Below are 144,179 nucleotides of genomic sequence, written 5' to 3'. Positions count from 1 at the left end.
GGAGGGGGAAAAGGTGGCCTGCAGCCCTACACGTCCCCCAGCAGCCCTACACCTCCCCTCGCACTTCCGCTAGCAGCATCACTTCCCCTAGCAGCCCCACACCGATCCCCATGCCAGCTCCAATTCCCCCCCGCCAGCCACGCTCCGATCCCCCCGCCAGCAACACTCTGATCCCCCCTGCCAGCCATGCTCCGAACCCCCGCCAGCCACGCTCCGATCCCCCCTGCCAGCCACACTCCGATCCCCCCCACCAGCCATGCTCCAACCCCCCCGCCAGCCACGCTCTGATCCCCCCCCCGCCAGCCACGCTCCGATCCCCCCCTGCCAGCCACGCTCCGATCCCCCCGCCAGCCCTGCTCTGATCTCCCAACAGCTGACACCAAAGGTAGGGAGGTAGGGGCGGGGGGCTGTGAGCGAGCTGTGTGTGTGTTGTGTGTGTGTGCAGTGTGTTGTGAGTTTGTACAGTGTGTTGTGAGTGTGTGCAGTGTGCTGTGAGTGTGTGCAGTGTGCTGTGAGTGTGTGCAGTGTGTTGTGAGTGTGTGCAGTGTGCTGTGAGTGTGTGCAGTGTGCTGTGAGTGTGTGCAGTGTGTTGTGAGTGTGTGCAAAAAAATTTTTTTTTTAAATATTCTGGGTCCACGCTCAAAGTGCGTTATAGCGGGTCACGCTATAACGGGGTTGAGCTGTACCTGTTATCTTCATCTCCTTTTTTACAGCCTCCTTTTTGAAGTGAAACTTCTTTGCAGGCACCAAATCTGTTTTCAAGGAGACAGAAGTACTGTAGGTTATGGAAGTGACGTCAGTGCTGGCAGATGAGGGTGTCAAGCCGCATATGCGCATAAGTGGCCCTGACAACACTTACCTCACCAACAGTTTTCACATAGGCAAAGTCATCCACGGCAACAAGCACAAGCGCTGAGGTGTCCCCCTGCCAGCTCGTCCACAGAACCAGCACGAGCGCTGAGGCGTCCCTCTGCCAGCTCGTCCACAGGAACCAGCACAAGCGCTGAGATGTCCCTCTGCCAGCGCATGTTCATAGATGTCCCCATCAACGCATGTGCAGAACTCCAACCACAGCCAGTACAGACACGCACCAACATCTCCATACGCGTTTGTGTGCGCACACAGTAACACGCGCACGATTGCGCGAAGCAGCTGTTTGCTCGTTGATGCATATGAACTGCCCTCATGCGCCCGGCGAATGCACTGAGGAGGAGGCACACACACTGGCTACACACACACACACTGTGCAACACACAAAACACACACACACTCTGGCTACACACAAACTCTGGCTATGCTCACACACTCTAGCTACACACACAACACACACACACACTCTGGCTACACACACACACACACTATGTAACTATGTAAACATAGCCCAACCTGAAAGTTCCATTTATGGCAATTCTCTGTTGTCTATCCTAACCAGTTTTCAATTCAGGTGCAAAATTTTTTATCCAGACCAATTTACTTTTATGTATTTATAAGATGTTTTACCGGGAAGTAATACATTAAGGGACCTATTCTAGTAGGTTTGATAACTTTGCTGCCATCTCAAACGGTTTGACATGTTCCCACCAAACATTTTGTCATTTGTGTTATCACGGTATTCAGAAAGAATCTGAAACCATTTCCACAAGTCTCAAACCTTGACGTAGGAAAATACCAATTCCACTCGGGACAGCATCGATGGTTCTGCCAAAGACTGAGGTCATTACACTCTGCTCATATTACTCGACCTCTCTGCAGCATTCGACACCGTGGACCACCCTCTTCTCCTTCACATTCTCCATACTCTTGGTATTCGGAACAAAGCTTTATCCTGGATCTCCTCTTACCTCTCCCATCGTACCTTCAGTGTCTCTTTTGCTAACACCTCCTCCTCCTCTATTGATCTCTCTGTGGGGGTACCCCAGGGCTCTGTCCTGGGACCCCTTCTCTTTTCTCTCTACACACTCTCTCTAGGTGACCTAATCACATCTTTTGGGTTTAAATATCACCTCTATGCTGACGACACACAAATTTACCTTTCAACCCCTGACCTTACACCTGCTATACAGACCAAAGTTTCTGAATACCTCTCTGGAATATCATCCTGGATGGCCATCCGCCGACTGAAACTTAACATGGCAAAAACAGAGCTCCTTATACTACCTCCCAAACCTGGCCCTACTACATCCTTCCACATTGCTATTGGAAATACGATCATTCACCCAGTAGCCCAAGCACGCTGCCTAGGGGTCACACTTGATTCCTCTCTCTCATTCTCCTCTCATATTCAAAACGTTTCTAAAACTTGTCGCTTTTTCCTCCGCAATATCACAAAGATACGCCCTTTCCTCTGTTACTCAACTGCTAAAACTCTGACTCAGGCCCTCATTCTCTCACGTCTCGATTACTGCAACCTCCTGCTGTCCGGCCTTCCTACCTCTCACCTGTCTCCCCTACAATCTATCCTAAACACTGCTGCCAGAATCACTCTACTCTTTCCTAAATCTGTCTCAGCGTCTCCCCTGCTGAAATCCCTCTCCTGGCTTCCGATTAAATCGCGTATCTCACACTCAATTCTACTGCTCACTTTTAAAGCTTTACATTCTTCTGCCCCTCATTACATCTCAGCCCTAATTTCTCGCTATGCACCATCACGACTCTTGCGTTCTTCTCAAGGATGTCTTCTTTCTACCCCCTTTGTATCTAAAGCTCTCTCCCGCCTTAAACCTTTCTCACTTTCTGCCCCACACCTCTGGAATGCTCTTCCCCTCAATACCCGACTAGCCCCCTCGCTATCCACCTTTAAGACCCACCTTAAGACACATCTGCTTAAAGAAGCATATGAGTAGCACTGGATAATCATGGACACATGACACAAAGCTTGGCCTCCTGCAGACGCACTTACTAGTATTCCCTCCTACTGTCTCTGTACGTTCTCCCTACCTACCAATTAGATTGTAAGCTCCTCGGAGCAGGGACTCCTTCCTTAATGTTACTTTTACAGTATGTCTGAAGCACTTATTCCCATGATGTGTTATTTATATTTGTTATTTATATGACATGTATTACTACTGTGAAGCGCTATGTACATTTTATGGCGCTATACAAATAAAGACATACATACATACATACATACATATCTCAGCCTTGAAGTTCTCCCCCATACGATCTGGCCGCAGTCTGTAAGAGATGCATAGAGAGCTGCACAGAGAGAGCCACATCTCACTGCAGAGCTCTCACAGACGATTGCACTGCTTTTATTTACATTTTAATATTAATGTAAAGGAGCAGAGGGTCACCAGATCTTTAATTTCAGGTCCGTGGACACCCTGCTTCCTGAGTTACAGGCCTCAGTATGGCATGCCGGTATCTCCTATGTGTTGAAATGTCCTTGTCACAAGACGCGGGAGGTTTTAAAAATTGCAGGGGGATACCGGCACCCCATACTGGGGCCTGTAACTTGTGAAGCACGGATTCCCCGAGGCTAAAATCAATACGGTTCAGCTCAGGAGACCCCTGCTAAAGCACACGTATTCAAATCTAAATAAAAATGGATTAATTAACCCTGCCAAGGCAAAAAGGGGTTAAACCTGAGTATCTGGTGTGTTAGGGGTACAGGGGGTGGATCAAGGGGATAGTTGCCCCAAGATGGGTGGTTAGGCCTGCCATGAGGGTTGCGGAAGGAGTAAACCCCTTCACTATTGTAGCGGTGGTAACTCATTATGTTGTTCCCCCTCATACAGAGGTAAAAGAGAAGTTTCACAGTGTAGTGTTAGGACCTGCAAATTTGGTTATATCTTGACATTGGTATGCAGGCTTATGACGCTTTGGCCAAAGGGTTTAACTAAATATTGAAGTATTTAACTTTATACTTATTACCATATATGTATAGCAAGGACCCCCCTGGGTCCCCTTACCTATGGCCGAGTGGGCAGACCCGGTGGTAGGCAGCAGGGAGCTCCGGTGTTCGGGAGGTGCGCAGGTGCATTTGGCCTGTGCCGGTGCGTGGTGGTATAGGCAGGGCGATCGCGTCGCCAGCGGCTCCCGTAGCAGGGCGTCGCCATCTTGCACAAAGTCGCACATGTGCAGTAAAGTGCCGGAAGTTGCGGTGGCCATTGAAGATATTGCGCATGCGCAGTGACAAGTGCGTGAACAGCAGCCAATGGGAGAACAGCTCCACAGAAAACTACAGCCCCCAGAATGCCTATGGAGTGTACCATGTGAGGCCCCACAGCCAATAGGGCTGGAGCATTCCCTGCACAAGAGGAAGGATACATTTGGCGTGCTACAGACAACGCCAGTCGGAGCTGGGATGCCATCAGGGTAGGGTGTGTGTGTGCAGGTGTCTGTGGCACCTGCACTAGGCCAGAGACCGCTATTAGGCCCTGACTCCCCTCAGCTTGTGGTTGCTGCAGGCACAGGCCCATAGATAGGGACACTGCCCCTGTAGTACCAGGGTGAGGGACATAGGCAGGTCGCGGCTGCATCCTCAACCAAGGTGATCTGGGACCAGATCACCCCTCTGTACAAAGAGACATTGTTCATGGTGGCACAGTCTAGGCGGGATGCCACCCAACATAGAGGCGGAGGCGTTGCAGTTCGTCAATTGATCCATGGATTCCATCTTGCTGCAGCAGCGCACCCGGGTGTGGTAGCACCCTGCAGGTACCCAACTAGACACATGCACCAATAAACACTTTAGTGGGTAGTGCTGTACCACACAAAGGGTGGGGTATTACCTTGTGTACACAGGAGAGGTTGGGTGCCAGAGGGCCCCTTATGTGTGGGACTGTACAATTGAAGGTGATATATATGGTCGTGCTTGACCAGGTGTAACCGGAATATCTATTAAGTTCATGCAGTAAAACTATTATCTTTTCACTAAGTGTGTGGTTTATTGTATGTGGGTCCTGTAATGGGGTTATTCTACATACTGTACTAGAATCCCATACAGGTGGAGGCGCTTCAGAGCATCGATCAAGGTACACCCCAGGTTCCCAGCAACGGAGGCTCAGGTCTCCTGTGAGTCGCAGGTATTGCACCTTACACACACCATAGCCACACATCTCCAAGGGGGTGGGGGAAGTGTGCTACATATGTTTTGTAAATTGGAAGTAGCATTGGGCTCCCATGTCTTTTGTTGTATACATTTGCCACACTCGGTAGCACTCCTTTTGACATGCATATATATATATAATATATATATACAGTATATGATGTGGTGGATGTTGGGGTTTGAGCGTACTGGGAATGTGTGTGTTAATTCAATTTCTAACTGGCAACAGTTGTTTGGAGGTAGGTGGCCCCTCCTCCCAGAGCTCACCCCTCCCCACCTTTTTAACTTGGGAGGTTTTTCATTTTGTTGTATGGACAGGATCTACTATGGTTATTCCCCCTCATACAGAGGTAAAAGGGAAGGTTTGACTTTGTATTATATGACATGCTCCCATTGAGCATTTCAATATTGGTGCACCTGAACCCCCTATATATTGATTACCCAACATGGTCTAGCCAACCACCACTTAACCAGAATATGAAACCTTTTGCCACCAGATCTGGCCAATTATCGGACCGAGCTGAAATTTTCATGCTTTCTGATGCGGTAGCTTGCAAGATCCTTTTCAGAGAGGCCTTTGAGGATACGTATCTTTCTGCTAAACCAATAGTGCTATATCAGAACTACTATAACTTAAGAGATGCGAAGTGGATCAATATCTACATTGAGTGATGCTTTTGGACTATCACAAGGAGCAGAAAATATGAGTGGCTTCAGAATCTAAAACATCCCTATGATTGGTCAATCTAATCCTGCCTTCTCTCACGGCTGGAGTGGGGCCCTCAACAAATGCTCCCTTGATCTGATCCTCCTGGTAGTGGATGAGGTCAGTAACTGTGGAAAGTAAAGTAAAGTGGATGAGGTCAGTAACTGACATGCAGACTGAGATTTCTACATTTTTTTATTTGATCTTGGCACACTCACCCTGGACACTTCTCAGAATTGGGTAAGCAAATTGACCAACTACATTGATAAGAATAGAGAAGACCTTTGAGTATTTCAAAGAGTTAAATTAGCAAAAGTAACAAAAGACTATAAGGAACACCATACATTCTGCTGACTTCAGGGACAGCATGAAACAGGGCAACAGATGCCCTAGAAACACCACTGACGTTAGCCCTACTACAACTGGACATGATTCAAACTATACTGACACGCATTACACAAACACTGGTCCATGACAAGATTTTTTAAATCAAGGCAGACGAGGCAACAGAAGGGGACGCAACTGCTCACAAAACCGGGTCGTAGAGGGGTTGGCAGCAAACACAGGGTCACAACAGCCTCAGACACTACACCAGAAACCGTAATATATAATCTTTCATCCCACTCTTTCAGACACTGCTTTCGCTACTTGAGAAAGGTCTATCTTTTATTCCAACATTTAAGCAAACTGCATTTGATACTGAAATTGAACTCTATAAAATGCATGGTAACTTCAGAATAAAGGACTTTTTAAAATCCAAACCTGCCAGCAACATTGACCTGCCTACTCCTTTCAAATTGAAAAGTGATTTTGATCCTGTTTATATACATCCATCTATCTGCACATTGCAATACATTGTCAATAATGAAATTCAAGACCTGCATAATCAATCCTCTGGTGAACACTCTAATATCACTATAACTGAGAGAGCTGCTATAAAAAAATCTACAGGATAACAAAAACATAGTGATCCATCCTTTTAACAAGGGAGGTGCCATTGTGGTATTGAATTATATGAATTAGAAGGCTGAGATTGTATCTTAATTACAGGACACAGGACAATGCTGACAAGAGATCCCACAATTCAGTTTAAAAGGAAAGTAGGCTCGGTTCTACAACTTGGACCCACGAACGGGTGGATAGATGACATCACACACATTCCTCACCCAGTTAGACATAATGTAGACCTTACCCAAAATACATAAGACTGGTCAATCCCCCTATCATCTCTGCCGGAGGCACCCTTTGTCAAACCATTTCTCAATTTGTCGATTACTTCATCCAGCCATGTATCACTAACTTATCTAGTTATTTGAAAGACACCACTGCATTTATCAATAGACTAGAAAAATATTGGCCCCTGTGGGAGACCAGGTATAACCAGGGAGACATTTGGGGAAATTAAACATTGGCTTTTATTTAGCTCATAGCTTCAAAACATTAGAGCTTCTTGTCCGCATGCAAAACAATAAAAACAGGCCTATTCTTTTGTAAGCGCTAACTCACATTTCCCAGTCCCTATCTGCGGGGCTGGGAGGTTAGGCCTCTTACCAGTCTCTGACCCCAAAGTCCAAATAGGTACTTGTAGGCAGGGGCTCTTTACATGAGTCCAGTCTGGGTTGGTGTCCATGGGGTGTACCCTCTTGCGTGTTCCAGGATCCACTGCGTCCTGGAAAAGAGGGTCTGGTTCCCTGGTATCTCTATGGCAGCACAGTCCTTCTGTGCTGGAAAACTTCCTCGGTGATAGAGAAATCTATGCGGGTTTGTGAAGCACACATTTAAACCTGCTTGACGAACCAGGGGCTTGACTGGCTAATTGACTGTAGCTGAATTAACCAGCTCCCTGCTGGACTGATCGGCTACAGACAGGCTTTAAGTGTGCTGCCTTTTTAAACCGGGATAAGGCCCTGTCACATACCTCTCCCATTTGTGGGTAGTTCAGGCTAGCCATGGCTGAATCCCATCCCTTCTCTCTCTCTCGATGTGACTGCAGATCAAAATGAGAATGATTGGAGGGAGAGAACCGTCAGTGACACTGGGACTGGAGCCCTTTCTCCAGGTGCCCTTCACGCCTTTTTGGGGTTCACCTTTAGGCTACAATCTGCCACTCCCTGAGATGAACCAGCGAGGGTTGTCACTTTTCTAGCAGTTTGTGGGCACAATATGTGGCTGTGGTTAAGGAGGACACCCGTTACGCAGTCTTTGTGTCTAGTAAAGATAACCAGTGTCTCTTCCTGTATGTGCTTGTGTTCAGCGCCCTTTAGTCGCTCATGGAGGACTTTTTCCAAGCACAGTCTTTCCATGATTTGCTCAGCTTCCTCCATTCTGCAGAGGACTCCTGGCTCAAGCTCCTGTTTCCACTTTACAAAGTCTTCTATTAATTCCTTGACCACGAGTTCTCTTCCACTCGATCTACATGATCATTTTTTCCTTGAGACTAGGGTGACCACCTGCATCTGGTACAATATCAATGATCACAGGTGGTTCAACCTGTGCAGAGTTTTGATCCAATCTTATTGACCCCTGTGGCACCTCTGTTTGGTAGTTGGTAGACTTATCATATTGGGTCTTTTCCCTTTGCAAAGACAAGGGGACAACTATGATTCTATCTTCAGGTGAATGATCATTGACACCTTTCTGTTTTCATTTAGCCAAAGACTGAATCTTTATAGTTGCTATTTTCATCATGAGTAAACTGGTTTGGGCCCCGTCAGTATGGCAACAGGACTGAATTTTTATTGTCCATCTAAGTCCGAATTCGGTTCTTTTGTTCTGGGGTTTATGGACCGCCGGTTTTAGCACTGAGACGGTATTGTGGATGCATTTATTCCCCAGATGATCTCTGCAGCGCCTTTGAAATTCAAGGCCCACCTCTCATCCCAACTTCTGACATAATAGGTAGGAGATGAGTGCAGAGGTATAACCAAGGAATTTAATTTAGATTTGGGAATTTAGATTTGGAGAAACAAAACATTGGCTTTTATTTAGCCTGTAGCTTCAAAACATTACAGCTTCTTGCCAGCATGCAAAACAATAAAAACGGGGCTATTATTTTGTAAGGGCTAACTTACAGTGGTGTGAAAAAGAAAGTACGCCCTCTTTGAATTCTATGGTTTTACATATCAGGACATAATAACAATCATCTGTTCCTTAGCAGGTCTTAAAATTAGGTAAATACAACCTCAGATGAACAACGCATGACCTATTACACTGTGTCATGATTTATTTAACAAAAATAAAGCCAAAATGGAGAAGCTATGTGTGAAAAACAAAGTATGGCTACAATAACATGGCCTTCTGTCCTCAGTGTTATATAGAGTAAGGGGAATGAACCCCATGATATCCGGTGCTCTACACAGTGTATATGACTGTGTATGGGTTGATGTGCAACCACAGATGCGCATATAAATGAAATGTAGACAATCCCACTGCAACTAAAGTGTTAAATAACAATTCATGTATGAAAGAAGGAACGGGGAGACAGACTAATAACCTGGGTGGGGGGGCAGTTTTGCAGGGAATAGTATAGAGACAGGATGAGAAGCCGTATAAGCCCCTCTCCTGTGCTCACGGAAACAACTAAAACCTGCTGCCCTTACACACCTGGTATCTTCACTGCTCCTTCGGTGGCTTGCCGGTCCCAGCTCTGCAGACGCTGCGCTTCGATATGACGTCACTGCAGTCACTGAACAGCTTACTCCGGGACGGATTCCAAGACGTGCCTTGCGTGCTGGCGGTCCTTGCAACCGCAGGGGGGGCGGCACCGTGACTTGCGGCTTGTAATGCAGATAGGATCGTCTGCGTGCTCCAGCCAGAAAGAAGATGTATAGTAGAAAACGTAGGCGGTCACTGCGTAGATAGGAACTCAGCTAAAGTTTGGCTGAGTTCCTATCTACACAGTGACCACCTACAAACCCATCGTTTTCTGTCCTCAGTGTTAACATAACATGCCTTAATTTAGGTTAACGGCATGTTAAAGTAGGTTGCTTAGTGAATATGGGCCTATGTTGGCTATTAATCTTTTGTCAAACATTGAGCAATCTCATGCCATGGTGGTGGTTGATTAAATGTGTCTATCTCTGTATGGTAGCATTTACTGCCCTTATATACTGTAGTAGTATTCTGTATTTTGAATACAGCCTACCAACAGATTCTGAATGTTACTTGACTTGAATCCGAGTTGGATCGCTAACCCATACCGGCGCTTGCTGAGTCAGCCCCAATGTCTCTTGTTACAAGACATACTGTAGGACGTATCAAATTCCTAGAAAAGCCATGGGTTGTTTCAGGAGTTCTCTTGTCCACATCATGCCTCGTGTTTCTATGGGGACTAGTAAAACATGTTAATCTACCAGTTTTTGTTTTTCCTTTTGCTTCTAAAAAGGCCTCAATGGCTGTAAGAAGTGAGAGTTAAATAGTTCTGATTTCGAACATTACATCCTCTGTATACTCGTTAAATCCTTTTTCTTTTCTTTTAAGGTTTTACCAAATTCGGGCATCCATGAAAATTCCTCCCAGAGTTCCACATAAGATTGAAGCAAGTCTTCTACGTCTCACAGGTATGTGGGTAATGACCTCAACTTCTCAATATGGTGCCTCCCATATAATGTCAATTTTCCTTTGTCGCATCGAGTCTTATTTTGGTAATGGGGGGCTGAGTACTTTTTTTTTAAATGTGTTTATTATAGTCACAATAGAAATAAGTCACACTACTTTTGGAGCTGAACATGGACCGCCTGCAGTCATTGATACCAATTGGTGACATGCAATTTTTGTATATGACTACATTGGTGCTATGGATAACCCCTAAAATAGATGGAGTGAACAGATACATAAAATTTGTCGGCTGATAAGACCCACTTGGCCCACTTTGTCCATTATCCCATCTGCTGCAAAACCTCAGACCCTCTTTGGCCCTTGACTTATTCTATTTATGATGGCGTTATGTCTACCCCAAGCATGTTTTTCTTCCCTTAATGGTATGAGCCGCTACCACCTACAGTATGTTGGGAGGCTATTCCATGCAACCACCACCCTTTCTGTGAAGACTTGCTTCTAATGTCCCCTGGGCCTGCTACCCTCCAGCGTCAGAGCATGACATCTTGTTCTAGCATTTCTCTTTGTCTAATTCATGCTTCCCTCATGTACTTTGTTGAAATCCTTTGTGTATTTGAAAGTTTGTCATATCTATTTTATTGCCGCCTCCTCATACAAGTTGTATATATTAAGGTCCTTCAGTCGTTCCTGATAATGATGTAACCACGAGTGTCAAACTCTCTTCATATGATGGGCCTGTTTAGATTTCATTATGCTTCATTCGGGCCATACGTTCCATGCATTGTCAAAATAGGCAAATGTTACATAGTAGTATGGTTGCGGTCTAGGAACTTTGCCCGTGGCCATGTCAAAGCCACACATGTCGTCGCAGGGCACCTTGCTGCTGAACTTCTCATTGCCAAAAGGACCTCACTGTCGGGCGCCACCATCTTTAAATGTCCTTAGCTGCAAAGCACCTCACGCGGCGACAGCTCCGACGCCATGCTATAAATATATATAGTTCCTGCAGCAGCGCGTAACGCAGAGAGTAATCAGCCGGCTCTCCACACACAAACTGCTGGGAACTGCCGCCCCTGCAGGACCTCTGGTCCTGCTCTGTGGGCCAGACAGAACGTGGGCCTTATGTTTGACATCCCTGATGTAGACCGTACATTATTTCAGCTGTCCTCTTTTGCACAATCTCTCATTTATTTATATCCCTCTAGATATAGAGTCTCCAGACAGTACTCTAGATCAGCGGTGCGCAAAGTGGGGGCGCGACCCCCAGGGGGGGCGGGCAGTTGCAGAGGCCCCGCGCTCTTCCCGCAGGCATTTAAATTAAATGCCGGGGGGTCGCGTGAGGCCCCTGCAACTGTTTACTTACCGGGATTTAGCCGTCTGTGTTGCGTCGCCATGGCAACGCAGCATCAATAGACGCCGCGGCACCATGTGAGCTGACGTCACACGCCCACGCAGCGTCATCTGACACAGATGAAGGTAGGCAGGGGGCGCGAGAGCCGGGGGCAGAGAGACAGGGGGTCGCAGCACACAAAGTTTGCGCTCCCCTGCTCTAGATGAAGCCTTACCAATGACCTATAAAGTGGCATCACTAATACCTGCTTATACTGGCTGCTAATACCTCCTCCAATATAACCTAACATTCTGCTAGTTTTCCCCATTACTTTGTCATATTGCTAGCATACTTTTAAAGAACTATTTCCTTTTAAAAAGAAAAAATATATTTGCCACCTAAGTAGGAAACGGGGTCTCCCAGGAGCTGAACCGTTTTCATTTCGGCTCCAGGAACCACCTGCTCCCCGAGATACTTACATCTAATATATATATATATATATATATATATATATATATATATATATATATATATATATACACACAGTTGTGTGAAAAAGAAAGCACACCCTCTTTGAATTCTATGGTTTTACATATCAGGACATAATAACAATCATCTGTTCCTTAGCAGGTCTTAAAATTAGGTAAATGCAACCTCAGATGAACAACAACACATGACATATTACACTGTGCCATGATTTATTTAACAAAAATAAAGCCAAAATGGAGAAGCCATGTGTGAAAAACTAAGTACACCTTATGATTCAATAGCTTGTAGAACTACCTTTAGTAGCAATAACTTGAAGTAATCGTTTTCTGTATGACTTTATCAGTCTCTCACATCGTTGTGGAGGAATTTTGGCCCACTCTTCTTTACAACGTTGCTTCAGTTCATTGAGGTTTGTGAGCATTTGTTTATGCACAGCTCTCTTAAGGTCCAGCCACAGCATTTCAATCGGGTTAAGGTCTGGACTTTACCTGTACACATTATTGACCAGAGACATTTACACTGCCTATGTTGGATTACAAATGTGTCACTTACTCATTATTATTCTAGGTTAGGGTGATTTAAGGTGCTCAGTAGTGTCCTATACACAGGAAAGAGGGGAGTACAATCTGGATATTGATTATTATCAATACATGCATTTGAGTATTCAAAGGTTGGGGCACCAGATACCCTGAAGGTGGGGGTAGGTAGTCCAAAGACAGCCTCCTCCACCTCATTGGGTTGGCCCTGAGTACTCACTGTACCACTGCTTTCACCAGAGTCTCCCCTCCATCGCGTGCTGCTGTAGAGAATGTAGTCCAGCAAAGTAGAGAGTGATGCAGCGCACCGCGATCCAAATGAGGAACAGGTCTGGCCAAAAATATCCAATCTTTATTGAAGTGTCATAAAATCAAGGGATGCAACCCTTCTACGCGTTTCGTGCATAGCACTTTATCAACTTTCTTGATAAAGTGCTATGCACGAAACGCGTAGAAGGGTTGCATCCCTTGATTTTATGACACTTCAATAAAGATTGGATATTTTTGGCCAGACCTGTTCCTCATTATTATTCTACCAGTCTCTGAGTTTGAATCTGCGAGACATTGTGTAAAAAGATTGGTCCCGTCCTCCCTGCTCACCGAATATATAGACTTGTGAGTGATCACTGACTTTGTGACCGCAGTCTGATAACAGGTCAACTACGTGTGATTTCTGAGAGGCTAATTGCTAGCCATGTGGTCCCCATAGATGTGTGTTAGTACACCGTCTGTGTTCATCCTATGTTGGTTCCCCTATTTATCTGTGCATTCCGATACCTGAAATGTGACTGGAAACTATCATGCAATACCAGTAGAGGGCGAACGTGTACTGCTAATACCCTTTAACAGTGGAGTTTGCGCATGAGAGACTGACTTAAACATTCCTGATCTGTCCATGCCATCCACTAATACCCTCCATGGGGTCCTCTTGCTGGATCTCCATCTACACAGCTGAACTGACAGTCTGGGACAGGCTCAAACATGCCTGGTTCTTCAGATGACAATGAATCCATCAAGTCCTTTGACTTGTCAGGTATTGACTGACAGACTCTGAACATCCGGTTTGAACCATGATAGATGGATCAACTTGGTGACTGTTCTTCTCGCAAAACATTACCACTGCTTCCAGCCTTTGACTTTGCTGTACCATCCACTCTACTCCTGGCTCTAGTGTCATTGATCAATTTGTCAAAAGTTTGTTTAATATATTTAGTTCCCTTCTGCACCAGCTTTCTCAGTATGGTTCACCATCTTCCCATTTGATTCTTTTGCCCCCTTTTCGGGGCCAGAGGAAAGTCTTTGTAGGCCCTTGTATACTCTCATAATCATAGGACCCCAACATAATCCTTCTATTCTATAATGGATAAACTTATCATTGAGATGAGCAAACGGCGAACAGCATACGCCACACTGAATGAAAGGTTTAGTTTTCTTGTTGATAAATCTATGTCCAGTCATGAAGTGGTCTCTAAAACAAGAGCATTAACAGACACTGTACGTATCCATCAGATCTCGAACATGGATTCACAGATGAATTTCTATGGTTCTCATGTATGTATGCAAACAAGAAATCAGTGTCAGAAATTATCCGAGCACAAATAGCAGACAATTTGGTGACAAGTTTTCCGCATGTTAACATTGCTTTTAGAATGTATCTTGACATTTTTGGAACAAACTATGAAGCACTTTTTTTCAAAGCTGAAATGTATAAAGAACTGTCTTAGGTGAACCATGGGACAGAAACCGCTATCTTCACTTACACTCAAGTGAAAATGAGCTTTTGCAAAAATTGAAATTGGAAGATGTAGTCCTTGATTTTGCTAACAAAACAGCCACAAACAACAAAAGACAAAATACGTATTACTTTGTATGTTATTTCAATTTGATGTAGTATTGGGCACCCCTGTCTTTTGTTGTATACATTTGCCACGCCCAGTAGCACTCTTTTTGACATAAATATATATTCATGATGTGGTGGGTTTAGGAGTTTGAGCTAGCTGGGAATCTGTGTGTGTTAATCAATTTCTGACTGGTAACAGTTGTAATGGAGGTAGGTGGCACCTCCCCCAGAGCTCACCCCTCCCCACCTTTTTAACTTGGGAGGTCTTTTCACTTTGCTGCAAAGAACAGGATCTAGTATGGTTGCTTCCCCACATACAGAGGTAAAGGGAAAGGTTCACAGTGTAGTGTAGGACCTGCATTACTTTTGGTTATACCTTGACGTGATATGCAGGCTTATGACGCTTTGGACAAATAACCAAGAAAATATTATTATTATTGAAGTATTTCAACTTTATACTTATTACTTTATATGTTTTGTCCATTGGATGTAGCATTGGGCACCCCTGTCTTTTGTTGTATACATTTTCCACGCCCAGTAACACACTTTTTGACATAAATATATATTCATGATGTGGTGGGCGTGGGAGTTTGCGCTAGCTGGGAATGTGTGTGTTAAAACAGCCACAAAGTTAGTGTTTAATGTACATTTACTTAAGCGCTAATATCATTAAACTTAATTTAGATATCCAACACTATATAGTACATTGTACTTTTTTTTATGTTGTTACGCTACTTATTGATAATTCTTGATTATTCAACTTCCCATAATATCTCACAATTATATTTATCGTTATATGCATGTGCGTATATATAGCTCAACATTTATAGATGTATTATTATAATAAAAAGATTTTGTGACTAATTCAATGAAAGCAAATTATTAAGCTTGATTTAGCCATTTTCTTTTCACATTTTTGAGTCATCTTAGATTTATTTTTTTGGACCTAAATCTCTTTCGTAAACCCTTGGGAGCTCGGTAAGCCCTGAGCACTGTGCCAAGTGGATAATTCAGGCCTGCTCCTATTGCTACTGTTGCTACATGGTCTGTGCATGTGCCTCTAACATTAGTTGTTACAATTATTGCTAGTGTACTATTTCAGTTATGAAAAACGCTACTATGTTGACCTTTTATGTTTCTTTGTAACCTCTTTTATCTTTGGTGCATTTGTGCTTTTATTTTACTCTCTACTTTGTTCAGATGTAACATTCTGATTTGTTGCCACTGTTACTTATTACTTTGCACTTTGGGCCCCTTAGGCCCCTATAGGTCTCCACGTCACCACTAGGATGTCACTGGGGTTTCACCTGGTCTGTTTTGCCTCCAAATCCACTGTGTCACAAGGTTAGCTGGTGGGTATAACTGGTTTGATTGTTACAATGTTCAGTTGCTCTTGAGAAAGGTCTATGTATGGACTTAAGAATTGAGCTGTTAAATTCACCTTTGTAGCAGATTGGAGTGCCTGTCCTTTATATATATATATATATATATAAAGGACAGGCACTCCAATCTGCTACAAAGGTGAATTTAACAGCTCAATTCTTAAGTCCATACATATATATATACATATAAACTTTTCTCATTTTAATGGCCAGTGAATGGGTCTTTCTGTAGTGTTGAGCTCTAAGTAGGAAACAATTGTCCCCCTTATAATTTTCCTCCTCTGACTTTTTGGCCTTGGAATTGATTTCATTTCTGGTCACATACACATTGATTCTTTCCTATGACAAACTAAGACTGCATCCCCAATGGCAAGTGATTAGAGTATGATTGTGCTAGGGGGAACAGAGTTTCACTATTTCAAAAAAAACAGATTTATTTAAGGAAGTATCACTATTTTTCATTGCTGTGCATAAATATTGTCTAAATGTTTGTCAGAATAGCTTTTATTCAGTGTTAAATAAATATATGTTTTTACATTAGGCACAATACCACTACTTTTTATCCCACATTGATCACTGCCAATGGCAATCTTGCAGAAGAAGCATAATGTCTGCAATACACATACAGTATCTTTTCATTTTAGCTTTAAATACTTTTTGCATCTTTTATAAAGATTCAATGAGCTTGATGAATAAGATTGTTTCCCAAATGATATTCTAATCATCATTCTAATCATGTCTAGATGTGCATTGTGTTTGTATTGTGTAATTGCAGAGAAAACTTGTGAAAAAGTTGTGACCGGGTGACCTTCCTAGGATGAGACACTGAAGAAACTGTTTATGATGGCAGCATCTTGGTTGCAGTGATGTGAATTAAATTATTGAGTAATAAGAGTTTCCATCTTTAACAGAGGCAAACATCGAATACCCATGTCTGTCCATGGCAAATTGCGGAAGATGCACTAAGAAGGAAGGGTGGGCGGGGTCTGGGTCAGGTGGGCAGGGCCTCAAGTAGAGCAGCGTGGGGCTGGAGGTGCAGCCTGAGAGACAGACTGGGAAAGGTGAGAGGGAGGGAAGGGTTAAATCACAGGGGTAAAAACAGACATGAAAGGGAAGAAGGTAGAAAAGAAGAGACACGAAGAGAAAATGAAGTACAAGAGAGAAATACATACGAGGGGAGAGAGGGAGAGGCAGAGAGAGGGAGAGGCAAAGAGAGGGAGAGGCAGAGAGAGGGAGAGGCAGGGAGAGGGAGAGGCAGAGAGAGGGAGAGGCAGAGAGAGGGAGAGGCAGAGAGAGGGGGAGGCAGAGAGAGGGGGAGGCAGAGAGAGGGGGAGGCAGAGAGAGGGGGAGGCAGAGAGAGGGGGAGGCAGAGAGAGGGGGAGGCAGAGAGAGGGGGAGGCAGAGAGAGGGAGAGGCAGAGAGAGGGAGAGGCAGTGAGGCAGAGAGAGGGAGAGGCAGGGAGAGGGAGAGGCAGGGAGAGTCAGAGAGAGGGAGGGTCAGAGAGAGGGAGGGTCAGAGAGAGGGAGGGTCAGAGAGAGGGAGGGTCAGAGAGAGGGAGGGTCAGAGAGAGGGAGGGGCAGAGAGAGGGAGGGTCAGAGAGAGGGAGGGGCAGAGAGAGGGAGGGGCAGAGAGAGGGAGGGGCAGAGAGAGGGAGGGGCAGAGAGAGGGAGGGGCAGAGAGAGATAGGGGCAGAGAGGCAGACAGAGAGGCAGACAGAGAGGCAGACAGAGAGGCAGACAGAGAGGCAGACAGAGAGGCAGACAGAGAGGCAGACAGAGAGGCAGACAGAGAGGCAGACAGGGAAGCAGACAGAGAGGCAAGGATGCAGAGACAGGCAGAGAGAGAGGCAAAGAGGCCAAGAGAGAGAGAGAGAGAGAGGCAAAGAGAGAGAGAGAGGCAAAGAGAGAGAGGCGCAGAGAGAGAGAGAGGCAAAGAGAGAGAGGTGCAAAGAGAGAGAGAGAGAGGCAGAGAGAGAGAGAGAGAGAGGCAGAGAGAGAGAGAGAGAGGCAAAGAGAGAGAGAGAGAGAGGCAGAGAGAGAGAGAGAGGCAGAGAGAGAGAGAGAGAGAGAGAGAGAGAGAGAGAGAGAGAGAGAGAGAGAGAGAGAGATGCAGAGAGAGAGAGATGCAGAGAGAGAGAGAGAGGCAAAGAGAGAGAGAGAGAGGCAAAGAGAGAGAGAGAGAGGCAAAGAGAGAGAGAGAGGCAAAGAGAGAGAGAGAGGCAAAGAGAGAGAGAGAGGCAAAGAGAGAGAGAGGCAAAGAGAGAGAGAGGCAAAGAGAGAGAGAGAGGCAAAGAGAGAGAGAGAGGCAAAGAGAGAGAGAGAGGCAAAGAGAGAGAGAGAGGCAAAGAGAGAGAGAGGCAAAGAGAGAGAGAGGCAAAGAGAGAGAGAGGCAAAGAGAGAGAGAGGCAAAGAGAGAGAGAGGCAAAGAGAGAGAGAGGCAAAGAGAGAGAGAGGCAAAGAGAGAGGCAAAGAGAGAGGCAAAGAGAGAGGCAAAGAGAGAGAGGCAAAGAGAGAGAGGCAAAGAGAGAGAGGCAAAGAGAGAGAGGCAGAGAGAGAAAGAGGCAGGGAGAGAGAGAGAGAGGCAAAGAGAGAGAGAGACATGAGGGGGAAAGGGGAAGGAAAAGAGAAAAAGATGCTGGGAAAAGAAACCTTAGGTTGTTAGAGAGAGGATGACAGGGGAAAATATATGGGAGGTTAAATAAATAGAATGACATGTGTGAGAGAAGAGGGAGGCAAAAAGACATGAGGGGGAAAAGACATATAGTGCAGTTTCCCCCACCCTATGGGCAAAGTGGTGGCTATTGGATGTGTGGTGCTTTACCTGTGGCCCACAGGAGGCATGAACCTCCGCTGCTGGGAGCCCGGGGTATACCTGATCCATCTGGTGACTGCGCCTCCACCTGTGAGGGATCCTGACAGCGCCGGATAACCCCTTCACAGGGCCCAATGCAATAAGATTACACACTTGTATTTAATAACAGTTTTATTAACACAGGTACAACTAGTTATATCATTAACCCACATAATGCACGGCCGCAGCCCCACCGTGCCCTCCAAATGTAGTGGATTTCCCCAAAGTACTGAGAGGCCCCTGGGCACCCAACTTCCATGGTGTCCACGAGAGCCAACCCACTCAATGTGTGAGACAGCGCTGCCCACAGTAACTGAAAGTGTTATAGTTGGTGCAAGTTGTGAGGTACCTGCCCTGGTGCTCCAGCACCCAGGTATGGCCGAAAAGCAAAAAGGATCCACTGATCCAGTGACGTGGATGACAGCGAAGCCTCCGCCTCTGTGTGGGGTGAACTCCGGTAGGAGGGTCTCACCTTTGAAAGTCTATGATAGTGCGGTAATGGTCCTGCCCCAGACCACAGTCTGCAAATTGCTGTGCGGCTACAGGGGGAAAGTAAGTAGCACATATTGCAGACATCAAACAGTTAATAGAAATACCATTTATAAGAGAAGAAAACATCACATCTACATTAGGACATTCTATTTTAAATATGAGAAGCCAGTAAATGGAGTACCAATAATTTTCGCCTGGTAAACCTTCAAACCAATGTAATATCTTTTTATGGAAATGGTGGTAAAATATTAATTATTGTTGGCACTGGTGGTATTATACTTATTAGCTAGCAATCTATTGTAGGCAAGTGAAACAGTTTAATCAGCTGAATCATAGAGTATATGGCAAATGCTTTCTAGATAAAGTGGGTCTGTGCTTTAGCATTCTGGATTATGGAAGCATTGTACGGTATACTCAATTCCATAACCTTTGTAAGAGTAATAGTATAAGAATGGTGTAACCTATTTCATCTTCCATTTATTTGATAACTTAAATAGTAAACATGTCCTTCAACACTTTATGTATTGTTAAAATGTAAACAATTTCCCCACTAGTGAACTGAAGCTACAGAGGGACCTTGGAAAGCAACAGCTACAGGGGAAATGTCCCTAGCCTAGGGTTTCCCTGTAGCAGCCACAATCTGATTAGGTGAATGGGGCCTATCTTGGACCTAAAGGGTTAATCTGGCCTAGACTGGATGCCACTGAAACACAGACCCTACCTTCCCTTTCTCTGTCCTGGCATCAACTGTCATTCCCTATAACTGTTAGAACCCCAACTGTCATAATTGTAACTGCCATGCATCTCTCAGCCCTATTGGTTGCCTGGCAACACGTGATCTGCAGCCCCTGAGGCTGCTGGAACTTGTAGTTCCCCTGCTGTGCTATACTCCTAATGGCCACCGCTTGCGCTTGCTTCTGCGCATATCTCCCCCCCCCCCCCTCCCGCACTCTCCCCAGCCTCCACTGTCTATGGAAAAGTAAGGGGCAAACAGGGGACCAGAGGGACCCAGACTATAGGGGATTAAATAAAGAGAATGGCATGTGTGAGAGAAGAGGGAGGAAAAAAGACACGAGTGGGGAATAAGATAAATACATGAGGGAAGTGCATAGAGAATGATATGAGAAGTGTAAGAAGAGAGAGTTGGTGAGGGGGAGAGAAAGTAATGCTTGGGGGTGGAGAGAGACATGCTCGGTGGGCGGGAGAGAGAGACATACTGGGTGGGTGGGAGAGAGAGACATACTGGGTGGGCGGGAGAGAGAGACATACTGGGTGGGCGGGAGAGAGAGACATACTGGGGGGAGAGGAGAGGTAACATGATGTGTGAGGAGGAGATAAAGATTCTATCTGGGAAAGAGAGACAGATGTGCTGGGGGGGAAAGATAGAGACATGCTGGGGGGGAAACGAGAGAGACATGCTGGGGAGTGGAGGAGAGAGATGCTGTGGGGAGAGGAGAGAGACATGCTGGGGGAAGGGAGAGGAGAGATGAGGAGGAGGGGGAGGAGGAGGAGGGGGAGAGATGATGAGGAGGATGGGGAGAGATGATGACGAGGAGGGGAAGAGATGAGGGGGAGGGATGATGAGAGAGAGGATAAGGGGCAGGATGGGGGGGAGAAAAAAATTGCAATCAGAATTAATATTAATGGGCCCCTGAAATCGCGCATGTTTAGCTATGCCACTGGGCTGCGTACACGTAATACTCAAATGAGCACCCACTGGGTGTGTGAATTTTTTGCTTCCGAATCATTTTTACACAGATTATAAAAGATCTCTTGCTGCTGCATTACACAGATTGTAAAAGATCTCTTGCCTGCTGCATTACACATATTGTAAAAGATCTCTTGCCTGCTGCATTACACAGATTGTAAAAGATCTCTTGCCTGCTGCATTACACATATTGTAATAGATCTCTTGCCTGCTGCATTACACAGATTGTAAAAGATCTCTTGCCTGCTGCATTACACATATTGTAAAAGATCTCTTGCCTGCTGCATTACACATATTGTAAAAGATCTCTTGCCTGCTGCATTACACATATTGTAAAAGATCTCTTGCCTGCTGCATTACACATATTGTAATAGATCTCTTGCCTGCTGCACTACACAGATTGTAAAAGATCTCTTGCCTGCTGCATTAGGCCGGGGCCATAGAGGCTTCAGGAGAGCGGAGCCGCGCTGACGCTGAGGCTCGCCTGCTTAAGTCAGCGCGATTCCACGGACTTGCAGGCGAGCCAGCGTGCGCGAAGGGAGCTGGGGGGGAGGTGGTTGGAGGCGGGGCAGTGACGTCGCTGGGCCAATCGCCTGCGACGCACTGACGTCAACGGCACGGCGCCGACGTCATGGCGCCATGACGTTGACGCTGCTTCAGGCTGATTGGATATTTTCTGCCGACAGCGCGCTGAAAAACAGCTTGGCGCTCGGCTGAAAATTCCAAAGCCTCCGCACGCCTGCGGACGCTCGCTTGAGCCCCCTCTCAAGGCATCCTCATTGAGGATGCAGGGGCTCAGCGCTGAGCGTCCGCACGGCTCAGCGCGGCCTGTCCTTCTATGGACTCGGCCTTACACAGATTCTAAAAGATCTCTTGCCTGCTGCATTACACAGATTGTAAAAGATCTCATGCCTGCTGCATTTCGCAGATTGTAAAAGATCTCATGCCTGCTGCATTACACAGATTGTAAAAGATCTCTTGCCTGCTGCATTACACAGATTGTAAAAGATCTCTTGCCTGCTGCATTACACAGATTGTAAAAGATCTCTTGCCTGCTGCATTACACAGATTGTAAAAGATCTCATGCCTGCTGCATTACACAGATTGTAGAGCTAAGGACAAAGAATATACAAAAATCAGAAGACTGACTCAAATACAGATGTTTCATCCTTTTGGACACAGTTTGAGTTTAGTCACTAACACTGCATTTTGAAGTAGCGGCTGTATGGCAGATGAAAACAATGGAGAAAAAGCCCTACACTGTACAAAATACACCATTGATAGTAACAGATGAGTTTATATACAAGTCTTCCATCGGTTCCCGAAATAACTTCATTGTGAGTCATTTTTCACAGTGAGGAAAGTTTCACATAATTCCATGTTAACAATGTCGTGGTACTTCTAGCAAATAAGACATTTACAATGATAATAATGTATTTAGATTGATTGATGATTGGCAAGAACATATTAACTGCGTATGTATTAATGCCTAGAAATCCTTTTTATTTTCATTTTTTAAAACAAAGGAATAGTTTCATTTTAAGGGGCCATTGATATCCTTTAAGGATAGGAGCAGAGACATTTGTAAAGGTAAAACTATGAGAACATTGCCAACTGATGGTACCATTAGTTTACTAGGTACATTAGAGAATGACTTGAGGCTTTCTGTCCATTTCTAGTTTATGCAGATTAACAATCAGTGCCAATTTTAGGAAAAATGTGTTGAAATGCTGGATGTTCTGTTTGTGCTTTTTAAATTTTGCTAAACTAATTGCAATTAGCCCAGCATGTGCACATACAACTCGGCAGCATCAGTGTGACGTGCCAGAGACTTCAACTTGGGATAGATTAAGCGGGCCAAATTTACTAAGCGTGGCTTAGTCACTGTAAGACACCTTACGGTCCATTGATTTGAATGGCCCATTAAGGTGTTCTATGTATTTACTACAGTACTACTTAGGAAACATGGCTCAAAGTCTGAAGAATGCCTTTCCAGCCCTGTTAATTACACATGCATTTGTACGGTTTTAGGGGAGGATCCCAAAAGTAGACTTTAGTTTCATTAAAAAAATGTTTTATGGTTTGTAAATATAACAAAGGGTGCTGTACGGTGTAAAAAAAATAAACATATTCACTGCTGATAACAGTTACATAGTTGCATAGTAGATGAGGTTGAAAAAAGGTATACGTCCATCAAGCTCAACCTATGCTAAATTTAGACGATGAATTAATCATTTCCTTCTAAAGCAGCATTTTTTGTTTTCTTTTAACATATGCGGCATTTGATTATCTTTAATGAAAACGAGTTACCGGAGCTGCCGATCAATCAGTGAATATCCTGCTCCCCGGGTTCACCTAATGTCCTTGTTCAATGCTTAGCTAAATTTACTCTTTATATGCTTTTTTTTTCTGTCTGATTGGAAAATGTCCACAGCATAGAAACATAGGATTTTACAGCACAAAAGACCCACTTGGCCCATGTCTTTTCCTGCAGTATATGTCGCAGAACATGTTAGCCTCATTTATCCTCCTTGTATATTGAGTATTGCTTTATGTGGATCTCAAGCCTTTTTCCATTTGTATTGGCCTCTACCACCCCTTTTGGAGGCTACTCCACATATTCCACCCTTTCCGGGAAGTAGCACTTCCTCACATTTCCCATGCGCCTCTAGCTTTAGAGTATGATCTCTCGTTCTTGCACTTCCCTTTCTCTGAAACATGTTTCTCTCCTATACAGTACCTTGTTGAATCCGTTGATTATATTTGAAAGTTTCACCCATATCCCCCATTTCCCTTCTCTCCTCTAAGATGCAGCTGTTGAGGTTCATTCATCAGAATAACAATAACAGCAGATAAAATATTTGTTTTCCATATTGGTTTTGCTTTTCTAGAGTTTGTTAGCTACAATTGCAACAGCCGGCAGATGACGTCAGCACGTACACGGCGTGAAGGCAATATTTGTGCCATACTGAAAGGTAGTGTACTTGTAACATGATCGAGGATAAAGTATGCATATAAAATTACTATAAACAAAATAACCAACGTCAATAGTTTAACAAAGATCAAGGCAAAATCCAAAATCCTTATTGGCCCATATAGGGGTAGGGTATTCAGTAAAGATCCCTGCGGATCCCCGGGGTTCCGTGAGCACCCCTCAAGGATTCTGCAGCCATCAGGGGGTGAGAGCTGGGATAACTCTTCCAGCTGTACCAGGCCTGGCAGCGCAGCATCACCCCACGTAGCAGTGACCCAGCGGCTCCCGAGCTCAGCAGCTGGCCTGTCACTGTAATCCTTCCTCTCCATGCGGCGCCAGAAGTCACATCAACTTCCAGCTGACAGGAGGGAGGGGAAGGATCGGGTCAGCTTCCTTAAAGTGTGTGTGTGTTAGATCCTCCATAAATTGTATAGACCTACAATAAAAACCTAGGAATGGGCTTTCACTGTAGAATTTACCTTTCTCTGGATAAAAACAGGGCCTCTCGAGACACTTGAGAGAAACTAATAGCTACATGTCAGAAAGAACATTTCAGATTTGCTTTAATCCCATCTGGATATTGAAATATTTTATTCCTCCCACACATTGCAGCATTTCTGACAGCTCCCTCCTTAGTTTCTGATGACATTGTTAGATCCAGTCATTGAAAGCTGTTGCTTTCCAAGGTCCCTCTGTAGCTTCAGTTCACTAGTGGGGAAATTGTTTACATTTTAACAGTACATACAGTGTTGAAGGACATGTTTACTATTTAATTTATCAAATAAATGGAAGCTGAAATAGGTTACACCATTCTTATACTATTACTCTTACAAAGGTTATGGAATTGAGTATACCGTACAATGCTTCCATAATCCAAAATGCTAAAGCACAGACCCACTTTATCTAGAAAGCATTTGCCATATACTCTATGATTCAGCTGATTAAACTGTTTCACTTGCCTACAATAGATTGCTAGCTAATAAGTATAATACCACCAGTGCCAACAATAATTCATATTTTACCACCATTTCCATAAAAAGATATTACATTGGTTTGAAGGTTTGCCAGGCGAAAATAATTGGTACTCCATTTACTGGCTTCTCATATTTAAAATAGAATGTCCTAATGTAGATGTGATGTTTTCTTCTCTTATAAATGGTATTTGTATGAACTGTTTGATGTCTGCAATATGTGCTACTTACTTTTCCTGGATCGATCCTACCTCCTTATATGCATTCCAAAAAGCTATTCAGTATGTAAATTTAAAAGCTGTATCAAAAGTGTAAAGATAAAGTTTTCTCCAGCAGCACCTATAGAGGTAGGTAACCACATGGTGTCAATACATTGGGACTGAATGTTGTGCAGTGTCAGCATGTATTCCCTACTCATTTTACCCCACAGACTTCATCAGGGTTTGACGTACAGTACACAGCACACTATCAGTCTATTATACCCGATTTGTTGTAGAACATCAGGGAAATCAATCACACAAATGTATTTTATTTAGTGAATTGTAATGGTTTTATTGATTTCCTTAATGTTCCATAACTGGTCAGGTATAAATAGAGTGTCAGTGTCCTATATAAATCATCCCCTAATGAAGTTTGTATGGCGAACCACGTAGAGAATATGTGCTTACACTGCCGAAATTCCGTCTCATTGTATTGACTCCAAGCGGTCACAGAACTTTAACGGAGGCTGCTTTACATTCTGCACATCTACGGGTGCCACTGGAGAAGAGCTTGGTGCTTTTGATACTGTTTCTCACATTTAAAATGCAGAAATTAAAATAACAATTACAGATTTAAATTTAAATGTTCCCTTTTGGGATAATATTTATGTGCTCTATGTTGACTTATATCCCATCTGCACCACAGTACTGTTTTCTCGTATATGCATACTAGGTAGCGCGGTAGAACACCCTTTTGTCTGTTTTTTACAGATTTAAAATCAAAATTAATATGTAAAGCTTTCCCTAGTACAAAATATTACAAGATTTGTCACATAAAACAACCATTGCCTTAAGATTTTTGTTCATTAACATCCACATCCAGTTGTTGGCTGGTTTAATGTTGTGTCAAACTGAACAAGATTGTGATGCTCACCTTTTCCCCCCCAAATGTTGAAATCTCTATACACAAATGTCTCATAGCTGTGATGTTATACGTGTATCTACCTACTGGCGAAGAAGACTTCAAATATTAAACACAACACAAAAGAAGAAACACACCGCTCACTTAATTAATTACAAATATTATATCGTTTTATGTGTAATTCATGTGTGTCAAATTTAAACACAAATGGGTGCTGCCTATGTACTAGAAGTTAATAGTATTGACCAATTGGATGAAACTGTGACAAAATCACAAAGTCACCCACAGAAAGTACATTTGTGGTGCACACCACACTAATATTTTTCATATTTTATCCAGTGATAATATAATGTGAGAAAACCATAGGTGAAAAAAAGTGACAATAAAATTAAAAATCACACATGGTGCTAACTGAATGGTCACAATCTCACTGGAACTATATACTTCAGAGCTGTGAACTATACAGACAGCCAACAATAGATGAAGTCTATCCAGACAATATAATAATTTTGAGATGCTGAGTACAGTATAAGTGTCAAACTGCACAATTCATATGACAAATAATCCTATAGCCATGCGTGTCGTCATCTCAGAGGGCAGTGAACAAACCGCAACACAATAATAATAATATAATCCCAGGATTATTTCAGCCTTTATTTAGCGCTGTATACTATCTTGCGCAATCTCATTCAGTGTTTGTAAACCTCTCCGTCAGCTGATTTAATGTAATCACTTACTCCTGATGGTATAAAAACGCATCCTGATGGTTGGTCCGGCATACACCAGCCCCTAACGAAGCTCCGCCTGGAGAGAAACGCGTAGGGCGTGGATATGTTGACGTGGTGACGTCACGTCACGTGGTGCTTCTGATTCAGTCAGTGCTGAGACTCGTGGAGCCTGTATGCCGTTCCTGGAGGGCAGAAACTGACAACACTGTAGCTAAGTATTATATGGCTACTTGTTTGAGTGATCCTGTTGCAACTCGAGTGTTACATGTGTCATTTATGTCATTAGAGACAAGTTTTCCAGAGTACAATTTGCCAGCGATGTTGGAGCTGGGCTGCTACTTTGTAACAGCATTCATATGCTAGGTTAGCAACATAGGGACTTCCCATTGATTCACTCTTGTGCAATATTATTGTGTTGCAGTTTGTTCACTGCCCTCTGAGATGACGACACACATGGCTATAGGATTATTTGTCATATGAATTGTGTAGTTTGACACTTATACTTTTCTCAGCATCTCAAAATTATTATATTGTCTGGATAGACTTCATCAATTGTTGGCTGTCTGTATTGTTCACAGCTCTGAAGTATATAGTTCCAGTGAGATTGTGACCATTCAGTTAGCACTATGTGTGATTTTTAATTTTATTGTCACTTTTTTTCACCTATGGTTTTCTCACATTATATTATCATTGGATAAAATATAAAAAATATTAGTGTGGTGTGCACCACAAATGTACTTTCTGTGGGTGACTTTGTGATTTTGTCACAGTTTCATGCAATTGGTTAATACTTCAAATATTAAATCAGCAACCTCACCTGCTTGTTTTTTTATTTTGCCGCCTTTTTTGTTATAGAAAGGAAACCAGGGGGTTCCTCTTGAGAATAAACGCATTAGTTTCGGCGATTAGAACCCCGGTTTCCAAGATATCGGTGAAGTTACCCGTGTCTCCGCCCTTTTCTGGGAAACAAAAAGGCATGGCAAAATCGGGCATCACGCGGGCGAAAAGGAAACCACAACGTCATCCTTTGGGGCTTCCTTCTGGATGGCCATTTAGAAACCTGGAAGGGAAACGGGTAATTAATGGGTAATTATCTGTGGAATCAGGTAGTCCCCAGCATTTACTCATGCAGTTGAACTCTGAAAGACCCCCAGATTCCCATCCTGTATGGGGGCTTATGTAAGAGGACTGCTGCTTGAAACGGATCAAATTAGGACAGTACAGAAAGATTTTGGGAAAGAAAAGCAGAAATGAAAACGTTTCTGGTGTGTTTTCTCATTTTAAAAGAGTAGCATTTCTTGGCACAATTATTCTTTGCATGCCATATGATATGGATGTTTTTCCTTTAGAGGTTAAAGGGGCAGTTCTATTCGGGGATTTGTTTGCTACTTCCACCCCTTTATTCTTACATGTATAGGAAGCAGTGGCACTGTGCTGCTGAATCAAGTTAATTTCAGCTCAATATACCTCCTGGTTACTGAGAGACTAACCAGAGAAGCTTCCGGTGTTACTGTCCAATCCAACAGAAACAAAATGGAGGTCTACATCTCACGTGTCACGCAGGCAAATTGGAAGCTGTGACACTCTCCACCACGGTTTCCTATTTGCACGCATCCCACAGGGGGATTTAAACTTCCATGAAGTATCTCGGGAACCAGGGGGCTTGGAGGTCAAATGAATGCAGTTACTGTAAGTTCCAGAGACTCCCTGCTTCCTATACATATAAAAAATGGGGGGGGGGGGGGCTGAGGGGAACTACCCATTTAAGAATCAATGTGATTCTATCAGCAAAAGAATGAAACTACACAGATAAATTGTGAAATTAATGTTTGATACTTTTTATCAAATCTTTATTTCAAACCCGAGTCCTGAAACATAGATTAACTTTAGAAGATGGTCAAAGTACCATGTAAAAGCAGTGGTAATATGTTTCAGACAGAGGGCACGTACCCCTTTTCACAAATGTGTATTTTGTAATGTAGAAAACATAGATAGCATACAGATGCAGCCACCAGTATTAGAACTCTTGCCTGGGAAATGCTGGGGTAGTCTCACAGTAAATGCCTCAACATTTCTGTGAGATTCTTTATAGCCCATTGATTAACACAGTGGGGGGGTCTCTGCAGTTCCATTCAAACTGAATGGGACTGCAGTGACCCCTGCTGTGTTAATCGGATGGGCCATTAAGAATCCCACAGAAATGTTGAGGCATTTACTGTGAGATTGCCCCAGCATTTCCCAGGCAAGAGTTCTAATACGGGTGGCTGCATCTGTACAGTACTTAGACACCTCATGCTCAAGAAAAAAGCTTAGGTTACTTCACTTCCAAAAGGGAGCAAAAGCTGCCAAAAGGGGGCAAAAGAGGTGACAAGCACGTTGATAAATTGACACTACGCGGGAGATTCACTAAGCGCCTTTTTTTCTGAGGTTGATCTGGCGTTAACTGCCATTCGAGTCAATGACAAGTAACAGACGGATTTTTATATGATAACCAGCTTCGATGCTTAGTGAATCCCAACCTATGAATCCCAGCCTATTAGAATATGAGATCTATGTTCAGAATAAGTCTCTTATTATTTGAAGCTAAAGTCATTAGCTTGAAAGATAACCCCTATGCAAAGTAAAGTAAATTAAGCATACATCTTAACTTCACATTTAGAAAATGAAAGCTAGATGGCTCCTTGGTGTCCAGTGTAATTTCTCCTTTTCACTTTATTCAACCATTCATTTAAAAACATGCACAGGGTTACGAAACAGTATTTATTTCTTCCTTTTGGACAACCGGAGATGCCACATGAAAATAAATATTCTCAGCTATAAAACGATTTTATTTCTGGATATTAAAATCTCTTATTGCCTTCATCACACAGCAATGCTGATGTCACACAGAGGAGGTCTTGGATGGCACAAGTTTTATGCACAAAATGGTAAAAATCAATAAAAGCTAAAAAGGAAAATGTCACTTTGCCTCTAATTAAAATTAACCCTCATGACATAGTTTGTTACAATAACCCACTTAAACACATTTACAGAGATTTACAGCATACATTGTACTCAGTGTTGCATGTTTTTACATAAACCGTTTTCCCTCCATTTTGTACAAATGAAATTACAGTGACCGATCCAAAGCACATAGGGGATTGGTAAAAGATTGAACTTCAGTCAGAGCTCTTATCTGCAATACTGTATGGACTGAATGTTTGTGTGGTTGCCTTGCAGCTCTTAGCTGCAAAATATTTTGATCACCACAGTGCATGTCCAGTTGTTTGTTTTTTTTGCAGTTTAATGCTGCTTAACACTATGACCACTCAACAATTTTTTAGTTATCCCCTAATCATATATTACAGTACATACACAAATTATCTTTGGTGGAACATAGTCAGTGGGTTTTTACACAATGTATTTTACCGATGTTATAATAAAGTGATATCTAAAAGTTGAGGTAAAAACAACACATTTCTTCTTTCTTGGGATTTATCTGGTAAACAGTTTATTGAAACAATTATTCGCTTTGGGTAACTGTTTGGGAGTTATGGAGGTCTTCTTGTAGTATTTCGTAAGCACCATTTTTTCCAAAATTTGGTAGTATCTTAGTTACCACGTACGCACAGTATGTTAATGTCTGCCAGTCAGAATAAAACGGCCTTGTTTATTATTTTTCCCCTTCATTTCATTCTGTGATGTCAGTTGTAAGTGCAGACAGTAACATGGTATTAGCAGTTCAAGGTCCTTTCATATTGGAATCTTTATCAGACAGGGGAGCAGCGATGGCTTGAAGGCTGCAGGAGGAAGGATCACAGAATCCTGCTTGGCCAGCTGAGCCTGGGGATCCAGGGATTCCGGGTTGACCACCAGCGCCAGGTGGGCCTCTCTCTCCATCACGTCCCTCCTGACCATAGCTTGGTTTGCCCGGTTCACCTGCACAGAAAGATGTTCAAGAGATTTTATCAGATCACAAGTACCTAATGACATTTTCAGTCAATAGGGAAGTATGTACATCAAGTCCAGTGGCGTGACCACCATATCACCGGGAGGTCCGCGGCTGCCGGCCGGTGCTGGAAATTGGACACAGAAGAGGTCAGGCTCAAGTTCCACAATGGCTGCTGCCATCTCTGCTTGCTGTGGGGGTGGGGCTGTCACTCCACACAGCTAATTCCCCCTCCCCCATCCAAGGTAAAACATTTTAGGGGAGAGGAGGTGTGTGTGTAGAAGTGTGTGTGGGAAGGGCAGGTGGTGGGGGAATTGAGTGTGTGACAGGACGGTGGGGAAAGGAGGGAGTAAGAAATGGAGTAAGACAAAGAGGGAAAGGGGGACAGTGAGGGGGGAGAAAAATACATGTGGGGAGTGTGAGGGAGGGAGAGAAAGATGGGGGGGAATGGGATGATGAGAGGGGGGAGTGAGGATGGGAGAGCAAGGTGGTGTGTGAGGAGGAGTGTGTGTGAGGGGATACTCACAAGGTGGTGTCTGAGAGGGGGGTTCTCACATGGCTGCTGACATAGGGAAACTAATTAATTTTGATTTAGGGGGCCCTTGAAACTGTTTTCCAGGGGGGGCCAAAACTAGTAATGTAGTTACGATGTAGTTACACCACTGATCAAGTCATCAGAAAATTGTCTCTAATTTTGGGTAGACATTTCAAGATAAAGCTATGTAAGTGAGCTCTTGAGCCCCTTCTAGCTTTGGATGGTTTAAGATGCAGTCCTACCCAACAAATCCAAAAGCAATAATCAAGTATAATTTGCACTTTTGTTCCTTAGTTTTCCTTCACACACTATGGGGTCTATTTATCAGACTCTGCTGCAAAACTGTGGCAAGAATACTGCACCGAATTTATTAAGGAAGAACATTCCTACTGAAACCAATAGGATTGTTTTCCTTGGACAAATCTAGCACAGTAATTGTCAATTAGTTACATAATAGATGAGGTTGAAAAAAGACATCCATCAAGTTCAACCTATGCTAAATTTAGATGACAGATACTTTATCCTATATTTGTACTTACTGTACAGTATATTGATCCAAAGTCAGGCAGGCAAACAAAAAACCCCAGTGAAATATCATCTAATGATATCTCATAAGGGAAAAAATACATTCCTTTCTGAATTCAAATATTGGCAATCTGGTTACTTCCTGGATCAACATACTTCTCATGTTTATTTATTTGGTACATCCCTGTATACCTTTCCTTTCTTAAAAGATATCCAAACTTTTATTGAACATATCTATTTTATCTGCCATCACAGTCTCCATGGATAACGAATTCCACATTTTAACTGCCCTTACTGTAAAGAACCCTTTCCTTTATTGCTGGTGAAATCTCCTTTCCTCCAGCCTTAAGGGATGACCCCATGTATTTACTGCCCTTGGGATGAAGAGTTATTTTGAAAGATCCTTGTATTGTCCCTGAATATATTTGTATACAGTTATCATATCCCCTCTTAGACATCTCACAAATATTAGGAAATCCTTTTCCTTCCTGTATAAAAATCACACAAATATTAGGCAATTCTTTTCCTTGCTGCATAAAAAACTAGTTGGTAGGAGCGCAGGAATCGTTCTTTTTGTTTTTCTATATGTAAGGCCTATCTTTTTACCTGCAGCAAACTTCTATAGGGAGGAGCGCGGTATTATGTACAGCCCCTCTTAGACGCCTCTTTTATAAGGTAAACAAATCTAATTTAGCTAGCTAAAGTTAGTTCTTTATGTCCCAGTTTTGCAGCCAGAGACTATGATAAATGACTTCTTTTGTATTTCATTGTGAAATCTTAGTTTTCTTTTTTGTAGAAAAATGACTGTTAAATAAACCTTTTGTGTGGGTGTTAAAACGTGTGCTGTTTGCTCTGTAACTCAGTCCTGATGTCTGTGATATGAGAAAGTTGCTGTGTTCTTGACTCATAATAGGTGAAAAACAACATCAAGCCACTTTAACAAAGGCAATATGTACTGTATTGTGTATTCCATTATATTACCTCATTGTGTCTTTTACATTTCAGATGTGTGCCTAAATGTGCCTCGCTGTTAAACATCTTAAATTATTATTAAACAGTCTGTCAAATAGGAAAGATTGTGTTACATAGATAAGGGCATTGAATTTAATGCGATCTTGGAATACAAGTAAAAATGAGGTCTAGAGAGGTAATAAATAACCTCAAAATAATAATGTGCCTCTAAATGACAAAAACATATGCGAAAAAAACCGTGAAAGGTAATGTTGCACATTTAATATATATTTAATTTAGCACTAAATTGCCCAGACTGTAGGAAAGAACATTATCTTTGCGAATGAATACATGTATATTGTTAATCAGCATATGAATTAAAGATTGCATTCTGGCAAATATCTATATTTTAAATGATTGCCAAACTGAGAGAAAGTATTATCAAGCATACCCAACTCAACATTACAATCAGATAACAATTTATAATTTAATTACATTAGAACAAGGCTGCCACCAAAAAAATGTTGTACTCCTGCTTTGGCCTTCAAAAAAATCCTTAAAAAAAACATAAAAGTCAAAATAAAAAATCACTTGTCCCCTCGCTCATACACACACTGTCCCCTTTATACCCACACAGGAGCGGCGGGCGGTGTGAGAAGCAGTGGGCAGTGTGACGTGTGGCAGGCAGTGTGACGAGCGGTGGGTGGTGTGAGAAGCTGCGGGCAGTGTGACGAGTGGCGGGAAGTGTGAGGAGCAGTGAGCGGTGCGAGGAGCGTCGGAGCAGTGTGACGAGTGACGAGCAGCGTCAGGCAGTGTGAGGAGCGTCGGAGCAGTGTAGCAGCGTCAGGCAGTGTGAGGAGCGTCGGAGCAGTGTAGCAGCGTCAGGCAGTGTGAGGAGCGTCGGAGCAGTGTAGCAGCGTCAGGCAGTGTGAGGAGCGTCGGAGCAGTGTAGCAGCGTCAGGCAGTGTGAGGAGCGTCGGAGCAGTGTAGCAGCGTCAGGCAGTGTGAGGAGCTTCGGAGCAGTGTGAGGAGCGGCGGAGCAGCGTCAGGCAGTGTGAGGAGCGACGGAGCAGCGTGAGGAGCCTTGGGCCATGTGAGGAGCTTTGGGCAGTGTTAGGAGCGTCGGGCAGTGTGAGGAGCAGCGGAGCAACATGAGGAATATTGGGCAGTGTGAGGAGCATCGGGCAGTGTGAGGAGCGTCGGGCAGTGTGAGGAGCAGCAGAGCAACATGAGGAGCATTAGGCAGTGTGAGGAGTGTCGGGCAGTGTGAGGAGTGTCGGGCAGTGTGAGGAGTGTCGGAGCAGTGTGAGGAGTGGTGGAGCAGCGTCAGGCAGTGTGAGGAGCGGCGGAGCAGCATGAGGAGCCTTGGGACGTGTGAGGAGCCTTGGGCAGTGTGAGGAGCGTCGGGCAGTGTGAGAAGCGTCGGGCAGTGTGAGGAGTGTCGGGCAGTGTGAGGAGTGTCTGGCAGTGTTAGGAGCGTCGGGCAGTGTGAGGAGCGTCGGGCAGTGTGAGAAGCGTCGGGCAGTGTGAGGAGTGTCGGGCAGTGTGAGGAGCGTCGGGCAGTGTGAGGAGCGTCGGGCAGTGTGAGGAGTGTCTGGCAGTGTGAGGAGCAGCGGAGCAACATGAGGAGCATTAGGCAGTGTGAGGAGCTTCGGGCAGTGTGAGGAGTGTCGGGCAGTGTGAGGAGTGTCGGGAAGAATGGCAGGCAGTGTGAGGAGTGTCAGAAAGAGTGGCAGGCAGTGTGAGGAGTGGCGGAGCAGCGTGAGGAACGTTAGGCAGTGTAAGGAGTGTCGGGCAGTGTGAGGAGCTTTAGGTAGTGTGAGGAGCGGTGGAACAGAGTGAGGAGCAGCGGAGCAGAGTGAGGAGGTTTAGTCAGTGTGAGGAGCTGTGGGCAGTGTTAGGAGCATCGGGCAGAGTGAGGAGCAACATGAGGAGCGTTGGGCAGCGTGAGGATCATCAGGCAGCATGAGGATCGTCGGGCAGTGTGAGGAGTGGCAGAGCACCGTGAAGAGTGTCGGAGCAACGTGAGGAGTGCCGGAGCAGTGTGAGGAGCAAAAGAGCAAAGTGAGACATGTCGGAGCAGCGTGAGGAGCGTTGGGCATTGTGAGGAGCCACGGGCAGTGTGAGGAGCGTCGGGCCGTGTAAGGAATGGCGGAGCAGTGTGAGGAGCGTTGGGCAGTGTGAGGAGCGTTGGGCAGTGTGAGGAGCTTTGGGCGGGCTGAGGAGCCTCGGGCAGCGTGAGGAGCCTCGGGCAGCGTGAGGAGCCTCGGGCAGCGTGAGGAGCCTCAGGCAGCGTGAGGAGCGTCGGGCAGCGTGAGGAGCGTCGGGTATCGTGAGGAGCCTCGGGCAGCATGAGGAGCCTCGGGCAGCGTGAGGAGCGTCGGGCAGCGTGAGGAGCGTCGGGCAGCGTGAGGAGCGTCGGGCAGCGTGAGGAGCGTCGGGCAGCGTGATGAGCGTAGGGCAGCGTGACAAGCAGTGGGCACTGTGAGGAGCTCTTGCACCATGAATACCTTGCACTTAAAGTAGACTAACTGCATCTGTGACGGGCACACTGCCTTCACACTTCTGTGTCTTTAACTCGCGCAGTAGCAAGGAAGAGCACTAGGGAAGCTAGTAAATAATAAAATAATCTGTGATCCGTTGTGTTGGGTAAAAAGCCTCAAAAACGGATAAAATCCATATAACTGAAGCCCTGCATTAGAATAGATTTGAAAACACAGAAAACAAAATAATTATTAAAAACTGATTTGTCTACCAGCTTATCCTGATGAATCAGAAATGAATGTTACACTTGTTTATTTGGGTTTTGTTAATATTTTGTTGATACATTTAACATGATTTTAATTGTGTTATTATGGATTTACCAGATGAAGGACCCTGAGAGGTTCAAAACCTTGTAACATATCAAGTACATGTTGGTCCAATAAAAGGTATCATACCAGCTACTCCCTCTCCCTCCTTTTTTACTATTAGGAATTTTTGTAATCTTTCCTCAACAACCTTTATGAACACAAAATGCACCAAATAATCTGTTTATGCATAAAGTGTCGTTTTTGTGCACTTTTCTGTATGCACTTATTTTAAATCTATATTTGCCGATCACTTATATATTTGTCCACCAGGGAGCAGTGTTGATTTGTTCCATTGTCGTAGCAATACATTTTGAAAACGTAGGCCTGTAATGTGCCATGTTATTGTTCTTTGGGTCAAGAAAAAAAAATGTGACTTTGTACAGTGGAGAACTTTGTCGCTGTGGAAGGGAATGTAACAAACTATGGAATGCCATTGAATCGTCACACTGGAATGACATAGTCCAAACTCTAGAATGTGCTATAATACAATTCTTCATTACTTTGTGTCATATCAATTATAAAATTAAGGGAGGGTGTGGGATTGAGCACCGTATCGGCTGATATCATTCAGCAGCAAAAAAAGACGGTGTAAAACAGCGCTACAGAACATTATAAAATGTGTACTTAATTGAATAAAAAGTGAAAAAATATATATTGGCAGCCTGGTTGATACTGACAGTACAGTCAGTCAAAGAACATGGAGAAAAAGGGATTACCGGCGCCAAAAAGGTTAAGAATAAATGTCAATCAAATAAAATCCAAACCATACAGTGTGGAGTCCAAATAAAGTCCTTAGATGAACAGGTGATGAAGAAATAAACTGACGACTCCCATCATAAGCCAATGCAATATGTGGAAAAAGAAAAAGAAACAAATAATAGTGCAGTATGCCAATCAGTGTTGATTTAAAAGCATGACAGACTAACAACACATAACACACATAACAAACAACCACAACCACACTAGCAAGGCTATATACTTAAAACAAAGCTAATTTATTAACACAACTATTGCTGGGTTCCGGAGGATAACTCATAAGCACTAGAATCCAGAGGGGTAACATTGAAACCCTACTCACAAGACACTGGATGTATACAAGCAGTACAGACTGGAATCGCACTGATGTCCTCCAAAGATGGCAACCGGAGATCTCTCACAGGCGTCCCCACGTGACAGGGGTGGAAGGTGAGTCACACGAACTGCGGGGCTTCCGGGAGGATATGACGTCACGCGCCGCGGTGCTCCCAATGCTAATGTTCCTCTCTTACTCCTCTTCCCCCACGGCTTCACCAGTTGCTGAACAATGTCCCTGTCACGTGGGGACGCCTGTGAGAGATCTCCGGTTGCCATCTTTGGAGGACATCAGTGCGATTCCAGTCTGTACTGCTTGTATACATCCAGTGTCTTGTGAGTAGGGTTTCAATGTTACCCCTCTGGATTCTAGTGCTTATGAGTTATCCTCCGGAACCCAGCAATAGTTGTGTTAATAAATTAGCTTTGTTTTAAGTATATAGCCTTGCTAGTGTGGTTGTGGTTGTTTGTTATGTGTGTTATGTGTTGTTAGTCTGTCATGCTTTTAAATCAACACTGATTGGCATACTGCACTATTATTTGTTTCTTTTTCCACATATTGCACTGGCTTATGATGGGAGTCGTCAGTTTATTTCTTCATCACCTGTTCATCTAAGGACTTTATTTGGACTCCACACTGTATGGTTTGGATTTTATTTGATTGACATTTATTCTTAACCTTTTTGGCGCCGGTAATCCCTTTTTCTCCAGGCTGATATCATTCAGATATTCATGATGTAAGCAAAGGGAATACACACTTGCCACGGTGATGTAACTACATTTTTTTGGTCCCTCCTGCACAATGTCAAAAAGGCCCCCTAAACAAATAACATTAAATAGATTTTGTTTGCACCGGGGTTCCCATGTGAGCGGCCCTGCAGTGCACCAATTGTATCTAGTGACTGCCATGATCTTCCCCACAGAACTTTGCATCTTTGGTCCTCTTCTGCTGCACTGACAGCCATTTAGTAAACCCCCACTCCAAATCTTCGCCGATTGATCACAGCGGAACGGATCGATCGGCAACATAGCTAACTATTTGTCATTGTGTGGGTTGTATTGATGCACATATTAAAGAGAAAAATACAAAATTATTAAAAACCGGCAGCTTGGACTGCTGCTTTTAAACTCTGTACACTATAATTTCATCTCTGAAGATGTTGATCCTCTAGACGATATCACAACCTACATCATAACCACAGAAAACAATACTTCCCAATTTTAAGACCTATTTGCCAAATGTCACTGCTGTTGTACTGATACAGTGAATATTGTCTCTCAGTGTCTGCACAAATGCCCTTGTAAATGAAACATAAATAATATGTAAAAGTATTAATGTGTATGTGTAATAATAAGTAATACATAAATGTACATATGGAAAAAAATATAATTTGTTCATATTTACCTAAAAGACCTGGCGATCCTGGCACTCCCTTTTGTCCTCTTCCTGGTAATCCTCTTTCTCCCCTTTCTCCTGTTTCACCTAAATCCAGTAAGAACATGTTTTATTATACACAGCAAGATTAAACAAGATCTAAGAAAGTCATTCACATGGGAAGTAATGGGATTTCTTTGAGGTTTTTTGCACAGGTTTTGCTCCAATTTTTCCATCCGGCACTCTGCAAAAACTTCGACAAACTAACTTACTAATAGCATTCTGTATTTTTGATACACAGCTGTTTGAATTGCATGACCCTTCATCGGAAATTCATGAATCGCGTCAATTATGCAGCATTGTAGTGGAATATGAACAGTTTGAAATTCTCCATGTGCTCAATAATTAAAGCAAAGGTTAAAGTATAAATTAGGAATCCTGTTGAAGAAGTTTGTCCTGGTTTTCAGTGTCATTGAGCTTAGTAAATAGTCTAACAAGAAATGCTCCATGGCAGACTGATTCTTACAGCCTTATATATTAAAGTGTCATACTGGCGATCACAGTGTAATCGAACGAAAAGTGCTATTGACTTAAATGGCATATTCCTCGAGATTGTGCTAGGATAAGGCCCTTAGAGCAATACAGAAAGACACGTTCTTTTACTTGAACCAGTAGTGAGGTCTCCTTGGATCAAACTACAGGGCTGAACCTCAGTTTTACCTTCAGGAGCTACCCGCTTAGAACATGGAAATAAATATAGGTGCTGCACATGATACATCATAGCAATGTTCTGCCAGTCGACATTTTTATTTCCCATATAGGACATCAGATGGCCATCTGTCTTGAATTGAATAGAATTACTTTAAGGTAATCCAAATTGTGGAGTCTGGTATTATAAAATTAATTTGCCATGGTTGCTTTTGGTGAGGGTAACAGGCAACTCTGGGTCTTACTGATCACGACTTTAACAATAGGGTGGGATATAATTATAACAAGTTGTACACTTTATCAGTAATTCAAGACAGAATGAGTATTGTCCATGCTGTTAAAAGAAAAATAAAGGATATTAAAAGACATCTAAGTTCATAGTAGGAGTCACACAAATAGAATAAATGGCTAAGTACTCTTCAATTTTAGTGAAAATGTAATAATTTTTTGCTAGGAATTCTGTAGTGATCAAAAAGATAATCACTTTTTCAGCAGTCAAAATTTTCAGTTCACAGTAGCAATGAGCTATTTTTTTAAACAAAATGTTAATTTCCCACATTTACATTTTACTGTACCATACCAACCGTGATTTGTATTACATGTACAATAGCCAATCATCCAGGTAATGAGAGCAGCACTCTTAAACATGGATTATCATTAACGTCTCCCTCCCCTTGGCATTGAATTAGTATCCATTGTTGCGTAGGAATGCATGCGTAAGAATACATCATTATTGTGTTCGTTTGTTTGGGTGTGTAATGATCAGCCATACCAGAAGGACAGGATGATTATCTTACCTTTTGGACCTTTAAGACCAAGTTCACCCGAGGGACCTTTGAGCCCAGGAAGTCCTCTGGGACCAGAATGTCCTGGGAAGCCATTATCACCAGGTTGGCCAGGAGGCCCTGGTAGTCCTGGTCGTCCCGGTAGACCAGAAGCTCCTGATTCAGGCCTTCGTAGGCTGGCTGCCAGATGAGCTAGTTGTTCTGCAGCAAGTGAACAAAAAAAGTGAGACTGGGTTCTCATTTTAGGACATAGTCCTGCCAAACATTTTCCAACTAGTAAGTTAATTGTAGCAATACAAACTTTTATGTTACAATTTGTAATAACTCTAAAAGGATCTTGAAATGATCCAAATTGCAACATTTCCTTCTGGACTAAAAATGGATTTCTATTGAAAAGTGCAAACACGTATACAGGCATACCCCGCATTAACGTACGCAATGGGACTGGAGCATGTATGTAAAGTGAAAATGTATTTAAAGTGAAGCACTACCTTTTCCCCACTTATCGATGCATGTACTGTACTGCAATCGTCATATACGTGCATAACTGATGTAAATAATGCATTTGTAACAGGCTCTATAGTCTCCCCGCTTGCGCACAGCTTCGGTACAGGTAGGGAGACGGTATTGCTGCTCAGGACGTGCTGACAGGCGCATGCGTGAGCTGCCGTTTGCCTATTAAGCGAGATGTACTTGCTCGAGATTGTACTTAAAGTGAGTGTCCTTAAACCGGGGTATGCCTGTAGTGTAAAGTATAACCATGAGTAGTCACCTTTAAATTAAAAGGGACTCATTCAGGAAGAGGAGGCATCAGTATGTCATGTAAAAAGACAATTTACTTAATTGTTTGAGATTGAAAGACGGTTAGCATTAGCATGTGAAAAGAAGACCAGTGTGAGAAGCACACACTGTATGATAATTTGAATGGACCAAGAAATATCATGAAGTATAAAAGCTTTGAAACTGCAAACAGGTATTCTTTGGCTATGAAGAAAGTCAAATGCAGTATTAAGAATCTATTGGATATGTTCTCTTTTAATAAGAGATTTATTTTGGACCAGGTTCCTAACAATTATTAATATTTGGTTGTCGCTACCACAGAAGACTGCAATGCATTGCTCTGCAATGTGATACAGTGCCCTGTGTCAAGGAAGTAGCCTCCTTGAATGCATACATACATTATAAGAAGATACCATTTGGATTTCACATAAGACAATATAAGACCCAAGTATGTCAAATAACATGACTGTCAAATTACAACCATTGGAAATTAGGTATGTATTTAAATTACCTTGCAAAACTCTCATGCAGACTTGCTTAATGTGCTGATCTGTTGGTTCTTTGCCCTAGGAAATACAATGAACAGATTCTCTAGGGAGGCACATTTATTTAAATGAAAGGAAGCACGCCATTATGATTAGTGACTTACTGCAGGCCCCTGGCTTCCAGGCAACCCGGGAGCACCTTGTTCCCCCTGCATACCGCGAGATCCAGCTGAACCTTGAGGGCCTTCTATTCCAGGTTGTCCACGACTACCTTCTGGGCCACGGTTACCAGGCTCCCCAGGGCTTCCAGTCTAAACATAATGTAACAGTTTTCAGTGCATATATTGTACCGAGCACATTCAGTACTGAAGCCCTTGTAATTCAATTGAAGGGTTCACAAGAGAAACTTTCATTTAAATGTCAAGTTTTCTTTATGAAATCAATAATTAAAACTAAACCTGAAATAAGGTTTGTAGCATAGCGCTCCTTCCTCAATTGCACAAAACGTGTAAGGATTAGTTAACTGTTGCTGTAAGATTACTGTTACACTACACTACAGTCTTGGCTGTAAGTAATGAATTAAAAACATAGAGGATACTGTACTGTATGTATCCAAGCTCAAGCACTTTAATACATAACACACAGCTCCTCTTCTCCTCCTCTATCCCTTTCACTAAAACCTATATTTCAGGCTGTGGAGATTTTAATTTGCAAAGATTTTTAAAAGTTCAATTTTGGGAGAAAAAATTGCACGTTTTGCAAGGTTCGTGAATTTGGGCAAAAAGTTGGCACATCTCTGTGCCACCTTTCCATATTAAACTAAAGCAGACTACTGTCTCTTTAAAAACAGACAAAGTTTTATATATTGGAACATAAAAAATAAAAAAAACAGTTTGAGCAATTTGTTCATACAAGTGCTATAAGAATGGCTATACAAGGTGTTAAATTTGTGGCCGTCAGTATGAGACAAGGGATGTGAGGCTGTGGGACCGATGGCAGGTGTTACAACCACAAGGGGTTCTGTATATCTGCAGTCCCAGCCACTCACTGCAAGGACTCTGGCAGGGAAAGTGGAAGGGAGTGATAGAGGGGGATGTGGACCTTTAGTTGTGCACTGTGGGGGCAGTGGGGGAAAGCCAGGGGGAAGTGAAGCCTTGGGCCTTCAACTCCTCCATCCTAGGCATTAATGGCCAGGTAATGGCCTGTCCTTTGGGAATTAATAGTTAATTACTGCTGGAGGATTGGAGCATGCCCTTTATCATATTCAGGATATATTTGCTCCGTGTTGTAAGGCAATTTCATGGGATTGTTTTAGGTAATGTTCCTGATTTTCCTTGAAATAATTGAAATTCTTACTCATTATTCATACTTACAGATCCCTTAGCACCAGCATTTCCTATATCACCCTAAATAAAAGAAAATACATATTAGATTTGCTATTGGGTACTGGCATATTAATTTGCCAGTAATACACAAAAATATCCATATGAATATTGTTTTCACCTGTTTATTTTGAAACAAAATATATGTTTTTGCATTCTCACATAGCACTGAATATGGTATAACCGTGTAAGTGGCCTATTGCACCAAACATGATGCTGTTTCTCACATAAGGCGCAGATGTTTAAGCAAGAAAGTTATCACCACCTCAGAACTGGCGGACTTTTAGCATTGATTGAAAGGAGACAAAGTGAAACACAAATGCGCAGGATTTGCTACACCTTATATTATGTGCGTCACCTAACTCCTCCTAAACTCCACTCCCTAAATAGCAGGCAGATAACACAAAAACTGTAGCAAAGTCCTCGATACACTGGCACAAAGAGATGCAACACAAAAAGGTACAATATGACTTAACAATTGCTTTATTACATACAGATGTACCCTGTAGTACTAATTTTGTAGAGTACCCATTGACATATACTGTATACCTCCCAAAACATTCCTTAACACCTGGAGAAATACCTGTAGACATACCTGCAGTACCTGGGAAATATGCTCATTTAAATAATTTGTATATACTTTGCATATCCAAATGGGGTTATTTCCCAGATATCTCTGGTGAGTTCAAAGATATCTCTCCACGTGTTGTGTAGAGGAGTGTTTTGTAAGATATACAAGTCAATGGGTACACTACAAAATTAGACTTTCGCCTCTGCTCTAAAAGCCCTTATTCGGGGCCCTGCATAGGTGTAACGCCAAGACAAACTTAATGTAACATAACGCAAAGTTATGCTATAATAATGTGACATTAAACTTATGCTAATAAGATTTATTACTGTTCTTGGTTTTGCATTTAAGTAGCTTTGAAGATACAACTTAAACTAATAACATCCGCTACTGTTTTTGGTAACGTCACGTTATGGATCCCGATTTAACTGTGCTTTGTGTGTCTATCCCTTAGAGAAGAAATGAGGTATGTATTGTTTTCTAAGAGAGGAGAAGAAGTTTAAGGGAAATGCGAGATTTAATTGAGAGCAAGATGAGGGATTTTAGGGGAGGAGTGGTTGAAGTGAATTTGGGAGGAGGTGATCCTAGCTGCAGCATTCAGAACACATTAAAGGAGGGAGGTATGAGAAGCAGGAAGGTCCGTTATTAGGATATGATTGTAAGCCAGGAGAGAAAGGGTTTTGGAAGTAGAGTGAGAGAGGAGTGTATTGTCTATGTCGTACAGGATTTCGTAAGAGTGTGAACTATAAATGACAGGTGTTGGGGGGTGGAGAGAGAGGTTGTGTCAAATGTTACATGAAGGCAGTAAGCTTGAGTTTTAAGTAGTGGTGTGAGATCCAGGAAGATAGTTTTAAGAGGCATAGGATAGGTGAAGACAGATATGGTACAGAGAGAGATAATGGAGTATCATCTGCATTGAGTTGATACTTAACGGCAAATTAGTTAATTAAAACACATGGGGAGATGGTATAGTGATAAAAACTAAGGCTTAATGCAAACAGACGGTGAAATGAAAAATGAAGAACTACTGTAGCTAGAGGAAAAAGCAGAGGGAGCAGTGCTCGAAGTATAAGGAAAACCAGGAAAGGGCGATGCCATAGTTGTCAAGAAAATAAAGTACAGTATGAGGACAAAAGATGGTATGATTAAAAATGTAGCGCTCTATGTACCAAAAGGACAGCACACCTGTAATTTTCACACCAAATGTATATATTTTTAGTATTCCTAAACAAGGATGATTTCCTTTAATGTAGGGGTCAAATACTAATTTGTCTAGAAGCAAGTTTTGCAATGAAATGTGATACATTCATAAAAAATAATTCTGTCTTAGCATATTTGGTAACATTTGGTAATAACCAACAGTTAAAATACTAGGGGTGGCATGTACTACTGTATATTTAGGGTTGCAAACTGGAACATTGCTGCAAAAACATGTGCAAATTGCTTCAAATTTGATCTTGTGTCAATGTATCAAGGAACATTTGGTCTACTTGCACCAGTGAGCTTTTTGGGGAGGGGCTATAAAAGGCATAAAGGGAGGGGCTAGTTAGTACAATTATGTAAGGAAATATACCAAAATGTGCATCTAACTGGGGCCATTTTGCTTTTTGTTTGCGTCAAAGAAATCCACCTCATCTGTGGTGTCATTAAACATTGCTCCTGACAGATCAAGAAACAACACGCTTTCTATATAATATATACTGCTGGCGCAAATTGACGCAGATGTATTGGAGCAAATTGCGCATCTTGATACATGTAACCCTGCGTACCAAAGCGTTGTAACTTTACTGGCCATTCGAAGTGTCGTAGCTTTACGTAAAGCACTGAAGGTATTATAATTCTCAAGATAAGTAATGTCGTAGAAAAGGTCATGTGTAGTAATTAAAATCCCTTACCAGGTCCCCTCTTTCGCCACCAAAGCCCTCTTCTCCAGGGACACCCTGTAATGTATCGAGGCATATAAAGTTTATGGAACAGTTGTAGATTGAATACATAAATATGTACACGCCCATCATTAAAACGTAGTAAATGTCACTCACCTGCTCACCTTTAGGTCCATTCTCTCCAACACCACCCTAAGTATAAAATAAAAAACAATAGAAAAATGAAGCAAATGAATTGTAGATTAACTGCAATATGACATTGATACATTTAGCAAACGTGTGCATTCAGACAAAACTTTCACCATACTCCTTACTCATTTTTAAAATGTACATTTTTCATGGGGCCATTTTGGCACTTTCTTTAGGTATTATTGTCTCCCGATTCTTAACTAGACACATTGGCCTTTTTCTGTTAAAAAAATTAAAATAATACAAAACCTTTATTTTAAAAAGAAAATAACATGACAGCTCTTGCAAACAGCCTGATTGATTGAAAAAAATTTTATGGGGACCTTTAAAAAGTATTGTAAACATTGAATATTCCTGCTCTGGGATCATGTTATTGCTATGATATCAATCATTGTAGTGACTGTACTGCATCATTTAATGAGTGTGCTGCACATGCAGCATTCACTTTATGTGAGTCACTTTTAGGGCTAATTCTTTTAGGGCAACTGCTCCGGTTACTGTGTGTGTGCAAATAAGCAAAACATATTGGAAAAGAAGAAGAGGGTGATGCGATTGTACATATTTATTGAGATGCCTGATCTATAGTCAGGGAACAAATGTACTTTTGAGAATGTGCAGCTGAACGAATAATGACATTATATGAAGATGTTATAAGCATATATTTACATACTACTTCTAGTTGGTGTGCATCTTTAAAACACAGTAATAACAGGCAATGCTAGATTAAAGCTATATCAAAAATCTGAATTCTGTAAAACAAAGACATCGTTTTGTTGCAAGTTCCACTTTCCCTAGCAGCTGAATATTTTGCAGAAGCAAATTTTGAAAACGAAATGGATAATTAGGAGAACTAAGGCGAGGAATTATCTGTCAGATCAGATGCATACACTGTTTTCTGACCTGACATGGAGTAAACTGTAATCTCTATATTATTCCAACCAATGTCCCCAAACCTTTTAAAAAATACTCCTAGTATCATTTAAGAAACTTGTCAATTTTTCCATATACTATATATCCCATATTTTATTACAGACTTGTGTGTATGAAGCGCGGGTATTTGTTTCTCAATATAGTGCATCTGGCAACATTTGTGCAAGAAGTCTTGCATTCCATTTACTTATAGCCTGAATCGTTAGTCCCCGGTATTATATTCCAAGGGTTCTAGTCCAGGTCTACACCAGTCAGAGACTTGACTAATTGCATCATGTTGTCCCATAGTGTCTTTAGCTTAGCACAGAATAGCATAATATGGGACAAAGAGCCTCTTTGTCCACATTATCTCCAAACATAATAGAAAGATGATGGGCTTTCTAGCATGAAATATTAAAGGTATATAGTACCACATGCATAACAAATTATAAGTATTTTCCTTTGATTTTCCAAAGATATTTTTGCTCACAGACGCACAAGATTCAACCTCACCCACCCAGCGTACATCTGCGTTGCTCCAAAGGCGCACAGCCTTTGGCGCAGCCGAAGGGCAGCCAAAGGGCGTGAGCCGTTTGCTGCCGTTCGCTGATGTTAGTTGATGTTAAAGTGATGTTGAAGCTGCTCTATTTCTATCTGAAACACATAAGCCCTTTATCCCCTGTACCCAATTTTCCAACTTTATCTGTCCATGAAATGTCTATGAATTACCTGTATAACCCTGTTCTTTTATCGTAACCATGTATTTTTTATAACTCTGTGCCCAGGACATACTTGAGGTATCTCTCAATGTATTACTTCCTGGTAAAACATTTTAATAAATAAATAAAAATTTACAGAAGTACATACAGTATGCAACTCCTAGCACCCCTGAGTAACACTCACTTGGTTTTGGGTGAAATATTGATGGGAGGATAGGGAAAGAGTGTATTCAAAAAAGTATCAGTGTAACACTTTGTTGTGTCTTACATCAGTGTTTCCCAACTCCGGTCCTCAGGGAACCCCAGCAGGTCAGGTCTTAAGGATATCCCTGCTCCAGCACAGGTGGGTCAATCAGCGGCTCAGTCATTTTGACTGAGCCACCTGTGCTGGAGCAGGGATATCCTTAAGACCTGACCTGTTGGGGTTCCCTGAGGACTGGAGTTGGGAAACACTCGTCTAGCTTAAGAGACATCTTCACTTAAAATTGAGGGTTATAGACACCTATCTATTTCAGAAAGAACAATCACATTTTAGGAGGGAAACTTGAGTTTTTTGTGGAGGTTAGAGAAGTTTTGTTATCAGACACGTATTCTGTGAATTTGAGGTGCATTTTCTACGTAATTTATTTGCCAGTATTTTATCCGCCTTGTTGCTTTTTTATATTATTTGTTTTTATTAATAAATGCATTAACTCAGTGTTAAATAGCAATACAAATAAGCGATAATTCATACAGATCAGAGCTAATATGGGCTAAAAATGTAATTGTGGAGCCTTTTCTGCCACAGGTTTATGTAATAGGATTTCTACAAAACCATATGGCAAAAATATTCATTACACTGTGCAAATATTAAGCCCTTTAGATGCCCACGTCACCAACGGTTAATTTATTAATATTTTCTAAAATGTTAATATATGTATTTGTATCACCTATTGGTTAGTTAGTCTTATCTTGTCTACAGATGCAGCCACGAGTATTAGATCTCTTGCCTTTTAAATTCTGGGGCAGTCACACAGTAAAGGCCTCAACATTGCCTCAAAATGTCAGTGAGATTCTTAATGGCTCATTGGATTAACACAGCGGGGGTCCCTGCAGTGCCATTCAGTTTGAATCTGCCCCAGAATCGCCCAGGTAAGTGTTCTAATACTGGTGGCTGCATCTGTATGTATGTATTGGCCATTATGTGCAAAGGCAAGACAGGCTTAACACCAGCTTGGGGTAAATGATAAAAATTGGCAATATTTTTGGGCGGTAGTTCGATATCTCCAGGTAAGTGTTTAGAGAATAGCATGTGATTAAGTATTTGCATGCTCCTGAATGTCATTAAATTAACACCATTGCATATGTTATTAAGCAATGCATACTCATTTGAATGTTCATTAGAAATACTGGCGTTACATTTAGCCCACACTTATCACTGCAATACAATAAGTTGTACCATTGCACTTGTAAAGTGTTAATGCTTTTGTGAATATGGCAATACATTTAATGCCATTTTGTGGGGGAGATAAGGTCAATATTGATTACAATTGTGTGTTAAGTGATCTAGGCCATGGAGTTAAAAATCAGATTCTATCTCCCTTTATTTTTCTTCAGCATTTTCCAGGTTGCATACGAGAAATTAATTCAATATGAAGTATTTATAATTGGGTTTGTCTTTCCAAAGCTAGCAATACTGCACTCTGGTACAACCAGGGGGTAGGATATATTTTTGGCAACAGTAAATAGGAGCACAAACAAGAATCAACCAAAATCTAGTCAATGCGTAAATAACCATTATGGCTAGTTTGATCAAAAGTGCAATCTTTCTCATTAGGATTTAAGCATCTCCACAAGTCTACCACAGTGTTATTTTTATTAGCCTTTTCACTCTTTTTAAGATCACCCCTGATGATAACTGGGCCTTTCCAATACTTTAGAGAAAGGTTAAAAATAGTTATGGTGACTCTCATTTGGAGCATACAGTCTGCATATTATACAGGGACCTATAAGTGACCTACTGTAGTGGCCAATCTTAAAAAACACAACTAAATACCTTCCAGAAACATCAGACATCACCTTTTCTACCTGGAAATTCCGTTTTCTAAATATTTAGACTTTTTTTCAACTTAAATGTTATTTTCAATTTACACATCATGAACAATGGTCCAAACAACATTTGAAATACATGTACATATCATTCACAATGTTCGTAAGTATAGACATTAACAGAACTTAAGAGTTTGGAGTAGCAAAAGACATGGGGGGAGGAGGAGGGAGGGGAGGAGTGAGGGGAGGAGTGGGGGGAGGGGGGGAGTGAGGGGAGGGGGGGAGTCAGGGGGAGGGGGGGAGTGAGGGGGGGGAGTGATGGGGGGGAAGGAGGGAGGGGGGAGTGAGGGAGGGGGGTGAGGGAGGGGAGAGTGGGAGTACTCTCAGTTTCAGTTTTAACCTCGTGTAGTTTGCAACCCTACTCTCTCTCTCTGTCCTTTTATCTCTTTTCCGTGTGGTCCAATGTCAGTCCCCCCTGAGAGCAGGTCTTGATCACCCTAAAGCCTGAATCCAGATACTAAACCCTGCCAAATGAGAATGCACCTATTCCTATAAAAGCAATATTGTGGCTATGCTCACCCCTGGGATGTCAGAATGTGCTAACCATGGTAGCCAAACATTTTGCAATTTAGTGTCTATCATTTACCAGGCTTGTGAGCTTCTACATCTGACAGACAAACCACATTTTATTCCTGATTTTGGATAACGATGGAGAATTCTTCTGTTTCCATAATACTGCGATCTCACAGCTCGTTGCTGTCGCAATGTTAGCGGCAAGTTTATTGTCATCTCTGGATAGCTCTTGCGTGGGTCTGTTCAAAAGGCAGCCATTGGTCCAGTGGAATTTCGATGTCCAATATTCTCTGTAGGCAATCCTGAATTCCCACCCAAATGGGGGATATTCGAGGGCAAGACCACAGCATGTGCAGCAGGTCCGCTTGCTCTCCACATTGTTTAGAACACAATGGGGAGTCACACTTCCAAGCATTTTGACAGTTTTAAAGGTCTGAGATACCACCTCATCATTACCTTATATACATTCACCTTCAGTGAGGTACATATTGAACTCTTTGCGACTGCTAGAAATATTTGATCCCACTGCTTATCTTCTAATGTTTCCCCTAAATCTGCCTCCCATTGAGATGTAAATAGCAGCTTCTGAGCATATCCTGGGCAGGAACAGATCACTTCCCAATACATTTGAGACATCAGTCCACGTGTATCTGTCTCAAGTAAACAGAGTTGTTCAAATTTTGTTAATGGGGAGAATGGTGATAATTTGTAGTAAAAAGCTCTAATTTGGAGGTATCTAAAGAATTCAGAGTGGGGAATTTCTTTTTCAGATCTGATTTGCTCAAAAGTTGTTATATTTTTCCTGTCTCTAAGTCTCAATATTCTTTTGTGCTTCCAAATTGTGAAGTCCTTTCCGTTCAGACCAGGAGCAAAGTCGGTGTTATCGAATATGGGTGTCATCAGTGTCCCCCTAGAGGTTAACCCACACTTGAATTTAGTGGTTTCCCATACCTCCATGAGTTTATCATTGAGGAAAGCCTTGCTTTAATGGATTTGAATACTGCTTTTTTTTTACCAGATTACATTTACTACAGTATGTCATACGGAGCACATATCTCCTTTTCCAGTTAAACCCATCTTTTACGAATGGGCTCGGAGTGCCATTGCGAAATTTGGCATAATTAGGCCGCCTTATAATACGATATCAAGCAAGGTGCCGCTAGATCTCCCGCTAATGTTGGTCTTTTGATAATCCCCCTCTTAATTCTTGTTTTTTTGTATTTCCAAATGAATTTAGCAATTAGAGATTGTAGAGAAAGAATATCCTTTGACCGAAGTGGGACTGGGAGCGTCTGGAAAACATACAATATACGTGGAAGGAGATTCATCTTAATACAGTGAATTCTACGTATACAGGAGATGTTGTATGTGGCCCAGGTTTTCATGTCCTACCGTAGGACTCAAATTAATTCGGGGTAGCTTGCCTGGTATAGGGATTTATAATCTTTAGTGAGGGAAACTCCTAAATACTTAATAGCGTTATTTGCCAATTCAATCAGGTCTATCATGCGTCTAGTGTTATCTGCTGCTTGCCGCCCTGCTATGAAGCCCACCTGATCCGGGTGAACCAATCTGGGCAGGATCCTGCCCATTCTTTTGGCTAATGATTTTGAGTACATTTTAATGTCCGAGTTAATGAAGGAGATTGATTGATAGCTCTAACAACTAGTCAGATTTTTTCCTTTTTTATGGATCAGGGATATTGATGCTTGGAGCATTTGTTCAGAAAGGACGCCCCTTCTAAAATTGTGTTAGACATGCGGAGTAGATGTGGGGCTAAAAGGTCGGTAAAAAACATTTAATACAAATTTGAGAAGCCATCTGGCCTTTGATGGCTTCAGTTCTTTGATCGCTTGGGTGACTTCCTCCAGTGTGAACTCCCCTGCCAGGATATTCCTCTTCTCCTCCCCTAGTTTCAGCAGGCCCGTCTCCGCCAAAAATGCTTCTAAGGCTATGTTTGTTTTAGCATTGTGGGTAACTTTTTCCCCATCATACAGTTGTTCGTAAAAAACTTTTTTAATTCTTCTACTATTAATTTGGGGTTGGAGGTTAGATCTCCCCGTGTACAACGAATAGTTTGGATATTGAAATTTAGATGACTAATCCTGAGTATTGTTGCTAATAAGGTATCTGGCTTGTTCGCTTTTTCATAAAATTTCCTCTTTGACCAACTCAGTGCATTTTCCGCCTGGGAGGTTAGGAGCAAATTTAACTCAATTTTGGAATCTTTTAATTTCTTACGGGTTTCAGATTTCCCTCCTCCCCCACCCCCACCCAGGAACGGTGGACCAGATCGGGAAGCAGGCAGCCCCCGGCACACAATCCAGCAGTGCGTCTGGGCAGGATGGTCTCCGCAACTCACCTCCCAATGACCGTGGCCCCTCCACCGACTCGAGAGGGGGAAAGGAGCGGGTCCGAACTCCGGTACTACTCTGGCACCGAAACAACATGGCCGCTCCGCTTCTGCCGGTTCCTCCGCACCCTACCCAGGCTCTCTTGCCGCAGCACCAGGAATCTCTTCAGGCAGCCTCTCTTACCGCTGCCCACCAGTCTCCCGGGACCCTGCTCAGCTCTCTCACAGTTCCAAGGAGATCCCGGTCTCCAGACCCTTAAGGCAAGCAGGCCTCGGTCACAGTAAGGCAGCCTGTCAGGATAAGATGGCCACCGTACCTCTACTCTCGGCCCCTACATCCCCTCTGCAGGCAAGTCAGTGGGTGTTTTGGGGGGGTTTGTGCTCCCCAGGTGGTCTACAGCGCCCGGGCCCCCCACTACTGTATTTGGGGATATTTCTCTACTTTATTTGTAGGGGGAAAATAAGATTATAGTGGTTCTAAAGCCCGGAGCTCTGGAGATAGACGTCTTCCCCGATCAGCCGTTGGCCACGCCCCCATTTAGACTTTTTAAAGACAGAGGAGGGTGGTGGGTCATTTTTATGGCATAGGATATGCTAATCGCTTTTCTTGATATGAGTTTCCTGGAACGTAACAATTTCTCCTTCCTTGAATTCATGTTTCAGATTTAGCTAATATTAATTTGCTTGGACAAGAATGCCCATTACAAGAAGCATTTCATCAATATGTTTACAGTTAACAACAACAAAACATTGAAATAGTAAAACAGACTAGGCAAAACTTGTAGGAACGTATCCAATTTTGCATATTTATAGATAGACGTATTTAACCCCCATTTTAATAGGTACTTGCAAACAAAAATGTACTTCTTTCGAAGATGTATTCAAATTTATTTTGCTTGATGCATCTTTTTTGCTTGACATCTGAAGACCATTGTAATCTACTTCTGGAAAGTTGTTCTTAGACATTTCACTTTACATCGGGATGCCAAGGCTTCAGAGCAAAGCGAATTGGTCCGCTCTCAAAGATGCTGACTTTAGGGAACCATTTCTTATAATCTGGATCTTGCATGGAGTACCCCTTCAGTAACATATTTGGTCTTTTTGCATCATGTAATTGGCTTGAGGGAGCATCACTTACACTTAGCCAGGTGGTGTTAGGTGAGAGAAAATCTGCCGCTCTTTGTCATTTACCCTGATTTCAGAAGTGTTTCAAGAAGCTTTAAGAACCTGCTCTTAGCTCTGAAAATGATGTAGTCATACTACTGTGTCTTGCACCTTGTTTGGGTCTGCGAAACCGGGGAACTCGTTCTGCATAGGGTAGGAGACATGTCTGTGTGGGTTACATGCTTGTACAGAGTTTAATCAGGTATGCTTCCAACTGCTTTTACTTGATCTCTTCTGATATGTTTCTAACTCTAACATTGTTCCGCCGAGAGCTATCCTCTAAATTCATATTTTTCATGTTTACTTGGCAATTGAGGTCTTGGAGCTCATTGTCCGCAACTGATTGGAATTGAAATACTTCTTCCAAGTGCTTTTCAATAGAGTTTGTCCTCTCTCCTAGAGAAGTAAACGTTTTTTTTAATGGGTTCCGCTGATTTATGCAGTTCTCTTAATAAGATGGTTTTAAGGTCTGCAGAATACGAGTTAACCTCTTATATATGAAAGAGCACTGCACTGTAATACATTTATATTGTTGATATGTGGGGCGATAAGAGGGTTAAAAATCTCTAAAGGTTTCCACATACATCCTATTACTAACAACAACATTGTAAAGCTTCTTAACTTAGCAATATCCGTTAAATAATTAATATATTCAATTCATTATTTCACGTTTTATTTAAAAAAAAAAAAAATTAATGAAGCAATGTTTTTCTTGTAGCAATACTTTTTACACACTTTAGTAAATCTAAGCCAGAATGTGTCCGTTTCGTTGCCAAATTCCTTTTTAGTAGGGATTTTCCTGAACATAAATAATTCTACAACATTTGACACCCGTCCTTGAAGGTTTCTTACACCTTCCTTGTTCCAAATACACACACAAATATATATATATATATATATATATATATATATATATATATATATACATACATTAAACTGTTTCATTGGAGGTTAGTGGTTATGCTCATCATTGGCATCATCTTGGCATGTTTTATGACTGTTCAAGTTTATCCTACTTTATGTATTTGCTGTGCGAGCCTGTTTCTATTCCATTTGTTAATGACTTGCCCTTGTTGCTTCTTGCATTTTAGCCGGCAGAAAGATACAGGATGCTTAAACAATGCTTTGTAACAATGGATAACGTTTGCGATTAAAATTGTGAAAATGACACATTTTTAGATGTAAATACCACAGTTTATCAATTGCTTAACCTTTTAATGTGGGAGAGCTGAGCAACACGTTCAAATGGACCAGTTCCTTGCGGTTCTATTTGCAGGATATTCATTAACTAACTCATTGTTGTGTAATGTGTCTCATTAAAAACCTAATTTACATATGAGACCTCTCGATAAAAGCCGCTTAACTATCTTATTCTTTGCTTCTAAATACAAGACTGTGAAAAACGATGTACAGTATACACACACATCGTACGTTCTTACCCTGTCACCACTAAGTCCAGGGAGACCAGGAGGACCCGGCAGACCGATAAACCCAGGATCTCCTAGAGAACCCTTCAAAAAATAAACAAATACTTGACGTTAATGGAGTGTGTGTGTGTTGTGTGTATGTTGTGTGTGTGTGTGTTATGTGTATGGTGTGTGTGTGTGTGTGTGTGTGTGTGTGTGTGTGTGTGTGTGTGTGTGTGTGTGTGTGTGTGTGTGTGTGTGTGTGTGTGTGTGTGTGTGTGTGTGTGTGTGTGTGTGTGTGTGTTTTCTGAAAGTAATAAGGAAACAGATGAAGTTAAACTCTATGTTGAAATGCAGATTGTGTTATTTTAAAGGAAGCAAATATCAGCAATCTGCCCTGTCTAGCATTTATTCTCCGGTTCCTGTGTGAGCTGCAATTCCCAGGTTTACATTCCTGTTTAACAGTGAGCTCTTTCAGGCAGGGCCTTGCATATAGTCTCTGCTAGTACTGTATAAATAGTGCCCAGGCAGCACTGAAAGGGGGTATTCATACTAGTTAGTGTTCATTAGGTCCAGACAGAGCACCTCTTTCTCACTGCTGCTACTAGTTTTTTTTTTTAACAAAGTGGATGTCTTATACACTCATTCATATTGATCCAATGAGCTTCATTCACATTAGTCTTTGTATTCTATGCTCAGCGATATACGCTGGTGATAATGATAAATAAATAACAGACACAAGAATTCTATCAGTTATTATGTAGCTGGCTATTTAACCATCAGATAGTTCCTGTTCAGATTACAATTTTCTACTCACCAGTTTCCCAGGTGGCCCTGGAGGACCAACAGGACCTGTTTCTCCCCTGCCACCCTTTAGGAAAAGACAGAGACACGTTAAAATAAACAATCTGCTCTGAATATACTGTAGTTTTATATAAATTATTTACTCGTTCATTTCCTTACATTCAAATATTGTTACTGACTTACCACATGTCTACAAATGGCTACATTATTCTCACTATATATAGCCATACATACCCAAACTGGGGGGGGGGGGGGGAATAAATAAATAAATAAATGTATGTATGTATGTATGTATGTATGTATGTATGTATGTATGTATGTATGTATGTATGTATGTATGTATATATATATATATATATATATATATATATATATATATATATATATATATATATATATATATATATATATATATATACACAGTACACACACACATGCTTTATGTGAAATTAGCTAGTTGTACAGTACCTCATTATGAAATATGTGTTCTTGTAGGTAAATATACAATAAACAAATGAATAATTTGTTATTGCAATAACTTTGTTATTGCTGTCATTTCTTCTGGTCTGCCGCTCTTGGCCCGTCTATATCTGAGCTTTTGGGAAAGGGGTGTTGGTATAAACGTTCAGTGTGACAGGATTACTGCCATCCCGGTCCCCCCCCCCCTACACCCGCTGCACCATGAAGAAGCACCAGATGAATTCCTGCTATTAATATGTTCAAAGGTCTTTCAACAGTTAGTGGAGTATGCAGGGACGTAACTACACTACTGCAAAGCCCTGCAATGTAGGGGGGCCTGAGAACAGGAGGGTGGGCGCCGAGAGGCTGGCCGGAACTGAAGGTGGGCAGGGCTAGAGGTCCGGCCCAACCTCTGTGTCCTGCTGCCGGGGCCTTTGTTTGCTGCTGAGCCCTCACGCCAAGCCCTCCCACTGCTGGTGTACCCATGTTCCGGTCGGCGCCAGAAGTTAGGCCTGCCTAGAAATCGCACCCAACTTCTGTATCAACCAGCGTGGCTCCAACTTCCCACTGACACGGGACCAGAGACCTCACCCCCATGCCACATTGCCCACAAGGTAAGGGGAGGATTGAGTGAAAGAGAGGAGGGTTTGAGTGTGAGTAGGGAAGAAGCAATTGAGTGTGAGAGGAGGGGGAATTGAGTGTGAGAGTTAGAGAGGGGGGAGAAAAGTAAGAGAGTAAGGGGAAGAGTGAGAGAATTAGAGTAAAGGGGAAGAGTGAGAGAGTTAGTGAGAAGAAGGTAGAGTGAGAGAGCTTGAGAGGTGGGAGGGAGAGAGAGATAGAGGAGGGGGAGAGTGGAAGTTAGTGATTAGGGAGAGAGAAAGTTAGAGAGTAGGAGTGAGAGTGTAAGGAATCCGTTCCTGGTTTTGGCTGGAGCTCACTCTTGCAGAGTTGGGGAGCTCTTACACAGACCTTCCCATGGTTTTGCAAGCACTATCACCTGTGCTTGCAATCACTGCAGCTCTGTCTCTCTGCTCTGGCATTGGAGGAATTCCCACACACACACCTGTCTTGGATTGGCTATCTGCCCTTCTTATACTGGCCACGCCCTTGGACTCATTGCTGAGCATAACCCAAGGTTCACTTGGATGTAACTGTGTTTGCCACAAGCTATTTTGCCTTAGCCTAGTTCCAGAGACCTGCTGCATTCACCCCAGGCAGAGTTCTGCTTCCTGGCTCCTGTACTGAAGCACTGGATCCCCAGTGCTAGTCTTGCCTTGTTCAAGAGACCTGCTGCATTCACCCCAAGCAGAGGTCTGCTATCTGGTTCCTGTGCTGAAGCGCTGGATTCCCCGTGTCAGCCTTACCCTGTTCCTGTGACCTGTTGCATTCACCCCAAGCAGAGGTCTGCTTCCTGGTACCTGTGCTGAAGCACTTGATCCCCAGTGCCAGCCTTACCTTACTCCTGAGACCTGTATTCTACCCTTGCAGAGACCTTATCATGGGTCGCTCCCGCTCCTTGCGCAGAGGCCATTCCCGTGCTTCAGCTGCTACGCTGAAGCGGTGTGCTCCTGACTTCCTGTTGCCAAATTCCAGCCTGGGCAACGACTACTCTACCGTCTCCAACCCTGACCCTGGCGTGTCAATGGATTACCCTGGCCTCTCCAACCCTGACCCTGCTACGATTGACTACGGACTGCGCAATCCTGAACCAGCTTCGTGGTCTAAGGTCGGTGCATTCACATCCCCACCTCAGCCCTGCGGTCCAGTCCCGGTTTGTGGCGAGCACGTCCGTTACAGTATGCTCAGCCCCACAAACTCGGACCGCCCTGTGGTGAGGGTAGGAATGCTCATGTCTGAAATACAGTCTGCAGACCTGTTCCTGTTTGAAATAATGCCCCCGCCTGAAACCCAGTGCCTGTTTAAAGGTTTAACTCCATCTGAAAGACTGCTCCGTAAAGAACTCCTTAGAGTTCCCAGCACCTTAGAGAGTTAAAACAGACCCTGGTCTTCTATGTCCCTTCTCCTGGTTCCCCTGTGACCGGGGGAAACGTGGATCCTGTACAACTGGCGAAGGCTCAAAGTGCGTTCCATGAAGTGTCCCTAGCTTTTGATCACCTCTTAAAACTGCATGACCCTCTCCTCGCCAGCTACGCTGTTACTGGACGGTTCCCCCGTGATACTAGTCCTGTTGCTAAACCTTTGGGGGTGCCACCTTCTCCTAAAAATTTTACCAAACTGATTTTGAGTCTCTGAAGCCTAAAGAAGAGTTTGCCCCGATCCCTGGTTCTGATTCAACCTCTCATTTCTCTGACTCTGATGTTTTGCCTTCTTTAACCCCTGCTTGTAAACCCTTTGAGACACCCTTTGAGCATTCTTGTAATCCCAAGCCAATGTCACCTTCCTAGAGCCTGAACATGAACCTTCTATGCCCCCAGTTTCCAAGTCAAATCCTCTTCTTCCAGACTCTCATGCACTGCCTGCTTTAACCCTTGATAGTTCTCAAACCCTAGGTTTAAAGGCAGACCTTGCACATTATGCATCTCCTGAGGTTCAAGTCTCTGAGCCTGTTGAGGACCTTTGCTTTACTTCCCCCGTCCTAACTAAAGTTCCTGGTACTAAGTTCCCTGAGACTACTTCTGAAATATTGATCCCAGTTAAAAGTGATACTCATGACTCTGCCATAGCCAAGAGCCAGCACGCACATTCCCCTGTCTCTGATACATTTGCTACACTCAATGCTCAGGGGAAAGGTGCACCCTCACTCTCCCCCTAGGGGAAGAGGAACAAGGAAGGCCAATATTCATGCAACCTGTGTGTGACCTGCCTCTCTCAAGTGGGGAGAGGTTACGACTAAATTTGGGTGGCAATCCCCTTAAGTACAGCCAGGAAGAGGGCACCAAGTCTGACCCAGGATTGGGTCAACCCAGGCCAGGTCCAACTCCTCCCTTGTCACTCAATGGCACTCCTAGGAGTGGGGGAAACCCATGATAAGTATTGGCAGGCCTGATCTTAAAGGGCTTACTGCAAGGGAGGGCAGACTGGTAGCTAAGAACCAGTCCTGGCTACACTCTCCATCTGGTGGAAACTCCCATGTCCTCACTGGGACCAAAATTTGCGGGTAACATCCTTCAGATGCATATCCTAAACAGAACAGGTGAATCAATAACAACAGTATGAGAATCACAATGCAAAAGATACATACTTTTCTGTAGCAGAGTGCATATAACTTTAATTACATCACAGCATCCCATGAAAAACCCAGGTCCCTCCCAACATGGAGAACGTAATTACTCAGTAGTAATGCTCCAGGTCTGGTTTGTTGACAAGAGCCTCAGAACTATCAGGCACAGTTACAGAAAATACCCTCTTAGGGTGCCATTCGGATACTTATTCTATCCAGTCCATGTATATGAATATTCCTACTTTCCACACCCCTACCAAGTAAGCAACCCTTTCCACTACATGGTAGAAAGAACTCATAGTATGAGCAGTAATGTAGGCCCAGATTACATCAATCAACCTCTGTTCCCTGTTCTCATCAATTTCCCGCATGGTTCTGGCACATACGGGTATTCAAATCTGTGGGACTGCCTATGACGCTGCATTACATACCGCTCTGCTCTACTGATCTTAGTGAGTCTACAGCCTTCAGTTTGGCCTGGCAGGACCCAGAATAAGGGTTCCTATTTGGGTGGTTTACAGTACCATAAGACCATCCCTTATGCTGCCCTATCCCAAGCCTGATCTCATGCTCCCGACGCCTAATTGCTTCCACGTCTCCTCTTGGCCAAACTCTCCCTCCACCCACCAGAAATCTACTATGTCACCCTCTTCCAAGATGACATACCCCTGGAACCTGGGATCCCACCATGGTAGGGTCTTAACTGGAGCAGCCTTAGTAGATCCAGACCCGGAAGTAGTATGGGAAGAGAAACCTGAGTTGTCAGAATTCACCGACATCACATACTGACTTCCCCCAGAAGTGACACTGCATGCCATCTTCTCATCCTCATCACCTGGAAACCCATCCCCAAAGTCCCAATACTTCCAGTTCTGAGAAGGAACAGATGGTTTCAACAGGCTCCGGACCCACCACTTGGGGCTCTTCAAAAAGGATTGTCTGGACAATACAGTAGGAGCAGCGGTACTAGTCGAGGGGCAAGGGGCTTTACAGTCCTTAGAGTCTCAGTCAGAGTCCTTGGCTTTGAGCCCACCCTGACTGGATACCAGTGCTATGCTGACTATATGGGGTTCTGTGTCTGTGTTTGGCTTAGGCCTAAGAGCCATTCAATGTTCCCAGTATGTGGCCAAATATTCCGTGGTAAGAGCCTCAACACTCACCGGAGTCACAGCCATCCTGCGGTCCAGGCGTGCCCTGAAAGAGCTCATAAATTGGTACCCCACAATGTTATTGGAAGTGGTACTCAGTGGAGCGGGAATCGGCCATTCCTCGTCTACCCCAGCAGTCGTGTGGTAGTGACATCACTGGCAAGGCCGCTGGGAACCTCCACTATCGGCAGTGTCCTCCATCATCATCATTATGATGTCGGCATCATAACCACCGGACTCCGCAGTCGCTCAGAGCCACTGGTAAGGGTCTGTTCGTCTGCAGCACCGGTAGGGGTATTCAGCACCGGTTGGAATCCATTCCTCGCAGGTCTCCACAGTACATTGTTAGCTGTCTACTGAGAGTAAGTAATACCCCGGACTAGCAAAGCTCCCTCGGTTACGCTGCACTCATTCACGGTCCATCACAAGTACTCTGTGGTTCACGGTCTGGTGACGGCTAGCGATACCGTGGTAGCTCCTCCAACAGAGGTTCAGTGGTACCTACGGATCAGTCCCCCTCCTCAGACACTACCTATCCGGTACCTTACACCGTCCTGCTTGGCACTAGAATCGCAGACCCTCTCCAAGGGTTCCTGGGACACGTCAACCAGAACACTCCCTTTAGGCATCAGACACCTACAGTATCAGCCTCAGGATGACTTAGACCCAGCAATAGCCTCTCTGTCTCCACACAGCTCACCCGATTTGGCTAGCCTAGGCTGTAGTTCCGTGGCAGGGAAAATGGGCCCCGGTTATAGTATGCCGGAGACCCCTGGCAACTACACCTAGTCCCACTCTTTCATCAGCACCTGCTGTGGAAGCGTACCTTATAACTTCCAGCCTTGCGTCGCTGAAAGCCTGTCCTGTTGAGCAGTATCTCAGCAGCGCCACCAAATGTAACGGTGTTTTCCCCCACCCGATGGAGATTCTGCCATTACAGCGTGTGTGGAGCATGCTACCTTTTGGTAAGCAGGAGGGCTGTGTCATACGCTGATGTTTGTGGGGACACAGGACAAGCTTTTGGGGTACATACCCAGCATAGATCTCTAGAGGTACAGCGCCTCCATCTGCCGCAGGCTCCAGATGTATGGAGATGATCTCCTATGGTACAACACAATCCCCTCTCCTATACTAGGAAAATCACACACCAGGCAGGAGGTATAATAACTGGAACGGTTTATTCTGTTCAGCTCAATGCAGTCACAGCATGCCTCTGCCCTATGCAGTCTTTGGTGTTGTATCCAGCTGTAGGATGATCCCTGGATCTGCACTATGGTTCAAGGGCCCCCGCAGCAGTCCTTCCTCTTCCTTGATCTTCTTTCAGGATCAGGGCAAAGGTCCACACTCACTCTCTCCCAAGGGGAAGAGGAACAGGGAAAGACAGTATTCACGCAACCTTTGTGTGACCTGCCTCTCTCAAGTGGGGAGAGGCACTGACTAAATTTGGACAGCATTCCCATTAAGTACAGCTAGGAGGAGGGCACCAGGTCTGACCCAGGATTGGGTGAACCCAGCCCAGGTTCCACCTCCTCCTCTGTCACTCAAGGGCACTGCTTGGAGTGGGGAAAACCCATATTAAGTATTAACAGGTCTTACTGCCAGGGAGGGTAGACTGGTAGCCAAAAACCAGTCCTGGCTACATAACAAAATTATGTCAAACTGGAATAAAGATTGAAAATACCAATAGCACATTCATCTTATTCATTTATTTATTTTTGCAGTGGCTTTTTCTAAAAAGAAAATATAAATGGGCTGGAATATTTAGCAGTTCATTCCTTACCAGGGAAGAATTTGAGTACAATTAAAGGGTCAGGTGCATCCAAGGAGCAAAACTTATCTCAAATAAACATCAAAGTATTCATAGCCATCCAATTACCACAAGTCTGCATAAAAGTCTAGACCCTGCTGTTCTCATAATCATCATCACGAATTAAGGACAATGGCATTTACTAGTTTGACAGGTTTTACCCAACAGTAAAAATATCTGCCCTCTCTGTGTTTCAGGTTCAAGGAACAAAAACATGACCCTATTAGCACATGAGCAAACACGTAGGTGTAGATTCACAAAGGCCCGTTGCGGGTTAATACACCTGATTGTGCATTAACTGCCATGCAAGTCAATAGCAGTTAACGATGGGTTGGGTGTGTTACCCCGCAATAGAATTTAGTAAAACCCCACCCTAGAATAAAATATTGTACTAAACTAGAGCAAGGAGAACGCAGAAAGGTACTTTTTAAGTCAACTTTAGCATGGGTCAAAATAAACTTAATAAGCCGAGGGTACTCTTTCTGAAATGAGGCGTGACCCATATGCTAACCAGGAAAATACTATGTACGTTCAACTCGACTTTTTATGAAATTACATGAAAGGCCTCTAGAAGTCATTCATTTAGTGTGAAAGTGGGATTGCAATTGGATATTGCAATTCACCATTTGTAATCCAATCACAATCAACTGCATGCACTGACTGATGTGTTGGAACATGTAAATAAATTATACAAATAATAACAAGGCTCGTGCAAGTTTTGTGAAACATTTGTAGAAGTGTGTCTGGCCAAAGACAGGCAAGACATTACAAGAATACAATTTCCACCGCTAAATACCAAGAACAGGCATGTCATCGATTAAAAGCCATATATTAATAAAGGAGTCTCCTGCCATAAGGTACATTCTGATGCTTGGAACACACCTTACAGCCCAATTCAACATGCTGCCAGGTGTCTTCCAGCCCTGAAGGTGCCTGCCAGCAGTGGGGGTGTCTGCCAGCAGTGGGGGTGTATGCCAGCAGTGGGGGTGACTGCCAGCAGTGGGGGTGACTGCCAGCAGTGGGGGGGTCTGCCAGCAGTGGGGGTGACTGCCAGCAGTGGGGGGGTCTGCCAGCAGTGGGGGTGCCTGCCAGCATAATTCTAGTAAATATCAGGCAAAATCTTTGTTCATACCGTACATACAAGTCACTTCTCTAACAGTTTATGATTAGTTGCTTTGCACATTTATTTCCTGCACAACGCATTATTTTTTTTCTTTATATCTATAATTTATAGTAGTACATTTTATATCATCGTAAATGGGAAAAAATATCCAGATTGTGGATAATGTAGGTCAGTCACTTACCGGAGGGCCATTGGGTCCAAATGGGCCAACTTCTCCCTGAAGTCCCTGATCACCCTGTTTTTGTAAAAACAGAACAAAATACATTAGGTTGTTTCTGAGTTTGACTATTGGGCAGATAGCATTGCTGATTCCAGGTTGAGTATTAATGAGAATGAATCAATTCCATAGGAAGGGAAGCATTGGTTTTCAAAGCATTTGCATTCCTTCCATTACGAAAGAAATTTAAAAAAAATACAATACATTACAAAAAAAATAAATGACATCTTACAGGTTTACCAGAGTTTCCCATTAGTCCTGCTACACCTGGACCACCGGAATTACCCTGTTGGAGAGAAAAGGAAAGAACATATGAGTAATAATACTTTTCAGTGTATCGCAGGTCCCTCAAGCAATGCAGGGGCTACATTTAAAACATATTTCACTTTAGTGCACTTCTTTATGCCAGTGAAGCTTTCAGGGGTAAAGAAGTGTCGTCCCTTCTGTAGAATATCTTTCCTAGGAAGAAGAAAACTCAAAGGATTATTGCTGCATTGTCTATTTCTTATTAGTTAGTTTTGTATTAGGTTGTTTGACCTAAATGTGCTTATTTTTCTACATATAGGAAAGCGGGAATGTAAACTAGGAGATAAAATAGAAAAACATCTTGTTTCTTTGGAAATTAAGATCACAGCAGGCAGTACAATTACAAAAATGCCTCTTAATATAAAGTAAGGGGAAAACATTTTTTACAGCTGCTGTAATAGCAGATTCTTGATCATTTTGGAAGCATACTAAATTTTACTGAAAACAGAGTCAGTTTAAGTAGGTATTTAATTCAGGTCTGTGATGAATAGCTAGTTACTCTAGGTAACACCGATGTGCTTGTGCAATAGTATGAATTTCACTCACTGTAAAAAAATTTTTAAATATAACACTCAGGACCTAGAAATGTATCATTATTGTTAGATATTTCTCCCTCATACGTCACATCTCCCTCATCTGCCTTCCAGAACCCAGTGATAATATTCTTGCCTGTATGTATCAATTTAAAACCAGAGACAGAACATGAAACACAGACAGAGCTCAGTGCACATCCAGTGAAACTTATACACGGTTATAAGTGTATAAGTTTCACTGGATGTGCACTGAGCTCTGTCTGTGTTTCATGTTCTGTCTCTGGTTTTAAATATATATTGCCATGTTCAGTAGCACGCCTCTGTGACACTTATATGCTTATATATATGTTGTGGTTATTTTGGGGGTTCAATATGAGCTTGCAGGTGTCCTGTATGTTTTACAATTCCTGTATGTATCAAAGCAATTGTTCATGTGTGGGCTCACATTTTGCAATTTAGCATTCTGGGATGTAGAGATAGTTATCATAGCTACACATTGAAGTTACATTGATAGCATCTTCTAGTAAAAGTTGAGAGACGTCAACATGGTCTTACCACACTGTGTGCCTCAAATGCCCTCTAAATTTGACCCTCGGGTGCTCTCAAGTTACTAATTATGAAAACTATTCAGGCGAGTAAGATTTTTCCATTAGATGGCAACATAACAAAGTAAGGAACTGCATATCTTTGGGTTGGTTTACATTTTCGTGTGAAGAGATACTTGTCACCTGAGATACGTGTTACACCTGTTAAGAATGTTTAGAGTTAAGACATATAGGGCCATATTTACTAAGCGGCGCTAAGTCATAAGACACGTTGCACATCTCTTCCCCTGTAAATGGTGTTAACCTTTTCATTTAACACTGACTAACCTGACAACTTGCCCCACAAATCAAGCATCACAATAGCCTGCACTCATGGCTATTGTCCCACAGTCACTTATACCACCCATTGTGGCCAAGCACTGCCATCTACAGCACTTATTCCCTCACCTGTTGTCTCTGTAAATTTCCCCTCAAACCTTTTAGATTGTAAGCTCTTCAGGGCAGGGATTTACTTTCCCATTGTTTGATTTTTGCTGCACTTATTGTATTTTTAAAATTCCCTGTACTGTTTTCTTTGAGAAGCGCTGAGTACACTTTTGGCGCTATATAAATAAAGACATACAATACAATACACTTCTGTAAGACTGATTACTGCCCATTCTATTGAAACAGCAGAGGTCAGGATGGGCCTAAGAGGTCAGGATTCTTACAGCCCATTTACTTCAAAGGTGGCCTGCAGATTAATTAATAAAAGCATGGCTGTGCCTCGCAATGTAAGAAAATCGGATAAGGCGATAAGGGGCCTATTCTCATAGCTCAGATTGGCATGCTTTGCTATTCTGTAAGCCCTTCTCGCATGTCCAATCCTTGTCTAAAATGCTTTTTAGAAGCGGTTTCACTCCAGCTCTGCCAATCTGATCGGTTTGTCAAAAAAAGTCTCCAAATCGCCTTTTTTTTTTTTTTGTACAAAAACTGCAATTCTCGTAGCTCTGTTAAAATCAGTGGCGGATTTAAAAATATACCGCACTTAGGCACTTACCTGGTGCCGCCCTCCTCCTCCAGTGTCATTTGACGTCATGGCAACATGAAGTCATGTGATGTCACGTTGCCTGCAGCGCATGCGTGATTGCCGCTTGCCAGCCACTTGTGCGTATGTTTGATTGGTACTTACTAGCAGGTCGTGCGCATGCGTGATTGGTAATTACCAGTCGCTAGTGCATATGCGCGGGCAGCAAGCGCCAATCTATGCTGCCCCCAAATTTTGCCGCCCTAGGCCCGGGCCTATCGGGCCTAATGAAAAATCTGCCACTGTCCGTTATGCAAACCGCTTCTAAAAACTCACAGTTATTTTCAGGCCACCTCACGGGTGCCAAGATTGGTATTGAGGGTTACATCCAGAGCTTGAAACATGGGTTTCGCCAAGACGGCAAAAACCATATTTCAGACTGGGGATAGAGTTAGCACCAACTCTGGTCAATCCGGGCGGTTTGGTTATTAAACCATGCAGTTTGTCACTTTTTAAAGACGCGGTTTAGAAGCTGTGATTTTCCATAGAGAACAGCATTTTTCTCACATTTCATGCCGCTACTTCTGAACATGCCAAACCGCGCGCTTTGGCACTTACAACTTTGGAGCTACGAGAATAAGCCCCTAAGTGTTTGTCATACTTATTCAAAATCCACCTTAAGAGAACTGTTAAAACCATCTCAACAAGAAATACATTTATATTCATATTGCAGATGAATATAAATATATATATATATATATATATATATATCATTCATGGTGGTCACAGTGTCACCATTAAACAATATTCTGAATGTAATAAACAGGATTACCTTCTCTCCACCTGTTCCTTTTGCACCTGGATTGCCCGGCATACCCTAAAATTATCACATGAAAAATATAAATTATTATGTGTTGTTATACAACCAAAACTGCACCAAAACAATAAAACATTATAGATTGACATGGCAGAATAACCATAAAGATGCCTGTGTGGCTTCAGTTCATTTAGCTGCTAAAACTCAATTATTGGGATTAATTCCTCTCATTTTGAATATAGACCACAGAAAATCAATATATACAAAGTAATATTTGATGTTCAATCAAAATGTACTACAGTATATATTATATTTTAAAACATATTTACATATCTACTACAAATAAACCCCAAATGTACCTATTTGAGCCCAAGTTTCCATGTCAAAGCTAGGTATTCCATCAACAATGTTGCCCAACACATAGGCCTGCAGTACCTCACCTCCTTGCCTCTCCCAAATGAGTGTGACTAAGAATTTCATGTATTAAATATGTAACTGGTTTACAGAACACAATTATTATGGATATTCAACAGTAGATTGCAATGCATGTATATTTAAAATTATATTTTTTCGTTAAATTATCATTTCTACTTCAAAATACAAAAAATAATGGGGAGAGAGGCATAAAAGTGAGGGAGAGAAAGAGGTGGGGGTGTAAGAGAGGGGAGTGAGAGGATGAGAGGGCGGAGAGAGGTGGGGGGTGAGAGAGAGGCGCCGCCAACACAGGTAGGGAGGGGCAGTGCACACCCTAGTTCTGGGCCCTGGGAATGTCTGTAGCCCAGCTCCCCACATCATTTCTTTCCCTCTGCGTTAGTTGGCTGCATTAGCGAGGTTGTGTTGATGGGCCCAGTGGGTCACAAGGTTGGGATGGAAGTCTATGCCCGGCAGACAGTGTTTGCTAGTTTAGGACGGACGGCATTCAGTGTCCCTGGTGGGCCCTAGATGTCCAAGTCCAACACTGTACATCAACCCCTCTGTATGCAAAGTGAAGACTAATCGAAATTGTTCTTGGTATTGTAATCAGCATTAATTATTCCGTACACTGTGTATGCAGGGCTGGAATATATATATTACTAGCATTTTACCCTAGAGTTGAATGTACAGTTCTCTAACATATAATAGATTTTAAACTGAAATATGTATTAGGCATAATTATTGTAATAGCGTATATTAACATATAATGTTTGTAATAGAAAACAGCAGGATAGAAGATGTCTCCATTTTTATAGTAGTGGCAACATCGTAACAATAGGTGTGATTCTTGCTGCATATATCAAACTAAATCTCTTGGCCCTCATGTAGTGTGGATATTACAGCTTGTTTTTAGTACTGCTACATGTACTTTATGTTGCTGCCAGTGCAGTCTGCACAATTTTGATTTGTTCAGATGATTAAATATTAATAATGGACAGATACATCAAAATAATAGTCTACTAATGCTTCCAAAAATTAGTGCTAATGGGTTCTGAAAACTGATAATGCTCTTCTCTCTTGGCTGTAATATACTTGGTTCTGATATATGATACTAATACAGCTATGGTACAATAATACATCTATGTATTGTCTTAGTATATTCGAACATTCCACACACTTAAAAACCCTAGTCCCGAATAGACTTGAATCTGTACACGATATTACCAATAATATAAATTGAGTTTTATTGATTGAAAATTAAACAATGTCAAAGTTCATGTGTCATCTGCACCTTTGCACTGCGCTAGATATTTCCAACATGTTGTGTCCTACATATTTTTTATTTTGTATTGAACACAAAAATGTCACAGCTTGATGAAAAGCTAGAGGAGTGATCAACCTTGAAAGGCTGTAGACCAGGGGTGGCTAAAGGGCCCCCAACAGGTCAGGTTGTAAAGATATCCGTGCTTCAGCACAGGTGGCTCAATCAGTCATTGAGTTAGCCACTGATTGAGCCACCTGTGCTGAAGCAGGGATTTCTTTAAAACCTGACCTGTTGGTGGCACGTGAGGACTGGAGTTAGCCGTCCCTGCCGTGGACCATGGATTATTCATTATCTTTTCATCATTGACACTGACCTAGAAATCTGAATGTAGACAAACACAAGAATAGACAGAAGAAATATTAAACTATCGGTATGTCGGTAATGTTTGTAATATGATGGCTTTTTTTCCCCTATCCCACCCTCCCCCTCCCCATCCCCTATCCCACCCTCCCCCCTCCCCATCCCCTATCCCACCCTCCCCATCCCCTATCCCACCCTCCCCATCCCCTATCCCACCCTCCCCCTCCCCATCCCCTATCCCACCCTCCCCATCCCCTATCCCACCCTCCCCCTCCCCATCCCCTATCCCACCCTCCCCCCTCCCCATCCCCTTTTCCTGTTCTGTACCCAACAACTCAAAATCTAATTTAAAAAACGTTCAAATATCAAGAGGAAAACACCCCAAAACATGGAATGTGACGGGAATGGAGAAGGAAAAAAAGATAGACGGGTGGTGTAGATTGTTCTACTGTATATATTGGATTTCAAGAGAGAAGATAGAAAGGAAAACAGAAAATGTGGTACTGTATAGATTTTAAGCAGCGATCGCCCCATTTTTGAAATGTATTCCTTTTAACATAATTATAACTGGGGATCATTATGAGTTGAACTGCGCTATTATTATCTCTTGGGATCCCTCTGGTTCCGAGATGTTTACCTTTTATATTCTGGTCAAATGGAAGTCAACTCAAAGATAGCCACCAGGATCCAACAGGAAGCTGCAGTGTCATACATTGATGACATTACAGCTTCCTATTGGTCCATGGGAGTGTGGCTTGGAGGGCAGCCATATTGATGTCTCCAAAAGGTACCAGAAACACCAACACAGAGAGGTAAATATCTCAGTTACCAGGAGTTCGTTCCCAGAGCTAAAAATAGCATTATGCAGCTCTGGATCCGATTCTGTAAGAAAAATAAATAAGGTTAAAAAAATAAAAAAGGAAGTAAAGGGGATTTCTGTTTTAAGATTAAAAACCCAACTTGTTACCACATAATGAAAAATCCTACTTAAGCAGTATCCTCACCACAAAGTAACCTAAAACAATGTTAACTTACTGGTAATCCCTGAAGTCCAGCTTCCCCCGGAGCGCCAGGTTCTCCAGATTCACCCTAGAAAAAATATGTTCTTAGTATATATATATATATATATATATATATATATATATATATATATATATATATATATATATATAGCAACTGTAAATATTCCTGTATATTCATTTGCTTTACTGTGGAGGGTTTTAGTCACTTTTTTTTCCCACCATAACCTTAATAGTGGTGGTGGTATATATATATATATATATATATATATATATATATATATATATATATATATATATATATATATATATATATATATATCACAGTTAAAACATTTAAGATAATGTCAACTGTAATAAGCAGCTGAAATATTAGGTGTGTAAAATATCTGATGAACCAAGAACTAATTAACATGTATCAAAGCAGAAAAACGGCAGCGTTTAGTCATTTCAATTACTTTAAATGTGTCATGTTGTATATGCGTCCTTTAATGTCATTGTATTGAGGTGCTTTGTTCTTCTTTTAGTTCATTAGCATCAGCAAGTAATACCAGGATTAGTTCTAATAGTATAATAATGGGATGTATCAATCATGTTTTATGCATATATTTAAGTGCCACCTCTAAGATGTCATTAACCTTGTCTGCTTTAGAATACTGTTCAGACTTTACAACACCTCATTATATATGACACAGACACTCAATGAAAGAATATGTAACAACAAGTGATGTGATTCATGGCAGTAATGCAGCCCCTGGGGCTTCAATATGAAGCAATATGAGCGGGTGAGAGGGAGATATGTGACACACATATGTAATGCTCCCCCCACCCCTATATTTATAGTGTTGTTTTCACCCTACTAATATTTCTTTTTCTATCCCCCCATCAATTATTTTGGAAACAAATGTATATTAAGCAAACTCTAAATAACCGATGGTATTAGTGCTGCCTTCTGATACATAGATTATAGTATTAGTGACATATGTCATATGACCACTGCTACCTCAGGAATAAGGGAAATTCTTATTTATGTTACCTTGCCTCCTGGCATTCCAGGGATTCCATCACGGCCATCAACGCCTGACAATCCCTAGAGAAAAAAGTTTAAATATTAGAGGATTCTGCACATATACATATATAAGCTATAGTCAATTCTATGCAATATTACAATATGTTTAAGTATGTATTAAGCTACCAGTAAAACATTTAAGACTAATAGAAGGTGTAACTACCATTTGTAGTATTAGAAGAGATGGGAAGGATGACAGAATCAGCCCCCTTTCTTTGCTACACTATTGTCATTTTTATCAGGTAGCAGAAGTTCATAGCTTTTCAAATGTACATCAAAAAGACTATCAGAAAACACTTTGAAATATATATTTTTTTTCAAAGCTCAAAGAATGAAATCGCTTTAAAAGGTGTTTACCCAGCAACTAAGTTGATATTAAAGCCTCCAAGGTCTCATTAATGCAAAATGTCTAAACAGTTGTAATGAAGAACAGAGAAAGTGTACACATACCGACTCTCCTTTAGACCCTGGCATTCCCGTTATGCCTCTTGCACCTTGAGTACCCTGAAAGGAAGACAATGTATCAGGACATTACAGGAACAACAGAATTGTTGATGTTGTGAAACTTTATTTCTAAGCTTATCCAAAGGGTAAAAAAAGAGTTTATGAATGGAAATACTCACAATTGTCCTTTATAATATTGAGACATATAAAATGTCCATAAACTGCCCAAACAAACAAATATGAGCAGAATATACTCACATTGTCACCTTTTGGCCCAGCTTCTCCTATTCCCCCTCTTTGACCTTGATCGCCCTTAAACAAAAGGAAATTAAAGAAATTATTTGCATGCTACCAAAGTTATGTTTAATAGCTTCTGTAATGTATCTTCCAAAGCCTAACGGCAGGCAGCATCTGCATCTCTTCTGTCATTGACTTGCAGAAAAAACTAAAGCAATAACCATACCAGTGACACAGTAGCAGTGACACAGTACCAGTGACGAGAAGAATTGCAACCACGGTTATAACTTTGCATAAACCTTATCTGAAAGAGATTTCTATAGGCAGAATGTACACACAAACTCTGTGACACCCTGCTTTAGAACTACATATGCTGTAATCATTGATAAACGGGAATATATATTGGTTAAAACCTGGTTACTATTGTCAGCGCTGACAACATTGTTGCCTGTAAGCTACTCCGTATCTGTGAGTGACTTCAGTGGCTTCATTATGTGTGTTCTATGTGAATAAGAACTGACGGCAAAGCTCAGTATACTATCATAGATAAAGAAGATCTCAACATGATTAGTTGAGCAAATATTTTTTCCTCATTAACATAAGCACAACTTATAACAGTTTAAATTAACAACAAAAAATAGTTTGGTGGAATATCATGGCTTAATTTACAGCAGGTTGTCGCAGGCTTCAAATGTTCTGGCCAAAGAATTGAACTCAATGACCCATGAATAAAAAAATATGGAAAAAAACATATAGTAGTGTAGTAAATAATTGGTCATATTGGATGTGCATTGGGGCTTCTTTGTTTATTGTTGTATACTTGAGGTCACTTTCACAGTAGCTCTCCAATTGACACAAACAAAATATAAATATATAAATATATATATATATATATATATATATATATATATATATATATATATATATATATATATATATTGTGTGTCTGGATTTCGCACTTGCTAAGGTTGTGTATGTATAATTTACAGCAGGCCCCTCACTCTTACATAATTCCCCCATTGTCTCATGTTATAGAGCGGTTACGTGGCAGACAAGAACTCTGAGTAGTGACACTAACATGCAAATAAGTGCAATGGCTGGGTCACTTTTAGCTTCCTATACAGGTTTACATGAACTCCCTATATTTGTTGCCTGCTTCATTATATAGCTTGTATAGCTAAGCCATGGACAAGGAAGTATAGATTCAGTGAACCCAGTCAAAGACAGCTATTTAGTTACAGATTCTGCACTGTGAAGCCTGTAATGATTGCAGAAAAAGTTACAATAATACAAAAAAAATACATCACAGCACCCAACTATCTAAGAAGAAATCTCCATTCCTTCTGATTTTGTACCCCAAGTTTACTTACAGATGCTCCAGCAACTCCCTGAGGACCAGGTACTCCATCAGTTCCACGACCGCCCTAATAAACCAAGATAAATAATCATCTATTAACATTATTGAAGACTCATTTACTATTAACAGACTGAGCAGCAGAGTATGGTGTTTGGGACTCATTTCTACTATGGTAGGTGTAGAGGAACAAAATGCCTTAATATATAAGAGGGTCATGGAGGCATACTAACCGTAAGCCAGGCGCACATATATCAATATATAGTAACAGAGGAATGTAAGAGAACAAAATGTGTTGCAATGCAGGAGAAATTCTGTTCTCTGGAGACCATTCTTGCTGCAGCATTGGAATATACTGTGTTTAAGAGGACTTGCCATGGAAAGCCAGTTAAATATTATATTAATCAAGGCTGGCACAGTTAATGGAAAACAAAAACATGGACGGGGTTAGCAGGCTTGAAAAAAATTTGATTGAAAGATTCAATTAAATGGCTCCTTTGTGATTAGGCTTGATCAAAATGTAGATATCTCGCTAACAAATTGCAATCCAAATTGCAAGGAGCGCTGGGATTGTGTGTTTGTTGGACCAGTTAATGGCCACATAAATGCAGACGGAATAAGCAAAGAGTACCTCGAGTACTGCTGAGCAACAATTGTTAGGACTTTGCAGGGTTGTAAATTTGGGTATCAACCTATTTAAAGCAGCAATCCTGCCTCCACAATCTTCTATTTCATTTTTTTTCTACAGCATTGGAACGTCCTCTAGAACCTAACCTTCAGTTCCCGAGATACTTAACGCTTAGTTATCTTCCTCTTTCAGCCAAAATATGAACCTGACTTACTGCAATCTAAGTTCCTAAGGCTTGGTGCCCCAGCCATTGCCAAACCAATTGCTTCCATAGTCAACTCCATCCTGTCAGCAGGCCACATCCCTAAGACCTAGAAAACTGCCAGAGTTGTCCCAGTCTTCAAAAGTGGGGACAAAAGCACTGTCTCAAACTACAGGCCAATCTCCCTTCTCCCAATACTATCCAAAGTCATGAAAAATGTGTGTTCACTCCCAAGTAAGTGAATACAATACCAAGACAAATTTCCCAAGCCAATTCCAATCTGGCTTTCGCCCCAAACATTCCACAGTAACTACCCTGCTAAAAGTTTGCAATGAGATCCAGTGTGGAATGGAATGGGGACAACTCACTGGTGCAATATTCCTAGATTTTGGAAAGGCTTTTGATACTGTTGATTATGTTATCTTGCTTAACAAACTCCAGTGGTCTGGAATAGGGAAGAATGCTTTAAACTGGTTTCATTCCTACCTATCAGGTAGATCCCAACATGTGTCCATCTCAGACTCTAACTCCAACCCCTTGGATATCACCTGTGGTGTCACGCAAGGCTCTGTTCTGGGGCCCTTACTCTTCTCAGTGTTCATCAATGACCTTCCTACAGCTTGTAAGGGAGCTTCAATACACATCTATGCAGATGACACAATCTTATATGCACACAGCCATAGCCTCTCAGATCTTGAACACATACTTAAATCTGACTTTTTGAGACTTGAAAATTGGATTTCCCAAAACAAACTATTTTTAAACACTGTCAAGACTGTAACAATGGTATTTGGGAACAAGGCTAAATTTATAAAGCTTCCAATGACTGAGCTCCAGATCAGAACCAACGCTAAAACCACCCTAACGCCTTACTAGTTTTAAATACTTGGCCATATGGTTTGACTCCCATTTAACATTCGGGATGCACATTGATACCCTGACATCCAAAACCTATGCCAAACTAGGTGTACTTTACAGGAACAAATCCTCCGTAAATCTGCTGGTCAGAAAACGTATCGCACAGCAGATGTAATGCCAATTATCGACTATGGGGACATAGTATATGGCTCTGCACCCCAAACCCACCTTAGCAAACTTGACACCCTCTACAATTCAATATGACATTTTGTTCTCCAATGCAACTACAAGACACATCACTGTGAAATGCTCAAAGAACTAGATTGGTCATCACTTGAGTCCAGACGCAAAGTTCATCTTTCCTGTCTTGCCTTCAAATACTTTCTGGGCAAGCTATCTGCCTATCTGAACAAGCTCCTCACCCCTACCACATGCAGCACTTATCTGAGATCAGACTCCAAAAGACTGTTCATGGTCCCAAGGTTCAACAAAGTATCCGGCTGCTCCTCCTTCTCTTACCGTGCACCCCAAAACTGGAACAATCTACCGGAGACTCTCAAATCCACCACCAGTCTAAATTCTTTCAAAACTAAAGCTGTCTCACATTTTAAGCTGGTCGGTAACTGTTACATAAGCCTACAATATATATTATCTCTAACTGTGCATTCAATGTCTTGTATATAATGTATACCCTGTTCACTTATGTAACTGTATTTGTAACCATGTATTATTTGTCATCTTAACTCTATACCCAGGACATACCTGAAAACGTGAGGTAACTCTCAATGTCTTACTTCCTGGTAAAACATTTTTATAAAGAAATAAAAATAGCTCCCAAATTTCACAGATGCCGCTGGCCAATAGGAAGCCACAATGTTATTGTTGGCAGCTTTCTATTGGACGGCCATTTAAATGCCCTGAGGAAATAATGGTAACTAAACTGGAATTTTTTTTAGAAACCAGTGGAATGGTCCCCTGACCTTAATAAAGAGTGGTTAATCTGGTGAGATTGCCACTTTAATTTAGAACCTGGCTAATGGAAAGGCAAAAAGTATTTAATATTCATAGCAGGAGGAATTAGTTATAAAACATAACTGGGACCTTAAAGAAAAAACTCATACATCAGGTAGGAAGAATGGCCACTTTCCCTTACAAACAGATGTAAGAGTGCACTTGTTCTTTTACATTAAGAAGCTGCAGTGTACCATACATCTGTACTGAGAATGATCATTTACTGGTGTCCTAATAAAAACTTAGTTTAAAAATCAGATTCCTCTGTTGAGGCAGCTAAGAATAGTCACCATGTTTTTTATATTCTTCCGACAACCCAGGCTGTATTCTTTAATTACAACAGACAGGGGTGCCCAATGCTTCATCCCATTGACAAAACAAAGGGTTAATTAATAACCAAGTATTTAATATTATCATTGAAGTATTTTACTTTATAATTTTTACCATATATATTTTGTCAATGGGATGTAGCATTGGGCTCCCCTGTCTCTTGTTATATACAATTGCCACGCTCAGTAGCTCTCTTGTTGACATAAATATATATTCATGATGTGGTGGGTGTGGGAGTTTGAGCTAGCTGGGAATGTGTGTTAATTGTATTCTTTAATTAGAAGAAGTTTTGGTTTCAAATGTGTCTTTTTTTTAATCATTTTGTCCACAGAGGTTCTGATTTCCCCATAATGAGATGTATACTTTTCTCCTTGATTAACTGATGGATTTGTTTACATAAAGAATAATTACTATATGCTTCCCATTCTTATAGTGACTGGGAGTGTCGAATCAACCATGAAATTGATATGGGGAACAAGGCTTTCTACAAGAATGTTAAAACAATTAACAGTCAAAGCCATCTTATGATTATAGGAAGTAGTGATCTTGGGCAACAGCCATAGAATACTGTAAATCTGACAAAGCTTCACTGAAATAATATGTTGTGCACTAACGCCTACGGTGGGTAAATATTACAACGTTACAAAATCAGAGCTATCTATAGCCAATACATTTTGTTCTTAGTATGACTTCACTGGACTGTGTGCGATTTTGTTTTCCATAAAGTAATTACTAAACCCCATAATTGGAATAATCCAAGAGCTAGACAGATATAATTCATATATAAATGCACTAATTCTTCACACGGCAGATAAACGTACCTTGTTGCCTTTGCCGCCCATTACACCTGTGATCCCCCTTAGGCCTTGTGGGCCCTAAAAACATCAAAATAAAGTTGTAAAAACAATATAGAAACATATATATAAAAAATATATGTGACCTGTAATATATTTGCAGAAGGAAAGATACAATCAGGCAATCTATATCTTCTTTAAACGTCATTTGCAATGATAGCTTTTTTGAAAAATCTATTTTTACAATTATAACAATATAATAAAATTGAGTACGTAAAATCAAATACATTTTACAGTATTGCTTCTCGGGGAACAATATATATTCAATGTTCATTGTGGTTGGAAAAAATCATGATGCTTAACGCATGCCATTTCCCTCCTGGTGCAATGGTAAAACTCATGGAATATACACGGTATCTCAGTATTATATCTATTAAAAAATGCTTTTAAAAGACAACTTTATTAATTCCACAGTATAACAATAAATATGTTTATTTCTCCCTTTCCACTTCCCACTCCGTACTCTGCTAAATATCACTACCTGTAAGGTTCACCTGCACAGCAAAGAACGTTTATTACCCTTCCTGAATCCTGACGAGCCCCAGAGTCATAATACAATTAAATTTAACAAATCAATATTGTTTTCCAAAAGAAAAAAAAAACACTTTACTGGAGGGCCTTGCGTGCCAAGATCACCAATACCTCCTTGTTCACCTTCTTCTCCCTAGAAAGACACAAACAAATAACATTAAAAAATGAATTCTCCCAAAAAAGTTAAAAGAAAAGTTTAACACTCTCTTTAACACTAGCCCACTCTCTCTCCACTGGCAAGACCCATCTTAAAACACTCCTCTTTAACGAAGGACATGGGTAGCTCAGCTGGCTGATACTATACATCTCATAAGCACTGGCCATGGTCCCTTGCAGACGCACTCACCAGAACGCACTCCTACTGTCTCAGTACGTTCTCCCTACTTACCAAATAGATTGTAAGCTCTTCGGGGCAGGGACTCCTTTTTCTACCGTTTAATGCCCGAAGCACTTATTCCCATTGTGTTATATTATTATTTCCCGTGTGTTACCGCTGTAAAGCGCTATGTACCTGGATGGCGCTATATAAATAAAGATATATATACATACATACTATCACGGTCAGGGAGACCAAAATATATCCTCTGAAACAGATGTAAAGGGGGAATTTTTTTTAGCAGAAAGGGTTTTGCCATTCAGCTACTTTTTAATTTGAAGTGCAGTAAAAATACAATGGGGGAAATTCACTAATGTCCGCAGTGGGTTAACGCACCGGATCGGCGGGTCAGGCATACTGGGCCTTAGTGTTACTCCCTCTATCTATTATAAAATCAATAGAAATGAAGATCATTTGTATTTTGCCCTAAAAACGATCTTGTGGTAGAGTTATTTTATATGAAATGTAGAGGAATTACTTTGTACCTTATGGCCTTGTTTTCCTGGTTCTCCTGCTTCTCCTTTTACACCTTTGTGACCCTGGAATAGTAATGAGATAGATGGATTTACATGACTTGACAATTCTTGCACGATAATACTTTCAAACACAGTGGCGGATTTCCAATTAGGCCTGATAGGCCTTGGTGGCAAATTTCCCTTTTATTCCCCATATATAGAGGCTCCACTCCCTCTGCCCCACTGATTGCTGGGGGTTCTATACAGTTCTTACCTTCTCCTTCGTGCCGCGCTCCTCCTCCTCTTTCAGCGTCAAATTATGCCGCAACGTCACATGGCATCGTGTGATGTGACACAGCGTCTCGTTGCCATGGCAATGTGACGCTGTCACGTTGCTGTGCCAACGCGACGCCATGTGACATTGTAGTGTCATTTGACGCTGAAGGAAGAGGGCGGCACCAGGCAAGTACCAAAGGGCGGCGGTTTTCTAAATCCGCCGCTGTTCTCACATACTCATATTCTTTAATAGATTTGTACAATAGTTATTGCAATCACATGGTGATGGGATACGGCACAGATCTCTCCCTTTTCTACTCATTTAAAACACCTCCAATCAAAGTCCCAAAGCAGCACTGGTAGCATTTTAGTAACGCTCCCCCCCCCCCCCAACTCAACAGGTCAGGTTTAAAGAATATATATCAGCTTCAGCACAGGTGGGTCAATCAAAGACTGAGCCACTGATTGAGCCACCTGTGCTTAAACAGGGATATCCTAAAAATCGGACCTATTGGGGGAGGGGGAGCAGCTTGAGGACTGGAGTTGAACACCCCTGGCTTAACTCATCACAACTAGCGCTAACTCCCATTCAAGTAAATAGGAGTAAGACCCATAACAGGACATACTTGAAAACGAGAGGTGACTCTCAATGTATTACTTCCTGGTAAAATATTTTATAAATAAATAAATAAATAATAACAGAGCTTGAAGAATCTGGGGGAAATAATAGTCAGTTAGAGAGAAGGGTTAGTAAGAAATGGGGTGAGGGGACAGACATAAAGAAATAGACAATACAGAAAAAAAAGGTAGAGAGACAGAGGTAATAAAAACCCCGCTTTGTGTGCAGAAGAGGTAACACGGGGATGGCGTGTGTTTTCAGAGAAAGAGGTTTTAACAAAAGAAGAGTAAAAAAAAAAAATCAAGATAGAAAGATAGTCATGGATAGAGTTTGTGAAATGCTTATTTCTCCTTGTATATAAGCTGCAATTATGCTTCAAGGGTTGCCAAGTTAGATTTTATAGTGACTCTCATAACCTTTTATGGCACTTATAGGGTATTGGTATGATGTTTTCCTGAATATTGAAAGGATAAACAGAGCTTTGAGGAAGGAGAAAGATCTGATTATTAGTCAGTAACAGTGTTTCACAATCTTTAACATTTTCCACTTCATGTGTATTGCAAATAAAAATGCCATGGTAACTACCCTGCTAAAAGTTTGCAATTAAATCCAGAGTGGAATGATACAGGGACAACTCACTGGTGCAATATTCCTAGATTTTGCAAAGGCTTTTGATACTGTTGATCATGCTATCCTGCTTAACAAACTCCAGAGCTCTGGAATAGGGAAGCATGCTTTAAACTGGTTTCAGTCCTACCTATCACGTAGATCCCAACATGTGTCCATCTCAGGCTCTAACTCCAACCCCCTTGATATCACCTGTGGCGTCCCGCAAGGCTCTGTTCTGGGGGGCCCTACTCTTCTCAGTGTTCATCAATGATCTTTCCACAGCTTGTAAGGAAGCTTAAATACACATGTATGCCGATGACACAATCCTATATGCACACAGCCATAGCCTCTCCGACCTTCAACACATACTTCAGTCTGACTTTTTGAGACTTGAAAACTGGATTTCCCAAAACAAACTGTTTTTAAACAATGACAAGACTGTAATAATGGTTTTTGGGACCAAGACTAAATTTTTAAAGCTTCCAGTGACTGAGCTCCAGATCAGAACCAACGCTAACACCACCCTAACTCCTGTTACTAGTTTTAAATACCTGGGCATATGGTTTGACTCCCACTTAACATTCGGAATGCACTTGATACCCTGACAGCCAAAACCTATGCCAAACTAGGTGTACTTTACAGGAAAAAATCCTCCCTAAGCCTGCTGGTCAGAAAGTGTATCGCACAACAGATGCTAATGCCAATTATCGACTATGGAGACATAGTATATGGCTCGGCACCCCAAACCCACCTTGGCAAACTTGACACCCTCTACAATTCAATTTGTCGTTTTGTTCTCCAATGCAACTACAACACACATCACTGCGAAATGCTCAAAGAACTAGATTGGTCATCACTCGAGTCTAGGCGCAAAGTTCACCTTTCCTGTCTTGCCTTCAAATACTTTCTGGGCAAGCTACCCATCTATCTGAACAAGCTTCTCACCCCTACCACATGCAGCACTTATCATCTGTGATCAGACTTCAAAAGACTATTCATGGTCCCAAGGCTAAACAAAGTATCCGGCCGCTCTTCCTTCTCTTACCGTGCACCCCAAAACTGGAACAACCTACCGGAGACTCTCACATCCACCACCAGTTTAAGTTCTTTCAAAACTAAGGCTGTCTCACAATTTAATCTGGTCTGTAACTGTTTCATAAGCCTATAATATACATCTTCTTTAACTGTGCATGAAATGTATTTTATATAATGTATACCCTGTTCATTTATGTAACTGTATTTGTAACAACGTATTATGTGTAATTTTAACTCTATGCCCAGGACATACTTGAAAACGAGAGGTACAGTAACTCTCAATTTATTACTTCCTGGTAAAACATTTTATAAATAAATAATATAAATAAATAAATAAACTTGGGACCATATTCACATCTCAGATAGGTCTGCAACCCTGCCTTTCTCCATTATCTCTTGGGTAATTACATACAAATGAGCACATAGTGTATCACCTTTTGCTTCTTGTCCATTTTAACATGGACCCATTTATGTGAATATGTAAACAAACTCTATTGGGATAAAAATGTATCTGTATATATCTACCTTCATTCCTGCCAAACCTGGATATCCTGGACGGCCTGGCGGACATGAAGTAGGGCACTGAAAAATAAATAATAGTATTAATATAAACAAATTGGAAGAAAACTGGAACCTGCTGCTACTGTTCAACCATATAGCAGGAAACTCACCAGTGGATCTCCATCAGGCAGCGCAACAGCACCCTATAGAAATCAAAGGTAGAATATTTTGGTATATAGTATGTGCATTAACTTGAACTTAAAACATGGTATGAACTAAACACATTATCGTTTCATCAAGCAAACATAGAAAACACAGGGTTTATTCCTACGCTACTATCAAGATATCAGAACTGCACAAGGATACGTCCCACGTGCTCCAAAAGTCGTGTTCTGTTTCTCAAATATATAGCAGGGGTAGGCAACTCCAGTCCTCAAGAGCTACTGAATGGTCAGGTTTTCCACCTTCAGCTGAGCCATTCATTAAGCCATCTGTGCTGAAGCAGGAATATTCTGAAAATCTGACCTGTTATTGGCTCTTGAGATCTGGAGTTGGATACCCCAGTAATATACAGCAGTATTTAAATTGCACATATCACAACTCCAGGTACATGCATATAGAAAGCTCATTTAGTCTGCTAAAAAATTTTATGAGCTTTTGTGCATTTATTTATTTTTCTTTGTTTTCATAGTTTTACTACAAGTCACTGCTAGAGGAGCCTCTGAATTTCTTGCAGACCCTTTGTGAGTGAAGCGGTCACATTTCCAATAAATTCATCACCTGGAACTAAGGAAGAGTCAAGTAGAAACACCAGTGTATTCACTGTCGTGCCATACATGATGAGATCACTTACTCTTGGTCCCGGGGGTCCTGGAGGGCCTGTGACTCCTCTCACACCGACATCACCCTAAACATGGTAACATTGGAAAAATTTGTATCTTAGTTCAATCATAATACTGACTGCAAATATTTAAAAGTACACATTTAAAAATTTGTTTGTGAAACACACACACACACACACACCACGATGCATGTGAAGTGTATTTTGAGTATGCCACTTAAAATAAAAAGGAGCATGTCAAAAATGCTTCTTAGAAGAAGCAAAAAAAAAAAAGCTGTGGAAAGATGCAGTTGATTCCCTGTAGTGTGACATTCTCAGCAAGATTCCCCCGGGACAGACATGGGTGAGAGATACACTTACATCACTGTAAAAATGTTAAACACACTACAAGCATCAGAATAAATGTAAAAAAATATTAAAGCTAATTTAGCCTACACCAGTAATAATCCTATAAGAACAGATCAGTAACGGACAATCCTCTGGATGAGGTACAGACCTTTACTTACACACTTCCTTTAAATCCTACTACTTTAATACGTAAGTTAAGTAAAATGGCCCTCTCAGAACTTTGAACCCAATGATTAATGCCGTGACTGCATAAGTCGAAGGCCCCAGGTATAATTGCCCTGTGCCCTGTCCTTAGATGATTATTATTTAACTAATGTATAAAATCTCTCTAGTGTAAAGCACATTAAGCCAAAGTAAGACAAATAAGGTTCATCCTAAGAATGTTTAGTAGCGGCAGCTCTAAGCACCTTCGCTGCATTAAGCTTCTAAGAAAGAACATTAGCAGCAAAACTCCATTTGTGAAGAACATGCTCAGCAATTTTTAAATGGCCTGTGTAATGTAATAAACAGGTTATTGTATATTGCGTTCAGTGTTCAGAATGTCGATAACACCATCATTTGTAGAACCAAGGACTCTATGCGGCTCCTAACAGCACAGATTCATTTTGGACAAGAAGCAAAGTTATCACTAATTATATTGCATTCCATGAGGCTATGGCTTCATCACACACATACTGTACTAGATATAATTTGCATACTTTTTCCACTGGCTTATCTGCTTGGTTAATCAATGACACCCTTAATGAGCTAAATTGATATTTAAAGTCTTGACTGACAAATAAGAAAGATGTTGTAAAGTAAGTTGCAGAAAACACGGTGCTGGTTAAATAAGAGGCTATTGTTTGTTTTACAGTTGAAGTTACGTTTATCTTTAACCAGATATTGTCATAAAATCATGGATATTTATGAATAGAATAAAAAAATAACATCTAGATGTTCTTCTGGCATGTTTTAATGTACAGATGTCACCAATGTAACTGCACATGTCCCGTCCCTTTATCGCGCTCTGCTTCTCTCGCGGGTGCATTGTGTATGTCCCAGTGGAAGTAATCATGTTGACTATATCTGTAAATGTAAAATATTGGCAAATACTTTGCGTGCGATGAGATTACGCACAAGTCTTAATTCCCTGCATTATTGTTATTATTACTATTTATTTATAAAGCGCCAACATGTGTAAAATTGACATTTTATGTCAGGCCTTTCCATCTGGTTGCTTAATGCAATACAATATTAAATAATAGAAAGTTCTTAGTTCCTATTTTTTAGACTTAAAATGATTCTAGGGCAGGAGGTAATTAATGAGCTGCTATAATTATTAGTAGGTGGCACTGGAATTTGTGTGTCTTTATTCTCAAAAGAGAAGGTTTTGAAAGATTTAATATTTGTAATTACACTCTGTTTTGCTTTATTCAGCAGCCTATTCATTATCAGGTTGTAGTTCTAAGCATAAAAAGCTGGTTTAAGATGTGATACCATTTCTGCCTTCCAGAAATAGCGCAAACAAGCAGTGTTACCATTACATTGTGTGAGATTTCACTTTAGACTAATGCAGGTCACCTTTTGACTTTTTTTCTTTTGTCACTTGTAAGATTTTTTGTGGTATAAAAGGTTTTGACATGGAGGTGTTTTTGATACATGTAGCCAAGTGTCTGCTTTAGTGACTTTTTGTTATACAGTACCAACTACTGTACTAAGCATGTCAATTGTATCTTTTCTGCTTTGTGATGGATTATCACATCATGTATAAGTGAATATAAATCGACTGAGAACATATTTATAGAATGATGTTGGCATAAAAAAAAATTGTAATTCATAACTTCTTTTAAAAAATTTAAACTTGTTAAATATTCTTCAAATTTGCTAACACATTGAAGTGTAATGCAGGTATTCTAATGCACATTAATTACTGCTAATATATTTCTGGACTTAAGGCCATTACTGGTTTTAATATGTTTTTTTTTTTATTATTTAAAATGAAATAAATGGTGGGTTCCCACTTCTGTACATCAAAGGGGTATGGGTCAATGTTATCAAATCAGAAACTCTTTCTATTAGGGACACGTAGAGCCACAGCGAGCCTCACTTTTGGAAGGGTTTTTTTTCCAGGTACCAAGAGATGGTCAATAACATGATGACTACCAAGGCAAATAAATAGCTTCTAAAATGTCGCATACACTTATTTTAACAATTTGATGTGTCACCACAAAAACATACATTTTGTGCATAAATAGTCACGTGTGACCTGGTATTTTAATGGAATACTCCTTTTCAGATGCTTAAAGCTTTGAATAAAAAAATCAGATAAAATTGATACTTTTGCTCAACTACGAAATAAAACTACTTTCCACAAAAACAGAAGTTATGAGGGGTTTTTCTCAACGTTTCATAGTATTACGTGGAACTCGTATGCTTAACGTAGTAAAATATGCAGATCTCTGCCATCCCAGGATTTCAGATAATTTTTGTGATATGAATTCTAGCTTATTCAGTTCATGTTAGCATTTATTTAAAAGGCACCAACACATTCTGTAGCAAAGCACAGTGGATCAGAAAGATAATATAACAGTACCGCTGTAAGAGATGTGTGCAGAGGTAAATATAATGGAGACCGATTTGGGTGCAATTATATCTTGGCTTTATTGAGCCTGTTCCTTTATCCAGGCAAAACATACAAAGACAACAAAATAACTAACGCCTATCCCTTAGGCTAACTTACTTTCCCAGACCCTATCTGCAGGACTGGAGGGATATTCCCATTACCAGCCTATCGCCTCAAAGTCCCAGGAAGTACCTTAAGCAGGTGGCCCTCCCTGTCAGTCTCTGGCAGGTTCCTGGGTCCTCTGTGTCCAGGAAATATAGGTCTCAGGTGTCTGGGTGTCTTGATCTCAGCATAGCCTTTGAGCTCAAGACAGTGTCTGTGTCCAGGCTTCTCTGCTCTCCTTCAGTCAGCCCAAATGGGAGCTAAGGACTCTCTCCTGTTTCTCACATCAGGCTTTTCTCAGAGTCCTAATCAGCCAGGTGGAGTCTGGTTGATTGCCTGTGTGCAATTAACCAGCTCGCTGCTGGATTTAGAGGCAGTGCCTCTCAAACAGTGATAAGTCCCTGTTACAACCGCATACAAAATATATCACAATGGAGCTCACCACAAAATGATGTTGAGGAAGTAAGAGGATATCAGTAAAGTGTAAGAAAGGCTTCCCTAAATAAGTATACATTCAACCACCTTCATGAAAAGTTCTGCATTGAATAAGTAGGATGTTACATTTGGTCCTGAAACACATTGGTAACCAATGCAGGGAATCACAAAGGGACAGGCAGAGAAAAAGTGGGAGGAGAGGTATATGAGATATATGGGATAAATGAGCCTAGACGCAGCATTTTGAATGGACTACAGAGACAGTGGAGGGTTAGCTATGATTAGATGGTCAAAACAGAACATCACAAAGGAGTACGTTAGAATGTAGATTAACTCTAAGGTAGGAGAGGTTAGATTTTAGCAAGATTTTGGAGGTAGAAGCAGAAGGACTTGATAAATAACTGGATGTGTTGGATGAAAGAGAGAATAGCTGGAGTTTTTAATGATACAGTAATTGAAAACCTGGGCATACTGGTGTTGGAATTGTAGGGTAGGAAGCTGTGAAGTTAGTGGTGGGACATCTATAAAGAGAAACGGTAGGCACAGGTCTAGATACAAAATAATAGCTACACAAGAACGTGGGTAGAATCAGGAATCATAATATACAAGTGATAACATTAATAGCTTCAGTCTATTTGTGAAATCTTCTATCCAAAATGTATTAAAAAACAGCACTGACTGTTTAACATACTATAATAATTTACTCGCCCCTGCAGTTATTATTGTTATTTCTTTTCTACTTTCTTGTAATCCAAGTTTTGCACCCCTTTCTCCCCATAACATTTATAGTCTGTTTCATACACCATGGCCATATTTACCAAGCAGTGCTACTCCATAACACAGCTTAGAAAAGATGACCCTGTAAGGCCTATTTCAGTGAATGGGCCCTTCCAGCCCAGAAAGTGTCTTGTGGAGTAACAATGCTTAATAAAGATGTCTATCTATGGTCTATTCACTTGAGTGGAGCTATAGGCTGTCTTCAAACATGGAAGATACCTTATGGAATAGCACATCTTAGTAAATATGGCCTTATATGAATTCATTATTTATTTTACCAGACTACTTCTAGTTTTGTGATGAAGTTGCACTTTTTTTGTATGTAATCCATTATATAAATCTACACCCTATACTGTACTTTGCTTCTATACATTTTACATTGCTTTTTGTTCATTAAAAAAAAAACGCTGGCTGAAGTTGTCCTTTTCATTTAAATCCAAATATGGCATTCCTAGCCTCAAGATGTGAACAAAGTTTCAACATGTTTTTTCCTATATTCCCTCATTATTTTCATCACACATAGAAGCCGCTGACTGCTAATGTTTTTAGTGGTCAGCCTATGAATATCCTGTAATATTGTTTCATGTGTTAAAAAAAAAACCTATTTACCATTTCAAAATCCCAATACTGTTAATGCAGTCGCCTGTTCAAATGTCAACCCTATTAGTAGGCAACCAAAAATCTCTCTTGCCATTGTTGATTTTTGTGGACCCTATCCCTGCTGGAAGCCCGGCCGCACTACAGTGTCACCGGACTTCTGGATCACTGCACTTCTGGGATCGCGACCACGTGAACACTTGAAGTAGTGATCACTGCCAGGCTCCCATTGATGTGAACAGAAACGCAGCAGTGAACGTGATCTCCCCCTTGACTAGGATTGACAGGCAGCTTCTCTAAGAATACTGGACACAATAGTGAAAGGTGTGACGCGCTCGACACACACAACTCTCTCCGCTTCATGCTGTTTCCTCCTCTCTTTGGCCCCACCCACAGGACTTCTGACACCTCCTCCTGATTGGCTGCATTACCCAGCAGCAGCCAAACGGGATGAAGGAAGCTGCCCCACCCCAAAGCAACAGCCCTGCACTATCTCTGCTCAGGGACATCCCGCGGCCACCCAAGCCGATCAGGTCACCATGTCCAGAGAGGTAGTACCGGACACATACATATCCAGAGAGGTAATATCGGTATGCACATACTGCACATGTCCAGTATTACCTCTAATTTTTTACTGGACAGAGTGTCCAAATACAGGACTGTCTTGTTCAATACTGGACACTTGGCAATCCTTGACAAAGAGCAAATATCACATGATCTTTCCTAAACATCACAAGGACCTGTAGAGTGCTAGCTCTTGTGACGCTCAGCAAATAACGTAAGGGCAGCCTACATTTCCATACATATAAGATTATATTGTTTTAATTGCCAACAGTGCAGGAGTTTTATATACTTTTATTGACCTTCTCTGATAGCCGTTATGACGCCATTTATTAAAATCTCCCTGGGACAAAACTAATCCAAAAACACTGCATCAGACTGATCAAAGAGAAAAATCTAATAAATGAATATGATTCCTTTAATTTATAAATCTGGTGCTCTTTTTTGCTGTAGTTTGGTGCTGCAGTTTTATATTGCACCCATGTAGTTACTTGTGGGTCAGGCACCGCAGGCTCCGGTTTCAAATGTGATTATTAAAATAATTTATTAAAGATCTCACACACATTAGTTCTCTGTTTTTTGAACCATTTTAAATACTATTCAATTTAGACATATTAATATGTACAAAAATATGAAAATATATTAAATTACACTGGTTCCCATAGATGATTATACATAATTGTATACATGTCAACCACTCTACAGACACATACATAAATTATTTGACAAGTAGTTGTATCACTATAAAATGTACTATGCACATAAGGTATTATGTACATGTAGATGTATATATATATATATATATATATATATATATATATTCCTTAATTTTGTAAAACAAATAGGTACCCGGGAAAAGCGCGGGACCTCTACCTTCTCCTGCTCTTCATCTCCTCCAGCTACGTCACGTTGTCATGACATTGCGGCATCATGACAACGTGGCGCAACAAGGCGAAGATGCCGGAGATGATGTGCAGGAAGAGATGGTAAGATGCACTCAGAAAAAAAATGTGCCTGTGCACCATCACAAGAACACACACACACACACACACACACATATACAGGCATACCCCGCATTAACGTACGCAATTGGACCGGAGCATGTATGTAAAGTGAAAATGTACTTAAAGTGAAGCACTACCTTTTTCCCACTTATCGATGCATGTACTGTACTGCAATCGTCATATACGTGCATAACTGATGTAAATAAGGCATTTGTAACAGGCTCTATATTCTCCCCGCTTGCGCACACCTTTGGTACAGGTAGGGAGCCGGTATTGCTGTTCAGGACGTGCTGACAGGCACATGCGCGAGCTGCCGTTTGCCTATTGGGCGATATGTCCTTACTCGCGAGTGTACTTAAAGTGAGTGTCCTTAAACCGGGGTATGCCTGTATATACAAGCTCAGTGAAAAACGGCATTGATTGTAATCTTTAAATTAAATACTGTACCTCAAAAGCATTCACTAAATGTAATAGCTTATCTTAATTGTCATTTTTCCAAATATAATGAAACAAACATAATATTAGTCAAGACAGTTACAGAAATGTACTTACCATCGGCCCACCGCGGCCTAACTCTCCAGGGAGTCCAGAAGGACCTGGGGCCCCCTACCAGAAAACGTTAAGAAAAAAATCAGGGATATATAATAATTGTATCAATTTTACATTATGATATTTTCACACACTAAAATAACTATAATCATAATATTTAACTGTATGTTGTACCTATAAAATGTAGTCCTTCACTCACTACTGTTGTCTCGTTTTAAAATACATTGGCTTCTATAGGCCCTTGTCACCTCAATACAGTAGTTTGTTCTCCTTTCTTGTTAACCATATTACAAGAGAATAATTCCATTGTCTGGCTAACGCCACGTTAAACTTATTTAGGATCCACAAAACCACTTTGTCATGTACAGTTGACTCTAGCCATTCATTCTTATGCAGTGCACAACAGTTAGGGAAGGGCGGCATGACCAAGATACTGAGCCCATCACCATGCCCCGTTGGATAGGTGGGGTCAAAAGGTTCCTCCTTATTAGTGGTCAGTGGACTGGGTTTCCTCCCCCAACCTCCCTTCTCCTTTCCTGGGGAAGCTGGTCAGAGGCACTCAGGCTATCGGATGTTGGGGGGGGAGTGGGTAACTTGGAGGAGTGGTCAGTCGAAGGATGAACACTGAGATAGGAGGAGAGGGGCTCGGAGCGGTTATATGAGGAGAAAGTGTAGAGAGTCGGTACTGCACCACTCTGAGGGAAGAAATCTCCCACCCTATCCCTCCTTTGTGAATTATGTGATGCCATGTAGGTGGTATTCTAATTATATTATATTTAAAGGTTATGACATGGGTATGTTATGTACTTGCAATTTGATGTTGGTGACATGTCATGTTGGATTTTCTGTGGGTATTATTGTCACCACTACGGCAGGTTGGTTCATTTTGGGGAACAAAACCATGTCAGAGTGGGTGGTGTAATATTTTGATGCCTATATGAGGCAGATGGTGAGAGGGAGCGGTATCTACTAGCTGATGGGAACAGGGCACTGCCTCAGTGTGGTTGATTAATTTAAAAGGGCTATAGAGCCACAGCTGGGCTCTGTTAGTCTGTCAAAGGTTTGGGAACTCTGGCAGAGTAAAATGGGAGTTAAAATTTTGTGCATCACATTATGATTAATAAAGCTGTGGCCATTTGTCCTCGAGTTCGGTGTCTGTGGTTATTCCATATTAAGGGATCAAGGTTTGGTTGGGGAGGGGAAAAGGATGGTGAGGGGAGGCTCAAGGCTCCAAGGTCATCATATATCATCTTAAAACATACATACCCTTGGTCCAGAAACTCCGCCACCCTAATAAAATGAAAATGAATAAATATTATTATATATTTTAGATAGTGTACTATATACTGAACACTGTACACAGATTTTAGGTTAAATTTCCTCACAAATAAATATGCACAGTTTTGCAAAGACTTTAAAATGGCAGCACTAATACATTCCAACATCATTATGCAAATAATCATTTTCATTATTAATACTGCTGAATCAATATATTAGATTTATTAACTATTGTGTGTTGAAAGTTTCCTCAAAATGGTAGTATGTGCTATATAACAAATCCCCCCTGGTCTTACCACAAGGATACCTTTAGTTCATTTGTCCTGATGGAAAACCTGTCTCACGTTCCCTTATTCATGAGTCATGACATGCAACATTTGCACTCTGTATTGGTTATGCAATGGTGCCCTTATGTGTTGAACATGACATGCAATGTTTTTATTACAGTGTTTTGGCAATGCAATGGTTTAAATGCGATAGTATATATTGACTGTGACATGGAATGTTCTCATTAAGCTCTGGTTATGCAATAATCTGCATATTCATTAGCTATGACATTTAATTCCCCCATGTTCATTAGTTATGCATAGCATTCTGCATATGAAATTGAACGTTCTATTTCTACATTGGCTATTACACAAAATGTTCCTCTTTTGCAAGGTTCCCATTATGACACTCAATATTCCATTATATGCAATGTCCTTGCAAGATTCTCCTTATTGCTTTGTTGGCAATTAATTACATTTTCTCAGATGGCAAACAAACAGCAGAGATGTTTTCTTAACAGGGGGAGGAAGATTTAAGATGAGTGATATGACACTGGGACTCCCCTTAGGGTATGATAAAAAAAAAATAATACAAATGAACAGAGGAATTGTTGCTTTAATCTCTTCTGAAGGTGAGAAGTATAAGGTGTTACTCACTGATAGTCCACGAGAGCCAGACAGTCCAGGTTCACCCTGAAAAATGCCAAATTAAAATTTTAATACAATATATAAATTGCTGCATGGATAATTTTGTAGTATTATAGAATATTTACATTCAGAGAAAATACAGACCTGGTGACCTGTTAAGTACATGGCACTGATTTAGCACAGAGCAGTAAAGGCATAACTTTTAGTGATGTTACCGTGTGCTAAACTACTTACAACGTAATGAATGAGGATCTAAAATTAAATCATACTTACTTTTTGCCCTCTTGGTCCACCTGGGCCGGGGGTGCCATCAGGTCCCGTCAGTCCCTGTAGTAATGGTAATACCATAAGAAAATTAGCAGAAAAAAATAACATGGACAAATTAAACATGAGAATGACAAATACAGATGCAGCCACGAGTATTAGAACTCTTGCCTGGGAAATTCTGGGGCAGTCTCACAGTAAATGCCTCACCATTTCTGTGAGATTCTTAATGGCCCATCGGATTAACACAGCAGGGGGTCCCTGCAGTTTCATTCAGTTTGAATGGGATCCCCCACTGTCTTAATCCGATGGGCCATTAAGAATCTCACAGAAATGGTGAGGCCTGTTGAGGCATTTACTCTGAGACTGTCCCAGAATTTCCCAGGTAAGTATTCTAATACTGGTGGCTGCATCTGTATGAACAAGATGTATGCATGCAACACATTTAAGCTATCACCACTCTGATATCTTGCGTTGAATGTCAAACTGTTGACAGTTTATCACTGGTAATACTGTATAAGGTATTGGTCTGGGACAGGGATGTGCAACTCTAGTCCTCAAGGGCCACCAACAGGTCAGGTTGAAACCTGACCTGATGGTGGTCCTTGAGGACTGGAGGGGCCCAACCCTGGTCTAGGAAGTACTAGTTCAATGTACAGAGTTACTGGCAATACCAAGTGGTTGGTACATTAGATACAGTGCTAACATTGTAAAACTGGCCTATTGACAAAAGCGACTGTATATATTGGTTTAAGATCCAGTGCCAGCATTTTGTGTCAATAAGCAAGTCACCTGCTTTCTTCAAGTTCCAAAAGTAGAGTGTAAACTCGGATATAGGTTCACTGTGCGTGTAAACTTTACAATGTATAGTGCTGCATATTAGCATTCTATTATAAAAATGAATCAAGGTTAAAGTGAAATATGGTCTGAATAACCATTTTTAAGGCCACACACCATCAATCAGCAGTACTGACTTTAGCCGAGTTAGGGGTTTTCCACTACTCTGTGCACACTTTTTTTCCACTCCCCTTACTTTTTTGCTCAGAACTCTAGGTGTGCTGTCTGGTATTCAAGCTGAATTTGATGCTAGCAATTCAATTTTGAGCAGATATCTTAAACAGAACATTAGATAAGCTAGTGTTTTTCAAGAAGAGACTCTCTTCTGCTTCTGATCTGCCTTAGAGATTTGCAGCTATACTGGTGCTGCAGACTTGTAGAATGTTACAGATTATAGATGTCTGCCAAATTTTATGAAAAAAAAGAAGGGTTTTCACAGATTCTATCTTGATATGGATTTTTAAATGTCAGGAATAATTTAAATCTGTACAGATTTGTAAAGTCTTTAAATGAATTTACGTCTGTGAAGAACTGTCATGTTCGTTTAATAAACCATAGTAGTTTGAGATGAGATTTATACTGACATCTGAACTGTTAATTGGTAAGAATAATTGGAAGATCTCCAATTAGACATTTTCTATTGTTTAGGTTGTGCGCCATTGTGTTAAGTTCATGCACCTTCTCATAGTTTGACTTCACCATAACACTGAATTCAGCTAACAACATAATTATAAAAACAAAAAAAAGGTCATTGGAAATTACTAAAAAGATTAAAAAAACTGTGGGAAAACAGCATGTGTTCTATTCTCATTACTACAAATATGTGTTACTGTAAGTATGTTACAACCTGGGACATGAGTTGTAATTTAAAAAAATGTATGGTTTATGATTAGTGATTTGGGAAGTTTCCGTACTTTAACAAAGCAAACTAAGAACGTTTGGCACATCTCTATATATTACACATGTTTACTGTAGTAGAGATACAGTGTATGCAAAGTATATAGTAATGTGTTGCAAACACAACCATCAAGAAAATGTCAATGGCATTGAAGAAGAAGAATCTCTAAATATCAACATCACTGTTTAAAATACTGACCAAGAAATAACACAACTTAAGTCATAAACCTTATTATTTGGACCTAACCAAGATAGGAGTTTTAAGTTGGTGATTCTGGGGTGTGGGGAGGGGTAACAGTTTTTAGTTTGTGATGTAATAGCTGGCATAAGGTCAGTGGTAGGCCCTTGAGTAACAGTGGGAATTATTATTAGCATGTATGATGATTGAAATGAGAGTTCGATGACACAAAAGCCTTCCTCCACCACGCCATTCTTAAGCTCATTCATAGCCCAACATGATGTTAGGAAATCACAAGTGATCTATGAAGGATGTCTTCCGAGAAACTTTGGAAGAATATCCCTTCCATTCATCACTGCTTCTACAATATCTATTACCAGTGGCACACCTAACACCATATTAAGGTACAGAAAAATTGAGGAGGAAACCTGGGTGAAAAAAAGCAAAATGAAACCATGGTGAGCTCCAACCAACAGGGATCAGAAGTCTCATAATCCATGATGTGTGAGCCTCAGATATCAGAACAACCTTTTTGACAGTTCTATACTAACGTGGCCTGGAAACCTACATCAAGTTTAAGGCTCATGATAGAAAGCTATAAATCAGTAGCAGTGAAATTAACTGTATAGTAGTCCATACAGACCATTACATTTCACCACTACAGGTACAGTAACTAATCCAAAGTACTTTCAGTAATGGGAAGACGTTTGCTCTGGCTAATATCATGGACTCCCTGTGCCCATCTGGCAAAACAGATTTTTAATCTGCAACTTATTCATCAGTTTTTTTTTTTTTAATGGTATAATGTAAGACAAACACATATCGGACCATATTTACTAAGCAGTACAAATCTATAGGGCACCTTATTAAATGGGCAAGAAAGCACCCTTAATATAGAATAGTCTAGTAAATATGGCCTTTTGTTTTGAAATGTGAATTTTGGAACTGACTCTTTATATATTGTAACTTAATAATGTAGTGGAGTAAAGTCCCATGTAATCAGCATTGCCCTTCTCACTTCAGGAATCCTATGTGTGCTCTATTAATATAGTGTATGGCCTACATAGGGTGCAATCTATAGTTATTTATAATGAAAACCAGCCCATTAACCTGGGTTTTTCAAACTGGTTCCATTGAAGCACTCAAACCAACAGTGGCAACATCAGAGACAAGTAAACAAAAAGTAAGCCATATTTTCATGAAGAAGAACAAATTGGGAGTCAATGTGTTAAAAAGGGAAGAAAAATGGGGTATTGCCCTTTTAAGGCATCCAATCCCTGACCACAAAACAAGTAACACCACTAGCTAATAATCCAAAAGTGGTCACAATGCTTTATATACATACCTGTTAGTAATGCAAATAATTCATTATTGAGGTACAGTGTACATGGCCATATTTACTAACAGGTGCTTAGTCATGTGGCACAATTAATTTGCATGGGCTATAAGATGCCTTAGCAATGCTTACTAAATTTGGCCCACTATGCATATAGTTTAGGTTGCAACCAAAAAAGGCCTTCTCATAATGAATCTTAAGATAAGAAGGGAATATTAATGTTTATGGAATACGTGATTTCATGCAGCATTGATAGGCAGGGGAGCAGTAAGAAGTCACTCGCAGCATATTGAATAGAACCACATCTCTCAAGCAGATAATGGAAATGCAGAATGTGTTATATGGTTGAGTACTTTCACTCTATAGCTAGAGTACCAGGAGCTGTTCCTGACGTCTATGCAATGCATCACAGTGTATTCTGTACATGGTGTGTTTAAAGCAGAAGCAACACCTTTCCTGCCTTTATTAGATAACTGGCAGTATATTTTTTATTGTATACTGTAATAGTCTGCCTTTGATCCCACTACTAAAAATCTCATCCTCCTAGGCTGTCAACATCTAATGCCAGGTTTAATAATCATGTTCATATCAGGTTCTCACATATCTTATCTAATGAGACAGGGAATTCATACTCAAAGTAATAGTTTATTATTATGTTTACAGCTGTGCAATTTAGATGTAAATTAAATTGCATGTAATGTAAAGTAATATTCTATGGTACTGACTCAAACCATAATTCAACAGGATGTTGATTCACATGTAAATATATTGTGACAATAACACAACAAGTTAAGTAACACAAATTAGCTATGATATGTTGTTTTTTTCTTAAGCTCAAAGCTTAAGAAATTACTTTTGAGCTCCAGGTGAGAGCGTTGTAGACAAGAAATTTGTAAACCTGCAGGATCAAAGAGCCCAGATTCTGGGGGTCAATGGGAATTTCTATGCGATAATGTTAGGGGTTGTTGAAGAGGATGGGGTTTTAACTATTCCCTGGGCTTGCAATGCTTAGTTATATGAGATAACATGGACATATTTTTTTATTGTTTCCCAGTAAGTCATGTGAGTAAATGTCATTACCAAACAAACGTCTCAGTTCAATTGTTTTTTTTTGTTTTGTTTTTCGGTCAAGTTGCCAACGATTAAGGGTGCCGCTTCAATTTGGGCCAAAGGGAACTATTGGCAATGATTCGTTTCAAAGATTAAACTAAGCAATTAAAACCTTTAAAAATTGTGTCTGTCTGAAAGACGGAACATGTTTCTGTGTTTGCAGTTATAACAGGGTTTCATTCCGAAATCTTAATATCATATCACTAGAGTTCAGCCAGACTGAATGATTGTGACCAGGTGTTCAGACGTATGAACATCTCTTTGATATATGAGGACCAAGTAGAAGAGAGAATATTTATTTACAAGTAAACTCTACCTAAACCTTCAGGTTATCATGTTAAAAAAATGTAATTTTTATTTCCAATACTTATCCTTGTCTGTTTTATTTTAGATAGACATCCACGACAAAGTGTCAACATCTGGAGGGGCATGAGGAAACAGCATTTTCAGGGGATCAAGGCTCAATTTCAAAGCAGTTTGTGAACTATCAAAATGGGCAGAGCCAATCATAGTTTAATCATGCCTACCCCTTAATAAAATCTTGGGAAATAATACTATCTTAACCTCACTTAGTTTAGATTTAATTTAGGATCTGTAATATAACAATTAAGGCCATGTAAAATAATAAACTAAAATAATGAATATAATTCTACTCCATTATACAAGGCCCATTCTGGTGTTTGTAGTTCATGTTTCTCAGGCACGATGAAACCTACTTTAAAATAAATAAATACTATGAGGACAAATCTGAACTTACTGTGCTATGTAGCTCTCAGATGCACAATGGTGCAAGAATGCATATTTTCTGCAGTAGGTGGCAGAAATACTGTATGTTGATTACTATGACACCTAATAAACACTGCCATCATTTTCTTCATTTGTATTTCCCTACAGACTGGACAGTAACTGTATACACACCAACCCCCCCCCCCCCCCCCCCCCCCCCCCCAAACAAACAGCAGTATAAACTAGTGGCCAATTAGGTTCATTTCCTCAAGGCAATAACATACTGGTATCTCCAGCCCAACACATGGGAGATTAATCAAGTTGGGATACGTATACTAGCAGTTTCTGTTTAATATTTATATTGCACTACAAATATTATGCACTTTTCTTAACATCATCATCCTAGGCAATCACTAGACTGTAAATAATCTCCTTAGCCACAAACTAGCACAACTAGCAGTGGAACATCATCCAATCAATTCTGAATTAAACCAATTGTCCACAGCACTCAAACAAGTAACAATCTCACTGGGGTAACCAAGACCTCTTAAAGTATGAAATACTAGTATTCAATAAACAGCACATCTTGAATAAAACTGAGCAATAATAAAAGGTGGAAAGTACAACACATCCAGTATACAATCTGGGGTATAAACCTTAATGCATAATGCCTACAATGCACACAAAGAGAGCCATCAGCACACAATCTGTAGTACACAGAATAGTTATAAATCTAAGTTAGACACAGAAGAACTAGCTATAATGAACCAACTGTAACTGCTGCAAGTGTAACTACCCAGAGCATACAGGAGCATGCTGGTGAGACTGTTTAAAGGAACACTAAAATAAATCAAAGTAAACTATGGCAGCTGAAAGCTATAACATATACCAAAAGAAATACAGGGCACATCCACCACCTAAAAACCAGAACATGAAGAGAAAGGCACAAAGAAAATATGTAGTATGATTGTATACTGGATGTGTTGTACTTTCCAGCTTTTATCATTGTACATCTTTAGTCTAGATGCGCTGTTTATTAAATGCTTTTTTTATTTTGAATACTACTATTTCATCCTTTAGGGGGGGTCTTAGTTACTCCAGTGAGATTGTTACTGTTTTATCTCAACTAATGAAACTAAGGAATTATTGCAGACCATCATTTCAGACGAAAATAGACCAGATTTCAAACAAGGCTATTTGCCCCAAAAAGTATTATGGTGTACATCCCAATTATTTTCCCCTCCAGAAAAGCGAGGTAGATGTGATTATATCAATGAGAAAGTGGAGGAGTCAATTCTTGCCTCTATAGAGGAAAACAACTTCCTCCCTACCCCTGGAATATACTTTATGTAAGCCCTGTAGTATTCAAATAATATTTATAGATGCAATCCAAAGGGAAATATACAAATGTTAACAGGATAAAAGTGATAATAGTAAGACTCATTGATCAATGGCTAATAATGTCTTTATGCTACATATCTGACTCTGTACTGAAGCACTGGCCTGTCTGTGTTTAAAAATGTGCATCATATTTCACCTGGAGGTTACTGCATTTCTTGCATATTATGTATGTAGCCAGTCATTACACCTCTTAACAAAATACTGCCGTTTTTTTCTTGGGGGAGGGTGAGTGTTTGAATTAGGCTGCAACATCAGGATTGAGCTTTTCCCTATTGATGCTTTAAAGAAACAAATGTGCATTAAAACGTCTGGAATAACGTTGCTAAAATGCCACCATTTGCTTGAAGCAGCTCAACAAACTGTTGTTATTCTGGGAGCCAGGTAAATACACTAAGTGACTTGTTCAGACATATTGAACAGGCAGCAGGATAAATAACCAGCACTGTCTGAGCCCTAATAATCTGGGAGTAAAGCGTTGCAGATAAATGAGACTGAGCAGGTTATAGAGATTGCTGCCGGGTAAATAGGAAGAAAAAAACACCCAGACCACAGCCCATTTGCAACCTGCTCAGGGTCTTACAGAAGATCTCTCCAGTTTTGATCATTCATCTAATACCGGGAGAAACAAATCAGGTGGCTAGTTGAGCAGAGCATGTTTTTTTCATACAATGAATAGAGCTCACACACTGGGCTCTCAGTGCTGGAAGGGGAGAACTTGAGCATCAGGAGCTAAGCTGCCTCCTTATGTCCAGCTTTAGACAACCTTCTCAATACATATATTCATGTGCACATTGCACGTTTGCAGTCCCAGACCAAAAAGGGGTGTGTAGGTTAGGCCCCTCCCACCTCCTTATATGGATACAGCATCTATTCATACACCTTCTCCGCTGTCTACAAAAACTGGCACACAGAGGAGCATTTACACTCCTGCTCATCTACTCACATCAGCCCCTGGCTCGCCTGGTAATCCTGGAGATCCGGGTTTGCCTGATTCCCCATCGGGACCCTGATGTTCAAAGGAGAAAATACAACAATAGCACCAATGAGAAGGAAGCTCTCACCATGGGAAGGAGGAGAAGACATGTAGCATGCAGAGCTGGTGCACTTACCCCTGGGCCGGGAGGACCGTCAGGACCCCTGTCTCCCTGTTAAAGAAGCATAATTTTATAGTCAATCATTATTCAAATCCAGATAGTATCCAGCTACCTGCAGTCATTCGCCAGAGTAATGCTGTACTAATCGAGCAATGATACATGTAAGGAGTTGAAACAAGGAATCAACGTACAGTATCAGGTTAAATATGTATACATAGTTACACCCTTTTAGGACCTAATTTTCAGTGTTGAGGATCTACCCTGCTGTATATTTCTATGGTGTAACGAGTCCCTTTGCAATCTTTTCGTTGTCACTGCAGAAGTACTGTACATACTGTATAAAGCTACGTGTGTGTATAATATATTGAGGATACAGTATATGATCCAGTAAAGTACTCTAACTTGCATGTGTAAAGACTGCAAGGTGGAGAGCCTCATTACAACAGGGAGTGACTAAACATGCGGATAAGAGACAGAAGGGCTTACATATAATAACAGATAGACTCACTTACATCTATACCATCAATGCCAGGAACTCCTGAAGTTCCGGGTGGACCCACTGGTCCAGCGGGTCCGGGTGGTCCTCTCTGGCCAAAAAACAATAGGAAGCATTAGGTACCATAATGCCAATCAAAAATATAAATCGGGATGCAAAAGGGCAAACAATGAAAAAGACACTGAAAAAAACCCCAGGTGCTAATTCCCATCAGTGTAGCCACATTGGCTGTATAAGTCAAAAAATAATAATAAGAGAACTCTGTGTGTGTGTGTGTGTGTGTGTGTGTGTGTGTGTGTGTGTGTGTGTGTGTGTGTGTGTGTGTGTGTGTGTGTGTGTGTGTGTGTGTGTGTGTGTGTGTGTGTGTGTGTGTGTGTGTGTGTGTGTGTGTGTGTATATATATCTCCATCACTCTCTACGGCATCCTTGCCAGGAATATAGCACAGTATCATGGTCAAAGCTTCTTTCTCATCAAGCCATTTCAATCAGGAAAACATACAAAAAAAAACGAACTTTCTTCAGCCTTATATGTCCTATTTTGTATGTTTTCCTAAAATAAATGGCTCTGACCATAATACTTTATTCCTTGCAAGGATGCTCTAGATACAGTGATGGCTCCATATATATGAGTACTGGTCTCTCACTACTAGTTCTGACTTAAGTAGTATACAGTAGGTTACATGAATTATATAGACATCATTGCATGTCACATGAACAATATGGGCTTCTGTCCTACATATAGAATCAGGTAACTAGGAACAGCCATTATGCATGAAGTAAATAACATGACAAATTAGAGACAGCAGTTTAAAAGGAACAACCTATATTGTCAAACATTAGTGCTAAAAACTGTTATTAATGTTAAATGATTATGATCACATCAAACATTTGTTCAATAATAAAATAATGAACTATATGGACCATTCATTTCACTCCTCCTATCTCTGTGTTGCGTTTCCGGCCTTCTCAGCACTGATGGGGTTAAGAAATACATTTAATCCGATGCATATATTAGTGGAGAGAATCTTTTGAAAAATATATATATTGTTATCTTTTCCTTTCAAAAATGTTGTTTTATTATAATTAACTTGAAAGGGAAAAATGAAGGAATAAGAAAACGTTTTGAATTGTGATTGACTAAAACTTCTACCTTGGTGTCACTCAAACATGTAAAAAAAAAAAACTTTTGAAACTTCACCAGCTCAGGCACTGGAGCCGGGTAAAATGAATATACTGTTCTGTTTTTTCTTTCTATTTTTACATTGGCAAGTAGGGGGCCTTTACAAAGAGAACATTGTGAGCTGGAGATCACCTCTTCCTTGCACTCCTCCTCTTTCTTCTTCAGTGATGGGAAGAAATAGAGTGGAGGGAGGTGACTAGATGCTGCCTCCCTACTGTGACTGAACTAGTGTGAACTCCCCACGTCTTATGCTGCCTCTTTAACTCTATACAAACGGATCATATTTTAATATTATACTCAATTAGGCTATGAACATTTTCAATCAATCATTTTCTTAAAATGCAGAGTATATCAAGATTATCAATGTAAGCATATTATCGTGTGTTTAGCCCATGTGTTGCAGAAGAGACGATAGTTGCAGCCAGCCTATTTCAGTAGACAATATTGGATAGAAACATGCTGTAGAAATCAACAAATATGTTAATTTCCTCTATAAACTATGTACCAAGTAGCATGAATATAAATAATCTCTTAACTAGTGTACGGTGTTTTATTTGAATTGAATGGGGTGTTAAACGTGATGATTACACTGTATTGCTGAAAAGTTACTTTAGTAACTCGTTATAGCTGTGGATTTAAAGCTCTCGTGTGCAGCTGTCTGAATTACTTACAATTCAGGAGTCAGTAATTACAATGTATTCTCTTCAGCCAAAGTGTAACCGTGTTGTAAATATGGGTTAACACCTTCTTTACTATAGAGAGATGAATGCATAGTTGCACAACACATACAATGACTTGTGAGAGATATTATATATTCTGTACTCCAGAGATAAGAAGAACAATGGGGAATGATTACCCAACCAGGGATAGTATATATCGTGGTGCTCAATTGAATTACACAAGAAACTCTTTGCATAAAAATAGCCTTCATTTAATTCTTACCTCTATCAGTGCCTGGCTGACCTGGAAAAGGTGAATGAAATAAGAGTTAGTTGCAACTTACTTGAGCCAAGCAAATGCTGACTATCTGTAGGCATAGCACCAGCAGTAGGGGTCCGCTATCCCTGGCAGTCTTAGCCATGGTAAAACCTATGGCCAGGCAAGAAAACGCAGTATCCTTCCCCCTGTCCGATTTTAGGACCCACAAGGCAAATCCCCCTACTGAATCAGCTAACAGTAGCAGGACGGTAAGCCCTGGAGAAGGCGTATACTGATGTTTATTAATATCCATGGAGGAGGGCAGTGATGATTGGAGGATGTCTTGACGATGGGAGGATAGAATGACCGAGGTTCTTTAACCCTACAACTGGAGGCTAATGCACTACAGACTCTACACCAGCTACTTCCATGATCTCATCTCACCTTTGATGATCTGAAAGCTTTGGGAAACTGATCAATTCGCCCCAATTTTTACTTGTATGCTCTTGGTTTTGTTCCTTGTGCTCACGGGTATTTACTGGTATTATTCCTACCTACATTTATATTACCGTGATTGTTATATTAAGAAACAATTATGATTAGGTATATGGGTTTTGCACTCAGATCCCTTTTGTACATATTAGTGAATGAGGATGTTAAGCCAAAATATATTTTAATTGAAGTTAATTAATCATTTCAAGTTTTATGTTTGATCCAATAAAAGCAGCTGTAGTTCCATTTCCAAGTGGCATATGGGGGATTTATTATTGGGGGCTTTGGGACTCCCCTTTATTATAACTGAAATTCCGTTAATTATTACTATATTTCCGGACTTGCGTTGTTATTGGTGTAAAGTATACTGTATATGTTGTTTCCCCTATTTGAAAATGTGTTTTTGTCGGTTCTGATTTGAGGCTTATATTGTGGTACTTCAGGAATTCATTAATCTCTTCTGCAGACGGCCATGAACCTATTGCTTTTCAAGAAGATATACTTTTAGTGTTGAATGGTCAATTATAACAACATCTATGATGATAATTCATGTTGCTCCCATAAAATGTGTCAAACTTCCTAAAGGAATAATAATTATCCCCTGGCTGCCTTCAGAAGTGTTATTTCCCCTGCATGTATCTATTGACCCCTGCAGGTGGCCTCCCTACCTGCAATATGGGGGAAGGGTGGTGTTCTTACCGCTCTCCTGGCTTCCAGCTCAGTGCAGGATTCTCTCAGAGGTCGCAGAGGATCGCAGTGAATTAGCATCCACTGCAGATCAAACTGTGTATAAAACATGGAATTGAATCAATGTGTGTCCCAATTGACATTTTCTGTACAAATCAAATGCAGTATAACATGAAGATGCCCTTTATATGTATGTACACCCGGAGACACCATGTCATAACAGACCAGCGCCAGCCTAACCAGGGAAGATCTACGTGGGAAGATCAGTACTGTACAGTATGTGCAAAGGGCCCTAAAGTATGAGCATGAGCTGAACAGATGAATAAAGTCACTTTAGGAACATAGATGCGGATGAAAGGAATGGGAACAAATGCATTTCTTTAGTTTGAATGTTAAGCAATGTTAAAAATGGACCGATGACCTATAATATGTTAAGCAAGTACAGTATGTGCTATGGTTTAAATTGACATACAAGTGTGTGTATAAAGCCTTCAAAGTCTTATAGAACAATATCACATCATAATAAGTACACTTGCTCGGTTTTAAATAACTAACAATTTTAAATGTGTCCTATTTCCAATTCTATGAGTGCTCTCTGCATTTATCAGAACTGTTTTTAATAGAACAAGTTTTTATACCAAATGATTTTTAAAACTGTGGACAAACCAAGCAGGTCCAACAAACATACACCATATTGTTGGTTAACTAATAGACCAAAAAGGTCTCAGACTGGACCATAGCAAAGAACCCTTCACTGTGAGGCCTCCACTGTCTGCACACTAATAATCTGTGTAATATTAATCACCACTCTATTGTTCCCTGATAAATCCAAGAGTTGTTTTCCAAACTGCCCACACAGAAGGTGACATCATTTCTTACACTACATTAAAAACTAGTGTAAACTGAGGTTATAATATCAATGTGTTGCATTACATGATGTATACACCCTATATTCTTTAAACTAAATATTACAACTAAACAAGTTGCAGCAATCCAATCAGTCATATTTTCAACAACAATTACATTGACATATTCACAATTTAAAATCCATCAAGAAAATACATTACTTGGCAGCCATGTGATACTGCATGTGACTTGCCATTCAATTTTAATATGTTTAATTGTATTTGTTTGTTTGTTTGTTTTTAATGGGATCAATTACTTTAACATGTCATATTACACTGTGTAATTTAATATAACACAAATAAAAGACTCAGGATAACCAAACTATGAGTATACAAGAGATTTTTTTAATCACGAAGTCAAAATTAGCAGAAATAAATAACGAAATACTCAATCCAAGCCAAGCTGCAAACTGATGGGCGATGGAATGTGTTGAAGGGAAGCAGGCACACAAGAGGCTTTATGTGACTGACTGTTATGATTCTGTGAAATGTTACACCGCTGTGAAACATTTCTGTACTGCCTACATACTGTAGTGTGACCAATAATGAAGAGCTGATGTCTCATGCTGCCTATAGGGTATCTTGTATGTAAGATAATTCATTCCTTTCATAGATCAATGATTATTGCTATGGAAACTAGATGGTCTAACATATTGGAGCTATAAATACTGTATAATTATTTATACACAGTATGAAATACTGTAAAAATAAAAAAAAATAAAAGGGAAGCTATAAACCAGTATTTTGCAAATCATGTTAATTTAATAGAGGCTTTGCATTCAGCAATGTGTATTAGGATTCTCACATCTCCAGTATAGGAAATCACTGCTCTACAATAATGTGAAGCTCCAGAGTTGTTCAATGTATGAATCTATGGTCCATTGATTTCCACTTGATCTGCTATAATGGACACACTTACAATTCCAGTCTCTCTTGGCAGTGTGAAGAAAATAAAGTTATGCTTTCAAATCTTATGCAAAGTACTTTAAAGAAACAAAGAGAATTATAGAGACAGCTTCGATGTTTTCACATTTTCAAGCCTCAATGAAATCAAAGTTACACAGCAACATCCTGGACGAGACAAGATCACGGGAGAATTAGACATTTTCTTAAACTTCTCATCTGCACCACTTCCCACCCAGCTCCACTTCCCACCCAGCTCCACTTCCCACCCAGCTCCACTTCCCACCCAGCTCCACTTCCCACCCAGCTCCACTTCCCACCCAGCTCCACTTGTGTAACACATACTGATGTCTGCCCTGCATCTCAACAACAACATAATGCATGTGCCCTGTATTCTGACTCCATAAGTCCTCCAAATGTACTATATTCAGATCACAGACACACACGGGGATAGTAAGGGAGACAGACACAAGGATAGTAAGGGAGACAGACACGGGGATAGTAAGGGAGACAGACACAGAGGGATAGTAAGGGAGACAGACACGGGGATAGTAAGGGAGACAGACACAGGAGACAGACACGGGGATAGTAAGGGAGGCAGACACGGGGATAGTAAGGGAGACAGACACGGGGATAGTAAGGGAGACAGACACGGGGATAGTAAGGGAGACAGACACGGGATAGTAAGGGAGGCAGACACCGGGATAGTAAGGGAGGCAGACACGGGGATAGTAAGGGAGACAGACAAGGGGATAGTAAGGGAGGCAGACACGGGGATAGTAAGGGAGACAGACACGGGGAAAGTAAGGGAGGCAGACACGGGGATAGTAAGGCAGACACGGGGATAGTAAGGGAGGCAGACACGGGGATAGTAAGGGAGGCAGACACGGGGATAGTAAGGGAGGCAGACACGGGGATAGTAAGGGAGGCAGACACGGGGATAGTAAGGGAGGCAGACACGGGGATAGTAAGGGAGGCAGACACGGGGATAGTAAGGGAGACAGACACGGGGATAGTAAGGGAGACAGACACACACGGGGATAGTAAGGGAGACAGACACACACGGGGATAGTAAGGGAGACAGACACACACGGGGATAGTAAGGGAGGCAGACACGGGGATAGTAAGGCAGACACCGGGATAGTAAGGGAGACAGACACGGGGATAGTAAGGGAGACAGACAAGGGATAGTAAGGGAGGCAGACACGGGGATAGTAAGGGAGGCAGACACGGGGATAGTAAGGGAGGCAGACACGGGGATAGTAAGGGAGGCAGACACGGGGATAGTAAGGGAGGCAGACACGGGGATAGTAAGGGAGACAGACACGGGGATAGTAAGGGAGGCAGACACGGGGATAGTAAGGAGGCAGACACGGGGATAGTAAGGGAGACAGACACGGGGATAGTAAGGGAGACAGACACGGGATAGTAAGGGAGGCAGACACGGGGATAGTAAGGGAGACAGACACGGGGATAGTAAGGGAGACAGACAAGGGATAGTAAGGGAGGCAGACACGGGGATAGTAAGGGAGACAGACACGGGGAAAGTAAGGGAGGCAGACACGGGGAAAGTAAGGGAGGCAGACACGGGGATAGTAAGGGAGGCAGACACGGGGATAGTAAGGGAGACAGACACGGGGATAGTAAGGGAGGCAGACACGGGGATAGTAAGGAGGCAGACACGGGGATAGTAAGGGAGGCAGACACGGGGATAGTAAGGGAGGCAGACACGGGGATAGTAAGGGAGGCAGACACGGGGATAGTAAGGGAGGCAGACACGGGGATAGTAAGGGAGGCAGACACGGGGATAGTAAGGGAGGCAGACACGGGGATAGTAAGGGAGACAGACACGGGGATAGTAAGGGAGGCAGACACGGGGATAGTACGGGAGGCAGACACGGGGATAGTACGGGAGGCAGACACGGGGATAGTAAGGGAGGCAGACACGGGGATAGTAAGGGAGACAGACACGGGGATAGTAAGGGAGACAGACACGGGGATAGTAAGGGAGGCAGACACGGGGATAGTAAGGAGGCAGACACGGGGATAGTAAGGGAGACAGACACGGGGATAGTAAGGGAGACAGACACGGGGATAGTAAGGGAGGCAGACACGGGGATAGTAAGGAGGCAGACACGGGGATAGTAATGGAGACAGACACGGGGATAGTAAGGGAGACAGACACGGGGATAGTAAGGGAGACAGACACGGGGATAGTAAGGGAGGCAGACACGGGGATAGTAAGGAGGCAGACACGGGGATAGTAAGGGAGACAGACACGGGGATAGTAAGGGAGACAGACACGGGGAAAGTAAGGGAGGCAGACACGGGGATAGTAAGGGAGGCAGACACGGGGATAGTAAGGGAGGCAGACACGGGGATAGTAAGGGAGGCAGACACGGGGATAGTAAGGGAGGCAGACACGGGGATAGTAAGGGAGGCAGACACGGGGATAGTAAGGGAGACAGACACGGGGATAGTAAGGGAGGCAGACACGGGGATAGTAAGGGAGACAGACACGGGGATAGTAAGGGAGACAGACACGGGGATAGTAAGGGAGGCAGACACGGGGATAGTAAGGAGGCAGACACGGGGATAGTAAGGGAGACAGACACGGGGATAGTAAGGGAGACAGACACGGGGATAGTAAGGGAGGCAGACACGGGGATAGTAAGGAGGCAGACACGGGGATAGTAATGGAGACAGACACGGGGATAGTAAGGGAGACAGACACGGGGATAGTAAGGGAGGCAGACACGGGGATAGTAAGGGAGGCAGACACGGGGATAGTAAGGGAGGCAGACACGGGGATAGTAAGGGAGGCAGACACGGGGATAGTAAGGGAGGCAGACACGGGGATAGTAAGGGAGGCAGACACGGGGATAGTAAGGGAGGCAGACACGGGGATAGTAAGGGAGACAGACACGGGGATAGTAAGGGTGACAGACACGGGGATAGTAAGGGAGACAGACACGGGGATAGTAAGGGAGACAGACACGGGGATAGTAAGGGAGACAGACACGGGGATAGTAAGGGAGACGGGTACACAGGGATAGTAAGGGAGACAGACACAGGGATAGTAAGGGACACAGTGATAATAAGGGAGACGGACAAAGGGATAGTAAGGGAGAGGGACACAGGTATAGTAAGGGAAACACACAAAGGGATAGTAAGGGAGACGGACACAGGGATAGTAAGGGAGACAGAAACAGGGATAGTAAGGGAGACAGACACAGGGATAGTATGGGAGATGGAGACAGACACAGAGATAGTAAGGGAGACGGACACAGGGATAGTAAGGGAGACAGACATAGGGATAGTAAGGGAGACAGACACAGAAATAGTAAGGGAGACGGACACAGGGATAGTAAGGGAGACAGACATAGGGATAGTAAGGGAGACAGACAAGTGCAACTTTGCAGCAGAACTGATGTCATTCTTATCTTGCATCAAGGTATTTAGCGCCTATTTTCACCCCCTGTGTACCATCTTGTGGTTAGGGAGTGTCAATTAGATGAAAGGCAGGAGTTATATGAGCCATGATATTAGATGATCAAATTCTGCATCATTGTGCATCATCCTTTTTCCCTTTATACTCTTTTTTAAAAATCCATTAGGTCCAAGGTGATGTAAAACTTTGTAGAAGTAAAGCCCGTTTTCTTTGGGTTGCTACATAGAATTAGTGTGGTTTGTAATTTACAAAAATGTCTGGGGAACCATTACAAGAAAGTGTAACCTTCACCGTCAGACTGTTTTACTTTTAGGGGAATCTCTACATAGATATTTCACCTCAAGATAAACAAAATCTCAAACAAGAGCAAATATTTGTTAATGAAACCATTAAATTGATAAGACATGCTCTCTATTTTCAGGGCCGCCAACAGGGAGAGCTGGGACAACTGCCCTGGCCATGATACCTGTAAGGGGCCCAGTCAGCCGGCACTGGAAGTTGGGCCCGGCCACAGGTCGGACCCAACTTCTGCGTTTGGGTGTCGGGATTCTGTGGGCTGCCAGGCCCCATCTCTCCCCAGTTTCTGCCATCAACTGAAACCCCCCCAGTCAGCACTGGAAGTTGGGCTCATCCGGATCTGGGAGTGGTGTGGCACTTGAGACCTCCCCCATGGTAAGGGAAAATTATTGGATGTGTGTGTGTGTGTGTGTGTGTGTGTGTGTGTGTGTGTGTGTGTGTGTGTGTGTGAATATATATATATATATATATATATATATATATATATATATATATATATATATATATATATATATATATATATATATATATATATATATATATATATATATATATATATATATATATATATATATATATGTACTGTATGTAGGGGGGGTTGGAAAGTGTATGGGGAGGTGGAGGGTACTTGAGTAAGGGAAGGGATATAATTGAATGAGGATAGGGGTGTAATTGAGTTAGGAGAAAGAGTGTAATTGAATGTGAGGCGGGAAGGGGTGTAATTGAGTTTGAAGGGGGTGGGGGGAATTGAGCGTGAGGAGTGGGGGATTGAGTGGGAGGAGGGGAGGGGAATTGAGTGTGAAGAGAAGAGGGGCGATTTGAGAGAGGGAGGGGGATTTGAGAGACAGGGGGATTGAGAGAGTGGGATTGAGTGAGATGAGGAGGGCATTGAGTGAGAGATGAGAGGGTGAAATAGGAGGAGGGGGAGCGTGAGGTGTGTAAGAGAGTGAGGGGGGAGAGATAATTGGGGTGTATGAGAGTGAGGGGGGATGAGGAGGGAGAGATGAGAGGGGGTGTAAGTGAGGCAGCGGGGTTTTAAGTGAGGGAGAGGAATGTAAGAAAGGGAGAGAGGGTGTAAGAGAGAGAGGGGCTGTAAATAGGGAGGGGGAAAGGGGTGGAAGAGGAGGAGAATGAGAGAGAGGAGAGGGATAAGGGGGTCTAAGGCTCTGTCCCCACTGGTGCTGAGCGTGCTGTGCGCTCTGCGCTTGCCGCTTCCACTTCTTCACAGTCAGCGCCAGTGGGGACGCAGCCTAAGAGAGGAAGGAGGAGAGTAAAGGGAGAGTGAGAGAGAGGAGGGAAAGTGAATGAGAGTGATGAGGTGTGTAAGAGGGGTATAAGAAAGGGGAGTGTAAGAGAAAGAAGAGGTGGCTCGCAAGGTCGCCGACATGGAGGGTCCTGATGCAAACTCTAGTCCTGGGCCCTGGGAAAGCTGTCAGTGGCCCTGCCTATTGCCATTTTAAAGCAGCAAATCCCCATCCCCCAGAAGCCTACCTGAAATTAACTCATATAGTGTTAGTATCTTGCTGCCAGAGCATGTCCTGCTGTTTAAATAAAAAGTTTAAATAGCATGATTTCCTACATTTCCAGCTTCTGATGTTGCCATGGTAACACGTAGATTGCTACTACACTTTGACAAACCGCTCAACCACATTGTACAGTATACTATGTATAAAGTCATAACTAGAACAACAAAGGTACAAGAGGGAAATCAATAGCAAAACATAACACAAGAATGTCACCAGAATGATCACAAATAGTCCCTACAACATGCACTCAATGGGAAAGAATGGGGGAGGAATCAATTTAAATGAGATACCAATATCCCTAAGGACCAGAGTAAGTAGTGGTTGGCCCACAAGATAATAACTGGGTGGAATGTATCAATGTACTCCGTAGGTAAAAGAAAATAAATAACATTTAGACTGCACTGGGCTCTGGGAAGAGCTGCATGCAGGACACTTAATATTTCAAACAGTTATATCTCCTGAACAGAGCATCGGATTAAAATAATAATTTAAAACTGCTTTGGAAAGGGCAAGAAGAGGTCTCTTAAAAAATTAATGCAAAAAAAAGCTGCTTTAAAATTAAAGTCTGGAAGGTAACAAACTGCAGTTCTAAAGACATGTTACTTGTATAAACATTAAAAAAGTTGAAAATATTTAAGAGAATGTGTCAATGATTAAGGCAAATGACAGTGGTGTTGTAGACAATATCATATACAATCTGTGTGTGTTATGCTGTAATTCAGCCCAGTACAAGATGTCAACTATTTAGGTGTAAATGAAAGCATTGAGCAATAGCCTAGATACAGAGTATTGATATGAGTACCATGTAAAACCGTGCCCCCTTTATTAACAATGACATAGCAATGTGGCATACTAGCATTTCAAGGTCATTTTTCAAAATGCCACATATTTCCAAATGCTTTAATATTATAACTGTCTATATATGTGAGAGCTGGCATAAAATCATACACATTTTCATCCTACAAGCTGTGTCGTTTTCGTGTAGCTACAGTACATGTATTTACTATTATTCGCAAACATTGGCATAATCTATCTATATACCCTTGCTCAGAGAACCCGTTTCTATGTTTGTAAAGTTACTGCAGGTGACTTGTTGCTGCTTTATTTATTATCGCCATCTAGTGGACATTTATATAACAAAAAAATGTTTTAAAGTTTGTTGAGACAGATGCCCAGCAATAACTAACATTGGGTGGACTTCCAGAACACTTGCTGAGAGCCAGGACACAAGTGCACATTTATATCTGTGTCCATAAAAAATGTCCCCATTCAAATCAACTGGGAGAATGTCTTTCTTCAAACGTTATCTACCATGTCATTATATATGGGAATATTTCTGTTGTTCCAGCACTTGTTCTGCAGGAAGGGGCCCATGCAATAAGGGGTTTATGTACCAAGACAAAAGTAGAGCAATTATGGGGGGGGGGGAAGCTTAACCATACTGTATGTATCAAATAAAAAATGTGAATGATTTCAATAGGACTTTTTTCTGTGATACATACAGAATGGTGCACATATTTCGCCCTGAAATGGCCCCATGTTTGCTTTGACCCCTATAATTGTATTTTATATATTTTGGTCCATCCAAATATCAATGCTAAAAAGTAATACTAGCCTTCAAAAAATGCAGTCTTTTTTAGTGAATATCACTTATTTGGGTAATATTATTGATAATAGCCATGTGGTGAAAATAATAAAATTTTGTGAACCTATAGAATGAAATTTTAACGCTGTGCCAAATACATGTTCGGACCGATACAGAGCAGCTTAATTCTGCGCTAAAACTCTTTTCAGGGTCTTCGTACGCCAAGTTGAACATGGCAGATGATTTTTACGCACTTTTAGTCAATTTTGTGGTGCACAGAAATATTATGTTTTAGTACATAAGCTTTAAATCTGTACGCTAAGAGCGGACCATTTCTGTGTGCCAAAATCTATGGAAAATATATTTTTTAGATGCAGCTGGCACAGATGAGAAATTTGAGCTTAGTACCTAGGTGCACACAAGGGCAACTGAAATCGAGTTTAAGGAGGAGGATTTTTGTCACTTCTTTACATGCCACACCTTTATTGTGTCTTCTTCCTAATGTTGGCCATTATATATTTTACAAAAAAATCCCTTTTTGGTGTTTTTTTGTTATCATGCCTGGTTGTTGTTTTTGCAAATGCCGAAGAACAGAATATAGATGAAATGAAAAACAGAATAACAGGAGGAAATGGTCAATCCAACAGACTATACTGTACGAGGAATTGATGGGAAACAAGGTGTGCTACTGGTATTTTGATTATGTCCATTTATTATACCAGTGACTTAAGGTACCCTAAATAGCCTTTAAATAGTTAGTCTTAAATGCTTTCAATATAAAACCCTTGGTGTATTTGAGGAGATATGTCTTAATCCCTTATCAGTCAAAGACCATGTCTTTGCTTTACTCATCCATTTTCCTCACCAGCACTCAAGAAAGTTGTGAGTTTACAGAAGTGGGAAACAGACCTTGATAGGACATTAGATCCTGAGGAATGAGAGGACATCTTCGAGGCCGACTCAAAAATCTCAATTTGCATGACCATCAAAGAAACGCTTATAAGGTCCTATATCGATGGTATCTGACTCCAGCGCGGCTCTCTGGGATGTTCATGTGTCCAAGAGGATATGGTCATCGAGTGGATTTTTTGCACTTGTGGTGGTCTTGTTCAGAGGTAGCTCGACTTTGGACAAAGGTGCACAGACTAATTCAAAATGTTCTAGGTTTCACATGGAGACTATGCCCTTGGGCATGTCTACTAAATTTGTTTTCTCAGGACAAGGACCAAAATGTAAACAAACGAATCCCGAATATAGTGACGATGACTAGATTCGCCATAGCCCTACACTGGAAAGATCATAACCTCCCCTCAATGAGATATATTACAAATAAAATGTGGTCTACTCTCCAAATGGAGAGAATGACAAGTTTCATGAGGGATACTTGTGACAGGTTCCAGAGGGCTTATTTATCAACCGTGGCTTATATATCACAGCATGCGAGGTTCTCCTGTCCAGTCTTTGGATAACTCATTAGTACTGCCATGTCTAGAGAGTACCGCCAGAAGCAGCTAATCTAAAACATAAGGTCCTTAAGTCAGAGTTTGTCTCTGACCACAGGACTCTTGTTTTCAACTGGAGTGTAGGAACTTAGATGCTGTCTCATCTATTTTGTACTGACCTGAAGTTGGTACATTTGAACCTTTATCTTTATTTATTTGCACCATCGTATCTGTATATTAACCTGATTTGAGATTCCCTAAGCGCCCCTACCCTCCCCTCCTTAATTTTTTTCTAATTTCTGCATACCCTCGCCTCCCCCCTCCACACAATTGTTTTATTTTTGCTATATGTGAACTCATCTCTGTATGTGGACAGATTATTTTATAAAACCAATAAAATATGAGTATTAAAAAGAAAAGAGGTGTCTAAGAGGGGATATGATAACTATATACAAATATATACAGGGTCAATAAAGGACCTTTCAAAAGAACTATTCATCCCAAGGGCAGTACAAACAAAACGGGGTCATCCTTAGAGGAAAATAGATTTCACCTGCAACAAAGGAAAAGGTTATTTACAGTAAGGGCAGTTAAAATGTGGAATTCATTACCCATGGAGACTGTGATGGCAGATACGATAGACATGTTCAAAAAAGATTGGACATCTTTTTAGCAAGGAAAGGTATACAGGGATATACCAAATAAGTATAAATGGGAAGGATGTTGAATCAGGGAGAAATCTGATGGCCAGTATTTGGACTACTATATGGCGACACACTGCTCAAACCATAAGACGTGACTATAATAAAATAACTGGGTGCAAGGGAAATGATACATATAAAGAAGCATTGGTAGTGGCCAGAAGCCACAATAGTCCCTTTTATTGCACTCTATGTCACAATTAGAGAGGAAAATTTAAGTATTGAGATACAAATATCCCCGGAATTGGTTGAGCACCATCTAAGGTTCATTAGGTAGAACCAGAAGAGGTAAACAGAGCATACCATATAATGTTAAATAGATCTAGAGTTTAGTAGCCCCGGGGCTTAGTGACGTCACACCTATGGCGCTCACAAGTGGGACATCTAACGGCTACCTGCCAATCTTCTGAGAGACACGGTTGTATTAGTACCTTTACTTCTGGGCTGTTTTTTGGCCATTACGGCCAGGCATGGGCGATCTTTATATGTATGATATGTATGAACAAGTATAGCTCAGTTTTTGCTTCCAGGCAGATTCGCTTCAATTTGGGTCATCTTGTGTAAATGCTAATTATGAATGATACATTTACGTACACCATGATCTGTGGCTACTAAACTCTAGGTCTATTTTGCATGGTAGTTTAACTCTATCCTATATGTGCATTAATGAGTGAATACTATGTTTAAGCATATTGAAGTACCTAAGTAGGCAGCTACCATCTCATATCGTCTATTCTCTTATTGCCATAAAGGTGTTCTCTAAATAACTAAGCATATTTATGTTTGATTATTAATCTAGGGTCTAGGTATACCTACCTTACCTTTAGGGTACAGCTACCCAAGGCAGCTTTCTAGTCGTCCTAGCTTTGGGGACTTTATTCCATTTTTTTGTTTGTCAATTAATTCACTGTATATACCGTCTCACGTTTTTCGGCGATATTTGCTTCAGATACACTTAATAACATTTTATTATTTTCTTTTAAAGGTGATATGGTACAGGTATGCTCTGTCTACCTCACTTGGTTCTACCTGTAACCCTCCTACCCCCACCCAATCCCAGATAGGGTCTCCTAGGGAGTCTAATGCTCTGGCTACATGTCTCTGTGTGGTGCGTATCTGCTGGCAACAGGGGACCCTGAGTCTTCCGCGATGACATGGGAGAGAACAGGACAGGCTTCTGGGGTTGTGCCTCCATCTTCTCTACTGGTGCAGCGCCTCCATCTCCTGCAGCCCCCAGCTGTATGGGGTGAAGTACCCACAAGAGAGTTCTCTTCCCCTTCTTCCGATACACTTCACTCTCAGGCAGGAGTTTAGATTAAAATGCAAGATCTTTATTGTCTCTTCTCTTTCTCAGTAGACAGGTTACACTGCAGGCTCTCTTCCCTCAGGATGTCCTGACCTCACTCTGGCCTAGGGCACCAAGAGTGGGTCTAGCTCTTCCCCTACCCCCTAAGCAGGGTAGGAGGTATGGGGTGTACACTCTCCCTCCCCTGGAGGGAGGCCTCAAGCCGGCCAGTCCTGGCAGCTCGGTTTGTGTCACCCTTGTCCCTTCCACTGCAAGGACAGACTCTCAAAGACAATAAATAGAAAGTGGCAATACCCTAAGTAGCTCCAACAGGCACCACCCCTGTGTCTTCTGATTAGACACAGAGCATGGTGACCTGCCTTCACTGCCTCAGTGTACTGCCTGAACTTGGGAAAACCCATGATTTCTCCTGGCAAACCTGCCCTTATGCAGGGATTACTGCCAGGAGGAGGAAAGAATAATAGCCCAAACCTACCAGGGCTACACACCTAATGAATCTTAGGCCTCGTCCAGGGTGGTGCTGAGCGGGCGCGCGCGCTCACGCTGGACATGTTGCGACAATGCACGTGGCCTGCGTGAGCGGACGTCCGCGCCTGCTCAGCGCTCAGCCGCTTGCCGAGCAAGCAAAATTGATTTTGCTGCTCGCAAGCGTTTCAAGTGAGCGGTTCGCCTAATGAGGACGAACCAGCTCCGTGATGTCATGGCCGCGCCCCCAGACACGCCGCACATAGCCAGCCAGGAATCGCCCGGCCGAGCAGGGTGCAGCGCAGGTTTCTCAATCAGTCCCTGCTTCAGCACAGGTGACTCAATACCTCTCTGTTTCAGCACAGGTGGCTCAATCAGTCCCTGCATCAGCACAGGTGGCTCAATCTTATGTTATAATTCAACTGTTAATGACATTTTAATGAGTTTTAAAGCATCCTTTGATTTCTATAGCAGGTTTTAACCCACTTCCTGTGCAGTACAAGATATTTGTAACACTTTCCTGTTTGTGATTATTTGTTGTCAATGTTCCCAGCAGTTTGAGCTGTAGATTGTAACATTATATAATGTTACCTTAGTAATATAAGGAAACATTGTAGCTGCTGAGTTACACTGACTGACGCAGCCATTATGTTAGGCACACAATCAGAATTTTGACAGATTTATAACAGGAGCACCAAAAGATTGCCAGCCTAGGTAAGAATGTACAATTATACATTGTCACATGGTTTACATATAAAAATAATAAAAACCATTGGCAGGTAGTATTGCTGCTTTTAAAAACCACTGGTCATTTACAGCATCAACCAGGCTCTAAATTGTTGCAGTAAGCATTGAGTCAAATTGCCGCTACACGATACAAGCCTGTTCATCTGCTGGATGCTGCCACTTGAAGTGACGTCACCGTACGTACGTAGGGCGTCACGGCGGTGACGTCACTTCAAGTGGCAGCATCCAGCAGATGAACAGGCTTGTATCGTGTAGCGGCAATTTGACTCAATGCTTACTGCAACATTGTATGTGTTTATGGCATAGGAGGCTTGATTTTTCCACTGCCTATTCATTGCTTTCACCAATGCTGTACATCAATAGAGCTGAATAGAGATGGTGTTTATATCTTGATAGTGTATATAACACGGCTGTGTCTTTTGGGAACCAGCATCTGTATACACTACTACTTACAGCACACAACACCAACCTTTAAGGTGTTTGAAATTTGCTCTATCTGCTTATTTGTGACAATATAACCACTCCACGGCTACATGCTTATAATCACAAAACAGACTCTGCTAGACTATACAACACTCTACTTTATAACTGACTATACACATTGGCATAGACGACTAGCATTGTTTCTCAGTCTATATACATACGAGCAAATTAAGGGTAGATACACCCTGTTCTAAGGGGTTTCAAGCTAGCATTGGGTCATCACAGAGTTCCACTTTGTCTGTGAATCTACATAGACATGGACAGCTGTCTCTGATACAAAATTAGCCTATCCCTGCAGAATTTCATTGTATACTTACAAGTCTGGATGTTTGGGTATGAATAGTTTAATAGATTGACCCATTATACTCACCTGAATACCCTACTATTCATATCAGCCACTTTAATATGGGGATTTTTAATACTGCATCTGTGTTTTTAAGGTCGATATAGACATAATAAAATTTTATTGTTTTTGATTTCAGCGGTGATTCTGACAGTGTTTACTTGCTGACGTAGCAAATTTGCTGGACAATTCCTTGTATCCATTAATATAACAAATGTGATTAGAGTGCTGTCTATAGAGGGTTGCCTTTCTGATCAAATCTCTTTTTTGATCAACACTGTTAATATAATGTTACAGTCAGCAATTTATTCACCATTTTCTGGAGAGCTATTCTTCATTGTTTGCACCTTAAATAAAAACATTGAATAAGCATTCTTATTTGGTCATGTCCAACATGATAGATAGATAGATAGATAGATAGATAGATAGATAGATAGATAGATAGATAGATAGATAGATAGATAGATAGATAGATAGATAGATGATAGATAAATGTATAGAAATTACTTGTCTAATCCACTTAAATGTCTTCCTTTACTATTTTTTTTAAAAATTTGTTTGAAAGCCATCCGATACTTGCTAAAAGTCATTAAAATATGTGCATAGCCAGACTTTTAATATCTTCTACTTCAGTGAGATGTGCTCACAGAACATTTAAGTAGCATGGCTCCCTCATTACCTGACACCATCAAATGACCCTGACACGTTGTGAACTCTTGAGGCTTCCTCAGTGAATCTCTAATCAACACAATCAATAGCATATAGATTCTTGTATGGCTCCTCCTCTATAGCAGAGTGCCACAGGAATTTTGAGCTCCCATTGAAATGCCCAGTACATTTAAATTATGTCATGCATACAGCCCTGGAGCATTTATACAAAAGTTTGCAGGAGGTGTGAGCAGATCTGCTTGACCTGTTAATATAGTTTGAGTGAGAAGGGAGCTATGTTACTTGTGTCGACATTTAACATGAGTTGTGTATTTAATGGTCCCTTTTAGTAACACCTTCAATGGATATGAATAATAATTCATTACATTCTGTTGCAATCCCAGAATGTATTTCCAGTGATAGCTATATGCAAAACAGTCAAATGCATTTCTTACTTTTATAACATAGAAAATCTAGACACTTACCGGCACAGATATCTCATGGTTATTCTTTAGCTTCCCCAATATGGTATAGCCATCCAAGGAAATCTTGCCTCTAGGAACCGTATCGAAGGAATCCACTTTGATGCAATCAATAAAAAGGGTGAGTTTGGTCTTTTCAACACTCAACAGAACCTTGTGCCACTTGGTGTCAAACAGGAAGGGAAGTTGCAAGAAACTGACGGTGTGATGTCGCCCATCCGTCCCTTTGTAGGAAAATTCAAGGGCCTTTTTAGGGCCATTGAAGTTGATTGCAACCTGCTGCTTTCCATCTGAGTCTACAATTTGCCAGATGCTCCAGTATTTGTGCCGTGTGCTCTCATTCATTCGGAAGGTGAACATAAAGGAGTATTCCTCTGGTAACCCACTGGCATATATGTACCTGGGAGGGGGATTATAGAACATGACAGTTTTCCAGGTGGCATGAATTCGTCACAACTACATGCATGTTTAAACTTTAAAGCAGCAAAATGTGAAAAGTCCTATATTTAAAAAAAAATTGTTCTGTAGTATTAGATAATACTGTCTGCATTTTTTTGAACACCTAATGACATTTTTAATGATTTTGTTTTATGTGCTGATCAGCCTTTGGTTGCTACAACAGCCATTTAGAAAGTCATATCCACGTCTTTTGAAACAGGCTCTCACACAAACACACCTTTTTGAGCTCTGCCCTTTGGCAACAAAGCATCACAAACAAATCTTTTTCTGTGCTCCAAACAGCAGATTACTCTGCAAACTGTAACAATAATGTGTAAGTAATATAATGTTACATATCCCCTGCAGCATTTCACAGACTGCAACACAAAATTAAAAGGTGGCCATTTAATTGGCACACAATGAAGATTTTCAGAGATTTATAACAGGAGCACCAAACAATTGCCATCTTAGTTAATAATGTAGAATTATACATGGTCACATGCTTTACATGTACAAAGACGAAAAGGGGGAAATGAGGAATGTACTAATACTTTAAAGCTCAATATAGTTTTGTGATGCTAAGAAAACATCACAACATGGTATAAGTATTTTCCATAGCTATGAGGAACCACACTCTCTAGATTTGGTGGATTAGTACAAAGCGATCCCCTCTGGTACCCACGCAGCTATAGATAGCAACATGAGAAGTTTAAAAAGAGCTAAAAATGTCAAAAGTGAGGAAGTTCGGAACTGTGCAGCAGCTCCCAGTTTTCCCTGAAGGTTAAGCTCCTCATTGTAGGAAGAGGCAAGGCTACAACATGGATTAATTTCTAAACAGAGCTCACCAGGGGTAACATGCAGCAGCTTCGCTTCCAGTGGAGATACAGTGACTTAAAACATATATTACCGAAAAAGATGGTATAATAAACACTAAAAATAGATTAAATGAGGTAAATACATACACCCCTGTTTGGCTCTCCAAGGAATATATAAATACTCCAGTTATTAATGTTACTGGAGTACTGGAGGCTCAAGAGGGTGCAACCAGTCAACATGAGCCCAAAAGAGCTCACTACTTGCAATCACCAGTGCAAAAAAATCCATTAACTCACACAGCAGCAGGGAATAATCTAAGCCTATTTGTAAATAGTCGTTGCAACACTCAATAAATGAGATGATACCCTGGCTGCTACACTGTTTTTATATATATATGTCTGTACTAATGAATACCTGGCGAAGCTCCATAGTAGGAGGGAAACGCGCGTTGGACGCGTGATTATGTCATCAGTCCCCGTTATGGGGCTGTTTTTAACATAGTGTCTTTCCCAGGTATACATTAGTACAGACATATATATATAAAAACAGTGTAGCAGCTAGGGTATAATCTCATTTATTGAGTGTTGCAACGACTATTTACAAATAGGCTTAGATTATTCCCTGCTGCTGTGTGAGTTAATGCATTTTTTGCACTAGTGATTGCTAGTAGTGAGCTCTTTTGGGCTCATGTTGACTGGTTGCACCCTCTTGAGCCTCCAGTACTCCAGTATCATTAATAACTGGAGTATTTATATATTCCTTGGAGAGCCAAACAGGGGTGTATGTATTTACCTTATTTAAACTATTTTTAGTGTTTATTATACCATCTTTTTCGGTAATATATGTTTTAAGTACTGTATATTAAAAGTTCAATTTTATTCCCAGGAGTGTGCATATAAGTGAATTTTCTTCAGGGATATAAACACATTGTATCTCTTATTTTCTCTGATTCACTTCAATTCACAGCTGCACCTACCTGTATTGAGAATTATCGATTAAAGATATTATTATTTTTTTTCATAATTACAATTAGTATGATTTAGTTGATCATTCCCTAATCCCTGTCCTTTCCTTGGAGATACAGTGACTGATAATCCTATAACTAAGGACCCACATATCTGGACCTTCCTTTTTCTTTTTTTGTTTTATATTTTTCATTATGAAAATCTTCTGTTGATTTGTGTTTTGTCATGAAGGGAGCTAAGTGTTACATATATTGTGATGTAAAATATTTTGACGATGCCACCATTGTGATTTTGACATTAGAAATGGGGAATAATTGCTGTGTTGTTTCCTCTGCTAGAAAAGAGCTACTAACAATTCCCCAATGAAAGTCTTGTTTAGGGCGTGATGTCTATTGTCTTTTTAGGGTGAGCCTTTGGGCAAAACTTTGTAAACATAAATTATAAAACAAATGTTAAAGTGATAGTGTTATATGGGCCTTTTAGGTTGCTTATTAAAATGAAGAAGAGGACTGGGACAATATTCATCAGCTATCCTAAATTAAGCAGCTGACTGGAAGGGGAAGGGGAGAAGTTCCTACCCACAGCTGCAACAGTGTGTGTTTGTGTGTGGCTGTGTGTCGGCGTGTGTGCCAGTGTGTATGTGTGCATGTGTGCCTGTGTGTATGTGTGCCTGTGTGCGTGTGTGCCTGTGTGTATGTGTGCCTGTGTGCGTGTGTGCCTGTGTGTATGTGTGCCTGTGTGCGTGTGTGCCTGTGCGTATGTGTGCCTGTGTGCGTGTGTGCCAGTGTGTATGTGCGCCTGTGTGTGCATGCGTGTGTGCCAGTGTGTATGTGTGCCTGTGTGTGCATGCGTGTGTGCCTGTGTGTATGTGTGCCTGTGTGTGCATGCGTGTGTGCCTGTGTGTATGTGTGCCTGTGTGTGCGTGTGTGCCTGTGTGTATGTGTGCCTGTGTGCGTGTGTGCCTGTGTGTATGTGTGCCTGTGTGCGTGTGTGCCTGTGCGTATGTGTGCCTGTGTGCGTGTGTGCCTGTGTGTATGTGTGCCTGTGTGCGTGTGTGCCAGTGTGTATGTGTGCCTGTGTGTGCATGCGTGTGTGCCTGTGTGTATGTGTGCCTGTGTGTGCATGCGTGTGTGCCTGTGTGTATGTGTGCCTGTGTGTGCGTGCGTGTGTGCCTGTGTATATGTGTGGGAGTCCCTTTTGAGGACTCAATGGAAGCATGCTGCATAGCACTGTTCTAGCCACATCAGCTCCTGCCTCTCCAAATGTTTCTGCGTTAAGATGCTGAGTAAGCACGAGGCCTCTCTTGATGGTTCTTCTCATCCTGAGCACTATTGTGTGCTTTCCAAAGTGCATCTTACTTGTCAGTTTGATGAATGAGTGAAAGCTGTGCGCATGGTTTTTCAGAGACATAGTACATTTTGGGCTCTGGGTCACTGCATTTTGCATGCATGAAGGATGTTGTAATTTCTCAACAGCCTAACCTTGTTCTCTCGGTACTAAGCAAAGGTGCGGTGTACATACTGAACATTCGGAAAGCAGAAGTGATACATAAATAAATACTTTATGGCTGTGAACACTCACCTGGGAAAATACTGTATAATAAAGGGATATTTTATATTGCACAAAATGCATTGCAGACCCGGCCAGCACACAATTAATCAAACTATTGTGTAACTAATTAAAAGATACAAACTAATAAAAATGTTGGAATATACAATGTTAAAAATATGTTTAACTGTGCGTATCCTGGAAATGCTTAAGGTAGTAAGTATTTGCCTAAGCTAGGTGTGCGCAAACTTTTTTTTCTGCGCCCCCCTGCCTGCTCTCCTCCCCTGCTCGTGCCCCCCCACTCCCCCCATACATTTTCTCTGGCATCATGTGACGTCGCATTTTCATTTGACCACGTGGCGTCTTTGGACTCTGAATTGCCATGGCGACACATCGCTAGAAGCCGCCGGAGGCAAGGTAAGGGATATACAGAGGTCTCGCGTGCTCCCCCGGCCTTTGAATTTAAATGTTGTGGGGAAGAGTGCGGGGCCTCTGTAAGAGCTTTGCCCCCCCCCCTGAAAATGTTGGGCCCCCCATTTTGTGCACCTATGGCCTCGGGGCCGCCAACAGAAATCATGGGGCCCAGGACAAATGAAAGGAGCAGGCCCCCCCCAACCCATAGCGCACCTACCGCGCATAAAATATTTTAGCGCTCAACTTTTACTTCACTGTTTTCTTCTTATTGTAATACGGAAAAAAAGATTACAATGCAATCTGTTTATTTTAATATTTTCAACAAAAGACAAAGATACCCAATGCTACATCCAATGTGACAAAAGGCCTGGGGGATTCAGCATGGGCCTGGGGGGGGTTAAGTATCGCCCTGGGGGTGGGTGAATGGGTGAGTGACTGCCTGGGTAGGTGACTGACCTTGACCGGTTGGATACTGCTTCCTGCTTCCCTGCCTGCCAGACACTTCAGATGAAGTTTTTCTTTCATTGTTTTTGCCTCTGCCCCCCCCCCCCCTCTGCCCCCGATCCCTGCGGCTGCTGCCTGGGGCAGGAGGTAGGCTCAGAGGGGGGGGGGGCTGGGAGGTAGGCTAGTGGTGCGTGGGAGGTAGGCTGGGGGGGTGCGGAAGGTAGGCTCGGGGGGGGCAAGACTCGCAGGCTAATTCCTGTGGGAGCATTTCGTTCCCCAGCCTCTGGTCCCCATGGCTGCTGCAAGGAGAGCTGGGTTGGAAGGAGGCTGGTGCGAGGGGAGCTGGGTTGGTGGGAACGGGCTCACCACTGCGCTTCCCCTCCATCCCACGTGGGGATTGGGGGGGAGCGATTCCACCGTGCCTCCCTGCGCATGCGCATGGGGATCACCGGCCGGCTTACCCCGCGACATTTTTTGTTTCTGACACTTTATTATTACACAGGCACGGCTGCGCAGGGGGTCCATGCGGCCCCCTGACTCACCGGGCCCAGGACGCCAACCCTGTTGGCGGCCCTGCATGGCCTATGCATATAAGCAACCTACACTGGATTCCGGTAGCTAAAGAAAGCTATAGAAGAGGGAACATGAACCAAATGAAGATAATGCAATGTAGAAAAAAAAAGAGAGATTCAGTAAATCTTCACTCGCTCTGCGACTCATCATGGAATTTCCACTCTTCTGAAGGTGTGAATAGCAAATAAAAATACCACTTGTGAGCACATTTACATCTCAGACAGGTCAAACGAAGCTGAAAGTTTCATACAGTAGCTGACCTTTAGTGTGCGTCTGAGATGCTCACCAAGTCTGCATGTATTAATAATGTTTAATGCACAAGCACCAAACGTGCAGCAAAATGATGCAGGGTACAGAGTATCACGTGGCACATTGTGTCATGGTATTGTATTGTATGTCTTTATTTATATAGCGCCATTAATGTACATAGCGCTTCACAGTAGTAATACACGTGGTAATCAAATAAATAACAGATATTATAAATAACAGATCATGGGAATAAATGTTTCAGACATAAAAGTATGGTAACCTTTCCACCAGGAGTACGTCTTAGTGACTGTTAAATAATTTGTTATGTTCAGGGATTTTTTTGTCAAGAGGATAGTTCATATTATATGTCTTATATAATATGCATATAATTATATATATTTCCTTTCTGCCACAAAACTAGAGAATCACCAAAAACAGCAACAGGTTTTTTTTGTTTGTTTCAATCTGGCAAAGTGGACCTATCTTGTGGAATACAGGGATCATGTTAATTTGACCTAATAGATGCGGGGCCATAAGTAGTGGTGGGGCCATAAGTTGACATTTTATTGGCCAGTTGCATCCCAGGCTTTATGGTCACCAATAGTTTGATACATCATGCATTTATACAGTATGACTATTTAATATATGATTTGTACCTTTGCAATGTGTGTCCTTCAGAACAACGCTTCATATCACTCCACTGGCAGTACAGGTGGACATTGGCTTTAGCAGTTTATTTTCTTTTATGACTGTGTGGACTATTCTGTGATCTCATTGTTTATATCTCCTTATTAGCATCATAGGTGGACATTGATTGTGGTAACTTGCCATAATATGACTGGGAGCTTAGAAATCCTGTCTAAGGCACGTTCTATAGTGCCGGGCGCGTGCTACGCCGTTCGCGTGCTCGGAATTTTAGTTGGCTGACGTGAGTCAGCTCTTCTATACAAGAGCTGCACGAGCGCACGGCAGGGAGAGGGGAGCCGACAGACAGCGGCGAAGATGAGGAAAATCATCTTACCGCGCCGCTGCCTGAGCTCAAATGTATGTATGTGTGTGTATGTGTGTGTGTGTATATGTATGTATGGATGCGTGTGCGCGTGTGTGCGCGTGTGCGCATGTGCGCGTGTGCGTGTGTGTGTGTGCGTGTGTGTGTCAATGATTGCAGAACTAAAAAAAAAATATTTATTAAACTTTTTTTTTGGTTAAAAAATCTTATTTAGGGCTTCCTTTCACTCACACAACCCATGCACACACATATACTCACACATACACACACATACACACACATATACACACATATACATTACCTGCAGCTCCCGGCTCCATAGACAGGAAAAGCATGTGGCACGTGCACGGGTGTTCGCATAGGAACGCGCGGCCGCACGGACGCATGCTGTATATAACAGCCCTAAGGTATCTGCATTTTTGTATATCAGTGACCATTACTTTATTGGCGTTCCAGCTACATCATCATTGTGTGTATATATATATGTACTTTCACCGCTTTTTTTGAGCACAATTTGGGTGTCTTAACATGTTGTTTTCAGCGTATTCCTGCTTACAGCGATGTCTAGATCAGTTCCAGCAGCTGAATTACTGTTTCAGGCTCTTCAGAAGCAGCTTATATGTCAGAAGCAGGATCGTCTGCATATCGGAATCTAGGAGGCTAGACACGCATTCCAAAGTGTCGCAGGAACAGAGGTTGGGCTGGCGTTTGACAGGTTCAATCAATCATTTAATTAATTACATAATTGGTTGCAATTAAGAGCCATTAGCCACACCAGACATGTAGGGTAAGTATGTGTTACACTGTCTTTCATTCATTGCACCATCTTAAGAAAGGTCCCGTTTGTGGGACCGAAATGTTGGTTTCCAGTGTCATTTTGTTTCAATACAAAACTCTTTCACCTGACTTACCTGAGTGCTGTCCCTGATTTTGCGTAAAAACGGTATTGTATGTTTATCAATCATTTATGGAACAAGCACCTACCTGTATGGATTTACCAGTGTAGTGCCAGCTGACACTTGTGTATATGTATATATGTATATATACATATATATCTCAGAAAAGGAACTCCAGGATCCAAAGATGAATTTTATTCATCAACGTTTCAGCTCCCAACAGAGCCTTTATCAAGAGCTCCGTTGAGATCCACAAAACGTTGATGAATAAGATTCACCTTTGGATCTTGGAGTGCCTGTCCTGTTTTCTTAAATCTGATGTTCTGCTTTGCTGACACCCTATTACCACCTGTATGTACGCCTGGTTTTCTGGACACACACACATATACATATACTGTATATACACACATACATACATATACATATATATATATATATATATAGCAACTGTAAATATTACTGTATGTTCATTTGCATGTCTTAGACAGGTCTGCAACCCTATCTTTCCCCATTATCGCCCAGCACACAGCGCTTCCACTGCAGCAAGGGATTCTGGGAAATGACATGCACCGTATAGCATATAGCATATAAAAATATTACTTGTGATTATCTTTTGCACAGTTCTATTTGTCATTTTTCACTATATATTGTTGATGGTATTCACTGTGTTTTATGTCCATATATATTATTCAATATTTATGCACACTTCATCACCTTTTTTTTTATTGTTAAACACATGCACCTATATAGGGTTTTACCTTACCAATAAGAAAAAATACATTTTTTATTCACTATTAGGATTAGATTATATATTACCTTGGCGCTACTTTATTTTGTTTTTATATATATATATATATATATATATATATATATATATATATAATATACATATACATATATATATGTATATATATATATAGCAAATGGAAATATAACTGTATATATATATTATTTAAGTTATGGCGAGAAGGTGACTAAAAACCCTCCACCGTATAGCATATAAAAATATTACTTGTGAGCACATTCACATGTTTTAGACAGGTCTGCAACCCAGCTTTTCACCATTATCTCTTAGCATACAGTGCTACCACTGCAGCAAGAGATTCTGGGAAATGACATGCAAATGAGCACACAGTGCCACCTTTTGTCTCAAGACCACATTACATGGTTAAAACCTTAAGCCAATGCATGCACAAGTAATATTTTTATATGCTATATGGTGGAGGGTTTTTAGTCACCTTTCCATTCACCATAACTTAAATAATGTGTGGTGAAGACCTACTCATGTCTCAAGTTGCAAAGCCTGTACAACCAAACCTAACACTGATGAGACCCACAAGAGGTGTGTGTGTGTGTGTGTGTGTGTGTGTGTGTGTGTGTGTGTGTGTGTGTGTGTGTGTGTGTGTGTGTGTGTGTGTGTGTGTGTGTGTGTGTGTGTGTGTGTGTGTGTGTGTGTGTGTGTGTGTGTGTGTGTGTGTGTTATCTAAATGTAATAATATTGGAGAAAAAAATGGAATGCTTCCTTTCTACTGTATGTACAAGTGTAGGTACCCTCACCTACACAAAACGGTACTAGTGGTAAATTTGACCGTAGTATGTGCATTTGTCAGCATAGCCTGACATACAGTAAATGCATTACTTCCCAGTGGAATGGGGTGTTTAGCTGCACTTCAATGGTTCACATGTGCATTACTTGTTGGATATGCGAAAGGTAATATTTTATGAAAATATTCTCGTTTTGTTTCAGCACCACGAAATGTGAACAGCGCCTGTAAATCTGGTGAGAAGCCACAGGGTGGCGCTATTTCCCAATACTTGATATAGTCATGGTACTAAAGCCTGGAATACAAAACATCGACTTTTGTTTGATCACAAACATTATATTACATAATGTTATTTTAAATGTTTTTTTCCAATGTGACTCAGAGTAGTCATCTTGGCAAATCACTATATCTCCAAGTGCCTAATATTTAATTCATTTCTCTTTCACACGATGACGAAAAGTACTAATACCCCACTTCAAATGCGTCTTCGTGATTTACTCTAGTAAGTAAATGTAAAGCTTTCTGGATCAACACAGGATGTTGTTACCACCAATTTGCATATGATCCGTGACCACCGTACTAAGCTCTAATGGCTATGAGACACTGCAAGTCCTGTTCTACCATCCATCTGTTGAGGTGGTACATAAGTACTGCACTGCAGTCATGCTGTCCCGTGGTGTTATATATTGCCACATGGGAATTGTTTGTATATTTCCCAGTGTGCTTCTGATTGTTTGTTCAGAGTTCATACATTAATAAGCAATAACATTTCTGATTATAGTGGAGGAAGAACATTGAATACATTAGAGAATGGAGATGCAACAAAACAAGGCTATAACAAATCCATTTGAGCAATTGAGAAGGAGGGTTTTACAAAGATGAAAAAGATGCTAGATCTTCTAGAATTAAAAAATGGAATACTGCACCTGGTCAAAATCCTGAAGTCAACCTTTGTTCCTAATTGATATGCCACTTGGTATGGAGATGTACCCACCACAGTTTGAATAGCTCCCACAGAAGCAGCTTTGTCTATCTGGAACTTAGAAATCAGGTCAAACCCTAGAATAAGACAGAATAAACAAGTCAATTGGTGCTCAATTTACATCTATGTCTTCTTTAGGGAGACGGTCTATAAATAGCATATTGATTTGGTGTCTTGTGTAGTAGGGGTAATTCATTCAGAAAAATCCACTTGCCTGGCAGATCATCCTGTCCAACATGGACGGGTGGGCACTTGTGCTGCACATGGTTGAATTTCAAACTAAATGGGAATCCTGAAAGATAGAAATAGAACACAATTTATGGAGATTTTTCAATTCACTTTCAATTTTCAAAATTAAAACAAACATACATATTGCCGTTTTGACGCCTTATTGGACTATATAGATATTTCTAATGCATGGGCTTTCAAATGTAGACACGAGAAACACGTTAGAAGTGATGTGTCTCACAAAATGTGAGATACCCACATCTTGATACGGTATGTCACCAAAGATGTCCATCAGTTAGACGGGACACCTGTGTATTCCAATGTCACCAATAATAGCATATACAGTATTACTGATTTTATTGCTGGATTAGTAAACTAAAACAATATATTTTTGCTTTTGATACTGCTATTACAACTATACAAATTGTATCCTTTCCATGAAATGTAGCAAACTTTCCAGATCACTGGGTTTATATGGGCTTCTGCAAATGGCAACAATTACATTTCTGGGAATGGAAATAAGCTTACACATTGAAGTCATAAGACATCATTCTGTATAACTAACAATGAGTAAATATCATCTCATTTTCCCATTCAGTGCTGAAAGTGCTCTGCAATGTTTCACAGGCTCTTCCAACACTAAAGGTTAGTTGACTTAATATGTTACATTTCCAAACATGGATATATCAACTACAGAAGACATATTCACTTTCCGCTGCAAGAAAAACAAAAACTAAAAAATGAAGTGTTGGATAGAAATGACAGTGGATGAAGTTTATCCAGGAAGATGGGTTGGCACATTTCCTCACCCACGCCCCCCATGATTGCTGCCTCTGCGTGTTGCTGTGAAAGCCTCTGGGGATTGAGGCTTTGCAGCAGGGAGGCTGTGGTTTGTTGACATTTACAAGAAGGAGAAGGGGAGATCAAATAAACGACCACCTTAATCCAAACACTCACCAGCCTGCCTTTCTGAAAGCAGCCGCTGTGAGCAGGAAAAATAAACATTTTTCTTTACAAACGAGTTCAACACGACCCAGAGTTATTCTGGAAACTGTTACTCAGGTCTGGTTTGTAAGGATGGGGCCTGAGTTTTGGGCTCTGGGCAGAACACCCATTCTGACACAGAGGGCTCTTTTTATGCTTCTTGCCCAGTGGCCCAGTCTGAAAAGGCCTTTCCTTTAAACAACATTTGCTGTGCAAAAACACCTTTGAGTTTTCATGTATTTGCAATTAAATCTGATACCGCCATTTGGCTGCAACCCAACCATATAGGATCAAAGGGCAATTCATGCCAAAGGTATTGGGCTGCATTTGATTTGGGCTGATAACTATGTATAGAACCACAAGACAACTTGTAGCGAAAATTAAATGTAGTAAGACTAAGAACACTATATTGCAAAATTATACAGATTTTATCTACATAATGTATCTGTTCATCAACATAATATAAATCATTATTTTATGTGAATGACTATATTTATGTGCTCTCTCCCTTTGCTGTTCAGTTTTCCACATTAATCCATTCAGAGGCAATCCAAGCAGCACTTACACTTTTTGTTTTTTTGTTTTACTATATGCAGCGTTTGATTACCTTTATTGAAAACTAGTTACCTAAACTGCAGATCGTTTAGTTGTCCCATGATCGATCAGCAAAGATCCTGCTTCCCAGGGTTCACTAAATGGCTGCCTTTCAGTTTCAATCACTCCTACAATCAGTGAAACTGAGCAGCTACAATGTATTCTTATATTACTACCGTAACATTATCTTTTGTTACAGTTTGCAGCTCAAACTGCTGGGAATATTGGCAACAAATGATCACAAACAGTAAAGTGTTGCAAATATCTTGCAGTGCTGGGGAGGTGTGCTAAAAACTGCAATAGAAATCAAAAGATGCTCAGTATATTAAAACTCATTAAAAATGGCATTAAGAGTTGATTTTTTTTTTAAAAAGTAGTAATTCTACAGAACTGATTTATTTCAAATTAAAAAAAAAACACATGTAGGATATTGCGTGGATTGCTCCTTTGCATTTATTGTCCTGCAGTACATTGTATCTATTTTATCAAGGATCTATCACATCTCTCTATCATACAAAAACGTATTATTAAAAAACAGACATACAGTGTTGGCTTCATTGAGTTGTTTTAAGAGTAATCACAAAATGCAAAATGCAGGCTCTTTGCTTACTTGTATAATGTTCTATGGTGGCAGATATCAAAGGTCCCAGCAAGCTAAGCACGTACCAAGCAAGTGGAGCTTTCCTGTTGAAAAAAAGGCATTTATAAGACTGTACTGTAGGTCTCAGGAGCAATAGCAGATAAGAAGCACTTGTATTTACAGCAATTAATTTCCCCTTGTCTTGTCTTTGTCTCTTTCCACTTCCTCATCCTCACACTGCGAGAGGTGAGAGCTTTTGGAAAAACTTAATTAAAGTTAAGTATCCAGCTTAAAGAAGGATTCTATTTAGCTTATTCTATTTAGGGTTCTTATACAGTACATTCTATTTCACATTCTTACCAGACGCTTTTCATGATTCCTTGTTCCTTGGCATTAGATCCCCGATATCCTTAGGCACTAGGATTTGGAGCAAATAACTAATTATTTATAGGGTCTATAATTCTTTAGCATTTCTCCTACCAATGAGAAGAGGCTTGGTTTTCCCGAGGCTCCACCTTTTCAACTATGTGTGTATATGTGTGTGTGTGTGTGTATGGGCTGCTTCTCAAAGAGGCTCAGTGAGGGGTCTTAGCAAGTAATGTAGTAGAAGGTGATACTGTATACAGGATTGAAGTCAGATTGTAGAAATGTTTCAGATTCAGCAAAACCATATTTACAGTACATGTGCATATAGGTGCTAATTCGAAAAAACTATTCCTTAACTATAAGAAAACGTATTTGGTTTAAGACAAAACAGTTTTGAAGCTGTGAAGTTGTAGTCTTTTATGTCTTACATTATGTGCAACAGTACATTTCAAATCATAGCACAATACTGCTCTAAACCCCTCTAGTAGAGAATATCAGTGTGTTGCAAACGGGAAGGTAGGGTTATGGATTAGAGAGCCATTGCTATGCATTTGCAGCCTACAACACGCTTTTAACATGGCTGATCTCATTAATTTCCGTGTTTCCATTTTGAAATGACACTGGGAATGAAGTTTGGGAAGCTAAACGTGAAGGTGGGCTCCATGACCTCTTACCCTTATTTCAGAAACTGCAGGCTTTTAAACATATTTACATTTTATATATTTTATATGTTGTCTAAGAACTGTACTGCACTGCGCAAAGGGAGTTCTGAGTTTGGATCTCTCAAGAACAGCTACTGTATATATTTGTTAACATAACCCTATAATAGAAAACATGTTTTGGGGAAAATATGGCCAGTGATATTTTCCTGCATACAATATTCCTCCCCCCCCCCCCCCCCCATCCCCATTGTTTTTAAGAAAGCAGTGGCAATGTACATGCACAAAATGTGCCACTCCAATGTTCAACAAATGTGGCAGATTACACACACTGGGGTCACATTGATGGCTCAAATGTTACAAATGCCTAAACATTCTGTTTTAAAGGAATGGAAGGATCATTGCTATTACATGGGATGTTACCATCACTGATTGGCTGAAGTGGTTGGCTTCCATTGTTCATACAATAATTTCACCAGTAAGTTTTTCCTGATCCACTGAAATCAATGTTTTGTGTTGCAAAAGCCCTGCATAGCAAATATGCATAACTGATTGATGAAATATTGATGCATATTTGTTTAAGGGACCAACAAATAGTTGTGTTACATAACATTCAAATCACACAAGGACAATCTTCTTCTGGAGGGTTCCAAGTGAGAATTTGGGATTTAAAAATGTGTACACAAGAGCAAACCAACATGTTTGCACAACCATGCATGTCAGCACAGCTATTGCTTCTGAGACTGTAATCCGTATTAGCCCTTACATTTAGCAGGGCTGAATCATTTCTGAAAATGAATACCATTCGCATTGTGTTAACATAAAAGTATTTATATATAGTGAAAATTAACAGCAGGAATGACTATGTTGTAACACTTGCTATGCAAGAGGAATCTGCCTTGCAATGTGTTGCTTGATTCTCTGGCAGTGACAGGGTTATTTAACTGATGTAACTGCTATCAAAGGTCCATGTTTACTTAACATTGCTATGACTTTGCACTCCATAAATACCATTCACTTCAACTCCTATTTAGTAAATCTAGCCAGAAATATTATTCAACACATCCAAGAATGGTTTCACCTCATTTGGTAGAACATCTGGTGTGATCTGTTTTGTGGTCTCCTGGAAACCTTCTGTGGTTCATGAACTCTGAGGATTCTTACTGGGAAAGAAAGATACACTGAAGAACCTATGTGGTCATTTATTTTTTCTGCTTTGTGTTGCGTCAAAAAATGTCAGTACTAAAAAGTAATACAAACAACTCATAAAATGTACGCCATATATATAAAGCTTATTATGTGTCTTCATACATCTGATGCATCATTTGTTGTTTGAAATATTCTTTTAATGTTGAATACCCAATTATATTAATTTAAATGAAAACAGACTGTATTTTTTTTTATTTAGAACTAGTATTAGTGAATTCCAATTATTAGTGTAATATTATTTAAAATAGCCCTACTGTGAAAATAATGAAACATCTCTGCAGCATCAGATACATTTCTGGGTTCTGACATGGCAACTTATTTCTGTGCTAACACTACTAAGTGTCTTTTTAGGGTTTACGCCAAGTGGAACCTTTTGGATAATTTTCACACACTTTTAATCAATTTTGTGGTGCACTGAAATTAAAAATGATTGTACATACCATTAACATCTGTACGTCAAGCCCAGTCCAGCACTGAAACAAATTAAAACATTTTTTTTTTATGCAGCTGGCACAGTTGGAGAAAGTTCAGCTTATTAGATAGGTGCACAGAAGCGCAATTGAAATTGAGTTTCAAATATGGCAATGTTGAGCCAAAATACATAATTTGCAATGCTGAGTACATAGGCCCTTAAATGTTTGCAGATCATTTTAATTGTGTTTATACCTAACAGGATTGTCACATAGCTACACTCGCGATGTTTCATTTCGGAGTTGCATGCTTTGTGACTTGTATGGGAAGTAGCAAACACTTGTAAGTAAAAGGTGCTTCTCTTCATGGATGTGTATGGCTGCCCTGAAACATACAATAATACTGCAACTTTCACTTCCAAAATAAACAAGCTGTGCCAAAAATTATTTATTTTCATTGGTTTTGACGCAGGACTGTGCACCACAAAAGTGATCAAAATTATTCTCCAGGATCAAATTGGTGTAAATCTTAAAAAGATTGTTAATTGTGTCCGCACATTATTAAGTTGCTATGTATAAACCTAGGCTTGTATCTGACACAGCTGATATGTTTCACTATATAGATACTATATTATCATGTATAATCTAGTGTTTGGTTATTTTGTTAATTGTATGTGATTTCCATAGATAAGAACTAAGTACGATTACAAAAAAAACTCACATTTATGGGCACATGCGCAAAGCTGCCCAATTTGACTTGATTGGCGTGCTACATGAGCAGACAGCAGATTATACTGCAAAAAACACGACTGTGAAGTCAAAGAAACAGACCTATACAGTTGGTCATACAGAGATGCCTCATAAATTGAAAAAATCCCAGAAAAGTGAGGTCTCTCGGGCATCGTCAGCTCCAACTGTGCAGAGCTCATCCCCACATGGTCTCGACAGCCTGGACTCAGTCAGAGGCAGTCTGAACACAGACTCTCCACAAGGAAAAATCTGCAGGGATGACTGCAGGAGCTGAAGAAGATGTTTCAGAGTGCGTTATGCAAAGCCTGGAGCTTACAACACTCAATAAAAGAACCCAAGATCTGGAACCAAAAATGTATGATGTAATCGAACTGCAGATTAAAGCAATTGGGGACATACAGAACCTGCAAATACTACTGTATTTTTTACAAGAAGTGCAAGAGAAGTTAGACAACCGCTTCAGGCGAAACATAAGGGTAAGAAATGTTCCAGAATATATAGAGCCTGGTCAAATCAGAGACTACCCAAGGTGTGGAGAGCGCAAAGGCCTTACTGAGTTTTTAAGGCAACAAACAGTTAAATATCAATGGGGCTTCTCATTTCACCTTCTGGCTTGCAACAATGGCTGAACGGCCACATTACCGACATGGAAGGAGGGCCTTCAATTTCTTGACAAACTGTGCCTGGAGGCTCAGAACTGATTTTTTATGGCTGCAGAGACTAAGTAACGGATCGGGGGACTCGCTCTTCCCATCGTGTCCCCGTCACCTTGCTCCCTCCGGCCAGCCCTTCCTTTCCTCTGCCTCCACCTTCCCTGCCCCACTCCCTTGTGGCCCGCTCAGCGCACTCCCGTTCGCGGTCCGCGCACTCGCGCGGTTCTTCCAGTGTGCGCGCGTTCCCGCTCCCTGGTCTCCCGTCAGGGAACTCGCGCCCCTCGGCGTGCCTCCATTCCCTCACCTGCTTCCTCCGCTCCTTCCCCATCTCCAGTCCCTCTGCCGAGCACCTCCTCCGCGATGCTTCCCCCACGCTCTGGCACTCGCATGTTGCGCGCACGTGACCGCGTTACAGATGGCGAGCGCACCCGCTCTATTTACCAACCCTCTCTTCATACTGGTTCCGCCCCTCACAGCTTACATGCCATTACCCTAAATTACCTCCCTGTCTCCTGCCCTGTTCTCACTCACCTATCTCTGCAAGCTCCCAGACAAACCCCTGCTCCTCCCCTTCCTGCTATTTGTCCTCCATCCTTTATAAACCCAGTCTGCCCTCTGCTTCCTCGCTCTGCATAGCTTCCCTGTAGCTCCTGTGTGTGCAGTGTCTATGCCCAGCTCCCTTCTCTGTTGCAGCTCTGTTTCCTGTCCCTGCCCTTGTTTGGATTCCCTTGGTTTGAACTTGAACTCTGCTTTGGACTTTGACTACGCTGCCTTCTCCTGCCCTTGGACCTTGGCTTTCGGACATCACTACGCTGATCTCTCCTATCCCTGGATTCTGGCTATTGGACAACTACCTTCCGACCTCTGCGCCCCGGACTCAGCAAGTATAACAATAACCCTTTCTCACCAGGCCCAGAAACGCAATTACCACACTCCGGGCACGCCCTCACTGCTGTGGGTGCGTATTATACCCTTACCCACCTCAGTACTGGGGACTGGCCAGGTCGGCGGGTATACAGGCGTTACAGACTAGATCCCTGAGCAAGAGAAACACGGAGTGTCAAAGAATGAGAGCAGGCAATAAATTGACACAGGTTAATGCCTGATGGCGAAAAAAATGGAGCACTAACCAAAGCAGATATCATAAGGTGGCCCCGTAAAAAATATTTATTGAAATCGCATGGACAAACAAATGCACACACCAACATGTTTCACGCTCTGAGTGCGCTTTGTCAAGGTGTATACATAAGGTGTCGGTATACATAAGTATGTATGTGTACATAAGTTGTATGTATACACCTTGACTCTGAGCGTGAAACATGTTGGTGTGCACATTTGTTTGTCCATGAGACTTCAAGAAATATTTTTTACGGTATCTGCTTTGGTTAGTGCTCCGGTTTTTTTTTTCACATTCATCTTCTGGATACAACGCTATGGATTGCACACCGGGGAATGGCAGGGACTTATGAAGGTTAGCAGGCACGCACTGAGGAGGATTAAGGTACTGGTATTGGGCTTAATAATATTAATGTAAGTCTTTTTAGATTGTCTTGGATATTCATTGTTATAGTGCTTACAGCCTTCATTGTGAGTACTGCTGGGTGTCTCACTAGGCTAAGGACTTCATGATTTTTCTGTTATACATTACTGCATCAGGTGCCTGTTTAAACCCAAGTTAAAGCCGTCCAACCTGCAATCATTGTACTGCATTATTGTGCTTCAGAGGGTTGATTAGCCGAGCACCATTTTCTGGACTTTACTTTAATGCATGATGGCCTCAGATTTTGTGGACATGTTAAAATATAACCTCATGAATGTAGACGTCTGTAAGGGAGTCAAGGAGTTAAACTCCCTTTACAGGGCAGGAGACTGAACTAGGTGTCGGGTTTCCTGCAGGTGATATGGAAACTCCTGATTAAACAGGGGATAAAAGACAGGAAATTAGAACTTGTCAGTGTCCCTGTAGGAGGCTTTGTGAGAGGATCACAGACAACAGAGCTCCCACCCACAGGGAATCAGGCTTGTTGACCAAAGGATTTTGCTTGCAACAGTGGGGAACCCAAAGCTCCACATAGCAGAGAAGCCTGCGCACAAAAAAGAACAAAAGACTTCCTGGGAGCATCAGGAATTCAACGCCTGCAGCTGGAGAAATCAGAGACGCCGGACCAGCATCCGTCAGATAAGACTATATATTGTTCCCTAATATTGTCTCGTATGTTTTTGGACTGGGAACTGGCATACCCAGTCAGTCAGATAGAAATGTTTATTTAGTCTCCTAACGTGGAGTAGGTGTTTGTTTTTATGATTTTGTGTTTTGCCTTAAAGGTGCAGTAGCCCCAATGTTTTGGTTGCTGTTTTGTGGAGAAATAAAACCATTCACTGTTTGGTTACACTAAAAATGCACATGTGGACTCTTGTCTGACCTCACCTACAGGCCGCTCCGTCACAACGTCCAAAATGAGAACGCTGTGAGAGGACCTCACATGGGAATGTTCTCACTCAAGGCCCATCGATCTCTTTGAGAGAGCCACATATACTTATGAGATGTGAACTACTAGCCCACTACTTGCGTGTGATAACCTGCCATGTGTTCTTTGACAAAGTTTATGTTTTCTGTTCTTGACTAATTTGAATGTTATTCAGCTTAATTGAATATATTAGAATGATTTCTTAAGTTAGCTAAATGGTTGTATAAATAAAGTTGATAAACTCAGGTGTGTCAGAATTTGCCCTCTGGAACGACTGTTTTGATTTAGCAAAATATGCCTCTTCCGCTCTAATTCCTCCCTCCCCGAAAAGAGGTGGGAAGCAGAATCTTCAACCCAAACTGGATTCAGATTTCACCAACATGGTGATTTCTTCCTTCCTTCCCCCTTTTCATTGTCCACTCTCATCTCTCATTAACACCCATGTTGTTATAATGTCTATATAGCTGGACTAAATAAGGGACTTGTATCAGCATTGGTTTAATATGTAAATGAATCAGGCCAGTTGTCCTCCGCCCCCCCCCCCCCCCATCCCACTTTCCTGATCTAACTAATCCCAAATAGAGAAAAATAAATGTCTTTAACCAAAACTTTTTCTCTTACTGTATATCTATATATAGGTATTATAATGCTGAAAGAAATGCATCTTAATAGACAGGCTTAAAGATAAACATTATTCACATTCTTTTTTTTCTCCCCAGCCCAAAAGAAGAGTGGGGGAGTCGCTATACTACTGAATTCCAGGCTTTCCTTTCAGCTAGACCACTTCAAACCCAACAAAGATGGTAGGCTATTGATAGTAGTGGGGAGCGTGGGAGGACTTTCGGTAACTTTGGTAAATATATATAAATATATATATTTATACACACCCCTAACAATAATCAAAATCACTTCCTTAACAAGATCTTTCCTATCATCGCACAATTATCCTTGGAGGCAATTTTAACTCTGTCCTAGAACATCTCAGGGATAGATCAAATCCCTCTTCCAGGGTTCGACCATCATCTGTGAGAAACACACGAGACCTTATAAAATAAACATGAAAGAGCATGACCTAAATGATTCTTGGAGGTTGGTGAATCCGGTTTCCAAGAGTTACATCTTTTACTCTGCTCGTCATAGCCAATACACAAACTCTGGTCTTAAAGAGTTCATTCAGTAAAAGTAGCTACTGTATAATCGAGAACATGACGTGGTCTGATAACGCCCCTGCTGTTCTAAAATGTAAAGGCTTAAAACAAAAATAGCAAGACCAGTGTGGCATATGAATGAATTCCTTTTTGGTCAGAGATAAAATCAAAGACTCACTTACCCAATATTTTGCTGGAAATGACACAGATCAACTACCACCAGCTACAGTATGGGCAGCCCATAAGGCAGTAATGTGTGGGAACTTTATGAACACTGCATCGTTCAGTACATAAAATGGAGAAAAGTGGAAATGTTCAACAATCTTAATAATAAGCAGACTGACCTAGGGGCTGCATACTTCGCTAGTCTTTCCACGACTCTTTGAGCACAAATATACAGTTCTGCAAAAGGTTAGATTTGAGAGATCACATTTTTTTTTTTAAACAGAGAAAGCCATGAAATGGACTAGGCAACTGTTCTAAGATAAGGGCAAGAAAGCTGATAGATTACTGGCCACAAAGTTCCAAACTAAAAGGAATAATCTTACCATCTATGCAATAAAGATAAGACTGGTGCTCTGAATTATAGCCCCACCAAGATTAGTGAGGAATTTCTTCATTATTATACATCCCTTTACAATTTGGAAAGTTTGAAAGACTGAACGGGTGGGAGATTACCTGAAGAGTTTCAAACTGCACAGACTAGATGTAAAAGCCACTTTGGAAATGGAACTTTCTCTCCAGAGTAATTAAAAACTGTTATAAAATCCCTGAAGTCCTTAAAAAACTCAGGGCCTGATGTGTTCACTAGATTTTACGCTAAAACATATGTCCCAATCCCGATTCCTCACCGAGTGCAAGATTTTAACAGAATGCTTTAGTTCTCACATCCACCCAAAAATATGCCGACAGCTGCAATTACAGTAATACCAGAAGAGGGCAAAGATTATACATTTTGTCATAATTATATTTCCATTACATTAATTAATACGGATATCAAGATCTTCATTAGAATCATGGCCAATAAAGTAAATACTTAGGCACAATAACCCAGCCTGACCAGGTGGGCTTTGGAAGATAGTGGGGACAATACACCACCTAGGTGTGGGCTACAGAAAACTGCAAAGTCTCGCCACAAAATAACTTCAGACTTGAGAACCTGTCCTGTTGGCAGGAATTCTATTATCAAAAACCAGCACACCTATAGAAAAAAGTATGCTGATACTAGATCTGAAGAAGGTGTGGGCTACAAAAAACTGCAAAGTCTCGCCACAAAGTAACTTCAGACTTGAAAACCTGTCCTGTTGGCAGGAATTCTATTATCAAAAAACCGGCACACCTATAGAAAAAAGTATGCTGATACTAAATCTGAAGAGGCGGTTCATATACAGTTCGTGAGTAATAAAGCCCTTACATCCGTATACATAGACCACAAGGAATGGGGGTGTATGTCAACTCCAGAACACAAATGAAGTCAACGAATGATGTGGAGAGTAATACATATAACATAAATTAAACCACATACATAGCTATTAAGGGGTAACCCACACACACTTAGGGCAACATCACTCTGTGCAACACTCATTATGGACAACATCTTATGCACTGATTTATACTGCCAGGAGCACTCTGATTAAGTACAGTGCCTCTGTTGCCTGCTATCTGGGAGACTCCACTCAGTGAACCTCTGTATTTCCATCTAGCAGAGACCCTATTCAGTGACCTCTGCATTAACTGTGTTATATTATTCTGAGGCCATAACTGGATACGGTCACTGAACCGTGCCTCTGGGCACTAGCAGAGCACGCTTTGTGCTTGCCCTACGCAGAGGTTACTACTTACTAGCTACGTAGCTTTGTATGTGGATGGATGAAGCGCAGGAGACGACAGGGGCATAACAAGAGCTGAAAGCTAATATGTAGGAAGGAGCCAATGAGTGGAGAACCTTCAAGGTAAGGAAGAGAACTTTGTAGGTGATGTGAAACCTGATGGGATCTAGGAGAAGGATTTAAGGAGGAGATGAGCAAATACTGTTTTGGGAGAAAGTGAAATAATTCTAGAAGCATAATTTGGGGTAGATTGCAATGGAGAAAGTTGTGAGGCAAGGAGGCCTGTTAGCAGATTGTTACAATAATACAGACAAGAGAGGATAAACGCATGCACTAGAGTTTTAGCCGTTGCTTGACAGAGGAAAGGGACGATCTTGGCAATACTATGGAGGAAGAAGTTAAAGATTTTAGATATGCCATGAATGTGAATGGACAAGGTAGGGTTAGAGGCAATGTGCTTTGGCGACAGTATAGATTGTAGTACCATTTAGTGTGATGGAAAAGAGGGATTTTATTTGGAATGGCCACAAACCTAGAATTAGGAGGAAAAATCATGACTGCAACACAAAAGACACTTCTAGTCACCCAATAAATTGGTCACTAGCAGATGGGGTGAGAATATGGATTGATATTGAAAGTAAGGAAGTTGAATGTGGAGACCTAACAAACCTATAATGGTTTCATAAACTAAAAAGACCCCAATTCAAATCTAAATAACTGGTAATTTCCCATTCATTGAGAGCCTGGGACTCTACTGTGCCCAGACTGGGTTCCACTCGACTAATTCACTTTTAAAGCTGGTGTTCCATAATCTAGACTTCATCCCAGGCATGGACTCTGGTGCCTTCTCAGATTGGTGTAAGGCAGGGGTTTGGAGAGCTAAGCATCTGATAGGGAACATGATATATCCTGTCATCGAAGCAATTCATGAAAATTGTAATATCCCACACTAATTTTTTTCAATATATCCACTTGAGATATTTCTTATCCTCCCCAGAGATGAAAGAAAATATTCATAGATATCAGAGTTTCAAATTGTTTATTGCAGGGCGTCATACAAGGGAACATTTTCACCAAGGCCTAGCCAGATGCACTGAAGAAGCTAAGAATAATGTTATGGTTCAGTGGGAGAAGGAACTAAACTCAGATTTAGACCCTGAAGATTGGGGAGAGATATTTGATAGGACAGACAGAACTTCCAGGTGCTCAGCAGTCAGAGAGATACATATTAAACTTTTGTACAGATGGTATTTCACACCCTCCAAGCTGGATGTCATCTTACCCCACACAGTCCTTGTTCTGTTGGACAAACTGCAAACTCATCGGGACTCTTGGACATATTTAGTGTAATGTCTCTGTGGAACAAAGTCCAGTGATTAATAAACCATAATCAGAGGAATGTTACTACCCTTGGGTTCTTATCCGACATAAACCCATTAAGGGCTACAAAATCTGTGATCGCCAGATCCTAGACGAAGGATAGACCCCCAAGTTTATAAATGATTCAATCTAAAATTTGGGCTATCATGACTATGGAAAAGCTTACTAGTTGGTTGCACGACACTCACAGATTCTTAGTGTTTGGGAACCATGGCTGCATTACAATGATTGACGCTAACGAGAAGAAGAGAAGGGACATAAGGTGGTAGAATAAGACATACAGATATATTTTTTCTGATAATAGATAACAATGATCCTTATTCCTAAATTATTGTTCTTAACCAAATTATGCAAATCACCTCATCCTCCTTTTTATTGATACAGGTAAACCCCGTTATAGCGCGACCCGTTATAATGCGAAATCTGTTATAACGCGGTTTTCACTTGGCTCCCGTTTTTTTTTAATTATTTTTTTTTTTGGGGTGGGCATAAATTGGGACAAAACATTCCCCCCCCCCCTCTCTCACAGTATCCTTCCCTGCTCACAGCCCCCTTTGCTCAAAGTACACACCAGCTCAAAGAGCCCCCCTCTCCCTGTCTGTATCTCTGTTGCTGTGGGGGAGCATTGAAAGGAGCTGATCCCTGGCCGGAACTTAGAAACAGCTGACATCCCCTGAGCTCTCCTCCCCCTCGCAGCTTCTCTGCACAGATCAACTGTTGCAGATGCTAGGTAAGTGCTGCTGTGGGGTGTGGGGTGCTGCTGTTTTGCTGCTGTGGTTTGGGGGGGTGCTGCTGTGGTGCTGCTGTGATTTGGGGGGGGGGGTGCGGCTGTGGTTTGGGGGGGGGGGGTACTGCTGTGGTTTGGGGGGTGGGTGCTGTTTGCCAGGCCTGAATCTGTGCTGCTGTGGGGGAGCATTGAAGGGAGCTGATCCCTGGCCGGGAACTCAGAAACAGCTGACATCCCGTGAGCTCTCCTCCCCCTCGCAGCTTCTCTGCACAGATCAACTGCTGCAGATGCTGGGTAAGGGTAAGTGCTGCTGGGAGTGGGGGGGGGGGTGTCCGGGGCCTGCCATTGCGACGCTGGGCTCTGGGAGAATTATCTCAGCTCTCCCCCTTCGACAGCGCGGAGTCCCAGATCATGGCGGCCATTTTTATTTATTTATTTATATTTTGCGGCGGCCATTTTGGTTTTTTTGCGACCCCGTTACTAACGCGGTGGTCTCGGGTGGACCCCGAGGACCGCGCTATAACGGGGTTTACCTGTACTCCTTTTTGTAAACGCTCGATTGTATCCCTCATTGTATTTACGTCAAAAATGTCGATCATACGTGAATGCCAAAATTACCCCTTCCCAACCCCTTTGTATTTGTGTACCCTATACACGCCCCCAATAAAACCTTTAATAAAATATAAGTTTACAAAGTCGAACTCACATTTAAGACTGTCTGTAACTTTCTATTCTACACACTGCGTTTGTGAATTGTTAAGATGTAGTAAAGGCGTTCATTAGCGTAATTGAAGGACAAAACGCTCTGCCAGTAGGGTATTGTATGAGGCTAAGTGGAGAAAAAATTAGGAGTATCCGAGACTAAATGCATCTTAAATTGCATAATTTCTCTCAAACCAAACCTGGCAATACTTTACAGCACTTTTCTCTTGAGGCTTCCTGTGAATCACAGTGCTGGGTTGTTGTTGAACGTTCCCATTCATTATACAGTTGTTTAAGGTAAAAGAGGGTTCTGAATATTTAAAGAAATATCTTAGCCTGAACATTAATGGAATGTAAATTTGTATGGTTTATGGTTGTTCATTTCATACCTCAGATAGTGGAATGATTCCAACATGTCTGCAACATAATGCAACAAATGTGCCTTCTGTGCAGAGCTCCTACAGCGGCTTTAAAAAATATATTTCCACACACAAAGATATACTTGAACTGTAATATAGGGAGAGTGGTCTCCTACCCCCTATACCTTCTGGTTTCATTATTGTGTATGTCAACTCTGTCGCATGTATTCAATATTCTTTTACATTTCAGACTCAAACCCCCAACTCCAAGCAACAAATACAGGCCTGCAACTTAACCTTTTTGCTGCCAGATGTGCATGATTTGCAGGCTCGTCTGGCAGCAAAATAGTTAATATGCAACATGGTGGTGCTGTGTTGCAGCAATTTCAAGTTGCAGTAATCAGGGCTAAGGTATTTTTTTTTAATAACATTAATTTTAACAGATCTTCCCTGTTCAATTTGCCATAAATTCAGCTTCATTGTTCCGATCTATTAAAATGAATGGGTGGGATATTGTACCCATCCCCAGCACTAGGAAGATGCCTTCACAGCATATTAAATAGGGGCTTTTTTATCGAAGCAAAGCTCGAGCATTTCTCGTGCAAAAATAAAACACCAGGATGATAAAAATGTAAAAAAAAAATATTTGTTAATTATGGATTTTTTTTTGTCTGGGAATTGCAATGGTTTTGCCTTGAAAGGTTGGCCATTCTGAGTCTAATTAATTAATTATGAATTACATTTTTGGCAGAGACTCGTTCATTTGTGTAGGAGGTAAACACTGGACTATTCCCCAAGCCAGTGAAAGCATACAATATGCCACTAACTTAAAAAAAAAAAAAAAAAAACATCGTTGGTAGAAATGTATTGTAATTGTGTAATTTGTTCTTTCTTTGCACCATACAAAAGCGCAAGAACAAATAGTGAAATATTGTAGCAGAGCAGGTATCTGTGAAACATAATATGTAGAAAAAAATAATAGTCCCACAATCCTCCTCTCTTTAATTTTCCACCTCTCCTTCATGAAGTTACATGGGGTCAGCAAATCACTAATGTCCCTACATTTCCGCCCCTGAGGCTGGTGAATGCGTCTCTCTTTACTTTGAGGTACAGTATGGTTGTACTGTGTAAGACCAATTTCCTTTCCTTCCTGTAAACCTAAAGAAAACATATTTTACATGGGTAGGACAAGAGCCACAAAGAGAACATTCTTGCTAATGCCTGGAATCCAACAATCATTCACAAGGGAAAACATTTTGTCCATGGACTTGCATGAAAAAGACATTCACTCAGAGTACTTGGACTGGAACAAACACATGGTATAATACACCATAAGGCCTGGGACATAGTAAGCGCTTAGGTGCTGCTGCTCGCTCTCGCTTGCTGCCGCTCGCTCTGCCAGGAGCTTTTTGCTGTCCTAGCAGAGGAGACAGCAAGCGCGCTTGGGAGGCGGGTATCACTGTGTGTGTGTGTGTCACTTGGTAGCTGTCAGTATGTGTGTGTGTCACTTTGAAGTGGTCTGTGTGTTTGTGTGTCACTGGGGAACGTGTGTGTGTGTGTGTGTGTGTGTGTGTGTGTGTGTGTTATATAATATTTTAAAAATGAAAAAAAAAGACATGTTGTGAGAATAAATTATTTATTAACATTGTGCAACTTTGATAAATATATTTACGCACGCGCACACACACACACTCATACATACATGCATACACACACATACACACACATGCACACACACATGCACACACACACACACACACGTACATGCACACACACATGCACACACACATGCACACACACACACATACACATGCACACACAGCCCCAGTCCGTTTTCCCCCCCCCCACCCCCCTGCACCCCTGCACCAGATCCAGCCCCACACACACACACACACACACACACACACACACACACATCGGTGCTGCCTTCTGCTCTGTAGAGACAATGGCGGCTCTGTAGTGCTCTGGAGGGAACCGGCTGCAGCCCCATTGGATGGGAGCGGTCACGTGACCGCTAATCCGCTTCCCCGAGCGGCAAATTTCAAACTTGC

The 144,179-nt window shown here is 41.4% G+C and overlaps 1 protein-coding gene across 1 annotated transcript; it reads right to left on the bottom strand.

The window, feature by feature from the left end:
* Window positions 1–29,422: 29,422 nt before the first annotated feature.
* On the bottom strand, window positions 29,423–129,886 carry COL9A1 (collagen type IX alpha 1 chain). The gene is made up of 38 exons (XM_075598077.1): window positions 129,829–129,886; window positions 129,499–129,572; window positions 127,297–127,374; window positions 127,027–127,159; window positions 117,208–117,604; window positions 101,933–102,016; window positions 100,766–100,786; window positions 98,660–98,734; window positions 98,163–98,198; window positions 97,997–98,059; window positions 90,578–90,631; window positions 90,314–90,349; window positions 89,379–89,402; window positions 88,116–88,169; window positions 81,150–81,203; window positions 80,467–80,499; window positions 80,321–80,377; window positions 77,287–77,340; window positions 76,505–76,558; window positions 75,862–75,915; window positions 72,028–72,081; window positions 70,679–70,732; window positions 70,427–70,480; window positions 69,944–69,997; window positions 68,924–68,977; window positions 65,866–65,910; window positions 62,876–62,929; window positions 62,608–62,661; window positions 54,722–54,775; window positions 53,938–54,009; window positions 44,720–44,755; window positions 44,576–44,620; window positions 42,104–42,136; window positions 40,895–41,041; window positions 40,757–40,811; window positions 39,478–39,666; window positions 38,003–38,080; window positions 29,423–30,653 (listed from the first exon to the last, which is right to left on the bottom strand). Exons 1-38 carry the CDS (start codon window positions 129,840–129,842, stop codon window positions 30,457–30,459), a joined length of 2,778 nt encoding a protein of 925 aa, XP_075454192.1. The 5' UTR covers window positions 129,843–129,886; the 3' UTR covers window positions 29,423–30,456.
* Window positions 129,887–144,179: the final 14,293 nt, after the last annotated feature.

This window comes from Ascaphus truei, chromosome 4 (genome assembly GCF_040206685.1).
Source record: "Ascaphus truei isolate aAscTru1 chromosome 4, aAscTru1.hap1, whole genome shotgun sequence".
Classification (NCBI taxonomy): Eukaryota; Metazoa; Chordata; class Amphibia; order Anura; family Ascaphidae; genus Ascaphus; species Ascaphus truei.
The sequence above is the reverse complement of the archived record's forward strand: the minus strand, read 5'-3'. Positions and strand labels throughout refer to the sequence as shown.

Coding starts and splice junctions, on each gene's coding strand:
- COL9A1 (XM_075598077.1), bottom strand. Junction 127,375..129,498: donor CACCATAGAACATTATACAA/GTAAGCAAAGAG, acceptor TCTATCTTTCAG/GATTCCCATTTAGTTTGAAA. Junction 98,199..98,659: donor CTGGCATTGATGGTATAGAT/GTAAGTGAGTCT, acceptor CTTCTTTAACAG/GGAGACAGGGGTCCTGACGG.